General features: G+C 47.7%; 5 protein-coding genes, 1 long non-coding RNA gene and 1 other non-coding gene across 13 annotated transcripts; 5 read left to right on the top strand and 2 right to left on the bottom strand.

Annotated features, from left to right (window-relative positions):
- The first annotated feature begins 19986 nt into the window (after positions 1 to 19986).
- Positions 19987 to 23662, top strand: LOC133090201 (transmembrane emp24 domain-containing protein 9). The gene is made up of 5 exons (XM_061188521.1): positions 19987 to 20219; positions 20389 to 20489; positions 21239 to 21364; positions 21726 to 21872; positions 22828 to 23662. Exons 1-5 carry the CDS (start codon positions 20036 to 20038, stop codon positions 22975 to 22977), a joined length of 708 nt encoding a protein of 235 aa, XP_061044504.1. The 5' UTR covers positions 19987 to 20035; the 3' UTR covers positions 22978 to 23662.
- A 2558-nt stretch (positions 23663 to 26220) lies between these two features.
- B4GALT7 (beta-1,4-galactosyltransferase 7) lies at positions 26221 to 36631 on the top strand. 4 transcript variants are annotated; one of them, XM_061190020.1, is made up of 6 exons: positions 26221 to 26365; positions 30010 to 30372; positions 33558 to 33801; positions 34890 to 34973; positions 35240 to 35344; positions 35877 to 36629. In XM_061190020.1, the coding sequence occupies exons 1-6, from the start codon at positions 26316 to 26318 to the stop codon at positions 36030 to 36032; spliced, it is 1002 nt and encodes a 333-aa protein (XP_061046003.1). In that variant the 5' UTR covers positions 26221 to 26315; the 3' UTR covers positions 36033 to 36629. The 4 variants fall into 4 exon arrangements, with proteins under 4 accessions (XP_061046003.1, XP_061046005.1, XP_061046002.1 ...); XM_061190022.1 differs by having other exon boundaries at positions 33576 to 33801; positions 35877 to 36628; XM_061190019.1 differs by lacking the exon at positions 26221 to 26365 and adding an exon at positions 28440 to 28565 and having other exon boundaries at positions 35877 to 36631.
- A 1651-nt stretch (positions 36632 to 38282) lies between these two features.
- Positions 38283 to 84961, bottom strand: LOC133090203 (uncharacterized). The gene is made up of 2 exons (XR_009700789.1): positions 84552 to 84961; positions 38283 to 38651 (listed from the first exon to the last, which is right to left on the bottom strand). It is a non-coding gene; the product is annotated as an uncharacterized LOC133090203 (long non-coding RNA).
- LOC133091601 (small nucleolar RNA SNORD58) lies at positions 49191 to 49255 on the top strand. Its single transcript, XR_009700936.1, has one exon. It is a non-coding gene; the product is annotated as a small nucleolar RNA SNORD58 (small nucleolar RNA).
- N4BP3 (NEDD4 binding protein 3) lies at positions 84962 to 93484 on the top strand. Of its 3 annotated transcripts, none has more exons than XM_061188522.1 (5): positions 84962 to 85189; positions 90395 to 90745; positions 91270 to 91785; positions 92230 to 92457; positions 92582 to 93484. In XM_061188522.1, the coding sequence occupies exons 2-5, from the start codon at positions 90425 to 90427 to the stop codon at positions 93107 to 93109; spliced, it is 1593 nt and encodes a 530-aa protein (XP_061044505.1). In that variant the 5' UTR covers positions 84962 to 85189; positions 90395 to 90424; the 3' UTR covers positions 93110 to 93484. The 3 variants fall into 3 exon arrangements, with proteins under 3 accessions (XP_061044505.1, XP_061044507.1, XP_061044508.1); XM_061188524.1 differs by having other exon boundaries at positions 90398 to 90745; XM_061188525.1 differs by lacking the exon at positions 90395 to 90745.
- Positions 93485 to 100185: 6701 nt separating this feature from the next.
- RMND5B (required for meiotic nuclear division 5 homolog B) lies at positions 100186 to 114314 on the top strand. 2 transcript variants are annotated; one of them, XM_061188526.1, is made up of 11 exons: positions 100186 to 100283; positions 100442 to 100563; positions 104723 to 104885; positions 107871 to 108016; positions 108145 to 108285; positions 110527 to 110627; positions 110810 to 110976; positions 111946 to 112111; positions 113312 to 113414; positions 113506 to 113660; positions 113748 to 114314. In XM_061188526.1, the coding sequence occupies exons 3-11, from the start codon at positions 104747 to 104749 to the stop codon at positions 113809 to 113811; spliced, it is 1182 nt and encodes a 393-aa protein (XP_061044509.1). In that variant the 5' UTR covers positions 100186 to 100283; positions 100442 to 100563; positions 104723 to 104746; the 3' UTR covers positions 113812 to 114314. The 2 variants fall into 2 exon arrangements, with proteins under 2 accessions (XP_061044509.1, XP_061044510.1); XM_061188527.1 differs by lacking the exon at positions 104723 to 104885 and having other exon boundaries at positions 100187 to 100283.
- Positions 114315 to 115212: 898 nt separating this feature from the next.
- On the bottom strand, positions 115213 to 119173 carry NHP2 (NHP2 ribonucleoprotein). Its single transcript, XM_061188528.1, has 4 exons — positions 118943 to 119173; positions 118664 to 118733; positions 116264 to 116369; positions 115213 to 115578 (listed from the first exon to the last, which is right to left on the bottom strand). The coding sequence occupies exons 1-4, from the start codon at positions 119100 to 119102 to the stop codon at positions 115453 to 115455; spliced, it is 462 nt and encodes a 153-aa protein (XP_061044511.1). The 5' UTR covers positions 119103 to 119173; the 3' UTR covers positions 115213 to 115452.
- Positions 119174 to 129050: the final 9877 nt, after the last annotated feature.

A 129050-nucleotide genomic window follows, 5' to 3' on the forward strand; every position in this document is an offset into this window, starting at 1 on the left:
ATTCTGCTCTGGTGCTGGGTGGATTCTGTTGGTTTGCTGGTGACCTCCACATCATCCCCAGGACACCACCATGCCACTGTTCCTTCCTCTGGTCCACTGGTCTCTGCATTCTTCTTCCTCCCTGGCATGTAGAAAAATATTCCTTTTGACCATCTCCACAAAAGAATTTCCTATGAAAGTTCTTTTCCCTGTGCTTTCTTTCCCAGAACACCTAGGCACTGAAGGGTGTGTGTGTGCTGAATCCAGGGATATCAAGAACAGTATCACACTGGACCTGGAACCAACCACTGTTCCTGCTTCATGCACCACCCCCACACCCCACCCCCACACAGGCTCACACTTATCCCTCTGACAGAATTCTTCCACTCCTGGTGAGTTTTCTCAGAGTTTTCTCACTGTCTCCCTTTCCAGTCCATCTCTCTTCAGGGCTTCGGGCAGTCCATCCCACAGGTCTGTGCCTGGCTTGGTCCTCCAACCCTCCTGCACTGCAGGGGTTCCCATAAGGAGGGCAAATCAAAGGGAGTGGCTGGGCTGTTCCTCAGTCCCTGAGAATCAGGAAGCCATTGATCCCAGGACTCAGAGGACTTCTAGGGATAATGTGGCCAAATGCAACATACCAGTGCACTTAAGCCTCAGCTCTACTCCAGCCAAAATACCGTTATACTTTCCCACAGTAAAATGTTTGCAGCATCCTCAAAGGTCTCCACTGTCTTCCAAACATCTTTTCTGGATGAGTAAAGAAATGCACAGACTTGGTTGAGGCACCAGGACTCCTCTCTGGGCTCAGTTTTCACCAAAGGCGAATCCTCTCCCCTCATGCCTGAGGTTGTATAGATGAACCTGGACAAGGGATGCAGCTTTCTCAGACATCTTCTATTTATCATCACCCTTTCCATCAAGTTCCCGAACTGGTAACCACTTCTGCCCTTGAATGAAGACTTTCTCTCCAGTCTTCCATGCAAATGGGAAACCTTATTCTTTTGGTTCAAAGATCATTCATTGTCTAGAATGAAATAGAAACCAGGGAAAAAGGAGAGTAGGGGACATGATGGGGAGACCAAGGTGGAGGGAGGAGAGAAGAGGAAGATGGCAAATCCAGACAGTGACACTTCCTTACTTCCCCTTTCTTCCCCTTTCCTCTCCACTATTTCCTCCCTTCTTTTCCATAACACCTCCCTCCTCCCTCTTTTCTCTCTGTTTTTAAAAGGTAAGTTTTACTATTATTCAGGCATGGTGAGGCCAACAGATCAGGAGATGATTACTATTGAAAAGATAGTTTGGGGACTTCCCCGGTGGTCCAGTGGTTAATACTCTGCACTTCCACTGCAGGGGGTGCAGGTTTGATCCCTGGTTGGGGAACTAAGATCCCACATGCCGCAGGGCATGGCCAAAAAAGAAAAAAAGAAAAGATAGTTTGTTACTCACGGTTCCCAAGCAGACTCGGTACACCAAGTCATGCAGGGCCACATGGGGAAACACCACGGTTGGTCAGGAGGCAGAAGGAGTGACGGGAAAGCATGGATAAAAGCTTTTATTATGGTGTTCATGGGAAGGAGTGGGTGATTGGTTAGTTTGAATAATTTCAGCAGGCTCTGTGGTGTCGGGGCTGTCATGGGTTTTCTGGTACCTGACCCTGAGGTGATTAGGGCATGAGGAATATTGGCTTGGTGCGTGAGAGTTCAATAAGGATGGTGGTTGGGGGCCGGGGGGTATGGGCTTCGGATTGGTTGGTTTACATATGAAAGGTACCCTCTCAGGTGAGTCCTTTGCTATCTCTAAGAACTAACCCTGGGAGGGGTAGTGAGGCCCCAGATGCCAGAGCATCAGGAACACAGAATATAAGAAAATATAGTTAATACACTTCCCAACCAGAGTCTGCACCACTGGGTCTCCAAAAGATCATGGCAGCATTCTCATCCCACCTACATTGAGGGCTTTACAGGTCAGGAGATGGGGAACAGGGTGGAGCGGGTGAGGAGAAAGGTGGGTCACAGCCCTGCCTTCTCTTGGACTGGGGCGGAGCAGATTGGGGCCATGGTTAAGAGAAAAGTAAGACAATTGGGTTTCTACTGCTGCCACTGCCAGGATACTGCTGCACCCAATCTGGCAAGTCCCAGCCATGTTTCTGGCTTTGAAGAACAGGTTCAAATGACCTAAGGTGTGTCCTGGTCTCCATCCTTCCCCATCCCCATCCCCAAAACTAAGATTCAGGTCAGTTGACTGTATGACCTTTTACCTTACTTCCCTTCTCCGGTCCTCATGTTTTCCTGCCCCTACAGCTGCTCCAGACGAGGGCTCAGCCCCCTTGCTGCTGGTCCATGTTGCTGAACTCTCTGCCTGTCAGGGGGTTGTGTCAATCACTCCAGCTTACAGGTGCCAACTGTGTGAATACTTGTCTGTTGAATGGGCACTGCCACCACTGGAGAGGAGGAAGAGAACACCAGGACTGCTCCCTGAGCGTGGGAGAGGTGGCGCTGGTGTTTGCTTCCTGAGATTGGAGTCTCTTCATGAGGGAGCTTCTGACTTAAGGATATGTGGATGGAATCAAAGTGAAGTAAGTTCTTCAGTTACCATCAACACTGTGATGTTATTTGATCTCCAATTTCCCTGTTCCCTTGAATGTATGTCAAGAATAAACTCCAGGGCTTCCCTGGTGGCGCGGTGGTTGAGAATCTGCCTGCCAATGCAGGGGACACGGGTTCGAGCCCTGGTCTGGGAAGATCCCACATGCCACGGAGCAACTAGGCCCGTGAGCCACAACTACTGAGCCTGCGCGTCTGGAGCCTGTGCTCCCCAACAAGAGAGGCCGCGATAGTGAGAGGCCTGCGCACCGTGATGAAGAGTGGCCCCCACTTGCCGCAACTAGAGAAAGCCCTTGCACAGAAACGAAGACCCAACACAGCCAAAAATAAATATAAAAATAAATTAATTAATTTAAAAAAAAAAGAATAAACTCCATACCTGTGTCCCTAATTACACACACACACACACACACACACACACACACACACATTGGGTATACATTCATGTTCTCCTACTGCTGCCTTCTTTACTTTCCCTGTATTATTTAATCCCTCATGAACTTTTCCCCTGTTACTGTTCAGACTCCCATCTCTGTGTGTTCTCAAAGCTGTGGCCCTGGATTTAGGAAAACTGTTTGGGACATGGAACCCATCTTCTGCTTTGACTATGTCCAATGCTCAGTGGGGGAGATTTCCAACAAGACTGGTAAATGTCTGGATAGAAACGATTCTCTTTTTCTCCACTGCCACAGAAACAGAATGGGCCAAGAGTTGTCTACTTCTTACCAGTGCAGTTCTCAATGTGGAGATTCTGACTTAAAGAACTCAGAGGAAAACAATGGAACAGACAAGACAGTGTGTCAGACAAAAAGCACACAGCCTGGTGTCAGCATAGCTTGAGAAATATGACATGTGTGAGATGTAGAGATATCCCTTTCCTCATCTCACAAGATACAGGAAATCAAGGAACTTCCTGTAAAACTGCTTTAGCAAAACCCAAATTTTAAGGCAATGACACCATTTAAAAACATTTAACCATGGAAAAAGACTGAAAGCTTTCTTTCTAAAATCAGGAACGGGACTTCCCTGGTGGTCCAGTGGCTAAGACTCTGCTCCCAATGCAGGGGTCCCGGGTTTGATCCCTGGTCAGGGAACTAGATCCCACATGCTGCAAGTAAGAGTTCACATGCTGCAACTAAGAGTTCGCATGCCACAACGAAAAGATCCCACACGCGGCAACAAAGATCCTGCATGCCGCAGCTAAGACCCAATGCAGCCAAATAAATAAATATTAAAAAAAAATCAAGAACAAGGCAAAACCTTGTTTTGTCTACTCTCACCACTCCTATTCAACAGCGTACCAGAAGATGTAACAACTGCAATAAGGCTGGAAGAAGAAATAAAAAGCATGCAATTGGAAAGGAAAAAAGTGAAACTGTCCCTATTTGTAGATGACATGATTGTCTATATAGAAAATCTCAAGGAATCTACAAAAACCTCCTAGAACTAATAAATGAGTTTAGCAATTTGCAGGATATATGAGCAACACATATAAATCAAGCACATTTCTATGTATTAATAATAAACATAAAGAAACCAAAATTTAAAATGTAATACCATTTACAGTCATGCCAAAGAAAACGAATTACTCAGGTAAGATCTAAACAAAGCATGTACAGAATCTGTTTGCCAAAAACTACAAATCCTGATGAAAGAAATCAAAGACGACCCAAATAAATGTAGGGACATACTGTGTTTATGTATTGGAACACTCAACATAGTAAAGATGGCAATTCTCTCCAAATTAATATTCAGGTTTAACACAATTCCTATCAATATCCAAGCAAGAATTTTTATAAATATAGGCAAGATTATTCTAAAACTTATACGGAGAGGCAAAGGAACTAGCATAACTAAAACATTTTTGAAGAAGAAGAATAAAGTGGCAGAAATCAGTCTACCCAATTTCAAGACATTATACATAGTAATCAAGTAATCAAGATTATAGTAATCAAGGCTGTGTGGTATTGGTAAAAGGATAGACAAATAGCTCAGTGGGGCAGAATAGAGAACCCAAAAATAGACCAACACAAGCCAATCTGATTTTCGACAAAGATGGAAAGCAATTCGATGGAAGAAAGATATCTTTTTTTTAAAAAAGGACATTATTTTTAGAGCAGTTTTAGGTTCACAGCAAAATTGAACTGAAAGTACAGAGAGTTCCTGTATACCTCTTGCCCAGCACATGCACAGTCTCCCTACTACCAACATCCTGCACAAAAGTAGTACATTTGTTACAATCAACTAACCTACATTGATACACCATTATCACCTACAGTCCATAGTTTACATTATGCATCACTATTGGTGTTATACATTCTATAGTTTTGGACAAATGTATGATGACATGTATCCACCATTATAGTATCATGCAGAATAGTTTCAATGCCCCACGAATCCTCTGTGCTTTGCCTATTTATCCCTCCCTCCCCCACTCCCCCAACCTCACTCCTAGGAACCATTGATCTTTTCATTGTCTCCACAGTTTTCCCTTTTCCAGAATGGCAAATAGTTAGCATCATACAGTGTTTGGCCTTTTCAGTTTGGCTTCTTTCACTTAGTAATATGCATTTAAGTTCCTTCATGTCTTTTCATGGCTTAATAGCTCATTTTCTTTTAGTGCTGAATAATATTCTATTGTCTGCATGTACCACACTTTATTTATCCATTTATCTACTGAAGGACAACTTGGTTGCTTCCAAGTTTGGGCAATTATGAATAAAGCCACTATAAACATCTGTGTGCATGTTTTGTGTGGACATGAGTTTTCACCTCCTTTGGGTAAATACCAAGGAACATGATTGCTGGATCATATGGTAAGAGTATGTTTAGTTTTGTAAGGCACTGCCAAGCTGTATTCCAAAGTGGCTGTACCACTTTGCATTCCTATCAGCAGTGAATGAGAATTCCTGTTGCACAACATCCTCATCTGCATTTGGTGTTGTCGGTGTTCTAGATTTTGGCCATTCTAATAGGTGTGTGGTGGTATTTCATTGCTGTTTTAATTTGAAATTCCCTAATGACTTATGACAATGAGTATGTTTTCATGCGCTTATTTGCCATCTGTATATCTTCTTTGTCAAAGTGTCTGTCCAGGTCTTTTGCCCATTTTTAAATAGGGTGCTTCATTTTCTTATTGTTGGATTTCAAGAGTTTTGTGTTTATTTTGGATAACAGCCCTTTCTCAGATGTCTTTGGCAAAGATTTTCTCCCAATATGTGGCTTGACTTCTCATTCTCTTGAAGATAGCCTGTTCAACAAGTGATGCTACAGCAATTTGCCACCCATAGACAAAAAAGAAAAAGAAAAAGAAAAAAGAAAGAAAAGAAAAGAAAAAAGCCTTGACCTGTCTCACACTTTATACAAAAATTAACTTGAAATAGGACTTCCCTGTTGACGCAGAGGTTAAGAATCTGCCTGCCAATGCAAGGGACATGGGTTTGATCCCTGGCCCAGGAAGATCCCACATGCAGCAGAGCAACTGAGCCCGTGTGCTACAAATACTGAGCCTGCGCTCTAGAGCCCAAGAGCCACAACTACTGAAGCCCGCACACCTAGAGCCCGTGCTCTGCAACAAGAGAAACCACCACAATGAGAAGCCCGTGCACCGCAACGTGCTCGCTGCAACTAGAGGAAGCCCACACACAGCAACGAAGACCCAACACAGCCAAAAATAAAAACAAATAAATAAATAAATTTATTTTAAAAATTAACTTAAAATAGACCACAGATTTAAATATAAAATGTAAAACCATAGACTTTTTAGAAAAAAAAATAGGAGAATATCTTTGGGGTCTAGTGTTAGGGGTAAAGAGTTCTTAGACTTGACACCAAACCCATAAAAGAAAAAACTGATAACTTGAACTTCATCAAAATTTTGAAATTTTGTTCTGTAAAAAACCTTGTGAATAGAATGAAAAGACAAGCTACAAACTGGCAGAAAATATTTGCAAACCACATATTTGACAAAGGTCTACTATATAGAATATGTAAAGAACTTCCATCACTCAAAAGTAAAAATTCAAATAGAAAATATGCAAAAGACATGAAGAGACATCTAATTAAAGAGGATATAAAGATGCAAATGAATGCATGGAAAGATTTTCAACATCAGCCATTAGGGAAATGCAAATTAAAACCACAATGAAGTTGAAACCACATTCCTCAGATGAGACTCGAACCCAGCTGCACCTCAGATTGGGACTTGAACCCACAATCACTGACTTAGGAGGGGACTCAAACCCACTGTCTTTAAATGAAACCACACATCTAGTCTCAGGACTTATTGAAGCTCAGGTTGTTTTGTCTCGGCACAGAAAGAATTCATCAGGAGGCAAAGAAACAGGCAAAGAGTGTTTATTAGTATAGGATGCTTGTGAGAGCTACAAGCCGGCAGGCAAGGGAGCGCAGCCCTGAGAACAAAGAGGGCTACATTTTTATAATGAAAGAAAAAGTGGGGAGGGGAGAAGACCACTTTCTTCCTCATTTTTGGGTAGACGTCAAGGCTTACATCATTAGTTCCTCCTTTAACCCTGTATCGTCTAACTGGGACTGTCATGGTGCTACTTAAATCATATGTATATTAGCAAAAGGGTGGTGACGTACTAAAATATGGTAATTCATCTCAGGTTTCGGCATGACGTTCCCTTTCCCCTAGTTTTTTCACCTCTCACCTATACTGCTGTAGTAGCTATGTGCAGAAATGCTACTCTTCAAGGACCATTAACTCCCTGACTTCATGTAACAAGATTCAGACTCCATAACTATTGTCTTCTATTTTAACTATGAGTATTTGTGGCTTGAGTGGGTCTGGGGCTTGAATGCACCTGGTCTTCCTTCAAGGTAGAGTAGATTATTACTAGGTTACTTGATTCTTTTCTTGAGTGCTCATTAGCTTACAACAGTCTCCCAAACTCCCTTAAAATTCCTTTTCTGTCTTTAATCCCCCAGTGGAATTTCTAAACTATTTCATTATCCTACTCTATCCTTATCAAAGTATCATTACAAACATATCAGAATGGCTAAAGTAAAAAATAGTGACAACAACAAATGCTGGTGACAATGTGGAAAAACTGAATCACTTATACATTGCTGGTGGGAATGTAAAATAGTAGTCACTCTGGAAAAGAGTTTATCAGTTTCTTTAAAAACTTAGCATTCAACTACCATATGACCCAGCAATTGCTCACCTAGGCATTTGTTCCAGAGAAATGAAGACTTACGTTCATACAAAAACCTGTACATCAGATTTCCCTGGTGGTGCAGTGGTTAAGAATCTGCCTGCCAATGCAAGGGACACGGGTTTGAGCCCTGGTCCGGGAAGATCCCACACGCCATGGAGCAACTAAGCCAGTGCGCCACAACTACTGAGCCTGCGTTCTGGAGCCCACGAGCCACAACTATTGAGGCCATGTGCTACAACTACTGAAGCCCTCGTGGCCTAGAGCCTGTGCTCTGCAACAAGAGAATTTGCTGCACTGAGTAGCCCGCTCACCGCAACGAAGAGTAGCCCCCGCTCGCCCAACTAGAGAAACCCGCCTGCAGCAACGAAGTCCTGACACAGCCAAAAATAAAACATAAACAAATAAATAAAGTTAGAAAAAAAAAACTGTACATAAATGTTTATTGAATCTTTATTTGTAATGGAAATAAAAATAAGCTGGAAAAAACCCAAATGTTCGTCAGTGGCTAAACTGTGGAGCATCATAGGATGGCTACTACTTAATGGTTACTTTCTCCTTCCCTTTTTTTTTTTTTTAAATTTATTATTTTTAATTAACAGTCAAATTGGGGTATAATTGACATACAACATGACATTATGCTATTTTTAAAATAATGAAATGAAAATACTTTTCATACATTCATGTAATAAATACTTATTGATCATCTATTAGATACTAGACATTGTTTCATAGCAGGATACACAACACTAAGAAGACAAACTCTGTTCCCATGGACTTATATTTTACCTCTACAGTGGGGGAAGATAACTGATAAACAAGTACATGAATAAAATAAGAAAATATCAGGGGCAATACTTGCTTTAGTAAAAATAAAACAGAATGTTGTGACTGAGAGTGACTGGCATGGGGGGTTATAGTACTCTGGGTTGGGAAAGCCTCTCTGAGATGGCATTTAAGCTGAGCTTTGAACATCAGGAAGAATTCACCACGTCAGAATCTGGGAAAAGGACATTCCAGAAGAGAGACAACCTACATTGTGTATCAAAGTTAGGAAATTGGATGCAGCCAATTCAAAAATTGATAACTTTTAAATTTCCTCATTATTGAAGAAAGAATGAAAATAATTGCATTATTGATTCAATTCAAGAGGTTAGAATAAGGATGAAATATCCTTTTAAAAGGAGAAAGGAAAAATAAAGATAACAACCAAAATAATTCATGCAAAAACAAAAATAAAAAAAGCAGCAATGATTTTGTTTTTTCATTCTTTTTTTAAATTTTTGAATATTATTTTATTATTTTTTTTATACAGCAGGTTCTTATTAGTCATCAATTTTATACACATCAGTGTATACATGTCAATCCCAATCACCCAATTCATCACACCACCACCCCAGCCCCCCCACCACTTTCCCCCCTTGGTGTCCATACGTTTGTTCTCTACATCTGTGTCTCAATTTCTGCCCTGCAAACTGGTTCATCTGTACCATTTTAATAGGTTCCACATGTATGCATTAATATATGATATTTGTTTTTCTTTTTCTGACTTACTTCATTCTGTATGACAGTCTCTAGATCCATCCACGTCTCAAAAAATGACCCAATTTTGTTCCTTTTTATGGCTGAGTAATATTCCATTGTATAGATGTACCACAACTTCTTTATCCATTCATCTATCGATGGGCATTTAGGTTGCTTCCATGACCTGGCTATTGTGAATAGTGCTGCAATGAACATTGGGGTGCATGTGTCTTTTTGAATTATGGTTTTCTCTGGGTGTATGCCCAGTAGTGGGATTGCTGGATCATATGGTAATTCTATTTTTAGTTTTTTAAGGAACCTCCATACTGTTCTCCATCGTGGCTGTATCAATTTACATTCCCACCAACAGTGCAAGAGGGTTCCCTTTTCTCCACACCCTCTCCAGCATTTGTTGTTCGTAGATTTTCTGATGATGCCCATTCTAACTGGTGTGAGGTGATACCTCATTGTAGTTTTGATTTGCATTTCTCTAATAATTAGTGATGTTGAGCATCTTTTCATGTGCTTCTTGGGCATCTGTATGTCTTCTTTGGAGAAATGTCTATTTAGGTCTTCTGCCCATTTTTGGATTGGGTTGTTTGTTTTTTTAATATTGAGCTGCATGAGCTGTTTATATATTTTGGAGATTAATCCTTTGTCCGTTGATTCATTTGCAAATATTTTCTCCCATTCTGAGGGTTGTCTTTTCGTCTTGTTTATGGTTTCCTTTGCTGTGCAAAAGCTTTGAAGTTTCATTAGGTCCCAGTTGTTTATTTTTGTTTTTATTTCCATTACTCTAGGAGGTGGATCAAAAAAGATCTTGCTGTGATTTTTGTCAAAGAGTGTTCTTCCTATGTTTTCCTCTAAGAGTTTTATAGTGTCCAGTCTTACATTTAGGTCTCTAATCCATTTTGAGTTTATTTTTGTGTATGGTGTTAGGGGGTGTTCCAATTTCATTCTTTTACATGTAGCTGTCCAGTTTTCCCAGCACCACTTATTGAAGAGACTGCCTTTTCTCCATTGTATATCCTTGCCTCCTTTGTCATAGATTAGTTGACCATAGGTGCGTGGGTTCATCTATGGGCTTTCTGTCTTGTTCCATTGATCTATGTTTCTGTTTTTCTGCCGGTACCATATTGTCTTGATTACTGTAGCTTTGTAGTATAGTCTGAAGTCAGGGAGCCTGATTCCTCCAGCTCCGTTTTTTTCCCTCAAGACTGCTTTGGCTATTCGGGGTCTTTTGTGTCTCCACACAAATTTTAAGATTTTTTGTTCTAGTCCCGTTAAAAATGCCATTGGTAATTTGACAGGGATTGCATTGAATCTGTAGATTGCTTTGGGTAGTATACTCATTTTCACAATATTGATTCTTCCAGTCCAAGAACATGGTATATCTCTCCATCTGTTGGTATCATCTTTAATTTCTTTCATCAGTGTCTTATAGTTTTCTGCATAAAGGTCTTTTGTCTCCCTAGGTAGGTTTATTCCTAGGTATTTTATTCTTTTTGTTGCAATGGTAAATGGGAGTGTTTCCTTAATTTCTCTTTCAGATTTTTCATCATTAGTGTATAGGAATGCAAGAGATTTCTGTGCATTAATTTTGTATCCTGCAACTTTACCAAATTCATTGATTAGCTCTAGTCATTTTCTCTTGGCATCTTTAGGATTCTCTATGTATAGTATCATATCATCTGCAAACAGTGACAGTTTTACTTCTTCTTTTCCAATTTGTATTCCTTTTATTTCTTTTTCTTCTCTGATTGCCGTGGCTAGGACTTCCAAAACTATGTTGAATAATAGTGGTGAGAGTGGACATCCTTGTCTCGTTCCTGACCTTAGAGGAAATGCTTCCAGTTTTTCACCATTGAGAATGATGTTTGCTGTGGGTTTGTTGTATATGGCCTTTATTATGTTGAGGTAGGTTCCCTCTATGCCCACTTTCTGGAGAGTTTTTATCATAAATGGGTGTTGAATTTTGTCAAAAGCTTTTTCTGCATCTATTGAGATGATCATATGGTTTTTCTTCTTCAATGTGTTAATATGGTGTATCACATTGATTGATTTGCGTATATTGAAGAATCCTTGCATCCCTGGGATAAATCCCACTTGATCATGGTGTATGATCCTTTTAATGTGTTGTTGGATTCTGTTTGCTAGTATTTTGTTGAGGATTTTTGCGTCTATATTCATCAGTGATATTGGTCTGTATTTTTCTTTTTTTGTAGTATCTTTGTCTGCTTTTGGTATCAGGGTGATGGTGGCCTCATAGAATGAGTTTTGGAGTGTTCCTTCCTCCACAATTTTTTGGAAGAGTTTGAGAAGGATGGGTGTTAGCTCTTATCTAAATGTTTGATAGAATTCACCTGTGAAGCCATCTGGTCCTGGACTATTGTTTGTTGGAAGATTTTTAATCACAGTTTCATTTTCATTACTTGTGCTTGGTCTGTTCATATTTTCTATTTCTTCCTGGTTCAGTCTTGGAAGGTTATATCTTTCTAAGAATTTGTCCATTTCTTCCAGGTTGTCCATTTTATTGGCATAGAGTTGCTTGTAGTAGTCTCTTAGGATGCTTTATATTTCTGCAGTGTCTGCTGTAAATTCTCCTTTTTCATTCCTAATTTTATTGATTTGAGTCCTCTCCCTCTTTTCCTTGATGAGTCTGGCTAATGGTTTATCAATTTTGTTTATCTTCTCAGAGAACCAGCTTTTAGTTTTATTGATCTTTGCTATTTATTTTTGTTTCTATTTCATTTATTTCTGCTCTGATCTTTATGATTTCTTTCCTTCTGCTAACTTTGGGTTTTGTTTGTTCTTCTTCCTCTAGTTCCTTTAGGTATAAGGTTAGATTGTTGTTTTCAGATTTTTCTTGTTTCTTGAGGTAGGCTTGTATAGCTATAAACTTCTTCTTAGAACTGCTTTTGCTGCATCCCATAGGTTTTGGATCGTCGTGTTTTCATTGTCATTTGTCTCTAGGTATTTTTTAATTTCCTCTTTGATTTCTTCAGTGATCTCTTGGTTATTTACTAACGTATTGTTTAGCCTCCACGTGTTTGTGTTTTTTACGTGTTTTTCCGTTTAATTCATTTCTAATCTCATAGCGTTGTGGTCAGAAAAGATACTTGATATGATTTCAATTTTCTTAAATTTACTAAGGCTTGATTTGTGACCCAAGATGTGATCTGTCCTGGAGAATGTTCCATGCGCACTTGAGAAGAAAGTGTAATCTGCAGTTTTTGGATGGAATGTCCTATAAATATCGATTAAATCTATCTGGTCTATTGTGTCATTTAAAGCTTCTGTTTCCTTATTTATTTTCATTTTGGATGATCTGTCCATTGGTGTAACTGAGGTGTTAACTTACCCCAGTATTATTGTGTTACTGTCGATTTCCTGTTTTATAGCTGTTAGCAGTTGCCTTATGTATTGAGGTGTTCCTATGTTGGGTGCATATATATTTATAATTGTTATATCTTCTTCTTGGATTGATCCCTTGATCATTATGTAGTGTCTTTCCTTGTCTCTTGTAACATTCTTTATTTTAAAGTCTATTTTATCTGATATGAGTATTGCTACTCCAGCTTTCCTTTGATTTCCATTTGCATGGAGTATCTTTTTCCACCCCCTCACTTTTAGTCTATATGTGCCCCTAGGTCTGAAGTGGGTCTCTTGTAGACAGCATATATATGGGTCTTGTTTTTGTATCCATTCAGTGAGCCTGTGTCTTTTGGTTGGAGCATTTAATCCATTCACGTTTAAGGTAATTATCGATATGTATGTTCCTACGACCATTTTCTTAATTGTTTTGGGTTTGTTTTTGTAGGTCCTTTTCTTCTCCTGTGTTTCCCACTTAGAGAAGTTCCTTTAGCATTTGTTGTAGAGCTGGTTTGGTGGTGCTGAATTCTCTTAGCTTTTGCTTTTCTGTAAAGCTTTTGATTTCTCCATTGAATCTGAATAAGATCCTTGCCAGGTAGAGTAATCTTGGTTGTAGGTTCTTCCCTTTCAGCACTTTAAGTATATCATGCTTAAAGTATATCACTCCCTTCTGGCTTGTAGAGTTTCTGCTGAGAAATCAGCTGTTAACCTTATGGGAGTTCCCTTGTATGTTATTTGTCATTTTTCCCTTGCTGCTTTCAATAATTTTTCTTTGTCTTTAATTTTTGCCAAGTTGATTACTATGTGTCTTGGCGTGTTTCTCCTTGGGTTTATCCTGTATGGGACTCTCTGAGCTTCCTGGACTTGGGTGGCTATTTCCTTTCCCATGTTAGGGAAGTTTTCTAGTATAATCTCTTCAAATATTTTCTTGGGTTCTTTCTCTCCCTTCTCCTTCTGGGACCCCTATAACGTGAATGTTGTTGCGTTTAATGTTGTCCCAGAGGTCTCTTAGGCTGTCTTCATTTCTTTTCATTCTTTTTTCTTTATTCTGTTCTGCAGCAGTGAATTCCACCATTCTGTCTTCCAGGTCACTTATCCATTCTTCTGCCTCAGTTATTCTGCTATTGATTCCTTCTAGTGTAGTTTTAATTTCAGTTATTGTATTGTTCATCTCTGTTTGTTTGTTGTTTAATTCTTCTTGGTCTTTATTAAACATTTCTTGCATCTTCTCGATCTTTGCCTCCATTCTTTTTCTGAGGCCCTGGATCATTTTCACTATCATTATTCTGAATTCTTTTTCTGGAAGGTTGCCTATCTCCACTTCATTTAGTTGTTTTTCTCGGGTTTTATCTTGTTCCTTCATTTGGTATATAGCCCTCTGCCTTTTCATCTTGTCTATCTTTCTGTGAATGTGGTTTTTGTTCCACAGGCTGCAGGATTGTAGTTCTTCTTGCTTCTGCTCAGCATTGATTTTAACATCCAAAATTTATTTCTTCTGCTAGTTTGGAGGGTCTCCTGCAGAGGCCGGGGGTGGCTGTGGCTCACCGTGAGGACAAGGACAGTGGCAGCCTCCTTTTTTCCCCCCAATATATTGTGGTAAAATACACATAACATAAAAGTTACTATCAACCATTTCAAAGTGTACAGTTTAGTAGTGTTTAAGTACATTCATATTGTTATGAAACTATAACCACTATCTCCAGAACTCTTTTCATCTTGCAAAACTGAAACCCTATACCCATTAAATAACAACTTTCCATTCCTCGCCTCCCTAACCCTTCAGGGTTTCCATTGTACTTTGTCTCTATTAATTTGACAACTCTACGAATCTTATGTAAATGATGTAATACAGTATTTGTCGTTTGTGATTGGCTTATTTCACTTAGCATAACATCCTCAAGGTCTGTCCATGTTGTAGCATATATCAGAATTTCCTTCCTCTTAAAGGCTGAATATTTCATTGTATGTATGTACCATATTTTGCTTATCCATCCATCTGTCAATGGATACTTGAATTTCCACATTATAGCTATTGCTGTTATGAACATGAGTGTAAAAATATCTTTTTAAGACCCTGCTTTCAATTCTTTTGAGTATATACCCAGAATTGCTGGGTATAAGTGGAATTGCTGAATCATATGGTAGTTCTGGTTTTTAGTTTTTTGAGTAACCACCATACTGTTCTCCACAACAGCTGTACCATTTTACATTCCCATCAGCAGTGCACAAGGGTTCCAATTTCTCTACATCCTTTCAACACTCGTTTTCTGCTTTTTGGGTTTTTTGATACTAGCCATCCTAATGGATGTGAGGTACTATCTCACTGTAGTTTTGACTTGCATTTCCTTAATAATTAGTTATGTTGAGAATCTTTTCATATGCTTATTGACTGTATATCTTTTTGGAGAAATGTCTATTCAAGTCCTTTACTATTTTCGAATTGAGTTGTTTGTTTTTTTGTTGTTGTTAAGTTTTAGGGGTTCTCTATATATTCTAGATATTAATCCCCTGTCTAATAAATGATTTGCAAATATTTTCTCTCATTCTGTGGGTTGCCTTTTTACTTTGTTGATCATTTCCTTTGATGCACACTTTAAAAATTTATTCATGAAGTCCAATTTGTCTATTTTTTCTTTTGTTTCTTGTGCCTTGGGTGTCATATCCAAAAAAACATTGCCAAATCCAATGTCATGAAGCTTTTGCCCTATGTTTTCTTCTAAGGGTTTTATAGTTTTAGGCCTTATATTTAGGTCATGAGTCCATTTTGAGCTAATTTTGTATATGGTGGTAAGGGTTAAACTTCATTCTTTTGTATGTGGATAACCAATTTTCCCACCATTTTTTGAAATGACTGAATGGTCTTGGCACCCTTGTTGAAAATCATTTGACCATATATGTGAGGGTTTATTTCTGCACTCTCTATTCGGTTCCATTGACCTACATGTCTGTACTTTATGCCAGGACCACACTGTTTTGATTACTGTAGCTTTGTAGTAAGTTTTGAAATCAAGAACTTGATTCTTCTTTTTCAAGATTGTTTTGCCTATTTTGGGTCCCTTGACATTCCACATGAATTTTAGGATGGGTTTCTCTATTTGTGCAAAAATAAATCATTGGGATTTTGATAGGGATTGCATTAAATCTGTAGCTTGCTTTGGGTAGTACCAACATCATAAAAATATTTATTCTTCCAATCCATGAACATGGTATGTCTTTCTATTTATTTATGTCTTCTACAATTTCTTTCAGAAATGTTTTGCAGTTTTCATGGTACAAGTCTTTCACCTCCTTGGTTAAGTTAATTCCTAAGGCTTTATTTTTATACTATTGTAAATGGAATTTATTATTAATTAATTAATTAATTAATTTAGTTTTTGCCTGCATTGGGTCTTCATTGCTGTGCATGGGCTTTCTCTAGTTGCAGCGAGCAGGGGCTACTCTTTGTTGCGGTGTGTGGGCTTCTCATTGTGCTGTCTTCTCTTGTTGCAGAGCACAGGCTCTAGGTGTGCGGGCTTCAATAGTTGCAGCACACCGGCTCAGTAGTTGTGGCATGTGGGCTCAGTAGTTGTGACTCACGGGCTCTAGAGCGCAGGCTCAGTAGCTGTAGTGCAGGGGCTTAATTGCTCTGTGACATGTGGGATCTTCCTGGACCAGGGATCGAACCCGTGTCCCCTGCATTGGCAGGTGGATTCTTAACCACTGTGCCACCAAGCAAGTCCCCTCCCCTTTGCTTTTATCTCTTCTGTCTGCCAGGAAGTTTTCAAATCATTTAGTTCAAATACCGAAATACTCAATAAGCAACTACTTGATTTTTAATGATGACTTCATAGGAATGGTCATCACTAGGTGCTTTGTTTCTTTTATATTATACTTGCACTCATCTCTTGGATTGGATATAGCAATAACATTTTTTCATTGTTGAGAGCTCTTGAATTCAGTCATTATCCCCAAGAACTAAAAAGAGTTGGTTCTGAATTCAATTCAGATTAAAATTATTGAAATTTACCCCAAACAATACAAAATTTGGTTTTATTTTTGTCCTTCAGTTACCTAATGTGAAGTTTGGATGAATAAAGCATGCACAACTACAGGCTTTCTACTTAACTTCTGGGTTTGCTATTAAAAACGCTGTTTACCCTCATAGCCTTCTCCTTAGCCCTTCATATTTCTTTGCCTCTATTCTTCTATACTGCAGATTTTTCTCACCTATTGTACAAATAAATTGCGATGTATATTTTCATGTAATTTGATTGTGGAATTCTGTCACCTTAAGTAGTGAGTTCTTCCAAAATAGAATATTTTTCCAATAAAATAAAAAAGTAAAATAAAATAAAGTAAAATGAGTCTCTTGCAGATAGCATATAGTTGGATTGTGTTTTTTACCCATTTTGCTAATCTTTGTCTTTTGATTGGAGAATTTAATCTATTTACATTTAGTAAATTACATTTAAAGTAATTACTTATAAAGAGGAACTTACTTCTGTCATTTTGCTATTTTTTTCCATTTCCCTTATAGGTTTTTGTCCCTCATTTTCTGCATTTATTTCTTTTGCATTAGTTTTTGTAGTGAAACATTTAAATTCCTTTCTCATTTCCTTTTGTGTATATTATTATTATTATTATTTTTAGCCATGCCTCACGGCATGCAGGATCTTAGTTCCCCAACCAGGGATCGAACCTGTGCCCCCTACAGTGGCAGCACAGAGTCTTAACCACTGGACTGCCAGGGTAGTCCCTTGTGTATATTCTTTAGCTATTTTTTTTTGTGGTTACCATGGAGACTACATTTAACATCCTAAAGTTAAAACACTCTAATTTGAATTTATACCAGTTTACCTTCAATAACACATAAAAACTCTGCTCCTTTAACAGATCTGTTCTCACCCCTTTCAATTGTTGATGTTACAAAATTATATCTTTATACATTGTGTGTAATGGTTATTTTTTTACTATAAAAAGAAACTAACAGTTGGAACATGCAATAAAATGAATAAATCTCCAGAGAATTATGCTGAGTGAAAAAAGCCAATTGCAGAAGGTTACATACTGTATGATTCCATTTATATAACATTCTTGAAATGACAAAGTTATAGAAATGGAAAACACAGATTAGTGGTTGTCTGGGGTTACAGAGGGGGTAAGGGAGTAGGGAAGTGGGTGTGGCTATAATAGGACAACATGAAGTATCCTTGTGGTGATGGAAGTGTTCTGTGTCTTAACTGTATCAATGTCAATATTCTGGTTGTGATATTGTATTATACTTGGGCAAGATGGTACCATTGGGGGAAACTGAGTAATGGGCACTGTGGATCTCCTTTAGTTATTTCTTACAGCTTCAAGTTAATCTATAATTATTGTGGTGCTCCAAGGACAATGGTGCTTCAAGGACAAAGGTGCTTTCAGGACCCTGCCTGAAAAAGTTGCAGGGTTACACCCCCTACCAGACTCTTAATCGCCCTCCCCACTATGTTGCGATGGTTACGAAATTCCTGAGCCCACCTGGGTGATGCCCACCTGGGCAATGGGACCTGTCCCATATAGGGAAAGGCATATGCCCTGTCCCACTCCCACTCTATAGAAGGAAGGTATATGTGCCTCGACCAATCAGTAAATGAAATTTTCACCTCGGACCATTCCTTTGTTTTCTGTCTATAAAAACTGATCAATAGCACATGTTCGGGCTCGACTCTCCCAGACTACTAGGAAGTCGGCCTGCTCTTCTGGCAGTGACCCTTCCCTCTAATAAATTCTATCTTCTTTACATTCTGCCTTGTGTCTGGAAGTTCTTTTCCAACCCGCGTTTGGATCACGATAATTATCTCAGTATAAAAAGTTTAATTTTAAAAATACCTGAAAGTACTATCATAAAATGTTATCATTTATTAATTCTGTAATTATTTGTTAATTCTGAGTGGTGGTTACAACAGCAGTAATATAGTATGTAGTTATAATAGCACAAAGAAAAACACAACCAGCAATTCATAGAAGAAAACAAATGACCAATAAAAAAATGTTCAGTCCTCAAGGAAATAGAAATTAAAGGATAGTGAAATACTATTTTTCATCCACTGATATTGCAAATATTTAAAAGGTTAAGAACATTTGTCCAGGGTAGGAGGAAGTAAGCACTCCAACATACTGTTGGTGAGGTTGTAATATGGTACAAACTTTTTGGGAGGATAATTTTGTGATCTCTTATCAACAAAACTATGTCCTACAGCAATGGTTTTTAGAAAATGAACAAGAATTTTTACTGCAGCATTATTTGTAAGAGCAAATAATTAGTGGGATAGAAATCTTAACTACTTTCATCAGTTATGGTTAAAAAAAATAAAGTACATTCATTTTATGGAATTTTATTACTGTTAAGAAAAATAAGGTAAAGACTTTCCAATGAGGGAGAAAGTTAAACGCATTCCCACTAAACCCCCCTCCCTAGGGACAAATGAAACAACAAAGAGAACTCAAAATAAAGAGAAAACTGAAGCTTCTATGAAGTCTTGAGGTAGCACAATCATAAACTGCAACTCCTGAGAAGGGCTGCCAAAATACACTGAAATTTGGATACAATTCACGAAAGGCAGATCTCTGCTGATCTGACCCTGAGCTCTCCAAAACGCGCAGTTCCGCCCCAAGACCCCCACCAATACTCCTTTACCAGCCTGCCACTGGGGCACTGAACCCCGGTTCAGGGACGAGCCATCAAAGCTGGTATCTGGCAGCAAAGCCGGCGTGGACGAGTAGCGGGGGGGAGTGGGGGTGGGGGGGAGTGGGGGTGGGGTGGGGCGGGGTGGGGCGGGGGGGTGGGTGGTAGGATGCCTGGAAGCACACAGACTAGTGGACGGCGTTTGGGGGACAAAGACATGGCAAAGGGGTACCGTGGCGGCGGCTGCGGCTGCTACCGCTGCTGTTTCTTGTTTTTTCTTCTTCTTCTTCTTCACTATTTGAAACATTTTCGAAGATAAATTCATGGATTGTTTGTGTCATTTTTTTCAATATTCTATTTTTAAAAACAGAAGCAAACCGAGTGGCAGATGCTATGCCGAGGGAAGTCAAGGTTCCTAGGTTCGAATCCTGTCCCTGATCATAATTCGCTTCGCGACTCAAACTGCGTTAGTTTCATGATCTGTAAAAAACTGATAATCAACACCAGTCACTGGGCCGCGACGAGGGTCAACGGAAAGAATTTCTCAATTCTGCGGCCCCAATTCGCTCCTAGGTAGAAGCGGCGCCCCAATCAGGTACCGCCGCGCCGCGGTCTCGGGGCATCTGGGATTTGTAGTCCGCCCGGCGGAACTCGCTGTCCCGGCAGGCTGCGCGGCGGCGGCAGGGCTACGTGGCGGGGCCGGCTGCTGCTGCGCGGGCAAGTGGGGTAAGATGGCTGCGCAGCGGGGCGTGCGGGTTGTTGGGCTCTGCCCCGGAGCCCGGTTGGGTAGGGTCGTTCGGGCCCTCCTGCTACTGCTGTGGTTTGCGGCCCGCGGAGGCGCGCTTTACTTCCACATCGGGGAGACGGAAAAGAAGTGCTTTATTGAGGAGATTCCGGACGAGACCATGGTTATAGGTACGAGGGAAGGGAGAGAGTTTTCAACAAGACCGCGGTCTTGGGGCGGGGGGGTGCGGGAGGGTCATCTCCTCAGAGCTGGGAGCAGGCGTCCTCGGCGTGCCCTGGCGACCGCGGACTCAGCGCCACCTCGCGTTCCTCTGACTGGGCTCGCCCTGCTTGCTTCCAGGAAACTACCGGACGCAGTTGTATGACAAGCAGCGAGAGGAGTACCAACCGGCCACCCCCGGGCTTGGCATGTTCGTGGAGGTTAAGGACCCAGAGGACAAGGTGAGTCGGCTCCTTAGCCCCGCTGAGCCCTCCGCTCTGAACTTGAGCGCCAGACCAAGCAGGCGCCGGTACTTCCCCTCCTAGTTTCCGCATCTGCTAAACAGTTGGTGTTGTGGGAAGATCCTGGGTTTTCACTCAGGGCTAACCTTGGGCTTTTTCAGTGCTGGCTGCTTCTCTCAACTTGTTACTGACCGCTGCATGAACCCGCCAAGTCAGTTGCCTTCTCTGAGCCATTTCCTTGGTCTGTGAAATAGAAATTCATCTGTCTTATAGATGTGATGAGTGGATTAATTGTGGTGCTAGAAACCAAAGAGTTTTGTCGACTCTAAAGCTATGACATAAGACTTTAGGATTTCACGGAACAGGGTACTTTCCAAAAAGAATGAGCAGCTTTTAATTTAACAAATAAGGATATTAAAACAAACAAACCAAAAAACAAAACTTCAAAACCGTTCAACTGTCACCTTTCATTTGAAAGAATGACAGCAGAAGAGTTGAAAGGGCATGAGCTATGAATAAAGTAAAGCCCTTTCCAAGAGTGGTCACATGCCAACCTAACGTCAGACTCTTCGCCCCTTCTCCAGATAGTTCGAAGGCAAGTTTTTGGCAACTGCTGCTAAGCAGCATTGGAGCTTTTAGTTTTGTGGGATGCCTAGGGCTCTGCTTGTCAACCTTTGAGGCACTTAGAGGCTTACGCACCATTCAGTCCTATTCCTACCATAATACTCACTGAAGTCCCTTCTCTCCAGGTCATCCTGGCCCGGCAGTATGGCTCTGAAGGCAGGTTCACCTTTACCTCCCATACCCCTGGTGAGCACCAGATCTGTCTTCACTCCAATTCCACCAAGTTCTCCCTTTTTGCTGGAGGCATGCTGGTAAGTGGACCCATGTTGGACTCTTTCAGCCTCTAGCCCCTGGTCAAGACTGGGGACTGGTGCTACTGTAGGTGTGAGATGACTATGTCAGATTTTGTGTCTCTTAATACAGCTGGGTTTCCAGTGAACATTCAGGGTGTGGTTGCGGAGCTCTTTGTATATGCTTTGGTCAGAGTATCAACCAAGGCTTATTCTTGCCCTTGGGCCTAGAGCCCCATAGGGCCAGACACTGACGAGGCCTCAGTCAGTGTTGCCTAAATGAACAAATGAAGAAAGTTGGGAGGACCAGCTGTTAGGCCCTGGCAGGAAGACAGAGCAGGACTACCTGATTCTCCTATCTTCCTTGTCTGTCTGTCTCCAGAGAGTTCATCTGGACATCCAGGTAGGTGAACATGCCAACGACTATGCAGAAATTGCTGCCAAAGACAAGTTGAGTGAGTTGCAGCTACGAGTGCGACAGCTGGTGGAGCAAGTAGAGCAGATCCAGAAAGAGCAGAACTACCAGCGGGTGAGTGGCTGAGCCAGGAGCAGTGGGCTTCTTCCCAGAAGCTGCACACTGACTTAGCCAGGAGTCACATGTCAGATTTATTATGAACCCAAGGGATTTACATGTCTGTGCTGCATTGCAAGTCTAAAAGGTGGGTTGGGTATTACTAACTACTTTGTAATTGAGGAGGCAGTCTCTTAAGGGGCTGTCATTGTCTTATTAGGAGACACACAAAATGACAGAGCAGGAATTGATACCAACACTTTGGGTGTTATTTCCATGGTTCTCAGTGCTCCCAGGATCAGGGGTTTCAATCTCACCTGTGTCCAGGAGGCAGGCAGGTATCATGAATGGATCTGTGACCATAATGACGGGTAGGATAGTGACCTATCTAAATGGAAACAGCTACTGTGGTCAGCTGAGGGCAGCATTGCAGAATTGCTAGCCCAGGGTTTTAAGAGGCATTTAGAGGTCCCGGTTTTTTATGTAAAAAATTCTGGGTTTTAAATGTTGTCAAAACACTGTGTGAGCCAACAAAAACATGTATGGGCTCGATCCAGCCCCTGGACCACCAGTTTGCAACCTGTGCACACAATATTCAAGGAGCAGTTTGGGAGACCCAGGCAGAGGGCTCAGAGCAAGTCCACTTCTGAGCGTTCCAGGACAGCTCTGTCTGATAGGGTGATACCACAGCCACTTTACCACTCCCACAGGCATCAGGGTAGGACCAGGTAAGGGCTGTACCTTACAGTTGAGCAAATAGACCTAGGAGAAATGAGTGGGTTGCCTCAGGTCATCTGGCTGGTGAGGGTGAAGACAGTTCCCAGGTGGGGTGGCTTTTTTCGGGCACTTGACTGGAACCTGGGCAAAGTTAGTTGGCCCTGGGACATCCTCCGGGGAGGGAACCCAGCAGTTCTAGTGGCCCCAGGTGGGGCCCAGCCAACTCAGGCTCGTCTTCCTTTCTCCCCTCCCACAGTGGCGAGAGGAGCGCTTCCGGCAGACCAGCGAGAGCACCAACCAGAGGGTGCTGTGGTGGTCTATCCTGCAGACCCTCATTCTCGTAGCCATCGGCGTCTGGCAGATGCGACACCTCAAGAGCTTCTTTGAAGCCAAGAAGCTGGTGTAGCCGTCCCAGGCTTCCCAAGCCATCCTTTCTCCCTGGCTGGGGAAGCAAGGGCCTCCTGGACTGACTTCTCTCCGGCAGGAGGCCTGGTCCCCAGCCATGGGTGTCTGCAGGGGAGAGGGGCCACAGCACAAGCTGAGGGTAGCAGCTTGGCTGGCTAATACTGAGCAGGTGGTAGCGTAAATGCCTGCCCCCTCCCCTGGGCCCTTTGCAGTAATCTGAAGCCACTGGGAGCCCTACTGACACCTCAGAATCACAGTGTTACTGATCAGGGATGTGAGCCTATTGTCTGGGATGACTGGGGGGAGGGGAGTGGGTGGGCAAGCCAAGTCTTCCTTCTGTCTTCCTTTCCTAACTTGGAATTTTGACCAGGTTGGGGCGTGATTCCCTGCCACCCAGGAAACCTCACTATTCCCTCCTTGGGCCTAGACCCAGCCTGCTGATCCGGGGTGTGTGTGTCAATTGAGGGTGGGGTAGAGGGAGTTGCAGTGTGGGAAGGTAGCCCTGAGGTGGACCCCAGGTTCTTCACATGGTTGCTCTTTTGGGGACTAGAGAAACTGGGGTTAGGCCAAATAGAGGCCTTGGTGCTGGTTGGGGATGGGGCCTGCAGAGTCTTAGTTACTGATTTCATTTTCAATAAGTTTAGGTTTGTTACATTGGTTTCCCAATTAAAAAAAAATTAACTTCTTGTCCAGTGTAAAGTTACTCTGTCAGTGGGCATAGCACTGCAAGGTGCTTGAGGGAGTGTCAGTTTTTCCAATGGGCAAAGCACTTCACATTCTAAGATGAGTACCCACCTGTGAACTTCATACTTTTCATCCTCTCCATACCCTCCAGTGACAGTGGGTGGTGGTTTTGCCCAAGACCATCCAACAAGTGAAACGTAGGTGGACAGAATTGTTGTGGTGCTTCAAGGAAGTGCCTAGTTAGTGAAGGTACTGTACATTGAACAGAGGAATGCTGCAGGTGTGGAAAGGACAGGAATCCCTGAGTTGGGGGCAGGAGGGGGATACTGATGGACTTAACCAATAGCATGGGATCTCAGCAGTGACCTTGAAGGAGAGGAAGGATTCTGATGAAAGAAGGCAGGACAGGGGTGGTTGAGGAAAACAGGCAAACAGCTGGTATGCAGATAGATGGGCATTGTTTCAGCTGGAGTTGAGGGGGCGGGGTTGTGAGAAAGCTGGAAAGGAAAGTTGGTTAGAGTTAGAAGAGCCTTGAACGCCAGGTAAGAAATTTGGATATTACCCAGTGTTCAACAAAGTTTTGAGTATTAGAACACCCTGAATAAAACTTGAAAAGGGTAATCCAACAGTGTGTGAGAAGGAGACTGGGGGTGGGGAGGCAAGTTTGGGGACTACTTGAACTGTCAGGAGAATGTAGTCTGAGCTCATATTGCCACTTAGGCCTCCACATTTAGGGGAAAAAAAACTTTTTTAAGAACAGCTTTAGAATTGCAGAAAAATTGTGAAGATAGTTTACATCATGCAGTAGTATGGTACATTTGTTAATGTTAAAATGAATGAACCAATAGTGATAGTCTGTGCTTTATGCAGATTTCCTTAGTTGTTACATAGTGTCTTTTTTCTTCCAGGAACCCATCTAGGAGATACCATTGTTACATTTAGTTGTCTCCTTGGGCTCCTCTTGGCTGTGACAGTTTCTCAGACTCCTCCTTTATTACCTTGACAGTTTTCAGGGATACTGGTCAGGCATTTTGTAGATTTCCCTCAATTGCAATTGGTCTGATGTTTTTCCTCATGATTAGACTGGGGTCCTGGGTTTTTGAAAGACCACAAAAGGAAAGTGCCATTCTCATCCCATCATATTAAGGGTACTAATTATCAACATGATTGTGGATGTCACAGTTTAAAATAAGTTAATTTGGATTTTTACATGAAACCTGACTTAGATCTGATACTAGTGGAGCTTCATCCTGATGCGACAACAATTAGCTGGACTGAATGGTAGCTATCCCCCTAAGGTGGGCTTGTGCTTTCCAGGTCAGGCCCATCTCCCAGTTTCCATCTTTGGCCTTACCTGACTGTCTCTGTAGGGGTCAGCCTTGCCTTTGTCATCAGCCAAATCTAGGCTGGATTTGTCAAGGTTCTGGTATGAGGTACGCTGCCCTGGGAGAGCTCAGCAGGAAGGGGACTGGTGGGTGGTATGCTGGGTGAAAGGGGGCTCCTGGGAATGATTAATTTCCTACCTACTATAGTGAAGTCCTCTCAGAAGCAGAGTGGTTGAGACCATAGATTGTGCAACCAAACTACCTGGGCTTACATTCTGAATTACCTCTCTGTGCTTCAGTTCCCTCATCTTTAAAGTGGGCGTAATAAGTACAATACTCATAAGGACAGATTGAGATAACAGTAGTAAAGAATTTAGAAAAATGACTGGCACATAGTAAGAACTCAATGGATGTTAGCTATTAATATTTATTAGGAAACTTAAAATTTGCCTGGAAGAACAGAGGAGATCAAGTCTAATAACTTTGCCACTTTTCCCAGGTGGGAAGCTGGCCCAGCTGGGGCCTAAGTTCTCAGGGTGACAGGGCAGATATGGGAAGTCAATCTTATTCCCTTCTTCAGTTCTCAGCTCCACCAAAGTACTCCCCTCCTGGCTGATAGCTGCCATTTATATAGCGTTGACTATTGTGCCTTTCACTGTACCAAGTTTTTGCCTTTTCTCCTTTAATCCTCACACCAACCATATAAATCAGGAACCATTTATATACTCAGATGAGGAAACAGAAGCAGGCTGTGCCCCAAAACACAGCCGAACTGGCAGAGTCAGGTTTCAAATCCAGCCAATTTGCCTTTAGTGCCTGTCTCCTAACTACTACTTGGGGTGTCACTTGAGGTATCAGGCTGAACGCAAGACTGAGCCCTGAGCTTGGCCCTGCCCCCCCTCCAAGCTTGCTGCGGAGAAAGAATGCACTTGGGTTGACGGCAGGACTACTTGGACGCCTTCCCTTGGGAAGAGGAGGAAGATGCGGATTATCCCAGAGCGCTGGTTTGGAAGTCTGGAGTCTAAGTCCAGTCCAAGCCCATTGACTTGAGCCCTCTCCGGGGCCTCAATTTCTCGGGATGTCCAGCGGCCCCCGGAAAGCAGTTAGCAGTTCAGGCGGTTGGAGCGCTCACGTGTTCCTCTGGATGCGGAACCTTTGACGCCGCAGCTCCGGGGAGCAGACGGCGCGGCCGGAGCGTCGGACCCTGTGGACCGAGGGGCGGGGCGGACGGGCTTGGGCGGGGCGGGAGGCGGAGGCGCCGCGTAGGCCGGGGAGGCCGGGCCGGCCCGGCTGGGAACTCGAGCCCCATGAGCCGCCGCCTCCCCCCACGATGTTCCCCTCCCGGAGGAAAACGGCACAGCTGCCCTGGGAGGACGGCAGGTGAGCGGCGGTGGCCGGCCCGGGCTCCGTCCTCCCGGGTGCCGATCCTTTCCGGGCCGCCCCGCGGAATCTAGGAGCCCGAGGCCGTCGCGTCTCCGTCTCTGCGGGGCTCTCTGAGGGTCTGTGGTTCTCCTTGTGGGTCTCTCTTTGTATTTGGGTCTCTGGTTCTCTCTATGTGGGTCTCCGTGTCTACCAGTCTCCGTCACTCAGCAGGTCTGTATTTCTCCGTTGACTTCCCTTTGTGAGTTTCTGTCCCTCTATGCGAGTCTCTCTCATTATGGGTCTCTGTGTTTTTCCACTGGCCTCTATTTTCATGCGGGTCTCTGACTCCGTTGACCTCTCTCAGTGGATCTCTGTCTTTCTGTCTGTCCCTGGTTTCAGAGGGTCTGTATTCCGTCTCTCTGATCTCTGCCTCCCCCATCACGTCCCTGTAGCCTCAGACGCTACCCTCCCTCCCTCCCTCGTGCTTCCCCCTTCTCTGCTGATCGCCTAGAAGACTACACCAGACAGAAGCTCTATGCTCTGCCTGGCTGGCCACTGCCTCGCCGGGAGTAAGTACTCCCGGCGTAACGTTAGTTCATTTCCGGTGCAGTTGTACTTGAATGTAGCCTGCCCCATGTGTTAGGTGTGAGGTTGACCCAGACCTTAGCTAGTGATTACCACTAGAGCAGAATGGAGGTGGGGGGTGGGGGAGAGCTATTTGGCCGTTTAGATTGGGAAGGACTCCCACACTTCAGTCTTGAGATGTACCCCCAAAACTCTTCTCACCCAGAACACATGATAGTGGATCTACACCTAGTGAATGACACCTCTTTCCCTTTCCTCTGTTAAGTTTGCCAGGTGCCAAAAGACTTTGGAATATAGTGGGCACAACTCTGTATCGTTAGGAATTTTTCAGACTTGGTGCTGAAGTAAGAAGACAGGAATATAGTAGAAAGCCTGGACTGTGGATTTAGGCCTGGACAGGAATCCTCTTTAATAGCCATGTGACCAGAAGCATACTTAATCTTTCTCCTCAGCTTTTCCATCTCTGAAACAGGGATCATAATATCTACTCTGCAGGTCTATATGAGGATTAAAGGAGATCACATATATAAAACTGTTGACACTGTGCTTGGCACAGAGAAGGTGTCAGTTTTCTTCCAGTTACTTTTGCAGTTTGGAGGTGCTGTAACCAGCGCAGCTGAGTATTCAAACCTGTATCACTAAGGTTTGTGTGAGGGAAGAAAGGGAAGGTTATGGAGGAGAATTTCCGTTTCCTAATTCCATAAACTTTTGGAACACAACCATGATCCCACAAAACTTGTATCATTTCATGCTTTTGACACAGGGATACAAAGATCCATGCAACAGATGCAGATAATGTAGCAATTAAAGAGTGCTGCCTCTGGAAACAGCCTGTCTGGGTTTGAATCTTACTAGCCTTGGACACAGACTGATGAATGAGAGAAAACCTCATCTGGTCTGCCTCCCCACCCCAGAAACAACGATGGCCTGGGCCTGGTAGCAGCTGAGACTGCAGATCTGGAGTTTGCCAGCAGGTGGCACCAGAAGCAACAGTTCTCAGTGTCCACTGTCCTGAGGAATTGGGATTTCAGCTCTGAATTCAGTTGTTCAGTGATTTGGGCCCTTGCAGCACAGGAAGAGAGTGCCCATGGGGACGTGATCCTGGCAGGAAGGGAAAGCTGGACCGAGGGAACAGCACTTGAAAGTGCATGGAGTGCCCAATCCATGCCATACCCCTGGATAATGGTCACTGCTTCTTCCCCTGAAGGTGGGATGTTTCCCCATGTCCATCTCCCCGGTCTCTACCCTACCCCAAGAAAGAGCCCAGAGGGAGAATCTGTAGAGGTTCCAGCCTTCCCAGGCCACTAGGAGGATTGGCCTCTGCTCCTCCCCCACGGAAACCCCCACCACAGGACAATGGGGGGTAAGTCAGAAGCCCTGCAAGGGTGTCCTATCAGTCTCCCTCTCTGCTGTGTGTGGGGCCTGAGCCTGGCTTCAGGGCTGCTGGTTACCAGATTGGCAGTTGTGCCTCTAGAGAGAGGCAGGAGTTGGTCTGGCTTTAGTGTGTGACAAGCATGCCCTGAATGCTTGAACCCTTCCTTTAACTCACTTAGCAAGCCCTCTGCTGTATGACTTGTGCTAGAGCCACAGCTGTGAATCTGATTACCTGTGAAGAGGACAAGCACGGACACAGGTGATTACAAAACTCTTAAGTGCTTCAAAAAGGGCAGTACCAGATACCATAGGAACACAAAGGAGGGAGGGAGTATGTATCTCCGTTTGTGTGCACTTGGGGGTGGGGGGTGGCAGTGCTAGCCATGACATTGGCGTTTGGCCTTGAAGGATCAGTGGGGTGCTTCCAGGCAGATAAAATAAGGAAAGGCATTTTAGGCAGAAGCAGTGGACTGTGTGAGGGCTAGAGCAGGAAGGAATATGGTGAGTGGAGAAACTCTTGAGTTGCCCAACGTGTAGCACTGGGTGAGTAGCAGGGAGCAACTGGAGATGGGACCAGGTCACAGAGGGGTTTGACTGTCAGGCCAAGGAATTTGGCCATTATCTTATAAACAGGAGGATCATCCATGAAATTGAAGGGGTCTGAGCAGGGCAAGGACCAGATGAGACTTGGGCTAAAAGACAGGCAGTGGGTAAGGAAGGATCAAAGGGCACTTAGGAGGTAGAATCTATATGACCTGGTAGCTAATTAGTGACTCTCAGAAGTTATAAAGTAGATTGCTTTGCTGATTATTCTAGAATAGAGGAAGCTTCCCTTTTCTTGGATTCCTTAGTTCCTCCTTCACTGCCCTCAGGCAGGAACTTCCAGAGAGAGGGGCAAAGAAACCAGGTGAATTCCACCCATTTCTTTGTATTTCATAACCTGAAAGGCAGTCTCTCCCAGCACTACCCCAAAGTCTAAGATATTCCGCTGTTTTTCCAGCTTCTGAAATGAGCCTGGGTGCTGTTCCCAGCCCTCATCTTTCCTTCCCTCTCTGTCTCTCATCCCTTGTCACATGGGCTGCCCTGGACTGAAGCTTTGACATGCATTCAGTGAACTGCCTTTGTTGGTTCACTGAGTAATCTTCTCAGAGTAAAGAGTGGTCTTTTCACTGGGGCTGAAACAGGCACATACCCCTGTTTGGGGAGCTTTCTGGTCTGAGAAACAGGATGAAGCCAAGCTTTCTGATGGGGGTGAACCTGCAGGGGAGCAGGTGGAAGGCAGTGGGTGGGGTCTCTAAGGCGGGCTTCTGCCATCAGCTCTGGACATGAGCCATTGTCTTGGGGAGGGGCAAGTGCAAAAGACAAGGAGTCTTGTCTCTGCCCTCCAGCAGCTCTTGGTCTGGCTGGGACTCAGGCACAGAAGGTAAGAGAGCATCGAGGAAGTGGGGCAGCTCCGAGACCTGGGAGTGTTTGGAGGGCCTCCTGGAGGTAGGGGGGCTCAGGCTGAGCCTAGAGCTCTAAGCAGGATTCTGATGCATGGTGGCAGCACGAACAAAAGCACTAAAGTTGCTTCTGCACTAATTCCCGGGCGCTTGGGGCAGACCAGCCACGTGCACCTTACTTGTGGGAAGCCAGAGAAGGGGTCTGTCGCAGGACCTCGGCTCAGCCTTGCCCTTCTGACCTGCTCCCTGTTCTTGTCCCAGGTCCAGGTTGATCCCCAGCGGCCTCCCCCGGAAATGCTCAGTCTTCCACCTCTTTGTTGCCTGTCTCTTAGTGGGCTTCCTCTCCCTGCTCTGGCTGCAGCTCAGCTGCTCTGGGGACATGGCCCGGGCAGCCAGGGGACAAGGACAGGAGACCCCGGGCCCATCCCGGGCCTGCCCACCAGAGCCACCCCCTGAGCACTGGGAAGAAGATGAATCATGGGGCCCCCACCGCCTGGCAGTGCTGGTGCCCTTTCGAGAACGCTTCGAGGAGCTCCTGGTCTTTGTGCCCCACATGCACCGCTTCCTGAGCAGGAAGAAGATCCAGCACCACATCTATGTGCTCAACCAGGTGGATCATTTCAGGTAAGGACCACCTCCTGAGCCAGCACCCGCTCACCTGGGCCTGCCCTGGTCTCTTGGGGCCTGCTCCCTTTCCTGACAGCAATCCAGTACCAGGTGGCCCAGGCCCATGAAAGGCCACCCAGGGCAGCAGTGAGAGGGTGGGAGGTGCTAGACCCCTCTCACTGGGTGTGACAGGAATTTGGGGCGAGGGTTTGGGGCTGGGGAGGCCCCTGATCTGGTTTCCGTTTCACAAAGGTCCCTGTGGCTGCTGTATGTGTCGGGGCCATACCAGGACAAGAGGGGAAGCAGGGAGACCTGTTGGGCAGTCATTGCAGTCACCTGAGCTGATGGGGGCTCGGGCAGCGTGGCAGAAGGGGTGGAGAGAAGTGATGTGGAGGAAGCGCAGACAGGGCTTGCTGGTGGATTGGCTGCGGGGATTAGGGAAAGGGAGGGTCAAAGCCACGGCTTAACTTGTTCACAGTCTGGCGTTATCCTAAAATCCTTGCCCTCACCAAAAACTGCTCCCCTCCATGATCACAATCCAAGCATTTCACACTCCACCCCCACCTCCTTTCCCTCCAGCTCGCTCCCACTGGGAGACGTGGACCCAACAATTCTTGGACCCTGCCAGGCCCTTTAGTCCACGATCCTCCCAGTGTTCTCCATCCTCCTTGTCCGTCCTTTCTCCTGACCTAACTTGGATTCCATGGTCCTTGGTGGAAGTCACTCCCTCACATGCACCTCAACTCCCTTCCACTTTCTCCCTGGCACAACTCCCACCGGATGAAACTCGACTCTGCCTGCTACACACCTGCACCTGGCAGCTGGATGTAGCTGGAGACACTGCTCATCTCCCTGACAATGAGCCCTGGCCCAGGAGGGCTCTCATTCCTCTGGTCTGCTGCCTCTCCCCTCCCCGGCAGCCTTGCATACCCGCTCCTCTCCTCACTCCTCCCTATCTTCACCTTCAGCCAATTACTTTGCTTCCTATTTGAGAAAACAGAATCAATTGGAAGAGAACTAACCCAGGTCCCCACGCCCGGACTCCTTTCGCAGCTTCTGTGCAGGTGTCCTCAGCTTCCCACTGCCTTTCCCGAGGATGCCCCTCCAGGGCCAGCTCTCCTACTTGGGCACTGGGTCCCTTTTCTGCTCTTCTACTCAAGGACATCACTCCAGCCGTTGGCTCTCTTCTCTCCTGCATGATCAATTTTCCCCCCTCCTGGAGTATTCAAATCAACAAACATACTGAAATAGCCCCCATCTAAAAAGAAAAAAGAGACCCCCGCTTGATCCCGTATCGCCCACATCTATTGCCTCTTTTCTTTGCTCCCCTTTCTAGCAAAACGCCTTCCCTTTCTCCCCCCTCGCTCTCTCTTGAACCTATTCCACTCAGACATTTACCCTCATTATGGCATTGAAACAGGTCTTGTTGACATCACCAACGAGCCCACCTTGATAATCCAAAGCCCAGTTCCCAACCTTCATCCTATCGACTTCCCAGCAGCATTTGCCAAGTGGATTACTTCTTCCTTCTTTTTTTTTTTTTTTTTTTAATTTATCTATTTATTTATTTATTTATTTATTTATGGCTGTGTTGGGTCTTCGTTTCTGCGCGAGGGCTTTCTCCGGCTGTGGCAAGCGGGGGCCACTCTTCATCGCGGTGCGCGGGCCTCTCACTGTCGCGGCCTCTCTTGTTGCAGAGCACAGGCTCCAGACGCGCAGGCTCAGCAACTGTGGCTCACGGGCCCAGTCGCTCCGCGGCATGTGGGATCTTCCCAGACCAGGGCTCGAACCCGTGTCCCCTGCATCGGCAGGCAGATTCTCAACCACTGTGCCACCAGGAAAGCCCACTTCTTCCTTCTTAAAACACCTCAGTTTGACCTTTGGGACAGTGCTCTGCTTCTCTTTCCTCTCTGGCCACCTCTCCCCACCTCCTTTGCTGGTTCTGCCTCATCCCCCTGATCTCTCAGCCTTGGTGTTCCTTGGGGGTCAGTGCTTGGGCACCGTCTTTTCTGGCTCCAGTCGCTCCCCAGGGGATCTCATCTAGTCTCAAGACATCAAATCTCATTTCTACCCTGATGACTCCCAAGTCTGTATTCCCAGCCCAGACCTCTCTCCTGAACTCCAGACCCATATATCCAGCCAGCTGCCTGTGCAGCCCTCTGTTTGGTGGTCTCAAGAGGCATCTCAAGCTTAACATGATTAAAACTGAATTCCTGATTTCCCACCTGTCCCTGACCTTCTCCTGCCCCCTTCCTCATTTCAGGAAATGGATACTCCACACTCCCAGCTGCTCAGGCCAGAAAGCCTTCGGGTCATCCTCAACTCCTGCTCCCTCACACAACACGTCTAGTCCATCAGCAGAATGCATCTAGAATCTGCCCTCTTCTCACCATCTCCACTGCCACCTCCCTGAGTTAAGGCATCATCATCTCATGCCTAAATTATTGTAACAGCCTCCCAACCTGTCTCCCTGCTTCCACCCCTCACCTTCCAGTCTCTTCTCAACACCCCAACTAGAGTGATCCTGTTAAACGCTGAGTCACAGCACATGATGCCTCTGCTCTAAGCCCTTCAGTGGCTCCCCATCTCATCCAGGGTCAAAGCGCAAGTCCTTCAGGGGCCTGTCACCCTCTGACCTCATTCCCTGAGACCTCTCACTCACTCTGCTTCACCGCATTGCTATCTGCTCCTGCCTCGGGCCCTGGGAGTTGCTCTTCCCTCTGCTCGGAGCCCTATTCCCCTGATTTCCATAGGGCTCATTCCCTCAGGCCTTCAGGTTCTGCTCACATGTCACCCTCTTACGCCGGCCCTCCCTGACCACCTCATCTAAAAGGACAACCCCCACCCCCCAGCATGCTTTATCCTCGTCACCCTGCTTTACTATTCTTCTCAGCACTTAACCACTCCCTGGCTTGTTACATATTTACTTATTTGTTTATTTTTGTCTCTTATTAGAATGTCAGCTCCTTGAGGGCTTTGATTTCTCACTGCTGTATCTCCAGTGCTCTGAATAGTTTCTGGCACATAATAGGTGCTCAGTAAACATTTGTGAGATAAGTGGAGGGGCAGATGTGCAGCTGGGCAGCCCCACAATGAAGTCGGTGTCAGGCTGGAGGGCAGCATGGGTACTGGGGGTGGGTGCTGTGGAGGACGGGCTCTCATGCAGAGATTGGGGGAGAGCAAGCTCACTGCCCCTGGCCCAGCCTCGGTGCCCTGCACAGGTTCAACCGGGCAGCACTCATCAACGCGGGCTTTCTGGAGAGCAGCAACAGCACAGACTACATCGCCATGCACGACGTGGACCTGCTCCCTCTCAATGAGGAGTTGGACTATGGCTTCCCAGAGACCGGGCCCTTCCACGTGGCCTCCCCGGAGCTCCACCCGCTCTACCACTACAAGACCTACGTCGGTGGCATCCTGCTGCTTTCCAAGCAGCACTACCAGCTGGTGAGGCCTGGTGCACCTGCTCTGCTGAGAGCCAGGGAGCACCCACATGGATGGGGGCAGTGGCAAGAGGAGCAGCATTTCTAGGGCCCAGCAGATGGAGGATCCTGCCTGGGGAGCCCAGGAGCAGCCAGAGGCATGAGAGAGGAGCAGGACCAAGCAAGCCAGTTAGGGAGGATTCTGCCACAGTAACAGAACCCCTGTGCTAGCTGGCTTCAGAAGCCCTGGGGTTCGTTGCCTCTCAAAATGGAAAAGTCTGGGTGGGGCTGTCTTGCCCAGCCTCTCAGATGATGTCATCAGGACACCATTTCACCTTCCATCTCTCAGCTCTGCCTTCTCTAGACTGGCTTTATTTTCAGACGTTCAGGATGCAAGGTGGTGGTTGTAGCTGCAACCTGCATCCGTCTAGGCCCAAGTCCAGTGGAAAATGGAGCCGCCCATTTCCAACAGCCCAGACAGGAGACCCACAGCTGCCCCATGCTGGCTCTTGATTGGCCTGGCTTGAGTCACAGGTCTATCCCTGAATCAGTCACTGTGGTAGGGGGTGGGAGTGGGTGGCGGGGTGGGAAGAACTGAGTGGCTTAGACCACCGTCTCTTGCTCCTCTCTTCAAGCTGTGGCTGAAGCCAGCTTAATGTAAATAAAGCCTGAAGTTGGATGGCAAAAATTGATGTCTGCCATAGAGCCCACCGTCCCTCTCCCGCACAGAGGAAGAGAACAGGGCAGAGCCCCCTCAGGAGAAATGGGAGTATGGGGCCAGGCAGAAATAGAGCAGCAGTTGGCACTTGTTCCCATCATTAGCTCTCCAGAGGTCTCCTCCCGCCAGTCAGACATTTTTGAGAAACTAATCATCTCGCACAAATCCAAGGCCCCATTAGAACAGGCAAAGGGACTGGGATGTGCTGACTATTCCCCCAGTACCCCAGAGGTTGTGGGAACTGAAAGCATCTGAGTGTACATTCAGAACTGCTGGGGAGGAGGAGGAAAGGGGGCCTGGCCTGGCCCAGCTTGGGCTAGGGACTCCCAAGTGGTAGGAGACCAAAGAGCACACTGGGAGGATGGGGCAAGTGACATTGCTTGTCTTTGTGTCAGTGCAATGGGATGTCCAACCGCTTCTGGGGCTGGGGCCGTGAAGACGACGAGTTCTACCGGCGCATCAAAGGAGCCAGGCTCCAGGTAATGCTCCCCAGCCGCCCCACCTCTTCAGCCATTATGGCTGCCCTGAGGTTCCTCTCTGCCCTCAGATGAAGTTCCTGTGGCTGGGAGATGGCACCCCTGGTTCTGATCCCAGCCCTGCCCCCGACTAGCACACCTCTCCTGAAGAATGGGAATGCAGGCCCCTGCCTGTGGGCTATGGCAGGCAGTGGGACCCCAGAGGACTAGTGGTGAGGGCCAGGGCTCCAGGAGAGGCAGCCTGATCCAACTTCCTTTGGTCTCCTTAGCTTTTCCGCCCCTCGGGAATCACAACTGGGTACAAGACATTTCGCCACCTGCATGACCCAGCCTGGAGGAAGAGGGACCAGAAGCGCATCGCAGCTCAAAAACAGGTACTGGCTGGTCCCTTGATCGGGGATGGATAGGTCGTATATGGGGAACCAGCAGGCCCAAGCATTTCACCAAGTTCTCCTTGAGCCCAAGTGGTCCCATCCTCCCCTGCTTGGCCCAGGTCAGTCGTTGGCATTCTGCTTGGGCACCATGCCCTCCTCTGGTGGCTGCCATGGCCCCTGGGCTCTGTGGGTCAGCCGAGACCTCAGGGTCCATGCGGGCTGTGTGTTGGGGTGGGGAGCGGAGATGGGACTCAGCTGAAGGTACCAGAATCCTAGGCAGACCTGGGATACAGGAGTCCCCATCCCTCAAATAGCCTCTTCTCTAGGAGCCAGATTAGTTCAACTGGAAAACCCCTGCTGTCCTGCTGACGAGGATGTGTAGCCATGGGCGAGAGACTTCCCATCTCTGAGCTTCCCTTTTCCCTCTCTTCTGTGGGGATCACAGGACCTCTGATGACAAGGTCGTGGGGGATCAGTGGACAGCTGGCACCCACAAACCCCTGAGTACATGCTCTCCCCCTTTCCTTCCCAGGAGCAGTTCAGGGTGGACCGGGAGGGAGGCCTGAGCACCGTGAAGTACCGCGTGGACTCCCGTACAGCCCTGTCTGTGGGCGGGGCCCCCTGCACTGTTCTCAACATCATGTTGGACTGTGACAAGGCTGCCACCCCCTGGTGCACATTCAGCTGAGTTGGCTGGACAGCAAGGAAGCCTGTGCCTACAGGCCATACTGCTACTCAAGCCCAGGACAAAGCCTCAGGCCCTGGGCCCAGCTCCAATAGGACGTGGAGTGGCCTGAAGCAGTGGACAGCAAGCCACGTGTTTGCAGCAGCCTGGCCCCCAGAGGCAGGCTTGAGCCAGGAGAGGACACACGCAGGGTGCCTGGGACGCTGCCAGCAATAAACAGTGATGGAGAGAGGCTGGGACATGGCTTCCAACTGAGACTCTCCACTCTGCCTTCCTGCTTGCCCTGCCCTACCCTCCTTTGTGTGCTGAGATCTGCAAGATCTCGTTCCTTCTCCTGGACTGCCAGGCCACTGATGTGGGTGGCCAGGGCCATCAGGAGGGTTAAAACTGCAGAGACCAGTGTGCAAGCCCCACAGAAAGGGAGCAGCTGAGACCAGCTCTAGCTGGTTGTCACCCTGAAGGAGTGTGGGCCTGGTGTTGCCAGATCTTCTGATTTCTCAAAAGAAAGTAGAATTCTGGATTCTTGAGTGAAATTGGTTAATTTTTAAATGATAGCAACTAATTCAAACTTTTAACAAGTATGGCAAGCCAAACCAAATGTGTTTTGAACCACCAGTTTGTCACCTGTGGCTGAGGAGAAGGGGATGGGGCAAAAGATGACGCTTCTCTTAGTTATAAGCTAGCAAGGAGTTGGGGCAGGGCTAGGGAAGACGAGGCCAGGGGAAGCTCAGGTGGGAGAGAACCCCAAGGCACAAGGTCCCTACTCCCTCCCTCAGCACTCCAGGCTTTGCTGCCCTTCTGGACAGTCTGACCACTGCAGGCTCTGGTGGGCTCCCGACTGGAAGGGGTGCTTCATCCTGCCTCACTGAGATGGACAGAAATAGATCACAGGACTGGACTGAGGGTAGGCAGGCTGCATCTGCAAAGACTCACTGGGTCATGGCTCAGGGAGGGAAGACCACGTTTCTGAGGCGGGAGGAAGACGAGAAGTAGGAGAACCCCTCGAGTATTCCCAAAGCACGAGGGGAGATTACCAGTGGTCACCAAATGCCACAGAGAGGTGAGGGAGGGGAGCCAAGGGAGCTGGTGGAACTGGGGAGTCATCTTGGAGGAACCATCTGGAGGTAAGCCCAGGGCCAATGAGAGAGGGAAGTGATGGGCCCTGAAAGGTAAATCACTCCTTCAGGGCATTTGACTGCCAAAGATTTGGGGCAGAAGTCAGAGGAGACTGGGACCAGTTAAGGTTAGTTTGTTTAACAATAAATAGGACACCTGAAGTGCAAGAGGAAGGACTGAGGTCCCCGATTTCAGGAGGGTAGAATTCAGCAGCTCTGCTCCAAAAAGACTCCTCCAAGGATGATCTTAGGGCTGCTGTGTGCAGTTGTGTGGGTTGTGCACTGTACAACCTGAGAATAAACCAAGAGGTTTAAGCAAAGATGAGTGGAGGGAGTGAAGAGCTTCAGGTTCCATGTAACTATTCAAACTTATAAGAGAGGGTCCTTGGGATCCTAAATTGACCTTGCCCAGCAGTTCAGTTTTACTCTCTATGGTGAAGGGCAAACAGACCTTGATTCCAGTGCAAGGGTATTCAAGGGACTTTCTCAACTTGAGGCCCAGGAGAGGGGAATGGTGCACTTTCTGTATGCTGGTCTCCTGGACAACCCTGACTATCATCTTGAACTTAGAAAACACGAAGCCTCTTGGAGTTGGTGGGAGTAGATGTGACAACGCCTCCAGCTCTGTACTCACCTGGTAGGTATGAAGACCAAAAAGATGGGGGATTCCTTCCTTTCCATCTGCACTGGGAATTGGGATGAGCAGGAGAAAAGCAGGATCAGCCGACTCAGCCTGGGCTGGGGTGCATTTCTAACCCTACGCTCCCACACTCCCCCATGGCCGCTGCCACCACCTCCATCATCCAAACACCAGACGGCACCCCAGGCCAGGCCTGATGCAGCTTGAATCTTCAGCCCCCATCTCTCCCCAGCGCGGGCCTCCCCCGAGCCACTCTGGGAGAGTGGGAGAAGGCTGAGAGGTGGTCAGTAATGGGAAGAAGCAGACAGCTCTTCTGCCTCCTCAGCACCTTGGCTGCTTCTCTGTGGCATGGAACAAATGTCCCTGCCTTGCTGGTCAGCGTGTGGATGACATGAACCCAGGGTATAGGAGCACCTGGCACACGCTTGGCCAATGTGGTTGTAATGATAACAACCAGCACTTGTTGATCATTCACATATACAAAATTTAATACATTGCTTTATTTCATGTAGGCCTTCACCTAAGAGCTAGGCCTTATTTATTGACCTGTTTTTTAAATTTATTATTTTTGGCTGCGTTGGGTCTTTGTTGCTGCTTTCTCTAGCTGCGGTGAGCGGGGGCTATTCCTCGTTGTGGTGCGCATGCTTCTCATTGCAGTGGCTTCTCTTGTTGTGGAGCACGGGCTCTAGGCACGTGGGCTCAGTAGTTGTGGCTCGCGGGCTCTAGAGCACAGACTCAGTAGTTGTGGCGCACGGGCTTAGTTGCTTCACGGCATGTGGGATCTTCCTGGACCAAGGCTCGCACCCGTGTCCCCTGCATTGGCAGGCAGATTCTTAACCACTGTGCCACCAGGGAAGTCCTATTAACCTGTTTTATAGATGAAGACGGTGAAGCACAGAGAGGTAAGAAACTTGCCCAAGGACACAAAGCTGATAAGTAGTGGAGCTTGGGATTTGGACCCCCAGAATCTGCCTTCTAAGCAGAAGAAAACATAGGAGAAAATCTAGGTGATGTTTGGTTTGGCAGTAAGTTTTTAGATACAATACCAAAAATATGATCCATGAAAGAAATAATTGATGTTAGACTTTATTAAAACTTAAAACTTCTACTCTGTGAAAGCAACTGTTAAGAGAATGAAAAGACAAGCCACAGACTAGAAAAAAAAACTTTGTAAAACATATATCTGATAAAGGACTTGTACCCAAAATATACAAAGAATCTTAAAATTCAACAAGACAACAAAAATCCAAGTGAAAAAATGCGCAAAAGATCTGAACAGACACTTCAACAACAAAGATATACAGATGGCAAATAAGCATATGAAAAGATGCTCAACAAGATTTGTCACTAGGGAATTGCAAATTAAAACAACAATGACACACCACTACATACCTGCTAGAATGGCTAAAATCTGAAAAACTGACAATACCAAATGCTGGTGAGGATATGGAGCAAAGGGAAGCATTCTCACCATTGGTGAGAATGCAAAATGATACATCCACTTTGGAAGATGGTATGGTAGTTTCATACAAAGCTGAACATAATCATGCCATATGATTCAGCCATCTCACTCCTAGGTATTTACCCAATCGATTTGAAAATTTGTCCTCACAAATACCTGCATGTGAATGTTTATAGCAGATTTATTCATAATCACTAAGTACAAGAAGTGACCAAGATTACCTTCAACAGGTGAATGGATAAACAAACTAGTGATACATTTATACAATGGAACATTATTCAGCGCTAAGAAGAAATGAGCTACCAAGTCATAAAAAGACATGGAAGAACCTTAAATACATGTTGCTGAGTGAAAGAAGCCAGTCTAAAAAAGCTATATAGGGAATTCCCTGGTGGTCCAGTGGTTAGGACTCCGCTCTCACTGCCAAGGGCCCAGGTTCGATCCCTGGTCAGGGAACTTAAATCCCATAAGATGTGCGACATGGCCAAGAAAATTTAAAACAGATTTTAAAAACTGTATAGTATATGATTCCAATTATAGGACATTCTGGAAAAGGCAAAACTATAGAGATAGTAAAACTATAGAGACAGTGGTTGCCAAAGGTTTGGGGAGAGGGAAGGAATGTTGAATAGATGAAGCACAAGAGATATTTAGGGTGGTGAAACTACTGTGTGTAATGGTGCACAGAGTAGTTGATGTGCATGACATTATGCATTTGTCAAAACCCACCGAACTTTTAGCATAAAGAATCAGCCTTGGGAATTTGCTGGCGGTCCAGTGGTTAGGACTCTGCACTTCCACTGCAGAGGGCATGGGTTTGACCCCTGGTGGGGGAACTAAGATCCCGCAAGCCACACGGCGCAGCCAAAAAAAAAAGAAAAAAAAAGTGAGTCAATGTATGCAAATTTTAAAAAGTCATTTAGTAGGTAAAGGGATCCCAGGAAGGAATGCAGACTATGACAAGAAAATCTAACTACATTACAATGTACAAAACTGCCTCAGTGAAGGGGATGGGGGATTAGTTGCTGACCTAAATAACACTAGAAACGAGTGGAATCTGTAAGACTAAAGTCAAAAGGAAGTGCACATATGCACTATCCTCTAGTTGTTTCCCATGGGGATATGGGGTGTGGTATAATAATTCTGTATATTAGGATTGAGCAATTAGGTGAATGGATGGTGGGAGCCAGGTTTCTTACTGTTGGAGTGGGAATTTATGAATAAGCAAAGGGCAGAAGGCTAGAATGAGGCATGTGATGATGGATTAGAGCTGGATAAACCAGCATGAGTTTACATTAAGCTTAATTGCACAGAGAAATATTTAGATATGTGTATCACACACACATATATTTCCTTGTTCTGTCAGCTGAGAGGACCTAGAAGCAATGACATTCCAGGGGCAATGAGCACAACTAGTGCCCAGATCTTGGTTTCAAATACCATTCTCCAATGAAAGGAACCACGGCTCCTTAGACAAATGGTTGAGTCAAGGACTGGGGTGGAAAATATACAAGATGAGTCTGGAGCATCTTTTAGTTCTAGAAAGTAAGGAAATGTTTTTTAAAAATTGATGGGGATATTGTCAAAGGAACACAGGAGCCAACTTAAAGAGCTCTCAATGGCCAAAACTGGAACAATTTGAGCAAAAAAAAAAAAAAAAGAAAGAAAAACGAAAGTAATATTGGGTTATAACCCAATGCATAAAATAAATATACATGCATCCATACTGATAAATATCAATAAATAAGTGGGGGAGAAGGGACAAATGTCTTATGCAGAATTATTCCAGATAATTTATGTCGATACTCTGCCCTCAAGGAAGGGGAGCATAAGTCCCCACTCCTTACCTGTCAACTGCGTATAGTGACTTCCTCCCAAAGAGGACAGTGTGGAAAGGGGGTGAGGTGGGGAGAGTAACTGTACAATGGAAAAACGTGACAAACACTACCCCAGCCAGGTGATCAAGGACAACATCAACAGTGATAAATCATCTTGATAGTATGTACCCTTGATATGTTGTGATGAAAATGATACTTTATGCCTGTGGTCTTCTTCCCCCAAATCCATAACCCCAGTCTAATCATATGAAAAACAGCAGCCAAATTCCTATAGAGGGCATCTTACAAAACATCTGACCAGTGCTTCTCAAAACTGTTGATGTCATCACATACAAGGGAAGTCAGAGAAACTGTCACAGCCAAGGGGAGCCTTAGAGACATGACAATAAATATAATATGGTATCTTCAATGAGATCTGGGAGCAGAAAAAGGACATTAGCTAAAAACAAAGGAAATCTGAATAAAATATAGTTTTATTTTAGTTAAAAATACTGTGTTAGTATTGGTTCATTAATTGTAGTAAATGTACCTTACTAATTGAAGTTGTTGATAATAGGTGCAGGTAGATGGGCACTCTGATTAATATCTTTGCAATTTTTCTGTAAATCTAAAAATGTTCTTAAAAACAGTCAATTCTTAAAAAAATATTTATTTATTTGGCTGCACCGGGTCTTAGTTGCAGCACATGGGATCTTCGCTGCTGCATGAAATACCTTCCTTGCAGCATGCAGGATCTTTAGTTGCAGCATGTGGGATCTTCCTTGCAGCATGCGGGATCTTTTTTAGTTGCAGCATGCGGGCTCTTAGTTGTGGCATGCGGGATCTAGTTCCCTGACCAGGGATCAAACCCGGTCCCCCTGCATTGGGAGCATGGAGTCTTAACCACTGGACCACCAGGGAAGTCCCAAAAATAGTCTATTTTTTTAAAAGGGGGAAACAAAACTGTGTGGTGGGAACCAAGAGGAGGCAGCTTTTGAAAAGTCTAAGTAGCCCTGTTTCATGGAGGTTGGGGTAGGGGTGGTCTCAAAGGCACTCGCTTTCCTCCCACTGGTTTCCTCTACGTGTCTGCCCAGCCCCCAGCCCCAGCCCAGGTTTTACTGTGGCTCTAGAGTTCAAGCAGAGAGACTTTAGTGCAGGGGGTGTTTGCCAGTGTCTGAAGACCTCTTTTGTCATCACAACTGAGGTTACAACTGGAATCTAGTTGGTAAGAGGCTAGCAATGTTGTCATAGGACAACTCCCCACAACAAATAATTATCCAACCTTAAGTTCAATAATGCCACTGTTGAAAACCCTGGGTTGAGGAAAGGGCTTCTGAGGATGCTGGGATGCAGGCAAGGCAGTGGAGGGACGAGTGTGAGGAGGCCTTTACTTAGCAGGTGCCTGGGGATGCTGGGCTCCCTCAGTGCAGGTACTTCTGAATCAGAGAGGTCCTCCCTGGGTTGAGGGTGGAAGGGAAGGTGGCTAAGTCAAGAACTATCTAATTGGATTACTCATGTGGGTGAATGTTTGGTTCCAGAATTTCAGGACCAAGCACAGGAGACTTCTAGAAAGAAGCTGCAGGAGAGCGCAGAAGCTTCAGACAAGATACAAAGCAAGGAGTACTGGGGGCCAGCAGGAATGGCTGCCCTGCGGACACTGACAGGTTATCCAAGGGCTCCCCAGCTACAGGACAGGCCTACTCCACTTTGGGAAGAAATCTTGTTACTGGGTCTGGAGCAGGGCCAGTACCAGTCCTCCCAGAGGTTAAGGAATCTTTAGGAAGAGCAGCCAGGCAAGTTTGAGATGGCAGAATCCCCCAGAACCCACAAACCATAAAGAGATGAGATGGTGGGTCTATTCTTCAGTATTGGTTGGGTTTGTTACTTTCACTAGAGAGCCAGCTGCCAGTTGGAGGGACTTCCTGATGCCATGTCACAGGTCCCATCACCTCATGCCGTGGCTGTGTGAGAGCAATTCTTCTACACACCCAGAGGTAAGTTGGAGGCTTAGCTCTGGACTGAACTGGTTCTTCTGGACCTTCCCATGCTCTTCTGGGTACATTTCTCCATCCAGCCTACAGTTCAAGTGTGTAGTGGAGTTTGATGGCAGAAGAGGAAAAGGAACCCTATGAGATACTGTGGTCAGCCTTGAGAGTGAGTAAATCAGGTGTAATAACCAGGTGTAATGTCTGGGTTAATCCAGAGAAACAGAATCAATAGGAGATATATATATGTGGAATTGACTCATGTAATTATGGAAGCAGGCAAGTCCCAAGATCTGAAGGGTGAGTCAGCAAGTTGGAGACCCAGGAGAGTCAATTCTTTTGTTTCATTCTGAGTTTGAAGGCCTGAGAACCAGCAAAGCCAATGTTGGAGTTCCAGTCCAAAGGCTGGCAGGCTCAAGACCCAGGAAGAGCCAATGTTTCAGTTCGAGTCTGCAGGCAGGAAAAAGCAGGTGTCCCAATTCAAAAGCAACCAAGCAGGAGGAATTCTCTCTTACTAGGGGGAGAATTTTTGTTAGATTCAGGCCTTCAACTGATTGGATGCGGCCCACCCATATTAGGGAGGGCAAACTGCTTGACTCAGTCTACCAATACAACTGTTAATCTCATCTAAAAACACTCTCACAGACACACCCAGAATAATGTTTGACCAGAATGTCTAGGGTCCCTGTGGCCTAGGTCAGGTTGACACATAAAATTAACCATCATTTTGGGATTCCTGAGCTACCAGCTCTGCCAGGGAGCTGGTGGATCCAGTAGGGCAAGGATTCTTCACTTGCTCACCTCCTTGGACCTCACCCTTCTGATCAGCAATCTCCTCCATGAGCAGACCTGAAAGGAAATACAAAATTTCTCTGCATTTCTGACTGTGGCAGCTATGAAACTGTACTTTGCTCAAACTCCTACTACCAGAATCCTTAACTGGCTGAGGGCTCCAGCTGCCACACTTAAAATCCATCACATGGTTTACTGAGAGCCCACCTCCCACAGGTTGCTCTAGTCATCCACTCAGAAAGGACTCCTTTGTTGGCACCCAAACATCTTTCTCCCTCTCACTCAGGGTCAGACTCGCATGGAAGTCTGACAACTCTCCCTACCTCTTCTGGCTCCCTCCCTATTTCAGGCATTTCCCCCAGTAAACTAATTGCATGGTTAATCACGTGGTTAATCATATTTTGGCGTCCACTTCTCCAAGGACCTAGACTAACACACTGACCTCCTCCTTCAAAGAGACAGCATCATCTAGAGAGAGCACACATTTCAGAGTCAGACAGACCTGGACTGCAACCTGAATTTCCCCCACTTACCTGCTGTATCATCTTATTCAAGTCACAATGTCTCGGAACTTCAGTTTGGCCAAAGTTGTTGGATGATTAAATAACATATTAAAAGATAAGTAACATGAAATCCAAATTTCTTTCAGGAATTTAGTATCTTAGTCTGTTTGGGCTGCTTTAACAAAAGCATCGTAAGCTTAACCAACAAACATTTATTTCTCACAGTTCTAGAAGCTGGAAGATCAATATCAAGGTGCCAGCAGATTTGGTGTCTGGTGAGGACCCTCTTCCTGGTTCATGGATGGCTATCTTCTCGCTGTGTCCACACATGTCAGAAGGGGCAAGGGAGCTCTCTGGGGCCTCTTTTATAAGGTCACTAATCCCATTATTCAGGGTTCCACCCTCATGACCTATTCACCTCCCAAAAGCCCTCATCTCCTAATACCATCACATTGGGGGTTAGGATTTCAATATATGAATTCGGGGGGAGAGGGGCACAAACATTCAGTCTATAGCATTTAGTTATGAGTATTGTACTACTGTCAACTTCTTAGTTTTGATAAACGCACCATGGTTATGTAAGATGTTAACCTTTGGGGAAGGTGGGTGAGGGGTATACAGGAACTTTCTGTAATATCTTTATAATTTTCCTGTAAATCTAAAATATTTCCAAAGGAAAAAAAAATTAAAGATAAGTTACAAATGAGCAATGTAGTAGTTGCTCAATAAGGGATAGAATCCTCCCCTGCCCTTCAGGCTGACAGAATTGAGAACTGCCTCTGCTATTGCATCTGTATGAGCCATGCCCCCTCACCCACAAATAAGGTTTAGTTGTGGACTCCCCAGGCTGTGATACTGGATTAGAAAGAAGTATTGTTTTATTTACTAGAAAGGTATTTTGTTGTCTGAAAGTGCAGCACTGAGTATTTCCTCACCTAGCAAGGGAGGAAGAAGTTTGTCCTTGATGACCATCCCCAGTGTCCCCCACTTCATAGGGGCCTCCCTGACTACCCATTCCAGAGTTCACACGTGTGCATACACATACACATCACCCTGTTTTACTGCTCTCACAGCTATTACCATTAACTGAAATCATATTTATTGTCTCTCCCCCCCTCCCCCCATCCCTCTAGAACATTGGATACCCCAGGCTCAGAGCTGGGGTATCACTGCTATAGCCTCAGTGCCTAGGACGGTGCCTGCTGCCTTGTAGGCACTCAGTTTTTATGGAATTGAAGTTCTCTGGTGCAGGTTCCAGCCCCCAGCTTCAGCCACTGTTGTTCAGGCCTCCTCTGCCCTAAAGGCTGATGTCCTGCTCTTCTGTCCTGCCCTGAAGACTGGCACCACCCCTTCCCCACACCTGGGCTCCATCTTTGTTCACTGGCCCTTTCCACCCTGTTTACCTGTCTGCCAGCAGCTGCCATGCTCCCTGCCAGCCTTAATTCTGCTTAATTTAAGCTCATTTGTACCAATTTCCTTTTTAAGAACAACCATCACAGTCCCCTGAAGAGCAGCACCTGTTCTGGGCAGCCCGTTTCCCTTTTTCTAATTAGCCCAGAGCCTCATAGAGAAGGTTCTCCTGAAATGACGGTTCCCTCCCATCTGGGAGATCGCTGGAGCAGAGCCCAGTTCACAGGCCCAACAGCAGGTATTTCCTGGGAAGCCCCTCTGCCAGGACAGGAGGAAGCCTAGAGAGACTCAGAGATGCTCAATTCCTACCAGGCTTGCAGTCGGTGGAACATGCTGTGAAAATTCTGAATGTAAGGAGACGGGAAGTCCAAAGTGCTTTGCGGGCTGACCTGCCTCCTGAGGTGACTTTTCCTCCCTCACAGTTATGACCCACCCTATGTCCTCACTGCAGGGGCTTTAGACCTCAGACAGTCCTGGGGGCTACAACACAGGAGGAGGGTCAGTTCTACTCTCGGGAAATTGGAGAAGGAGGTTCGGGAACAGTGTCCCTGTCCCAGGGAATATTTTCTTTTCACCCTGACAGCTGGCAAAACCACAAGGCCTCATTGACATAAATTTTTGCCCAACCAGAACTACCCTTTCTGTGTAGTGTTCTAGAATCTCACCTCAGCATGGGATGAGGCAGGAGATGGGTGGGCCCCAAGCTAGACATTTACAACTGGCCTCCTGTTCACACTTCCTGGGGTGAGAAGAAGATGGGCTCCAGGCCGGACATTCATTACCAGCCCCGTTTACATTTCCTGAGGCAAGAGACAAATGGGCTCCAGAGTACATATTTATGACCAGACTCCTATATTTCGGGATCTGCACTTCGATATAAGAAACAACAGGAATAGGGTAGATAACTGGACATGGGACACTTTTATGGCAGGAACAGAGAGGGGCTAAACCCTTGTTTGAGGAAAGGATCAAGAGGTCACATATTTCCCATCCTTGGGGAAAGGGAGACACTGCACATGTGCAGAAAGGCTCCTTGGGGGTCAAAAAGAGGGGGCACCACCCCAGAATACGTGATGCTGCCCCATAGGCCTCTGGGCTGGAATCCATCTTGGAAAAAAGTTGCGCACGCATGTTGGGGAGGGCCCTAGGGCAGGTCAGGTGTGGAAAAGGAAACGAGATAATTGGCCAAAGGTAAACAAAGACCCGGAAGAACTGCCCTATGTAAATGACTTCACCGCCTCTTTACTGCACTCCCCCTCACTAGTGAGGATGCCCACACCCTGTCTCTGCAGGCGTGTATCTCTGCCTTGCTTCTATCTTCACTAAACAAACTGTTTCTCTGTGTGCTCTCCCACTTGTTGTGCTATGTCTCTAATAATAAAGTTTGTACCTGTTTTTACAGTTTTTGCCTCCGTGAGAAATGTATTTTTCAATGCGGGCAAGAGCCAGGGGGTCTGGTGGCTAGGATTCCTGGTTTTCATCCAGGCTACCCAGGTTCAATTCCTGGGCAGGGAATTAAGATCTCGCTTCATGCCACTGCTCACTGCTGCCTCTCCAAGATCAGGGAGACGAGACTGTCCTAGCACATTGTCACATCCCCCTCTCACTTTCTGCTGCAGAAGACTCATTAGCATATAATTAATTCATCTTGCATTTCATGGAAATGAAGCCAAGGTGGGAAGTGGGGGAGGCAGAAACAAAAGGGCCCAGGAGAGGGCCCTTTTTCTCCACCCAGAAGAGGAGAAATTGCTGGGGCTAGGTCGGCCAGGGTCACAGGACTGGAACTTTGGCCTCAGCCACATGAGGTGTGAGTCCCACCTCCACCAATAATTCACTGCGACCACTGGCAAGTCACTGAACCTCTCTGAGCCTTGGTTTGCACATCTCTAAGGTATAACTTTTAATACCTGCCTACCTTACATGGCTGCTGAGGCTAAACAAGATAATGTCAGTATCTGGTATAGTATATGGTATTGATATTTGATACATAAGGAGTACCCAATAAATAGTAGCTTTTTTTTACCACTGGAAGGCTTCAAAACAATGAATGAGGCCACCTTTATCTTATTTCAGAGAGCGTCACATTACCTCATCATGTCAACAATTCTAACCTAAAAGTCCACTGGAGCTTGCTGAAGATTTGGAGGGCCTCACAGATATGCCTTGCAGAGAGATGCAGGCCATTTCCACAACTACACATGAGGGACTTGGCCTCAGACCTTGAACTCACTGACTTTTAAAACTAATTGCTATTAGCTAGATTGTGTTCCCTATAACATTTGTAGTGGTCTAGATTAAAAAGCAAAACAAAAGCAAACCACCCACAACAACAAAAAAAGAAATGGGTATTTTCTGGGCTCTGCAAGTGTGGCACAGAGAATGGGGGCTGTGTTCCAACCATACAGATTCCAGGGTCTGTCTCCTCCAAGGTAGTCTATATGGGGGTGGATATGGGGGTGGCTTTCTGGTGCAAAGGAAAGTTGATGGCAAGATTTGAACAAAAGCAGAATGTAGGGCTTAGAATTAAATAATGCATTAAGAAAATAAGCTCTCTCTGAGGAGCCCAAATTCAAATATGACCTGGGCTTTACCAGTTCACCAGCCAGTGTTTCTCAACCTTGGCTGTGCATCTGAATCTACTGGAGAACTCTAAAAAATAGTGATTTCCTGTGCTCTTCCCCAGCCAGGTAAATTAGTCGGGGGTAAACTCTGAGCATCTTTATGTTGTAGAAGTTGAGAACTACCGCTCCTGGAGGGTCAGTGTGCCCACCTGCTTCCCAGCTCCTCCTGTCACAGCCTGAGCTCTGAAGGCCTAGTCAGTGGCCCTGTTGGTTCTTCCGGGAAGTATGAAAATTTAGAGTCAAAATCACACAAAGTGGAGAAATCACATGAGACTAATGTCCAAGAGAGATCATCACAGGGGAGCTGGAGGCCTAGTGGGACAAATTCTAGATTCCCGAACTACAGCAGTGGTTCTCACCCTGGCCACCCACTAGAATCACCTATGGAGCCCTAAAAACGATAGTGCCTGGTTCCACCTCCAGAGGTTCTGACTGAGTTGGTTTGGGATAGTGCCTGGGCCGCCAGTTTTTAAAAGCTCCCCAGGTAATTCCAATGAGCAGCCATGGTTGAGAGCCCCAGGTCCAGAATGTCCTTGGCCTCTGTTTCTTTGGCTCCAGAATAAATTTACAAAGGACTGCAGTAGGTTGGACAGGGAAAGAACAAGCTTCCTCCTCTATGGAAATAGTGCACAATTCAGAAGACAGGAAGTTAGTTGTGGTCGTAAGAGCCAGTCTTTACCAGGCATGTGAGTGACACACGTGCCCAGCACATGCACCACAATACAACAGTACCTAACAGGATGTAATGTTAAGGTGAAATGTAGTCCTACCAAAACTGTACATTCCTTCAGTTTTTATATTAAAATTAAAAATTCACTGCAGCGATGCGTTTCTTAGGACACCTTTGGATTTTCTGTGAAAATAAATCGATTCTGAGCAGCCACATTTTGGTCAGTGATCATCAGTATACAATGAACACTCTGATTTAGGATTTGTGGAATTGGGTAAAAATACCAGAGAACTGCTTGAGAACCTAGCATACAAATCAAGAACACTCATGAAACTGCCCAGGCCATTAAGGGTATGCATCTCCAAAAAGCCACCAAGTATCTGAAGGATGTCACTTTACAGAAGCAATGAGTGCCATTCCGCCATTACAATGGTAGAGTTGGTAGGTGGGCCCAGGCCAAACAGTGGCACTGGACACAGGGTTGGTGGCACAAAAAAAGTGCTGAATTTTTACTGGACATGCTCAAAAATGCAGAGAGTAATGCTGAACTTAAGGGCTTAGATGAAGATTCTCTGGTCACTGAGCACATCCAGGTGAACAAAGCACCCAAGATGTGGCACAGGACTTACAGAGCTCACGGTCAGATCAACCTATACATGAGCTCTCCCTGCCATGTTGAGATGATCCTCACTGAAAAAGAGCAGATTGTTCCTAAACCAGAGAGGAGGTTGCACAGAAGAAAAAGATATCCCAGAAGAAACTGCAGAAACAAAAACTTATGGCCCAGGAATAAATTCCACAAAAAATAAATGCAAATAAAAATTTAAAAAAAAATTCAGTCCTTCAGTCATACTAGGCACATTTCAAATACTCAATAGCCACCTGCAGCTAGTGGCTACCATATTAGACAGTACAGGTCTACACTAAGACCCGTAATCCATTTTCTTGTTCGCAAGTTTAATGCTGTCGTCATCATTGTCATCATCACCACCGTCACAAGGGCTTACTGAGCATGTAAGTGCCAGGCATTGTGCCAGGTTCCTTTGTGAGGGATGGTATTCTCTGGGATTAGACTCACTGGATTTGCACACTGGCTCTTCCATGTACTGTCTGTGTTACCTGGAGCAAGCAACCTCAACTTCTTCGCCTGCAAGATGGGGACAGTAATGGCAGCGCCTTCTGAGGGCTGTTGTGAGGAAGACAAGGCCATGCTGGGCTGGGAGTCAGCTCCTGATAAATGATAAGGAGCTCTGACTCATTTCCTTGCTTGAGGGGACCTACCACAGCTGAGATAATGTTTAGGCACTATCTCAATGCAGGGACACATCTCTTCCTCAAGAGGGTCTTACCTCTCCCTGGAAGCGTATGTCCCGAAGCACCAGGAGCAGCCACCACAACTGACTTCTCAAAGTCAGTGGCCTGAGTGTAGGTGAACAAAGGACACAAACCACAATTTGACAGGTGGTTGTCCGTGTCCTTCCCAGCTCTTATCTGATCTCAACTTTTCTGCCCTAAATTCATTAGTCTGGGGCTGAAATCTAAAAATGCCTAGTGTGGGAAAGTGGCTTTCATTCAGATTTTAGTCCTTTGAGACATTTTTTGAAAGGTGACACTGTGGTACAGCAGAAAGGAAGTGAGGAGGCCTGGATAGGCAGGTTACTTTGGCCCTCTGAGCCTCAGTTTCCTCATCTGTGAATTGAGGTTAATGACGTGTACCTGGCAGTGCTGCTTTGAGGTTAAATGTGAAAGTGTATTTAAGAAAGCCTCTAACACACTCTGTCGTCCATGTTCAATAATCAATAACTGATGATGAATCTATGTATTAGATGATTTATGTTGGGATGCTTTCTTTTATTTTTAAATATATATTTGTTTATTTATTTATTTAGCTGCAACAGGTCTTAGTTGTGGCACATGGGATCTTCGTTGCAGCATGGGGGATCTTTCATTGTGGTGCGTGGGCTCCAGAACATGAGGGCTCGTAGTTGCAGCACGTGGGCTCCCTAGTTGTGGCGCGCGGGCTCTAGAGCGCGAGGGCTTAGTTGTCCTGTGGCATGTGGGATCTTAGTTCCCTGCCCAGGGATCGAACCCATGTCCCCTGCATTGGAAGGTGGATTCTTAACCACTGGACCACCAGGGAAGTCCCCGGATGTTTTCTTTTAAAATTGAAGTATAGTTGACTTACAATATTATATTAATTTCATGTGTACAACATAGCAATTTGATATTTTTGTAGATTATACACCATACAATGTTTATAAAATATTGACTATATTCCTTGTGCTGTACATCACAGCCCTGTAACTTATCTATTTTATAATTGGCAGTTTGTACCTCTTAATCCCCTTCATCTATTTTGCCCCTCCCCCCTTCCCCTCTGGTAACCACTAGTTTGTTCTCTGTATCTGTAAGTCTGTTTCTATTTTGTTGTATTTGTTTTGTTTTTTAGAGTCCACAAATAAGCAAAAAGATACAGTATTTGTCTTTCTCTGTCTGACTTATTTCACTTAGTATAATACACTCCAGGCCCATCCATGTTGCTGCGAATGGCAAGATTTTACTCTTTTATATGGCTGAGTAATATTCCATTGTATATATGCTACCACATCTTCTTTATCCATTCACCAGTTGTCGATGGGCATGTAGGTTGCTATGTTGGGATGCTTTTGAAATCTCTGCTGTGGTGACCTCAAATCCCCTGTGCATAAAGCCCAGACCCTCCCATAATTGATAAACTGCTCACTTTGACCTTGACTTGGGTAAAATTTTTCATAAACTTTATGATTATCACAAGATGTATATTAGCTTAAGCATGGTAAAAAACAATGAGGAAGATGAAATCCTCCCTTAGTGTTTTCTAATAAGATTATTAGCCACTCCTTAAGTAAAATAATTATTTACCTGTAGTACAGCAGAAAGAAAATAGGGTTTGGAAGTCAGAAAGACCTGGGTTTGAATCTGGCTCCACCCACTGACTAGAGCACAACCTTGGGCAAGTTACTTAACCCCTCTGAGCCTGAGTGTCTCATATCTAAAACTGGGATGATAACCATCTCACAGTGTTGTTATGAGGTTCTCAGGACATCTTAGTTTTTTGTTCCCTGCAGATATTCTCAAGCTTGTCTTTTATTCTTTTAAACATATTTGTGTTGGGACTTCCCTGGTGGCGCAGTGGTTAAGAATCCACCTGCCAATGCAGGGGACATGGGTTCGATCCCTGGTCCGGGAAGATCCCACATGCCGCGGAGCAACTAAGCCCGTTCGCCACAACTACAGAGCCTGCGCTCTAGAGCCCGTGAGCCACAACTACGGAGCCTGCGCACCTAGAGCCCATGCTCTGCAACAAGAGAAGCCACCGCAATGAGAAGCCTGTGCACCGCAACGAAGAGTAGGCCCCACTCACCGCAACTAGAGAAAGCCCACGCGCAGCAAAGAAGACCCAACTCAGCCAAAAATAAATAAATAAATAAATAAAATTTTTTTTAAAAGAAATAAATCTAACAAGCAAAAATTACATAACTTCATTGTAAACATTACGAAAACCTAAATCAATGGAGAGATAAACTATGTTAATGACTCAAATAATACCATGTTAACAACTCAGCAGGATAATGAATTAGGTTCTCCCCAAACTCATCTATAAATTCAGTGCAATTCCAGGCAAATTTCCAAAAGGGCTTTTCACAGAACTTGATAAGCTAATTCTAAAATTTACATGGTAAAACAGAGGCAAAAAATATTCAAGGCACTCCTGAGAAAGTACAGAGTGGGGAGTTTGCTTACCAGATATCAAGACTTATTATAAGCCATGGTATTACAGTGTAATATTGGCACAGGGATAGACAAACAGACTGATGGAACCAAAGAGAAAACCCAGAAACAGACTCATAAATGGAAATATGATATATGACAGAAAGGGCACTGCAGTTCAATGAAGAAAGAAAATTCAATAAAAAAGTATTGGAACAACTGGTTTTCATATGGAATAAATGAAAGTGGATCTGTATCTCACATACTATATAAAAAATAAATTAAATTAAATAAATAATTAATTTAATTTTTAATTTAATTAAATAAATTAAATTAAAGATTTAAAGTGAAAGGCAAAACTTTAAAAGCCAATATGGAGAAATATCTTTAAGATCTTAGGGTAGGAAATAATTCACTAAACAAGATACAAAAAGTAAAAATTGCGGGCTTCCCTGGTGGCGCAGTGGTTGAGAATCTGCCTGCCAATGCAGGGGACACGGGTTCGAGCCCTGGTCTGGGAAGATCCCACGTGCCGCGGAGCAGCTGGGCCCGTGAGCCACAATTACTGAGCCTGCGCGTCTGAAGCCTGTGCTCCGCAACAAGAGAGGCCGCGATAGTGAGAGGCCCGCGCACCGCGATGAAGAGTGGCCCCTGCTTGCCACAACTAGAGAAAGCCCTCGCACAGAAATGAAGACCCAACGCAGCCATAAATAAATAAATAAATAAAACAAATACTTTAAAATAAAAAAAAAGAAAAAAAAAGTAAAAACTGCAAATGAAAAGTTTGATAAATTTGGCTATATTAAAATTAGAAATATCTAATTCATCAAAAGATGCCGTATGTGTTCTTCTTCGTTTTATTCCTTTTCTCCTTCTTTCCACTTCCTTCCTTTGCCTCCCCTTCCCTTCCTGAAACATTCAGTACTAAAAAGTTAGGTGAGGACAAGTCAGGTAGTTTATCACATTGGAGGGTGAAGGGAGAACAATGGTGGCGCAGAGGGGGCATCAGAGTTCAAGCAGCATGGAGGCATCTGCACAGGAGATGTATCAGAGCCTGAACAGCGTAAGCAGGGGACCTGTACAGGGGCAGCAGCCTGGAATGGGCAAGCACAAGGCAAGTTAGAGTACAAGGCAAGTGGGGAAGGCATCCAGACAGGGGGATGGCAAGGCAAGCGGGGAAGGCATCCAGACAGGGGGTGCATCCTTTCAAATATACAAATATACATATGAAAATATATGATGTCTGTGATTTGTTTCAAAATAACACAGGAAGTGAAGGATGTGTGTGGAAGAGGCAGGATCAGCCAAGGGTTAAAGTTTGGTAAGTCTGGATGATGGGTACACTGGGCTGTATTCATCTATGTTTTCCTATGTCCAAAATTCTCCATAATAAACATTTTTCAGTGTAAACACACACACACCATAATGAAAATGAAAATATAAGCTACAAACCAGTATAAGAATTGTGCTACGCATATAACTGATGCAGGATTAGAATCCATAATATATATTTAGAGAAAAAAAAAATCCCTCTATGTCAACAATAGACAAATAATCTACTTCCCGGAGAAGGAAATATAAAGGCCAAAAAACCTGAAAAAATCCCTAACTTCATAGTAATCAGAAAAATTAGATACTAGTTTATCTTCATCAGATTGACACAAATTAAAAGCCAATGATACACTGTGTTGCTAAGTCTCATGCACTGCTTGTAGGAGTGTAAATTCATCAACTGTGTTTTGGCATCATTTAGCCAAGTATAAACTCTTATACGTGTGCACCAGGTCATGGGAGTAAGAAGACTCAAGGTAAACTTGCTTGTAATTTAGAAAACAAAAGCAAAAACTGGAAACAAGCCAAATGTCCAATGAAGCAATGGATTAGTAAACTGTGATATACAATGAAATGCCATAAGCAGTGCAAATGTACTGCATACATCAACATGAATGAATCCTGCAAACATAAGGTTGAGTGAAAAAAGCAAATCAGAGAATACAAAAAATATAATACCTTTTTATAAAGTTCAAAAACAAGCAGAACTAAACAATGTATTCTTCAACAACGCACATACATACATATGTGGTAAGATATAAAGGAAAGCAAGGAACAATAAAAATTCAGGGCAGGTTTATCGTGGAGGGTGAGGATGGAGAGCAGGGAGAGGCTTCAAAGATATTCTTAGAGTTCCATTTCTTAAGACTGGATGTTGGGCACATAAGGGCTCATTTTATTATTTTTATATACTTTTATTTTATTATATATTTTATTTTATATATTTATATATAAATTTTATTTATATATTTTAATATTTTATCCTAATATATTTTTATTAGGAATTCAAAATCAATTGAATTCAAATACTTGAAGAGTGAATATTAAAACACAGATTAATTGTAAACAAAATAAATCTTTACTCACCTTCTCCAGATGGACAGGAAATACTTACATAATGATAATCAAGAAAGTTTGCACTCTGACCTGAACCAAGTATCTTGCATGGTAGTTGGAGTGCTAGATGTGCCAGCTGGCTGAGCTGTCCAGCTAAATTTATTTTTTAAAAAAGAAGAACACATCTTTGGAAACATTGTTCTCATCAAACATTAAAATACTAAAATGTTTTTTAAAAAAGAGAGAGAGAGACCTAAGAGACATATCCACCAAATGTAAAGTGTGGATTTTAGGTGGATCCTGATTTGAGCCAATCAACTATAAAAATATACTCTTGAGAAAATGAGGAAAACATGAATAAGGATTGGGTATTAAAAGATGCCAAGGTGTGATAATGGTATTGTGACTGGATTAAAAAAATTCTTATCCTTTAGAGATGAAGCCTAAAATGTACGGATAAATGTTATAACAGCTACAATTTGCTTTAAAATAACCCAGTGGTGGGAGAGGAGGGGAGGGATAAAGATGGAACAAGAGCGGTCCTGAGATGCTCACTGTAGCTGACTGGTAGGTACAAGCGTGCATTGTTCTCTTTGCTCTACTCTTATTCTGTGTGAAATTTTCCATGGGAGAAGGGAAAGATGGGAGAGGAGGATGGAGGGAGGGAAGCAGGAAGGAAGGAAGATCCTTGGAACAATGCCTCGTATCTCTCAGAGCAAGGGTCCAGCTCTGTGAGTGGTTTCTGCTGCCCTCCTGCAGGAGATAACGTCACTGGCCAACGAGAACTTCAGAGGAGGGTGGTTTCACACACTATGCCAATTTCACCATTCTGTTGGAGCCAAAACCTACCCAAAGGGCTGCTGTATCAGAATGCAGGGTCTGAGCAGGACCAGGCACCCATCCCTCGTGGGTTTCACAACCCTGGCCTTTCTCAGTCCCAGGAAACCATGCGCCAGAAGTGGGGCCACTTTCCTTTTTCAACCTCCTGAAAGACCAAAGCAGTTCTGATCTTGGGTAGCCTCGACCTGCAGCGGCTTGAAGCAGGATTTTGGTTCCCTGGCCAGACCACCAGGGCCAGTGGCCAGAGACAAGGCCCTGGCCCGTCGGCTTTGTAGAAATGAATTCCCACAAAGAGATGGAAAGTAGCGAAACAAGTAAAGTGTTTATTAGGAGGAAAAATGATACGTGTGGATAGACACACGTGCAGGCTCAGAGAAACAGTCGCACCCTCGTGGTAGTTTGAATCACTATTTATATGGGGGCATTTCTTCTGGGTTTCCTCTGGCCAATCACCTTGCTTTGCCTGGCTCTGAGTCCATATTTGGTTTATCTCAGGGTCCTCCCTTGTGTGCGTGCGCATCCCTTAGCCAAGATAGATTCTAGCGAAGAGGGCTATGGGTAGGTTGACATCACCTACTATGGGGTGGCGTCCCCTCCCTTTTGGCCCCCCGAGGAGCCTTTCTGCATGTGTGTAGTCGGGAAGGTCTCCTTAACCTCGAGAATGAGAAATATGTGGTCTCTCTATCTTTTTTCTGGGCAGGGCTCAGCTCCTCTCTCGCTCCTGCTGTTATCTTCATCTTGGAGCATCTGGTCCACAGGGGACAAACTCCAGCTGCTCAGCCTGGGGCCATCTATCTCCTGCCTCAGTTCCTCTTGAAAAACACCAAACATTTTCATTCCACTCCTTCTGGCACAGCCTGATAGCCCTTGAGAAGGAGTTCGGAGCTAAGAACAAGAGCCTGGCCACCCCAAACCCAACCCCAGGCCTCTGCCTCCTCCTGGGAAGGGGAAAGACATGGTGTAGACTCTGGGTGGGGATAATCTTTCCTGATAATTCCTGTTCCTCCCTTATTCTACTTCCCCCAACCAATACAGACAAGGAGACGTCTCACTATAGACGTGCCAGGATAAAAGTTAGGTGCCCTTGGGTCCCTGTGTTATAAGTAAAGGGAAACTTTCAGGGAGACTCCAGGTGCTGAATGGGGGCTGTTCATTCCCCCCTCCCAGCAAGAGCTTCTCACTCATCCACTGGCTTTTACTGCCCCCTTGTGGTCATTCTCTTCCTATAGACAATCCTGCATTACAGATTTCCCACCCACAAAGCCAAGTCGGTTCGTCCCCTGCAAACCTTGCATTGGGCCAGTCTTCATTAAAGGTCAGACATTTCGCTCAGTAGTGAGAAAACTTTCTTCCAAAGCAAGTAAGTACATGAGTATCTTCCAGACAATTTCTTCGCTTTTTTTGGGGGGGGCTATGCCCTGCGGCTTCTGGGATCGAACCTGGGCCCACGGCAATGAAGGCGCCGAGTCTTAACCACTGGACCCCCAGGGAATTCCCTCTTTGCTTTTTAAAAACCTTAACGGTTGAAAATTTTTTTTTAATTAATTAATTAATTTTTATTTTTGGCTGTGTTGGGTCTTCGTTTCTGTGCGAGGGCTTTCTCTAGTTGTGGCGAGCGGGGACCACTCTTCATCACGGTGCGCGGGCCTCTCACTGTCGTGGCCTCTCTTGTTGCGGAGCACAGGCTCCAGAAATGCAGGCTCAGTAGTTGTGGCTCACGGGCCCAGCTGCTCCGCGGCATGTGGGATCTTCCCAGACCAGGGCTCGAACCCATGTCCCCTGCACTGGCAGGCAGATTCTCAACCACTGCGCCACCAGGGAAGCCCTACATGGAATTCTTAAAAATCTAGTATGTACTAGTAAAATGTTATCAGTCAAAATTCTAGCTATTTTAAAATGTTGCATGTCACAGCAGTAAATTTCTTTTGTCAATTACATTGTGATCAGATGTTTAATAACCATGACTTTTTAAGTCTTTCTGTCATTTATAGACAGTTATTGTACTTTGATAAATCTCAGGTTGTACTAGGGAACTGGGTAAGATTTTTTTTTTTTTTTTTTTTATTTAGGTCTCTGCTGCTGCGCGCGGGCTTTCCCTAGTTGCTGCGAGCGGGGGCTACTCTTCCTTGCGGTGCGTGGGCTTCTCATTGCGGTGGCTTTTCTTGTTGTGGAGCACGGGCTCTAGGCACATGGGCTTCAGTAGTTGTGGCACGTGGGCTTCGGTAGTTGTGGCACGTGGGCTCAGTAGTTGTGGCTCACGGGCTCTAGAGCGCAGGCTCAGTAGTTGTGGCGCACGGGCTTAGTTGCTCCGCGGCATGTGGGATCCTCCTGGACCAGGGCTCGAACCTGTGTACCCTGCATTGGCAGGCAGATTCCCAACCACTGTGCCACCAGGGAAGCCCTGGGTAAGATATTAAAGAATCCTAAGGAAAAACCTGATGGCTTCATAAAACTGTTAACGAAAGGATTAGTTACATAGGACTGAGTGAACTGGTGAATAGTGATATAATTTTTATGGTTTCTATCTGAAAAATTACTGGTTTAAATCTGTGTTTTCCAGCTGTAAGGAAAACCCTTCCCTTCAAACTAATTATGACTTACAGTAATTTGGTAAATTATACCTTTGTAAGCAGAACTGAAATATTTATCTTTGCTCTCTATCTGCTCCCTCCAGAAACTGGAAACTTTTAGGTTCCCAGCAGCTTTATCAGATAAATTAGGAAGGCCACCTCCTAACAGGTGTAGGAATCTTGATATTTGGGGGACCTCTAAAAGCGAGAAATTCACCAAGGCAAAATGTGATGACGCACTTTCAGCATGGATTTCCTGGCCCAGAGAGGCCTTTTGGGGAATTCAGTCTGAGACTCCTGAGAAATTACACCAGAGTCAGTGTGGAAGAGCCTATGTGGTTGATGGACCAGTTTTACTTTAGAAACAAATTAATCTTGATTTGGCTATATTTGACAAAAATGAGGGTAATTTTAGAGAGAAAGAGATATTTCAATGGATATCAAATTCTAATTCCGTTTATTGAGGTCTATATTCACTAAGACTCACTTCTCAGATAATTCCTTGCGATTATGTTATATTGTTGCAAAGTTTAATTGAATTATTAATAGGACACTCTAAGTTTGTTTTTGAAACTTAACTCAGTAATCTGTCTTTGGCTGAAGATCAAATGGTCCATGATCTGCAACCAGGAAGTTAATATCAGGCTATGGTCATTTAAATTTAAAGGCTCCCTTAGGTTGGGGACAATTAAACCATACTAGGGATAACCAGCCTGGTAACACTAGGAAATAGGGCTGGGTGCCTCATGGACAATACCAATATAAAACTTCCCTTAAAGATAAGGATTGGTACAGAACAGACTAAGTCAGACGACCTGGGATATACTGGGCTGTACCTAATGGAAGTTTTTGACTTATATTCTTGCTTATGACCTTACTAACACTGCTAACAGTACTATATTTATATTGCCTGTTTTACAAAATTGCTGTTTCTTGCATTACCAAATGTGTGACTGAGCCTCTGATAAAATGATGATATATAGTTCCATATGAGATCAATGATTGTAACAGTGTAACTCTAGATATGGAAAGAAGCAACAAGAGGGAATATTTTCCTGGACCATAAGAGACTAGTAAGACAGGTGGTCCAGAGACTTTTGGCTACTGTTAATAAGGCCTAGTCCAGTAATAGCACATTGAGTGGCCTATCAGCAAAATCTTTGCCAGACCTAGGAATGAACATTCCTAGCACCATGAGATGAAATGGTCATGAAATGCCCCCTAAACCATGGTCAAATTTATGACCCTGAAGGGGCCCTGCCAACTGAAAATTGGCACTTGCCATCTGCCTCTGCAAGGATTAGGTCAATGGCCACTGCAGCCACTGACCTTCAACACACCCTGAAAGGAGTTCAGGGTGGAGATCAGGAATGAGGCACTCTGTGCTCTGGAAAAATTGGCAGAACAGGCCTTCAGATAGTTAGATACTTTCAGGAAAAGACTTTATGAGTCCAAATTCTTGCATCTTCTCATATCTAGAAAATCACTAAAATCATTAATGGTGACATCTGCTTTGGCTATTAAGGAGAGAAATGCAATTGAAAGTCAAAATGCAGTAGCTGTGGTTCAGACATCCAAGGTAATACTAGGTGGCATTATGGACATGATTTCAGACAAGTCCTTGTATTGCTAAGAACTTGAGTTTTCTGAGCTGTGTCAGACTTGGGATGCCACCAGCCATTCTCAAAACAATGTCTGCTGGCAGCTGATAGCTGCAACCTTATGGTTTCAAGATATCCTCTTGTAACTGTTAAATTTTCAGAAAATGAAATTGCTTTAGATCAGATAGTAGAAAAAGGAGACGTGGAGTGGCCAATAGCTCCTGTTATGTATATATTAATACCACATTGGAAGTTAAACCTACTTAGATAAAAGCAAACAACTGGCTACCTGGCTACAAGTCTCCTCAGGGTGTGAGGTCCAGACTGGGTTTCAGACTTATTCTTCTGAATTCCTCAGGGAATGAGATTTATTTTGTCTATTAAAATTCTAGTTGTCACTCCTCCAACTACTTTTAGTAGGGTCTGTTACACCAAAATGGCAGGCCAAGGGATTGAGATTTTGATCATACAAGACTCAGATCCAGGACTTAGAACTGAGAAATATTTCCAATTCAGTGTCTATTCTCCAAATTGAGGCAGGACTATGCCCCATTTTAGCAGAAAGTGGCCAGAGCAGTTGTCACCTAGTTCCCTGAATTGAAACTGAGTGGGACTCCGTGGGGCTCCGGAGTACAAATCCTTTCTGTGTCCCCTGTTTCTTGTTTGTAGGATATAGGCTTCATTCAGCCTCCTTGACCTTCCCTGAGTTCCAAAGTGCAGATTCAAACAGTTGCTAATCATGGAAGGGAGGGGATGCAGAAGCAGGGGAGGAGCAATCAAATGGTGGTGCACCCTTGTGGCAGGGTCCTGGTTCCTCCTCAAGGAGTATGCATAAGAATATCTTTGAGCTCTTCCACAGAGCTGGGGCCCCCACCCAGGTGAAGGATGGTAACTTAAGGCTGAATTCAAGGTTCCTGGAGCACCGCTCTGTTACCTCACCACCAACCAATCAGAAGGAAGTCACATACCCTGCAGCCCTCACCCCAAATTTTGCCTTCCTTTTCTGGGCCCAGCAATGACCATCCTGTTAGGCCTCCTGTTTGGCCCCTGTCTATTTCAACTGCTTACAAGGTTCATGTCCAACAGGGTCCAACAGTTTCAGGCTAAATTGCTGTTATTACAAGGGTGAATGCCAGTTTGGGGCACAGAATACCTCGATTTAGATCAGGTGGAGAGAGACTTCTACTCTACTAGGCAGGACTATGTCCACTCTCAGCAGGAAGTAGTCACAGAAGAAAGAGACCTCCGCCCCAATTCCCAAGAAGTATCCTGAGTACGAAGTCTCTTAGCAGGGAGTCAGGGGAACCACTAACCGAAACTGCCCGCCCTGGCCAGGCCGATAGTAACCACCTGCATGAGTTATCTTACAACAGGAGGTCCTGGTAAGGAACACAGAACTAACAAGCTACCAGCAACTGGAAGAATTTGGGAAAGGTCAAAAGGAGAGAGGAGATGCCAGTAAATGTGTCCTACCAATCTCCCAGAATCCTTCTCGCTGGAATCCATCTTGGCTGAGTGATGCACGTTCCAGCAGAGAGGACCCTGAGTCAGAATGACTGGCCAGAGAGAACCTGGAAACTAACCCCATTACCATAAAACCTGAGACTGCGAGCAACGTGGCAGAGCAATTCTCCTGGGTTCTCTTACCCTGCTGCTCTCTACTCTGGTCCCCTTTCCAATAAAGTATCTTGCTTTGCCAGCACATGTGTCTCCTCAGACAATTCATTTCCAAGTGCTAGACAAGAGCCCACTCTAGGGCCCTGGAAGGGGTCCCCCTTCCTGTAACAAAAAGATGAACTCAGGGAAGTATATGCTCCTCCAATTCTGCACCCCAGTTCCAATGTGTGGGTTTTTCTCCCACATCGCCAAGCAATTGATAAGAGAAATGTTTACATATTGAGGTATGGGGAAGTCATTCTGGCTTATACATGAGTTAACTTGAATTTTATGCTAACTAGAATAACCTGTTTGTGGCCTATCAAACATATATTGTACATCTGCTTTAATTATTAAAGAAAAGGGCACATTGACCAGAAGTAAAGAATGTTCATGTTAAAAATAAAGATTAAATGCCTCCCTTCCTGGGACGCCAATGCTGGTACTCCTTCAATGATAAGACTCCCCTCCCAGGTGCTAAGGCCATACTGACTTGCTGTGTACGTGCTGGTCTGGTTTTTTTGAAACCTTCAAGAAATGTATCCCTGACTTGTTTAATGTTCTTTGTTCTGACAAGATGTAAAGCTGTGCTGAAAACCATGCTTCTCTGGAGCAGTTTCTCAGAGTAATCTGGGAGGCTGGCTTCTGGTTTATAGTCCTCAGTTTGGCTCAAATAAATCTCTTCTCTTTTTTTTTTTTTTTTTTCCGCCACAGCTTGTGGGATCTTAGTTCCCTGACCAGGGATTGCACCCAGGCCCATGGCAGTGATAGCACGGAGTCCCAACCACTGGACAGCTAGGGAATGCCCCAGGGAAGGGTTTTTAAAGGCAGTATTTGGGGTGAGGGTGGCAGCTCATGGACTTTCTTCTGACTGGTTCATGGTAAGGTAATAGGGTGATGTTTCTGTAATCTTAATCATCAACCTTCTGGTTCTAACCAGTCTGGGGTGTAGTGCTTGTGGTCAGCATGCGGTCACCATCCTCCACCTGGGTGGTGGGGGTGGGTCTTAGTTTCTGCAGAAGAGCTCAAAGATATGTGTCAGATTGTTATGTGAATCCCTTGAGGAGGAGCTAGGACTCTGCTTTCTGGCTGAACTATTGTTTTAGCTATCTTTACTTCCCTTGTTTGACAGCTTTTCCTTTGTTTCTGCATTCCCTCACTTCCCTAATTAGTAACTGTTTGAGTCTCTTCTTTGGAACTCAGGGAAGGTCTAGGAGATGAAAGCCTTTTTCCATAAATAAGAAACAGGAGACAAAGAGAGGCTTTTGTATCCAGGAGGGCCCTGCAGGGTCCTGCTTGGTTTTGATCCCCCCATTTCTTTGATCCTCCTCAATCATGAGGGAAACAAGGGTGAGACAAGAATGGGAATAAAGTTTTGGATACAGAAGTTAATCATAAACTCAGCAGGGGAACTTGGTTTGGGGGGCGTTTGGTTTCACTTCTGACCAACTGGCTATATCAAGAGATTCCCAAGAACCTCTCCTTGGATTCAATTAATTTGCTAGAGTGGCTCACAGAACTCAGAAAAACATTTACTAGATCACCAGTTTATTAGAAAAGGATATAATGGACTTCCCTGGTGGCGCAGTGGTTAAGAATCTGCCTGCCAATGCAGGGGACACGGGCTCGAGCCCTGGTCCGGGAAGATCCCACATGCCTCGGAGCCACTCAGCCTGTGCGCCACAACTGCTGAGCCTGCGCTCTAGAGCCCACGAGCCACAACTACTGAAGCCTGTGCGCCTAGAGCCCGTGCTCTGCAACAAGAGAAGCCACCGCAATGAGAAGACCGCGCACCGCAACAAAGAGTAGCCCCCCCCACCCGCTCACTGCAAAGAGAGAAAGCTTGCGTGCAGCAACGAAGACCCAACACAGCCAAAAATAAATTAAAAAATAAAAAAAAAATTAAAAAGAAAGAAAAGGATATAACTCAGGAACAGCCAGATGGAAGAGATGCACAGGGCAAAGTATGGGGAAAGAGCTCGGAGCTTCCACACCCTCTCCGAGCACGCCACTCTTCCCAATCTCCAGGTGTTGACCAACCCAGGAGCTCTCCAAACCCCATCCTTTTGGATTTTTATGGAGGCTTCACTACCAAGGAATGATGGATTAAATCATTGACCAGTGCAACTGACCAAACCTCCAGCCCCTCTCCCCTCTCCAGAGGTCAGGGGGTGGGAATGAAAGTTCCAACCCTCTAATCACATGGTTGATTCTCCAGGCAAACAGTCCTCATCCTTAGGTGCGTCCAAAAGTCACCTCATTAACATAAGAAAAGACACTTTAAATCTCTCTTATCGCTTAGGAAATTCCAAGGGTTTTAGGAGCTCTGTGCCAGAAACAAGAAGACCAAATATATATTTATCATTTTAAATCACAATATCACAGCTCCCTTTCCCATTTAGGAAGTACGTTTACAGCAGCTGCCTACAGGAGCCCCCAACACCCACTACTCTGACTCCTACCCTGTCCCTCTTGGACAGAGGGCCTAGCCATCCAGACTCCTATCAGGGCATCGGGTGGCCTAAGCAGGCAGGGTCCCTGGAGGTCATCCAACATGCCTCTCCTGTTACAGACCCAACTGGTCTGACCCAAAGCTTTTCATGCTGCACCACAGAAAACATACTATCCTGCCCCTCCTGCCACTCAGCTGCAGCCTAAATTCCCCGCTTCTCCCAGCAGCAGCAGCAGCCACATTCAGGCTTCCAGGACAGCCACACAGGAGCCAGTTTAGCTATTCCCTCTCCCTCACCCGGGCATCCAGTCTATGGGCACAGAATCCAGCCCTGAAGGGCTGAAGAAACCGTGAAGGGCATGCAGTTCAGCTACACAGGCAACACTTGGATTCCCTCTGAATGGCTGAGGCGAAACTGTCGTCCAAGCTCAGCCTGAACATTGCCCCCACCTCCACGCCAGGGAGTTGGCCACTTCCTGACATTACCTGTTACATCTTGAAACAGTTATGATGTTGAAAAATGGCCTTAGGTTGAGCTGAAAATTGCTTCCCACACACACATTTTCACTGGTCCTAAGTTTTTTCTGGGGTTTCACAGAACAGACCTGCCTCCTCCGCCTGCATCTTAGCCCTTTAAACATGAAGGCTACGATCACACCTCCAGAGGGTAAATATCCCCCATTGTTCTGGCTGGTCTTGTATAACATGTTTCAAGTCACTAACTTATCTGTCCCCTCCTCCAGACATGCTCCAGTTTATCCAAATCAGGTGTTGCAAACTCAGTGTCTACGGGGGCCAAGCCAGTGACATCAGCGTGTGAGGTGGGTGGAGTACAATAGAGAGTGGCAGCGACTGCAGCAAAGAGAGTATGTACCTCAGTTACTGGAAACAACAATTGGTACCTTGGTTATTGGAAACAAGCCGGTTGTTACCATGCAGAAGTGGGGCCCCAGTATTGCCAGTTCTCTCACTTTCCAGTAGAAACAGGAAATCTGGATTTGTATTTGAAATGTCCTGATTTTTTAAGTTGGTAATTAATTAAAACAAAACACTATATGAGTCAATACTGTGCAGGCAAAACAAAAACCTATGGACACCAGTATGTAATCTCTGGTCTACAGGCATCTATTGATAAAAATGTGCCACCTAAAACTGAATGTGACACTCAGAGGTGGTTGCTGACCTATCCCATCCATCCTTCCTTGGGAAAGCCTCTTCCCTCCCTCTTGATGTCTGCTGTTTCAGGTCTTCACCATCTCTCACCTGGACTAGGCCTGCAGTATGCTGACCAGCAGCCATCTCTCCCTCTCCTGCCTCCTCCTCATCACTGCCCAGTGCACGCCCATCACCTCAGTCCCCGCCCTAGGACCTACTGTGGCCAGACTTCAATCAGCCAGGGCTGGTTCCTTCCAGAGAGCCGACAGGCCAGGGCCTTGGTTAACATGGCCCCTTAGCCTCTCCCCCTCTTCTGACGGAAGCCCCCCACTTTTCTGCCCAATCCTCCACACCTTTACTCAAGCCAGGCCTCCCTCCAGGAATGCCTTCCTCCTCCCCCACCCACAGGCTTACCTCCTCCCAAGGCCTCCCCTGGCAGTGTCAGCCCTTCCCCACCCCTTATACTTTGCCACATCTGTAATATGGGGAGAGTGACAGACCAAACTCAGAGAGTGTTTGAGGAATAAATGAGGTGACTCGTGTCACCTTGTTACTGAGTCCAAGCTCACTCTGCTGGCCGCATGACAGGCCAATAAGTTGGAAGATGAAGTGTTGAGACAAGGAATAGCGACTTTATTCAGAAAGCCGGGTGTCCAAGAAGATGGCAGACTAGCGTCCTAGAGTACCATCTTATCGGGGTCTGGATGCTAATTTCTTTTATAGAGCAGGGGGGGAGGAGGTGAGGAAGTAAAGTAAAAAGGCCATAAGTCTTGCAAAATATCTCCTGGTTTTGGCCAGCCTCGGGGGAGGGGATGTGTTAAGTTCTTCTTTTCTGCAGCCATTCACAGGTGGGCAGGGTCAGGGTGTTTCCCTGTGAGCTGAACAAAGGCACTTTAGTTTAACATTCAGGCAGAGGGGCAGGGTTCCCCAAGGCAGGCCATTATGTATGCCTATAGCTATAGACAGAACAACAGTAACAGAAAGCAAAGGTCAAAGTAAAAGAAACAGATCCAACATGGAGTCAGATTTTGTTCTTCCCTGTTACAACCTGCTTGGAGCAGTACTGGGCATACAGGAAGTGTTCAATGAACATGAGCTGTGACCATTAATACCTGCTCAGCACTGAATCCACAGGCCGTCGTGTGCCTTTTCACATTTGCTACTCACATCTTTCCAGCTAAATGATGAAAGAAGCCTGGATGTGGACACTGGCAGACCTGGGTCTGAATTCCATCTCTCCCACGTTTTGCCCTGGTGAAGTCATACAACCTCTCTTGGCCTCTGTCTCTGTATCTGTGAAATGGAGCTAATGGTTCCCACTTCTCAGGGCTGTGATAAGGATCAAATGAAGCAATGTCTGCAAAAGCTCTAAGTAAACTGGGAAGAAATGTTATAAGAACGACCAGTTTCTGGAGGAGGAAATTCCAGACCAGCCACCATACTGCTGGAGACAAGAGCACGTGGTTCTGTCTTTGAGTAGACCTAGGACATTCTTTTGTTGAAAGTTCAACAAATAGTTCTTGAGCAGCTACTCTGGGCCAGACACCATGCAGAGTTGCTGCAAATATGAAGGCCAAACCCTCGGACTAAAGGCAGTTAAGTCACCTTAGAGGTGGCCCCACCGGCCCTCTGCTCATTCCCCCTGTCCATGCATACCCTCACCTGGGACCTGGTATTCCCCACACCTCCTGACTTCCCTTCCCAGGCTCTTCCCACTCCTGTCAGTCCTCTCACTGCTGCCAGAATGACCTTCGCTCAACACATTCATTCACTCATTCACACATTACATAAATATTTATTTAGTTACCAGCCTTCTGAAAATAAATCGGACCAGAATCCCTGTGCCTCATGGGTTTTACATTCTAGTAACTCTAGTAACTCATTACCTAATTTCTTTGCTTTAAAAGCTCCACTGGTCTTCAATTACTTATGCTAGAGTCAAGTCTTGAGCTTGGCTTTTGGGACTGCTCACATCTGGCTCCACTGCTTCCAGCACCTTCCCCCTTTCCCAGGAAGTCGCTCCCACTGGCTCCAGGTGGGCCACACCCCTTCAGGCTCAGTTTCCTGAGTTTCCTGGTTGTTTCCTCAGTCTGGGAAATTCCTCTTCCAAGTTAGAGGCAGCTGAATGTTTTCTCTGTAGGGGAACCTGTTCTCAGTCCTGCCCATGAGCTCTGCCACACTTACCTGGGAGCTCGCAAAGGTCATTTTCCTTTTGTTTCCCCAGCATCTACGGAGTGGATGCTCAGCCATGGGGATCTATTTGTGTGTATGTGTGTTGAGAAAGAAGCTGGCAATGAACATAAATGGTTTTGTGGATGGCCAGAGAAGAGACGCAGAGAGCACCTTTCAGTGGAGAGATGACAGAGGGCGTCTCAGGGAGGCTGTCCTTGTCGCCTGGGCCAGGATGTGACCACAGGAAGGAGGATCACCTGTTAGGCAGACGGGTCAGTAGGTGCAGGAACAGTGTGGCCAGGATGGGACAGGCTAAGAAGCTATCCAGCGTTCCATGGGCCAGGAGAAGAAGGTAAGAAAAGGAATGGAGGGAGAAGGAAGATGGGAGAGAGGAGATGTCTTCTGAGTTGGAAAGGCCTTGAATGTCAAGCTTGGTAATCTGACTTTAGCAGATCAGGGGTCAAAAGCTCAGATGGAACAAGGGCAGGTTAAGGAAATGAATGTGGCCCACGAGACCCAGGGGAAGTGCAGACTAGGGCCTTTCTGAAAGGGAGAGGCATTCTTGGCTCCCTGTGATAGAGGCAAAGGTGGAAATCTGGGCTCAGGGCTGCCATAGCTTCACATTTTAAAAAAAGAGAAGCCAGAAATCCAGTCTTTATAGTGAAATGTTCTGATGGAAAACACCACCACCACCACCAAACATGCTTATGGGTCTTGAGTTTGCAGCCTCTGGGCAGGGTTTTAGGTGGCAAGATCAGAGATGTTTGTTGGCCCAGTAAACTGGTGGCTGGTGTGGAAAATGGCCCAGGGAGGGCCAGAGTAGAAGCAGCTGCAGAGGATTCGAGGGGGCTGCAGTAGTTCAGGTGGGCCTGAGTCAGGGGTGGGGATGGAAAGGAGGGGAGAACTGTGGGAGGAGTGTAAGGTTGCCAGACAAAACAGTGAAACCCCCAGTTAAATTTCAATTTCAGACAGATTATTTTTTTAGTATTAAAAAGTGGTATAGGGGCTTCCCTGGTGGCGCAGTGGTTGAGCGTCTGCCTGCCAATGCAGGGGATACGGGTTCGGGCCCTGGTCTGGGAGGATCCCACATGCCGCGGAGCGACTGGGCCCGTGAGCCACAATTACTGAGCCTGCGCTTCTGGAGCCTGTGCTCCGCAACAAGAGAGGCCGCGATAGTGAGAGGCCCGCGCACCGCGATGAGGCGTGGCCCCCGCTTGCCGCAACTAGAGGAAGCCCTCACACAGAAACGAAGACCCAACACAGCCATAAATAAATAAATAAATAAATAAAATTAAAAAAAAAAAAAGTGGTATAAAAAATAACTCATTGTTTACCTGAATTTCCAATTTGCCTAGGAGTTCTGTGTTTTCATTTGCTAAACCTGGCCGCCTTACAGACAGGTCCCAGGGCTGTGGAACTGAGAGCACTTGATAAAGAACTGACCATGTGGGGAGTGGGGGCGGTTTCTGTGCGGTGTCCCAGGTGGCTCAGGGCAGGGCAGCAGCACCTGGCTGGGGGGCCTGATGAGGGTGGCTCGGCCCTATGAACCCAGACCTGAGCCACCATTCTGGATCAAAGAACCGGTAGAATCCCAGACACCTGCACCCCTGCTTCCTTGCTCCAGTCCAATCTCTGCAGGGTGACCCTCAGGCTGGGCTCATGAACAGTGAGGAGATCCGGGGCCCCTGGAGTTGAGGAAGAACAGCAGGACTCCGTCCTTGCAGGGGCCTCTCCCTTCAGCACAGCAAAGCACTCCCACCACGTGTCTTCCCATCAGGTCAGCTGAGCAGGGCTCCCTGTCACTCTACCTTCCCGACCGACTGCATGACGGGCAGGGCAGCGCGTGCACACCTGGGCCCAGCCAGACTCAGAGGGTAGGCGGGGGTCCGAGCCAGGTTTCCTCCTCCCTCTCTGAGGGTCTCGCTGGCTCCTTATCCTCCTTGACTTGCCTTCATATCTGGTAGTCCCACCAGCCTTGACCTTGAACCCTGTTCTCTCTCCAGAGGATCTGAACCTCAGGGCTTCAGTGTTATACAGAGGGCGACAGCAGGGCAATTTTTTACCCTGCCTGTTTAAACCCCAAGGTATTCTGTCCTGCTGTACCCTGTATGCTCTCCTGTCTCCCCAAATCCTCCATTTCTCCCTCCCCCTCTCTTTCTGCCCCCCTCTGCCATTTCCCCTCTCTTCCTTCCCTCTATCCCCATGTCCTGGTATTCCTCAGCTGTTCTGTTCTCTCATTCTCCATTTCTGTCTTGATCACAAAACTCCTCAAAAATTTCTCCTGGATTCCCTAAGAAACAGACACAAACTATCACTCTTCCACCGAACACCACCAAATAAAACTGACAATAGCTGAAACTGCACCGGCAAAATGTACGATTGGCTTTAAAATGTTGGAAAAATTCAAATCTTCTTGACGTAGCTTAGATCTGCAAAACCTGATCCAGGAGATTGGACTTGATAGAAATAACAGTCGCAAAAGGAAATGCAAACTGATTGAAGAAGAAATTTATTTTATTTTAAAATTAGATTGAATAAAAAATTGAAAAGCAGTGATAACCATGAAAATAATTTTTTGCAAAATAAACTTTAAATGCAAAAAATAAGAAGTCGTTTGACTGTTCTGTATTTAAATTTTTTTCATCAAAATAATTTGCTTTAATGCAATTTATTCAAAAAATGCTTCATTGACCCAAGAAAAAATCATCAGTGTTGGAAAAAATTCTAATTAAAATATTTCCATTCAAGAAAACCACAGGGTCAAAGTGCCCCCTTCCTACTGAACACTCACAATGTTATATATCACTGCCTGAACTCCAGACCCAAATATGCAACTGCCCATGGAACATTCTCTCTTGGACATCCCAAAGCCTCATCAAATATACATACCCAAAGCCAAACTGTTGATCTTCCCTTCCCAAATTGTTCTTCCTCTCAGACACCTGTCTCTGAGACTGGGACTATTACATTCAGTTACTCATGCCAAACACAACAAAAAACCAAGCCCATCATCTCAACATCCAGAGTAGCTCTCAAAATCTGTCTTCTTTCCAGTTCTGCCTCCAATGCCCTCATCCAAGCTTACAGCATCTTCCACATGGATTAACATAACTTGTCTCCCCAAAACCACTCTTGTACTTTCTGATCCACCCTCCACACTGATAGTTTAATAGTTTAAAAGGCAAACCAGGCGGTCCAGTGGTTAGGACTCGGCGCTTTCACTGCCAGGACCGGGTTCGATCCCTGGTCGGGGAACTAAGATCCTGCAAGCCCTGCAGCGCGGCCAAAAAAAAAAAGGCAAACCAGGACCTTTCTTCCAGTAAAGGCAGTCTAGATATTTTGGACAAAACCTCCTGCTGAAGACAGCGAAAGAAGCTGGGCAAATGCTCATACAATTCTCACACACACACACTTTTTTTTTTTTTGGGGCCCCGCATCACAGCTTGCAGGATCTTAGTTCCCTGACCAGGGATCGAACCTGGGCTCTGGGCAGTGAAAGCCTGGAATCCTAACCACTGGACAGCCAGGGAATTCTCACACACACACACACACACACACACACACACACACACTCACTTACTCACTCTTAAAAGCATCAAAGAGCTAACAAGATATTGAGGAACTGCTATGCCGAGGTCCCAGGGAGGACAGGATTCCAAAGAGGTGACCCTGATACTTGATGCTGTGGTTGCCCCCAGAAACTTTTGCCAATTGGAAAGAAGTGGCTGAGAGGTCAAGCTCACCTCTAGTGGCCTTGCATGGCTAGAGACAAAAATCAGATTCAAGGGCCTGCCAAGGCCAGGGTGGGGGTTGGAGGGGGACTGACAAACCAGCCCGACACTGGATTCAGCCCCAAAGGACTGTACCCCAGAAGTAAGGGTTAACTGAAAGCAAACCAGCCCTGCCCTGAATGGCAGTCAAGCTCTGACTCATCCAGGTGCCCCAGAAAACATCATGCCCTAAGTATGAACTAACATGATCTCAGTTTGCTAATCCCTCCAGGCACCTGGCAAAAGCAATAGAAAATTCTCCTTGGTGAATGACAAAATCACCCTATTTCAAATTATCTCTACAAATAATTTCACAAACACAATATTCAACATACAAAAATAACCAGACACAGGAGGAAGCAAGATTCCTTGAGCAAAAACCTTTGGAAATAATAATCAACAGAAATAGAGCTGGAGGAACTTCAGACTATAAAACAAATTATATTACTATGTTTAAGAAATTAAATACTAAAATTGAAAATTTCAGCAAGGAACTGGGAACTCCATAAAATTATATATCATATGCAAAAACAGAATAAATAGAAACTCAAAACTCGAAACTCAAATTATAAACGAACAGATGGGTTTAACAGCAGATTTGACACGGCTGAAGAATGAATTAGAGAACAGGAAAGCTGCTCAGAAGAAACGAACCAGAAAGAAGTATGGGAAGGCAAAAAGGTGGAAAATACAGAAGCTACGGAAGTTACAAGATCTGACATATTTCTAACTGCAGTTCCAGAAGGAAAGAAGAAAGAGAGACCAGAACAGAGGCAACATTCAAAAGATGGGTTGAGGGGACTTCCCTGGTGGCTCAGTGGTTAAGAATCTGCCTGCCAATGCAGGGGACACGGGTTTGATCCCTGGTCCGGGAGGATCCCACATGCTGCGGAGCAACTCAGCCCGTATGCCACAACTACTGAGCCTGCACTCTAGAGCCTGCGAGCCACAACTACTGAAGCCCACGTGCCTAGAGCCCGTGCTCCACCACAAGAGAAGCCACCTCAATGAGAAGCCCCCACACCGCAAGGAAGAATAGCCCCCACTCACCACAACTAGAGAAAGCCCGTGCACAGCAATGAAGACCCAACGCAGCCAAAAATAAAATAAATAAATTTTTAAAGAAAGATGGGTTGAGAATATTCCAGAACGGATGGAAGATATTAATCTACAGATTTGAGAACTCAAATGGATCCCAACCAGAATAAATAAAAAGAAATCCATGTCTTGACCCAACATTGTGAAAATGTAGAAAATCAAAGACAAATAGAAAAATGGTAAAAGCATCCAGAGAAAAACAGGCAATAATGCTGGTTATTTACCTCTTGTCTCTCAGGTCTCAGCCCACCCTTCCGTAACCTTCTCTGTGATGTTGGGGCGAGGGTCTGAAAACCATATTTCTCAGGCCCCCTTGCCAGCTGACTTTCTGTTCCATTCGGCCAATGGGAGGCACCAAAGGGAGATTAACAGGTGGGAGAAGGGGATTCCTTCCTGTAGCTTCGCTTCAGCAGCCCCAGCTCCCTTCAACGCTCCCAGCACCAGCCACACCAAACCCCCTCCCAGGTAATAGCCCAAGCCAGCAGGGCCCTTCTTATGGTCAGAGTCCCAGCTGCGGGTCCTCCTCCAAGCCCCTAGGTCCTGCTAACCCTGCCTCTTCCCTTTTATCCTCCCAGGCCAAGGGGTGGCAGCTGCTTCCTGTAATTACTAATATCTGGGTAAACTCAGCATCCTCTTTTGCTCTTGCAGCCTTCAAAAATCTGTGTAAACAATCCATCTTGTGTATTATATCCCCTTTGTTTGAAAAAACAAACATAGTTTATATTTTCCTGGGTGTACCGTAAGTGCTACAGAACTCTTCAAAGAAGCCACAGTGTGGTAGATAGCATTACTGTCCCCAATTACAGTCATCCCTCAGTATCCACAGGGGATTGGTTCTAAGATGCTCAAGTCCCTTATATAAAATGGTGTAGGGCTTCCCTGGTGGCGCAGTGGTTGAGAGTCTGCCTGCCGATGCGGGGGACACGGGTTTGAGCCCTCATCTGGGAGGATCCCACGTGCCACGGAGTGACTGGGCCCGTGAGCCACAATTGCTGGGCCTGCGCGTCTGGAGCCTGTGCTCTGCAACAAGAGAGGCCACGATGGTGAGAGGCCCGTGCACCGCGATGAAGAGTGGCCCCCACTTGCCGCGGCTGGGGAGAGCCCTCGCGCAGAAACGAAGACCCAACACACCCAAAAATAAAATAAATAAATAAATAAATAAAAAGCTTTAAAAAAAAAAATTAGGTAGTTTAAGTCTAAAAAAAAAAAAAAAAAAAAAAAATGGTGTAGAATTTGCATATAACCTACACACATCCTCCCATATACTTTAAATCATCTTTAGATTACTTATAGTACTTAATACAATGTAAATGCTAAGTAAATAGTAGGCAGGCACAGAGCAAATTCAAGTTTTGCTTGTGGAAGTTCCTGGAGTTTTTTCCAAATATTTTTGATCTATGGTTGGTTGAATCCACAGATGCAAAACCCTTGGATATGGAAGGTCAACTGTATTTGTCACCAATCCCCATGGGAGGCTAGTATTTTTCCACCCTGCTGAAGTCAGGCATTGGCCAATAACATGTGGATAAACGACATCTGCCACCACTTCTCAGCAAAAGCTTTACAAACCATCACATGATTTTGCCATGGTTCTTTTCCCTCTGCTAGGAGACTAGCATGTCCCAGGTAGGAGCTGCAGCCAACACTTGCAGGACATGGAAATGAAGCTAGAAACAAACCTCTGTTGTTGCAAACCAAGGAGATTCAGGGGCTGTTTGTTACTGCATCATACTCTAGCAAAACCTGACTGATTCACAATATTCGACTACATCTGGCTCCTCAACAGCAAAAATGGAAGCCAGCAAATGGTTGAACAATAGCTTCAATGTACTAAAAAGAAAACTAGTGCCAACTTAGAATTCTATACACCGAGACACTATCCTTTAAGAAGAAACATTAAATAAACACATTGTCATAAAAAACTGAGAGAGTATGCCACCAGGAGACTATTATACATTGAAGGAATTCTAAAGGCTGTTCTGCAGAGAGAAGGAAAATTATCTGAGATGGCAGATCATGGATGCAGGAAGGAATGAAGGACAAAAACCATGGTAAATACATGGGTCAATCGAACTGAAGACTGGCTGAGTGAAAGAACAATAATAAAGTCTGTGGAGGGACTTCCCTGGTGGTCCAGTGGGTAAGACTCCATGCTCCCAATGCAGGGGGCCCGGGTTTGATCCCTGATCGGGGAACTAGATCCCGCATGCATGCCACAACTAAGAGTCCACAGGCTGCAACTAAGAAGTCCGCATGCCACAACTAAGACCCGGCGCAGCCAAAATAAATAAATATTAAAAAAAAAAAAAAAAAAAGCCTGCGGAGTTATACAGAGAACAGTAGCTCGGAAATCAAAGGGTAGTAACCGGAATTTAAGTGTTCTAAGGTCTTCGCAGTCACCAGTAAGGAGATACACTGATATCTTATAGCCCCTGATACGCACTGAGAAGGCACACATCTCTGTGGTACCCTTCCCCATGCTGCTCAGCCTCAGATAAACACAAGCTGAGGATATTCTACAACACACCTGGCCAGTGCTCTTCAAAAAGTGAGGTCACAAAAGATGAGTAAGGATTAAGGAAACGTCAGAGCCTGGAGGAGACTAAGAAGACATGACAACTAAACGCCTTGTGGGGTGCTGGGCTGGATCCTGAACCAGAAAGGGGGCATTAGTAGAAAAACTGGTTGAATGCAAATGAAGTCCACAATTTACAGTACCGAACTGCTGTTAACTTCTCAGTTGTCAACACTGTACTTGGTTATGTTTGACATTAACATGAGTGGAGGCTGAGTCAAGGGTATAAGCAAACTTCACTATTTTTGTAACTTTTCTCTAAGACCAAAACTATTTCAAAATTAAATCTAAAAACAAATCACCCAGAAACACTGACTGTTAACATTTCTGGTGTATTTTCTGCCTATCCCTTATCTTGTACGGGGTGATGTTCTACGCTCCACATAAGTAAGATCATGTCAGACACGTGGTTTTATTCTAAACCAGGCTTTCGGAGATGTTACCATGTTTAAATCTTACAACAGGCATCATCACCCTCATTTTACAAATAAGGAAATTTAGGTCTAGAGCAGGTTAAAGGTCATACAGTTAATAAAGGCCCAGACTCAAGGTGAGTGCAGGTCCCCTGATGCTAAATTCCAGAATCGCACTAACTCAATTTTTGAAGAGTAAGTTCATCCACTTGTTCATGTATGCATTCGACCATACCCCGCACCTGCTGGGGGGAGACAGTCTAGGAGACCATGATCCCACCATTAACCTGCTTCCATGCTAAAGGTTTTATACTGCAGCCCAGGGCCCCCAGCCACACAGCCTGCCTGGTGTGACTTCGTAGGACAAGGTGATGTGCCCCTGCAAGAAAGGACTCATTGTCCAGCTGCAAGGAGTGTGGCTGGATGACAGTGCCCAGCTAACTGCATATTCTGGGTCCATCTCAGCTTTCAGATGGAGGTCACACTCTTCTCTGGAAGCCAGCAAGGCGGTAGTATAAGGACATTATACCTATTCGATGAGGGATCCTCCAACAGGCAGTTAGATCTGGAGCCCCTCGCTGGGCACAGTTGTTGGGGTCTGTATCCGCTGGTGGTGCCCTCTGCCCAATCCTGCTCCCTTCCCTTTTCTTTCATAGATGTTCCCCCAATAAACTCTCCCTTTCCTAACTCCATCTCAGCATCTGCTGCCCAGGGGATGGACCTGCAACAAACTGTTCAGTAGATTTGCAGACCTTCCCACTGGCTCCTGTGGGTAAACTAACCCAGGGACAACGGGTGGGGTGGTCTTTGTCCCTGTCAGCCTGGTAAGCCCCCTGAGGCTAAAAGCTGTGTGCAGAGTAAGAGACTGGTCCAGGGCCTGACCTCCCTGATGTCCACACCACACGCACAATCCTGTGCCCATCCTGCCATCAAACCTACCAGGGGCATGGACCAACTCCTGCTTGGAGGACCTTGAGGACCAGATGAGGACCTGTGTGTGGCCAGGATGTCAGAGGAGGTGGAGCAGTGGGAGGGGGAACGGCTGCCCGAAGAGGTTTGGTCAGAGGGTGGGGTGGGGGCGTGCCAGGCAGGTGAGGGTGTATGCCAGCCTGTCTGGCTCTCCTGGGTAGGGCCAAATGAATGTTTGCATACAGGCCGCAGCCGTCACCAGTCTCTTAGTCTGAGTCGAGCCTCTGTGGGTTGGGGATGGAAGCCAGATAGGCAGGCTGTGTCAGGCATATCTACTCAGTGGGCTGAGGAAGGGGAACAAAGCAGGGGCCTGGGGAAACCTCTGCCTGGGCAGAAGACACAGGGGAGAGGGCTGATTTGCAGACTTCCAAGGTCTGTGGTGTTTCATGTATTAGGCCCAGGGCAGGGCATGGATAAATGGAAGGGCAGATAAGGTGCCTGCTGGGTGGACATGTGAGTAAGGGGGTGTGTGGGTGGCCAAGTAGCTGAGATCCCCAAGACCACGACCTAACTGGTCAGGCCTGTGGCTCCCACCCACCGAGGGAAGCATTCCTGTCTTGGCACTGAAGCCTGCACTTCAGCACATCAGCAATCTTTTCCACACATGCAGGAGTCCTACAGGTGACCCCAAGGTCTTTCCTCCTGGCCCTCCCTTGAGGGCAAGAGAGAGGAATGAGCTTCCTTGTTCTCTCTCAGGAGAGCAGTGACCCTGGTGCTGGTGGAGGGCAAAGCAGAGACCACTAGGTGGCCCTATCTGGCAGACCCTGAGGAGTCTGAACCCTTCATACCTATGAAATCACCCGGCCTAAAATAAATGCATATTACAATTTAAAATGCTTGTCTACACTGAAATATTGATGGATGAAATATCATAATGTCTGGTTTTTGCTTTAAAATAACCTGGAGTGGACTTCCCTGGCGGTCCAATGGTTACGACTCCGTGCTTCCAATGCGGGGGGCGCAGGTTCAATCCCTGGTCAGGGAACTAAGATCCCACATGCTGAGCGGTGTCCCCAAAAATAAATAAAATAAAATAACCCAGAGTGGGGGAGGGGCTGGGGGCGTGGGGGAGGGTTTATATGGAGACGAATAAAATCAGATGATGGGGTGATGGATACCTGGAGGTCTTTTATTCTCTTCTCTTTACCTTTGTGCATGTTTGGAAATGTCCATAATTAAGCTTTAAAAGTAATCTAGGTAAAGTCTTTGTTAAAAAAAATGCTCTACTAATAGCACCTTTCCGTGAACACTGGAATATGAAAATCTAAGTTCACTTCAGTGTAGTTTTTTTCTTTTAAAAAAATTCTAATTGTGGTAAAATACACGTCACACAATTTACCATCTTAACTATCTTCAAGTGTGCAGTTCAGTATTAGGTACATTTATATTGGGCCACCGATCTCCACAACCCTTTCATCTTGCCATGGACTTCCCCAGACTTCTCTCAATCCTTCCCCCTCCCTCCCATACTTCCCCATTGCCTGCCACCCATAAATCACTATAACCAAGGGACTGGAGCCCAGGTCTCACAAGTTCCAGGGCAAGGTTCCCTGCTACCACCCTGGGTGGCAGCTGGGCCTGGGCCTGGCTGTGGGGCTCCTGGACTTCCGGGCAGCTTTCACACTGCAGTCCTGCTGGCTCCTGCAGATCTGAGCTCTCTGCCCCAGGGCAGGCACCTGAGCAAGTCCAGGCAGCTCTCAGCTTCCACCTCCACCTGTTGGCCTGAGGCCGCCCCAGGTCACCAGGGGAGGGTGGGCAGGGAGGGCAAGAGAAGTGAACTCAGGCTCCTCCCCAGCACGAGTGACTCAAGGAGGGGAGTCCAGGTCCCAGGAGTCCACTTTCAGCCCAGGGTGTGGGGTGCAGGCAGGTGAGCAGGGCCCTACTCCCTCCACCCCGACAGCCACAATGCCCCGGTTGTTACACAGCTCTCGGGTTTAGAACAATCTTGGACCTGGCAGAAGCTACAGCGGGCACCAGGAGTTACCTGTTAGCCTGCTCTTGCCGTGGTCTGAAATCCTCAGTTGCTGCCTCTCCAGGAACAGCCAGCTCTCCTCCCTCCTCCCTTCACCCTCGGGCTAGGGCCTGCCCCACGGGACAAGAGAGGACAAAGGAGGGTAAGGAGTGAAGAGTGGGTGGGCGGGGGACACACAGCTGTGAAGCCCCTGTAAGTGCCAGTTCTTTCCCATGGGTTAAGCCATTTTATTTATGACCTGGTTCTGCCTGTTTACAAGTGAAGAAACTGAGGCTCAGAGAGGTCACCAGGAAGTTACAGACTCAGGATTAGAGCCAGGGCCGCCTTTCTTCATCCTCCTCCTCCTGGTTAGAAAGCAGTCATGAAGTGGCTTTTTTGCAGATGGTGGGTCGGAGCTGAGCATGGTCAACCGTCAGGTTTGGGGAGGCACTGGGGGACGTGGACTGGGGGCTCAGAACTCGCTGTCTCCTGGGGGTGACAGCCAGATGACCCACAAGTGCCAATGCACTGCATCAAGCGCTGCCCCAGTGACAGAGGATGGAGGAGTGGTTTTGCCTTGGCGGTGGGAGGAGGGGCCTTGGGCACAGTGGATGCCCTTAATGGATTTTCCCAACAACAAGCACTTACAGAGAAGGACACTGAGGCAGTCCCCAGCACAGAGGTCCGTGAGGCAGGGGCCAGAGCTGGGCCTGAAGGAGCTGTGGGACCAGTTCTAAAGATGGGACGCCACCTCTCAAGCAGAGGAGAGTGGAGACATAATGCATAGGCTGGAAAGTGCCCTCCAGGGCAGAGTGGGGAAAGGCCAAGAGCAGGCAGTAGGGAGCCCAGGCAGGCTGCTGCAAAAATCAAGGAGAAAGGTGATGAGGCCAGAGGTGGCAGCCAGAGAGAAGGGGAAAATTCCAAGCCTCCATGGGTGGCTCCAGGGTTCTACAGTCTTGGCCACTCACAAGTAGCATGGATGCACATACTATCCAGCCCAGGGAAACTGACCCAAGACAACGTGAGTGCATGCTGGGTGAGGGTTAACAGCCTTCCCAGCCACTTTAAGTCAGGCTCTGTGGCAAGCATTCTGACCTTCTGATCAACCTTCCCCATAAGGAGGAGAACGACAAACTGACATTTACAGACGCCTACTATCTGCCAGATACCGTGCTGCGCATGTGCTTCACAGATGATACTTCATTTAACCCTCCCAGCCAAATTATGATCTCCTTTTTGAGATGAGAAAACCAAGGTGCAGAGAAAGCAATGAAGTTGTCCAAGGCCAGCTGATTCAGGAAGTGGGTGCACCCAGGGAGCTTCTTTCCCTTCCCCAGCCCCAGGCCTTAAGTGCCTTGCCCCTTGACATGTGGGCAGTGTGGCTCCTGAGCCAGCTCCACAGGGTTGCCGAGTCTGGGGGCAGGTGGCCCAGGCAGAGGTATCTGCCCTGTGAGCCCAGGAAGGTAAGCAAAGTTCACTGCATACAACCCCCACCCCCACCCACTCTGGCCTCTCCCACGCTGTCCAGGCAAGCATGTAGAGGGGGACAGAGACCTAGTTCCTGCCCAGCCCACCTTCTTGTTTTGTTTTGTTTTGTTTTGTGTTTCACTGAGGCTGCTGGCATTTATTTTTGCTGGCATTTATTATTTATTATTGTAACCACATCAACTCTGTGATACACGAATTTGACTAAATGCACTTGGTTGTTGTGTCTAAAAATGTGATAATTCAAGGAATGTACAGGAGAGAGAAGGTGGAAAAGCAAACACAATGAGTAGAATATTTTACAAAACTGAAAATGACACCAGTTAGGTTAAAATAAAGGAGAACATCCAATTAACATATATAATTTCACTTTTGTGCTATATTTAAAGGATATTTTCAACTTTCAAATTTAACTTGTTTTTGAAAAATAGCTTTACTGAAATATAATTCACATACCATTTAATTAATTCATTTAAAGTGTATAATTCAGTGATTTCTAGTTGAGAAATCACCTCAATCAATTTTAGAATATTTTCATCACCAAAAAAGAAATCTCATAACTATTAGCAGTAACTCCTCATTTCTCCCAAATCCCCAGTCCTAGGAAACCATTAATTGACTTTCTGTCTCTATAGATTTGCCTATTCTAGACATTTTATATAAATGGAGTCATATAATATGTGGTCTTTTGAGACCGACCTCTTTCACTTAGCACAGTAGTTTCAAGGTTTATCCATGTTGTAACAGGTATCAGTACTTCACACATTTTTACAGCCAAATAATATTTAGAGCTATAAATTTCCCCCTAAGTACTGCTTTAGCTGCATCCAATAAACTTTTGGCATGTTGGATTGTCATTTTCATTCATCTCAATGTATTTTCTGATTTCCTTTGTGACTCTTCTTTGACCCGTTGATTATACAGAAGTGTATTGTTTAATCTTCACATATTTGTGAATTTCCCAAATTAATTTTGTTATTGATATCTAATTTAATTCCATTGCCAGAGAACATAATTTATATGATTTCAATCCTTTTAAACTTACTGAGGTTTGTTGTGTGGCCTAGCACATGGCCTATCCTGTAGAATATTCCACGTGCACTTGAGGAGAAGGCGCATTCTGCTGCTGTTGGATGGAGTGTTAGGTCTGCTTGGGTTATAGTGTTGTTCAAGTCTTATATTTCCTTGTTGATCTTCTGACTAGTTGTTCTATCCACTATGGAAAGTGGGGTATTGAAATCTCCAACTATTGTGCAATTTTCTATTTCTTGGTTCAATTATATGCATTTTTGCTTCATGTAATTTGGGGCTATGTTATCATTTTCTCTAATTAAATCAGTATCCTCAGATTTGCTAATATATCCTTGTCTAAATTTTTATGAGGTAATTTTCAGGAAGCTTTATATTATAAGAGACACTGAGATAACTCTTTTTGAGAATCCATCCCTGCTGTTAAACAATAGTCAAAATTAGGTTGATTTGTCTTTTTTATAATACAAATATAACAGAAGCTTAGTTTATTACTTTGCAGAATGGATATACTATTACTAATATTAATTCTAATACATTTATAAGGAAAATATGTTAACTATTTTGCAGTTTCCAAAAACCATTAGACATTATAGAAATGAAGTATATTTATCTATGAGCAACTGATATCTTAATTATTATTACTATTTTAAAAATTATTTTATTTTATTTTTGGCTGCATTGGGTCTTCATTGCTGTGCGCGGGCTTTCTCTAGTTGCGGAGAGCAGGGGGCTACTTTTCGTTGCGGTGCATGGGCTTCTCATTGCAGTGGCTTCTCTTGTTGTGGAGCACGGGCTCAGTAGTTGTGGCGCACGGGCTTAGTTACTCCACAGCATGTGGGATCTTCCCGGACCAGGGCTCAAACCCGTGTCCCCGGCATTGGCAGGTGGATTCTTAACCACTGCGCCACCAGGGAGCCCAGCCCACCTTCTTAAAGGCTTCAGAAAGGCAGATCAGAAGCTAAGGGCCAAGGGGACAGAGGTGAGAACAAGAGGCAGCCAGCGTGGAGGGAAGGAATATAGTTGAACTCCTAGGTGGCAAGAGTTTTAGCTTCCACACCCAGCTCTGCAGGAACTAGCTCTGAAATGTGTTTTGAATGAGCAAGTCATGTGTCTTCTCTAGACCCTAGTTTTTCCATCAGAGGCAGTTGGACTGAGGGCAACCAAGGGTTCACTGTCATGCTCTGTGGTTAACGCCTTAAGGTATTAAGCTTCTGAATATGCATAGGAAGATATGAGGATGCATGGCTGTGGAGGGGGAGGAGGAGGCACTTTCTGGATTAGAACTGAAGGCAGCTGGTCCCCTCAGCCTTGCACCTGGATGGGGACCATCCAGGTGACTGGGACAACCTCAAAGGGCTCCGAGAAGCCAGGCAGGAAGGAACTCTGCCAGGCCAGCTCCTCAACTTCTGGGAAGTGGTGGTGGGGTCCTCTTAGCAGTACAGAGCCCAGAGCCTGTGCAGGAGGTTGGGGACAGGTAGCCCAGTCCAGGCTGGAGGGGGCCACAGACCTGAGCTGTTTCTGTGAATGACAGCTCTGCTAGAGGGATGGAGCCAGGCTTCTCTCTACCCCTTACCCAGCCCACTGCGCTCTGCACCTTGATGCCCAGCAGCCAAGGGTCCACCAGCCTTCCACCTGCAGCTGCTGTCTCTGGTTGAAGCCAGTTTCTTGGTATTCCATTCAGCGGAGACACTCTTGCCCCTCTCCCCTCCCCACCCTGTCTTTTATATCTCTGGGCTCCAGAGTACCTTCTGATTTCCTTCCCTCCTGCTGGGATGTTCTAAGATATTGAACACGCTTCTCCTCCCACCTCCCTCTGGCAGCTTAGTGCTGGGAAAAAACATTGGGCTGGGGGTTGGGGGTGGGGGTCAGAAGACCTTGGATAAGTCACTTATCATTGATCCCTTCCCTCTCCTCCTCATGGAATTTCTTGCCAAGACAAGTCAATTCTTTCAGACCATCTCATGAACGTCCTTCATCTCTTCCTCTCCTTACTGCCCCTGCCCTCCGTGGCCCTGTTTCTGTTCCCTGACACTCCTCTAATCCGGCCTCCCTGCCTCAACCACCTCACAGGGCCTGTGTACACGCCCCAAAGTCCGGCTTGGTCCTCACACTCCCCTCTCTTAACACCTCAGAGGCTCCCACTGTCTAGTTCAAGAGGTCTTCCTGGGTCTGCTCAAATGTGCCACCCGTGCTCCATCTCTCCCACTGACCTTTCCCACGCCAGGGCTCCAGGCTCACTAGCAAGCTTGTCTTTACCCAGCCATGCGCTGCTTTCTCCAGCCGTAGGCTCTTGCTCCATCATGAGCACCCTCCTCCATGGAAATGGCTTTCATCCTTCAAGTGCCATCTCAAAAGCCACTTCCCCAGTGAGGCCTTCCCTCAGGTGCCCATAAAGGTGAAGCGCGTCCTTGCGCTGAAACTTCATCTGTAACCCTACCGGACTGGGGGCTCCCTAAGGGCTGACACCCAAAGTAGTTATTAATGAGTTTTCTTAATTAGACAAGTCCTCTGAAGTCTGGCACTTCTATTGTTAGGACATTGGTCAGGGCAGCATAGAAGACAGGGGCTGCAAACTGGTGGCCTGTGGGCCAAGTCTGATTAATGGGTAATGATGTCTTTTTTTTAATTGAGGTAAAATTCACATAACATAAAATTAAACTTTTTTTTTGGCTGCGCCAGGTCTTAGTTGCGGCACATGGGATCTTCGTTGAAGTCTGCAGAATTTTTAGTTGCGGGCATGCGGGATCTAGTTCCCTGACCAGGGATCGAACCTGGGCCCCCTGCATTGGGAGCGGTGAGTCTTAACCAATGGACCACCAGGGAAGTCCCCAAATTAACCATTTTTAAAGTGTAGAATTCAATGGCATTTAGCGCATTCACACTGTTGTGCAACCACCACCTCTATCTGGTTCCGAAACATTTTCCTCATCCCAAAAGGAAACCCCATACCCATTAAGCAGTCACTCCTCATTCCTCCCTCCCCACAGCCTCTGGCCCTAATCTGCCTTCTGCTGGATTTACCTGCTTCATGTAAGTGAAATCAAACCACATGTACTCTTTAGTGTCTGGTTTCTTTCACTTAGCAAAATTGGCAGATCATCCATGTTGTAGCATGTATTAGGACTCCATTCCTTTTTATGGTTGAATAATATTCCATCTGTGGATATACCACATTTTGTGTATCCATTCATCTGTTGGTGGACACTTGGGTTGTTTTCACCTTTGGGCTATTGTAAATAGTCCTGCTACGAACATTCGTGCACAAGTGTCTGTTTGAGTCCCTGTTTTCAATTCTTTGGGGTATACCTAGGAGTGGAACTGCTGGGTCATACCTCACTATATGTTTATAACCTTTTGTGGAAAACGCGGTGTTTTGTTATTTGAATCTGAACGCCGTTAGGTGTCCATTTCTGTCTCGGTTTCCATCTCTTCTATTGCCCGTTTGACTCACATTATTTGCCTGGCCCCTGAAGGCATCTGAATTTGCTCCCCCTACAAGGCTTTGGCAGCAAAAAAAAAAAACCTTAGCGCCCAATTCAGTCGCTAACGAGCCCGAAACCTTGGGTAAATGTCTCCACACCTCTCGGACTACTGTTTTGCTCAGCCTCAAAAGGGAATAATACTGCTTACCTAAGAGGAGGCAGCGAGAATCAAGGAGGTGATGGACGGAACGCGCCTCTTCCGAAGCTGTCGGGTTCTGGAAACCGAGACGGGCGGGCGAGGCAGGAGGAGAGGAGACGGCGGCGGAGGAGCGGGACGGGCTGGGCGCCCTCTGGGAGCATCGGCCACGCTTCGGGCTGCGGACTGGCCCGGGTCCGAGCTGGCGCACACCGGACGCCCGCGACGCAGAGCGCAACCGGCAGGGAGCTCAGGCGCCACCGCCGCGCGACATCTCGGCGGGCAGGCTTAAGCTGGAGCCGAGACCCCGGGCGGGGCTCAGGTTGGCACGCAGTGGGCGGGGGTGGCCCCTTTTCCCGCCCCCCACATCCGGGGGCCTGGGCCCGGCTGTGGGCCGGCCGCGCGCCAGTGAGTCAGGCCGGGTTTTCCCTCCGCCTCTGGGGCAGGCTAGGGAGCGCTGCCGAACGAATTGGCGTTCCTCCCTCGCCAATCCGGCTTCAGCGCCCGCCCGCCCGCGTTTTTCCGGCGCCTGCCGCCTGGCCGCTCCAGCCTGGTTCGCAGTCTCGGCTGGAGACGGCGCCCTGGAGGGAGGGTTCAAATCCGCGCAAGGGAGCTGCAGCGCGCGAGGGGTGCGGAGCGGAGCCGGCATGGTGAGTGGGGCGCGCAGCGGCCTGGGGCCGGACTCGGGGGGTGGGGCCGGCCGCCGAGGTCTAGCTAACCCGGCGACCTTGGCTAAGCCGGAGCCCTACGCCGGCCGAGGTTCACGTCTGAGAAGTGAGCGAGGGTGGCAAGGTGCGGTGTGCGCCCAGGTACCCCTTGCTTCCAGATACCGAAGCACCGAGGTGCGGGATCGGGGACCGTCCGCGAGCAGGGACGCTCTGCTGGGAGGGCGGGCGGCAGGTTACGCTGCAAACGCGCTTTTCTTGGAGCAGCTCCTGGGACCCCTGCACCACCGCTGGGGTGGGGCAGGTGCCCTTGGCGCTGGAGTCTGACCTCGGCTTCCGCGCCCCCAGCCTATCCGCTCGGGGCAAGCCTTAGAGAGGAGCCTGGAAGAGACATCCTCTTCCGCCCCTCAGGTAGCTGGAGGACCTCCCGCAGTTCTGGGGGAGCCCTCGCCTCGGCCACAGCCTTCCCCGGGGAAATTCCATGGAGTTGCCAACCTCGTCTGCCCCTCCACCTTACCCACGAGACCCCTCTCCTGCCCTCTCCCGCCCCCTCCGGGATACCCCCTTCCTCCACTAACCCCCTACCCTGTACGAGCGGCAGCTGCCAGCCTGCTGCCAGGGGTCCCATGAATAGGGGACGCTCCCAGGTCTTGAGCACCATCCCAGTCTGGCCACAACCTTTGGCCAAAGTGAGGGCCCGCCTGGGGCCGGGCGGAAATCAGGGCCCTGACTGCGTCCAGAAAAAGGACTGGGACCTGTCATCTCCTACCCGGCAATCTCCCCGCCTCCACGAGCAGATCGGGGCTCTCCTCGCTTGCACCAGGGGCTCAGCCTGTCCCTCGGCCTCGGTGCTCCCTGCCCGGCCTAGGGAGGGAGAGAGGCCGGAGGCTATCCTGGGCCCGGTGATCGGCCTCCTCCCAGAGCCCTCCTAGGCAGGGCTTCTCTCTCTACCGGCTGGCTGTGTGTGGGTGTGTATGTGCGAGACTGAATGAATGCAGCCAGCCTGCTCCCGCTACCGCCTCTATAGAGCTAGCAGCTTCCAGGGCTCAGAGTCCAAATGCAGCCGTGCTTCCACTATTTCTTCCTGACCCAGGGGCAAGCAGGGGGGATTCCAGGCTGAGGGGACTGGGATCCAAACCAACTTGGTTGCAGGTGCCCTTGCAAGTGTGGGGAGCCGAGCAGATATAATACACAGCAGTGTGTGCCCATGGAGGGCAGCTGGTAACCCCTGGCTGGGACAGCCTGGAGCAGAAGAGAGGGCCTTGCCTGGGGAGTTGGGATTGCTCGTCTCGTGGGATCTTAGGCAGCTCACCTCTTTCTGGGCCTCAGTTTCCCTAGCTGTAAGATGGGGTAAGGGTAACTACTGTCTTTCCCACCTCCATGAGGCTGTCGTGGAGATGAGATGATGAAACAAAAGGGCTGATAAAAACTGTAGAGCGCTGTGCAACTGTAAGTGACCATATAGTGATACTAAGAATCACTCCTGCAGCATTTAGACGCCGGACTCTGCCTTTTCACAGGTCGAAGTGGGACTAGGGAATGCCAGCCTCTCCCATTCCCTCCTTGGGCCCCTCTTACTGACTGCCCCCTCTTTTGGAGCTGGGACATTCCAGTCCCATTCCTCAGGGGCAGCTGCAGTCATGCCCCTCAGCAAAGCTGATCCCACAGCAGGTGGTGGGACCCTCCCCTGGGGCCAGGGCTCAAGAGGGGCTAAAGGCATCCAAGGCCAGACTGGGAGCTTCCTACCCGAGTACTCTGGGTACACCCCAGAGGAGATGCACAGTGGGGTCAGGGCAGGCTTCTAAACGTGGGGAGCCTGTGTACTTTTTCCTATGCAGCTGAACATGACCTTAGGCACGTTATTTTACCTCCTGGGCCTCAGTTTTCTCTTCTGAAGTGGGGGATGACACTATTCCCTTCCCATGTGTGTTGTGAGCATGTGGTAGGCCCAGCATCAGGCTGACTCAACAAGGCACCCACTAAGGGACACTGGGATGCCTCTCTGAGTGTCCTCTCTTTTTCTGCTTCATGGCCAGGGTGGTCCCCCAGCCCTGTTCGCCTGTCTCCACCAAGGGTTGGTCCAAAGGAGATGCACCCAGTGTCCAGGCTCTCCGTGTTTCTGGCTAATCTTGGAGCGGGTGGAGGGGGAGGTGGAAGCAGGAGTAAAGGGGCCCTGTTGGAGCCAACCAGGACCTGTGCAGAATAGGACCTATGTGGCCCAGCCGAAACCTTGCTGGCAGGGCAGTGGGGTGGTGGTGGTGAGGTTCAGCTCTGTGCAGAGCTCTGGGCCCCAGGCACGTAATGAGTTCTGGGCGGGGAAGCCCAGGCACTTGGAGGAGGAGGCCCTGTTTTTCGCTCTGGCGGTCCCAGTGGGGCTGCAAGGCACTTGCTGTCTCTCCCTCCCTCCTCCCCCGCCACATCCTCTCCTGCACAGCTGCCCTGGCCTGAGTGGACCAGTCCCTGGGCTTCCAAGCAGTGGGAAGGAATGTGTGTATTGGGAGTGTGGGGGAGGCAGGGGAGGTGGATGGTCTCCTTTAGGAAAAAGGACTGTCCCCAGACTGAAACCTGGGCAGGGTGGAGCCTCCCAAAAGCCAGGGGCCTTAGCCCCACTGGGGGAGCTAATAATATAGCCAGAGAAGTTATCTAGGAGGGGTGGAGGGTGGAGGGTAGAGGGTGGGGGCCTTTGGGAAAGACAAAGGGAAGGGCTGTTTTTGCCCCTCCATCTAGCTCCATAGTTATTTCAAATTGCTCAACTCACTTGTGGAGAAAAGCCGGTCCCGTGTGTGCGCACGCGCACACACACACACACACACACACATACACCCCTACATCTAGCAGCCTTGGGGCTAGGGAAGACAGTATGTATTCGTGTGTTATGTGTGTGTCTGGAAGGTGATCAGTGCTGTGTGGATGACCTTGCGCGTGACTGTGTCTGCTGTTGGATCCTCTCTGTGTCCTCTAACGGAGGAACTTCTGTGCCGCTGGTGGCACTGACTGGACTGCCGTATGTGTGTGGTGTATGTGCTGTTTTGGCCCATGGCTGCCTCTCCCCTGGACCTGAGACCCTTCGTGGGGATTATGGAGTGTCGGTTATTGCTCCCTGAGATAGGAAGTGAGGCTCTGGCCAGGGGAACATGAGGCACTGTGTGTTTGGGATAAAGTGGGCATATTTGGCACCACTGCCACCATCCCAGCCCCCATGCTGTCACCAGGCTTGCAGTTCACAAGCCCTTTCACCTCCCCATCTCTGTGACTGTCACAGCAACCCTATAAGGATGGGAGGGCAGGTAGAGTCTTTCCCACTTTGGGGAAAGGTGGGGAAACTGAGGCATGGCGAAGGGAGGTGCCCCGTGGAGAGATGGTGTGAGAGTGGGCTGGAGACCAGATTCTCTGCTGTCTACCTCCCCAAGAAGCAGTGACAGGAGTTCAGTGGGCTCTCCGACACAGCGGTGTCTGTTGCTGGGTGGGCTTGTCATGGTGAGGGGGTGTCAGATTGGGGGGCAAGATGCTTCAAGTCCAACTCTTGGGCTGTGGGTGCATCCTGGGTCCCCACTAGACATTTGGCAGTCATGGTACTAGAATCACAGGCATCCTCACTCTGACCAGCTCTGTGACCTTGGGCAAGCCACTTCCCCTTTCGGAGCCCCCAGTGCCCTTATCTAAAAAACCAGATAGTTAACCATGTGCCAGGACTCCGTGAGACCCCTACACAGGGCCATGTCACTGTAGGTGCCCAGCACCTGTCATTCCTTATCTGGATGACTCCCTTAACCCTGTGTGGCTTGTGACACCCCCAGAGGGGCTGAGCTGTCTGGGGGCTGGTAGGGGATGGTTGGGAAGGTTGCTTTTGCCCGGGGTGAGATTGAGGGCCACAGGGTGTGCGGGCAGGGCCGTGCCCTTCCACCCCCCTCCCTCCTTCCCACTCCCTGTGAGCTTTGTGTTCTACAAACACAAAACCTGGAAATGGTTGAGGAAGATGGAACCTCCTAACCATTGTTTGGAGCGGGAGTCAGTGTCCCGGAAGCATATTGGGTTGCGGGGCAGGGGTGCGGGGGTGGATGGGCAGCTGCATTGTGCCTGCTGGGTGTCTGTCCGTGAATGGGAACAGCTGGGTGGGAGGCAGAGAAGGTGGCATTCGTTCATTTGGCAAGTCCTTTCTGAGCACCTACTGTGTGCCAGGTGCTGGGCTGGACACAGGGGATCCAGCGGGGCACTAGGGACAGGCGCTGCCCTCCACAGTGTGGTCCCAGCACAGGTGGGAGACCTGGTCGCTCGGGAACTTGCTGGCGTCATTCACGTGTCTACCAGCTAAGCTCAGCTTCAGCCAGCCTGTGTTGATCCTGGCTGTAGGCCAGGCCCTGGACTGGGCGTTTTGTCCTCTAATCTTAGCCAGTCCTCCTAGCATCCCTGAGTGATAAGAGTTGTCATGGCCATTGTCCAGATGAGGAAGCCAGGGCCCACACACTGATTGGTTCCACACATTGGGTCAGGATTTGGGCCCCGCTGCCTGGTGGTGGGCTTTGGAGGAGCAGCATATACAGGGGCTGGCAGGGGCTCTGGCTGCCCCTTCCCCCTGCCTCGCACCACTGCCCCAACATGGACACCTGTTCCGGAACTTGTGGCCATTGTTCCCACCATCCTTCTTCCCCTCGGGCCCTTCCTGTTTGTATCCCTCCTGCGGTAGCCCCCAACCCCACCCGTGCCAGGTGCTTCCCTTGGGAAAACTCTGACCCTCTACAGGAAGAGGGGTTGAATGGGGTTTTCCCCCTCCCAAGGGAAGAAGGAATGGAAATTCTGAGGCCACCGGCCCTGGTTCCCTGGTGCCCTCTGCCCACCCACCACATTGGGTGCCTGGCAGGAGAATGAACAAAGTTAGAGTCAGACAGCGATGGAGTCCTCAGCTGGCCCAGTCCTGGGAGGGGCCCCTATCCTGCTGCTTCAGGTCCTGGTCCCCTGTGACCCCAGGCACACACTGGCCCCTAGTTGGAGCTGGAGCACTAGACAGGTGGCCGTGGGACCTTTACTCCTTTTCTAGGAATCCTGTCCTGGATTCTCTCTAGAACCCACATCTGCCACTCCTGGGTGGGCCAGGTGGGGAGCTGACACAGAGAGCAAGCACCTGGTTTTAGGGCATCAGGGGAGTTGGGCAGAAAGCACCTACCTGCTCTGATGGAGCCTCCCGACCCCCAGAAGCAGCCGCCTGTGCCCTGGTGAAACTTCATGGCCACAGCCCCAGGCGCTGCTGGCATTGCCATGGGCAACGTGGGCAGCCTGTTGGAACGGCAGGACTTTTCCCCTGAAGAGCTACGGGCAGCACTCGCAGGGTCTCGGGGCTCCCGCCAGCCTGATGGGCTCTTCCGGAAAGGCTTGGGCCAGCGCGAGCTCTTCAGCTACCTGCACCTCCCCAAGAAGGACAGCAAGACCACCAAGAAGGCCCCTCGGAACGAGCCTGCCGACTATGCCACCCTCTACTACCAGGAACATCCTCGGGCTGGTGACTTCAGCAAGACTTCGCTGCCTGAGCGGGGTCGTTTTGACAAGGTGTGCCTCTGCTGTGCCCCTCCCTACTGTGGTAGTGTGGGGATGGGGGCTTCCTTGGAGACCCTGATGCTGGGATGGGATGCGAAAGCCTTTTTTTTTTTTTTTTTTTTTAATAACATGCGGAAATTTTTTTTTAATATTTAATATATTTATTTGGTTGTGCTGGGTCTTAGTCGCGGCAAGCAGGCTCCTTAGTTGCGGCACATGGGCTCCTTAGTTATGGCAGGTGGCCTCCTTAGTTGCAGCATGTGAACTCTTAGTTGCAGCATGCATGTGGGATCTAGTTCCCCGACCAGGGATTGAACTGGGGCCCCTTGCATCGGAGCGCGGAGTCTAACCACCGCGCCACCAGGGAAGTCCCATGAAAGTGTTGCTATGGGCTGGCTTGAGACTTGGTCACTGCCTCCTGGCGACATGTCCCCCATGTTCTCAAAGAGGATTCCCAGGGGCTGCGGGAGGGAGCATCGGAGGGCAGAGCAGAGCAGTCAGCCCAGGGTCTCATTCCTGCCCTCTCTTCCTGGCAGTGCCACATTCGCCCATCAGTATTCAAGCCGGCAGTGGGCACCGGGAAAGGCTTTCTGTCCATGCAGAGCCTGGCGGCCCACAAGGGTCAGAAGCTGTGGCGCAGCAATGGCAGCCTGCACACGCTGGCCTGCCACCCGCCCCTGAGCCCGGGGCCCCGGGCCAGCCAGGCCCAGGCCCGTGCCCAGCTGCTGCAAGCCCTCAGCCTGGATGAGGGTGGCCCTGAGCCCGAGCCAAGTCTGTCCGACTCCTCCAGCGGAGGCAGCTTTGGCCGCGGTCCCAGCACCGGCCCCGGCCCCTTCTGCTCCTCCCTGGGCCACATTAACCACCTCGGGGGCTCCCTGGACCGGGCCTCACGGGGTCCCAAGGAGGCTGTGCTGAGCTGCCTGCCCGAACCACCACCCCCCTACGAGTTCTCCTGCCCCACTGCCGAGGACATGGTGGCCATGCTGCCCGACACCTGTGAGGAGCTCAAGAGGGGCCTCAGTGATGAGGATGGCACCAACCCCTTCACGCAGGTGAGAGCAGCCCCTGCCTTGGTGTGCTGTTCTGTCCCTTGGCATTAGAGTACAGGGCAGACAGAGGGTCACCAGCCAGCTCTCCCACATGGCTCTGGGCACAAGAGAATAAGGAAGAGAGAGGTGATTTGGCTCCTCTCCCCAAGCCCCACGTGGTGGGGATGTCATGGCATTGGTGGTCCTTGCTGGGAGTTGGGTAGGAGGGAGACTCCCTGGGAGGGCCGTGTGTTGAGGACACTTCACCTCTGGAGGACATCCTGGGTTAGGGCACATGTGTGGCCAGAGCATTGGACCCTGGACCCTGTGGTGTTGAGGCACAGGACGTTAGAAGCAGCTGGAGTGTTGGATCTGTGGGCCAGCCATGGGAGTGCAGGCAGTCGGTGTCCGGGGGGCAGGGCCGTGTGTGGATATCAGGGCATGGCAGGTGCCTCTTCCCCTTGGCAGGTGCTGGAGGAGCGCCAGCGGCTGTGGCTGTCTGAGCTGAAGCGCCTATACGTGGAGCAGTTGCATGAGGTGACCCAGAAGGCCGAGCGTAGTGAGCGCAACCTCCAGCTACAGCTGTTCATGGCCCAGCAGGAGCAGAGGCGCCTACGCAAGGAGCTGCGGGCACAGCAGGGCCTGGGCCCAGAGGCCGATCCCAGTGCCCGACCAGAGGAAGAAGCCCGATGGGAGGTGAGAGACTAGGCATTCAGAAACTCCTGCCTTCATTACTGTCGTCCCATCCTCTGCCTGCCTTCCAACTGGTCCCCCCTTACCCTGCTTTGCTTGGCTCTTGCCCATCCCTGTCCCCCTTCAGGTGTGCCAGAAGACAGCAGAGATTAGCCTCCTGAAGCATCAGCTGCGGGAGGCCCAGGCTGAGCTGGCACAGAAGCTTGCTGAGATCTTCAGCCTGAAGACGCAACTTCGGGGCAGCCGGGTGCACGCCCAGGCCCAGGACGCAGAGCTGGCCCAGCTGCGAGAGGCTGTGCGGAGCCTGCAGGAGCAGGCCCCTCGGGAGGAGGCCCCAGGCAGCTGTGAGACCGATGACTGCAAGAGCAGGGGGCTGCTGGGGGAGGCAGGAGGCAGTGAGGCCGGAGATGGTGCCGAGCAGCTGCGGGCTGAGCTGCTGAAGGAGCGGCTCCGGGGCCAGGAGCAGGCGCTGCGCTTTGAGCAGGAGCGGCGGATATGGCAGGAGGAGAAGGAGCGGGTGCTGCGCTACCAGCGGGAGATCCAGGGGGGCTACATGGACATGTACCGCCGCAACCAGGCGCTGGAACAGGAGCTGCGGGCACTGCGGGAGCCCCTCGCGCCCTGGAGCCCTCGGCTTGAGTCCTCCAAGATCTGAGGCCAGCGGAGTGAGCTGACAGCAGAAGCACTGTCAGAAGATGGCTTGGACAAGCCCACTCTGAGACGGCCAGCTCCTTCCTTACATTGGTCTGGGGCAGAATCTGCTGAGACCAGCCAAAGATGGAGAGGCTCGCTGACAGGAGGGATCCAGTTGGGCTGTGGGCTGGATGGGGTGCCAGCAGCAGGAGCCAGGGCAAGGCTCTACTGGCTGAGGAATACCCAGGCAGAGCCCAGCCCTGCTCTCTGAAGTAGGTGTGGCCCAGGAAAGGAGGTTTGGGAATGAAGAGCCCTGTGATGCAAAAGGGCCAGTGTGAGGGAGGGAGGCTGGGGTGGGAACATTGGCCTCCCCAGAATAAAATCACATTTTCTACAAGGAGGCACCAGGTGATGATGTTGGGCCTGTCCCTGACCTGAGTCCAGAGGATCGTGGATGGTCAGGGTTAGGGCTGTTGTACCGGGCTGTAGCTCCACCATGTTCATGGTCAGTGGGGAGGGTATGCCTTGTGCCTCTGTGTGCAGCTGCTGGACATGCATGGTGGGGAGTGGAGGAATCCTTGCCCTGGAACCACAGAGTTCCTTAGCTGCCATGTGGGATGAAATTCCTTTCTTTAGCATCAGTGGGACTTTTCAGAAGGCAAGTCAGCCAAGGTATTGCTATAACATGAAACGACGTCCTCTTTTTGGAAAGTCTGGGCCCCAGGTTCCCAGGCCCAGCTGGATGTGGGGCCGGCCTAAGACAGCTTCTGCTGGAGAACCTTAAGCCTCCAGGAGGGGCCCTGCCCCTCCCAGAACATACCTCCCACCTTTTTCTCTGGCTTGTGCACCCCTCCCTCCGTTGGGATGAGGGCCCTGGGAAGGTACAGGAGATGAGGCAGAGAAAGCTTGGTAAAGGACCAGAACCACAGCAGGGAATGTGGACATTTCCCTGTAGGCATGGGGGGCCATGGGGTATTCTTGAGCAGGAGTGAGATATGATCTGATTTGTATTCTGGAAAGTTCTTTCCTGGGAGGAAGCACCCCCATCCCTGGCCCTGCATTAGGCTCCCTGACCCTTGCTCTTAGCCAAGGCTGGTCCTTGGCCCCTAAAACCCACTCCCATCCTTGCCCTCTCAGACATCTGGCTTCCCCTCTGGCCCCTTGCTCCCTCCTGGGTGGGTGATCTGGAGCACAGAACCAGTCTGGCTGTGCAAGAGGCATCTCCCTAGCCCTTGCTCTGAAGTTTGGTGTCCTTACAGATGCATCCGTGTAACTGCTGCCATGCATGGAGCGCTTCCTGCCTGTCTGGTGCTGTGTTAGGCTGTCAGGGCATGGGGGGTCAGGGTTGAATTAGATGTGCTTCCTGCCACAAGGGAGCCAGGACACAGACGTCTCCCTCCCAGGCCCTGTCATGGTGGGGTAGTGGCCACCTCTGATAATCTCTGCAGAGACCCCCAGTTTGTTCCCTATGGCTGTGATCAGCTCCTTCCTTGGCCACGCCTGGCGGCCCCCTCAGGCCCCAGCAGGTGGGTCCTGGTGGTGGAGTGGAGTCGCTGTGCAGGGGTTTGGATGCAGCTGTGGAGTGTGAGCCAGTGTGCCCCACCTTTTTAGGGCAGAGAGCAGGGTGTGTGTTGTCTGCCGTCGGGGTGGTGTGTTTATGTCTGTGTGAGTGTCAGGTGTGTATAGTAGAGATGTGCTGTGGGTGGTGGGTGTGTCTAAGGGGGTGTGTTTGGGGTTCCTGGGTTGGAGGCCTGGAGGGCTGCTTCCTGGTCCCTCCCTCTGTTGCATTCTTTCCCACCAGTCTCAGCCCCTTTTAGCACTGGCCAGGCTTGGCTGGAGCCTGTGGCCAGGGCAGACCCCTAGGCCTAGCTGAGACCCATCTGGGCTCACCCCTGAGCCCAGGGCCTCTGCCTGGGGAGGGAAAGCAGGGACACTTGGGTTAGGCTGCCCTGTCCATGACAGGCCTTGATACCCATTTCACACACCCCTTCTAATCGAGGTTTCCGGGTCAATGGTTCCTCCAAAGGGCCCTCCAGAGCTCAGTGCTAGCCTGAAGCCTGGGTCACCCCCAGGGCCTGGAGCTGGTCAGGCTGGGTGCCCACGTACCCCACAGTGGCTGGGGTCCACCTTTTGGTGTCCCAGCTCTGCAGAACAGCTCCCCACCCAGCAATTAGGGAGCTGGGCTGGCCAGTATAGCCAGCGGGGAGTGGGCGGGCGGTACCAAAACTTGGCAGCTGTGCCAGAAACCAAGGCCAGGCCCAGATGTACGGGGAGGGCACAAGAGAGCCGAAGCTGGGGTGGCTCAGAGGGAACCAGATCCCTGTGAGCTCATCCCTGCTGGGAAAACCAGTTCCCTGTCCCCAAGCCGGCTGGGCGGCTCTGGGGCCAGCCGATCACAGGTGCCACTGTAGTGGCTACTGCTTGGGGCAGCCCCTCTGTCCTGCCCCTGGTGGACCCCTCAGCTCCCCAGCTGTCCTCAGACCCCCTCCCCCAGCAGACTAGGCCCAAGAGCTAATTCTCTCCAGACTGAGACTAGCTCCCTACACTGGGCTCCCTGCCCTTGGTCCCTCTTGTTCTCAGCTCAGATAGCTTCACACCCTCCAGTGGCTCCCTGGGCCCCTTAACCTGTCACCTGAGGCCTCTGACAGTCTCCCTCTAGGGTCACTGATAGTGGTGCTCCTCCTGATGCCAGCAGCCCTCTGGGCCCTCATTCTCCAGATGCCCCTTCACGGTGCTCAGATCTTGCCTCCTTAGGAAAGCCTTCCCTGCACTGACACCCTGCCTAGGCAATTCCTCACTCCCTATGCCCGCAGCCCCTCCGTCTCTCCACCAGCTTTTTCTGTGCTGTTGGAATTGTCAGTTTGCCTCTGTTTCCACTGGGCTGTGGGCATGGTTGGGGCAGGGCCGGCTATTCTGTTTTCATCCCCAGAGCCTGCTCTGGTTCCAGCCCAGCAGGCACTGGGGGGCTTTGGAGTCAAGAGAGACCACACCCCTCCCCTGACTAGCATATGGATTCAAGCTGGTGGGGCGGGGGGAAGATGGCAAAGGCTCCAGCTCCGAGCGTTCATTCACCTTTCGTGCCACCTGGTCTGAACCAGGTCTGTGCCAAGCACTGCCATTCACTGCACAGTGATGTACTGAGTGCCTCCCTCGGGGAGGAAGCCAAGGTGGTCAAAGCCTCTGCCCCCATGGCCCTTCCCGGAGGGTGGGGGAGAGAGACAACACACACACACAAGTCCACAGTAGTGACTGGGCCAGAAGAGTGCAAACATACAGAGGTGGGGACAACAGAGGCACCTCCACAGTGGTGAGCAAGTCAGCAGATCACGGAGAAGGCAGAGGGAGCCCGTCTGGGGGATTGAGAGTAAATTTCTTTGAGACTGGGGGAGCTGTAGGTATTAGGGAAACTTTTTCCGAAGAGCGTGCAGGTGCCAATTCAGTTTGCATAACCCACCACCCTAGTAGGTGGGGACTTTAGCCCTCTGTATTGGATTCAGGAAAGAAAAAGAATGTGCTGTTTCTTGAAACAAAAACAAAAGTGGAATAGGTCATGAGAGGTGAAGTTTGAGTGCCATGGGAGTTCAGAGGAGAGCTGGCTCACTTGTCACTCCAGGTCATAGGGGGGCGGGGGGACGGATGTTGACCAAACTTTGGTCGGCCACTTCCGAGTTTTCTTTTTGAGTGTGCCTTCCTGTGTCCTTCCTTGTGCAGTCCAGTTCTAGCGAGAATCCTGCTAAGTTAGGTTAGACAGAGTTCTCCCATCCTCCATATCTGATCACCTTCCATATCTAATCTGGTTCCTCAGCCTCCACCATCTCCCAGGTTATGTCTGGTCACTCTGGCTTGCCTTCATTGAGAATCCTCTGAGGTTGTTTAGCCAGTTCCCCCTGCACCTTGAGGTTTCCTCTTAGTAATTTTCCATCTGCTGACCTCCACCCTGCTCCTTGGCTATGAATTCAATGTTTCCTGGTTATATTTGGAGTTGAGGCCACTCTCTGGCCCCTACCACAAAACCCCATTCCAGTAGCCCCCCTTGAATAAAGTCTTCCTTACCATTCTTTAACACGTGTCATGAGTAATTTTTTTCTTTAACGAGGTAATCTTCTCAGAGGAGGGGAAGTTGCGGGTATTTCCTCTGGAGTAGGGTGAGATGAGGGCATTCCAGGATGGGCCTGGATTTGGCCACAGGGAAGCGCGGGGCATGTCTATGGGAGGGTCTTGTCTGGAAAGGGGTGAAAGGAGGCAAGCTGGACAGCCTGGCAAGCTGGCACAGAAGGACTTCACCTCCTGTGACTGTGGGTGGGTCCCTCAGGCAGCCAAGGAGAAGGGCCAGAACCAGGACCAGCTTTGTGTGTGTGTGACCTGTGTAGTCACCAAGGGCCCCACACTCAGAAGGGCCTTCGACTTGGTGCAATGCTCTGCTGTCATCATCCGGAAGTTAATGATGTTTGAACAAGGGGCCTCGCATTTTCATTTTGCTCTGGGGCCTGCAAATGACATAGCTGCTCCTGGCCTGAACCAAAGCTTTTCAAGGAGTGGCAGGGGTAGGGAGAAACAGGAGACTGGTTGGGAGCCACCTGGAGGGTGGAAGGAAGAGCAGGCCCTGAGCGGGCAACTTGAACTGATGTTGAGCCCTGATGCTCCCAGGTTCTGCAGAAGGCAGGTGGTGGCTGCACTACCCGCCGTTGCCCCCCATCCCCCCAGCTATCAGGGGAGGTTCATCTTTTCCTAGCCTGGCCTTCCTGGACACACTCTGGGAGGCAAGGAAGGCTGTTTTTCAGGAGAGCACTCCAGGGCTTGTCCTCTCTATCAAGAACCTTTCCTTCTTACCTTCCTTCCTTCCTTCCTTCCTTTCTTCCTTCCTTCTTTGTTATCTAGTATGCTCTTTGTGTACTGGCCTCCCTGCCCCCTGCCATTTTTAAGGTATAATTTACATACAGGAAAATTCACTGCTTTGATAGTACAGAGAATTGTACAACCAGCCCTACAGAATAGCCAAGATACAGAATAGTTCCATCATCCCCCCCAAATCCCCGTGTACCTCTGTAGTCAGCCATTCTACCCCAACCTCAGGCAACCAGTGATCTGCTTTCTCAATAACCTTGTGTTTGTTTTTCTTTTTTGCCCTTTTTGGGAGCAGTGTTTAATCCCACCACATATTAGAACATATTACAAAGTAGTGAGTAAAACAATATGACATTCGTATAAAAATAAAATTATACCTCAGTGGGAAGAATGAAGAGCAAGAAATAGATTTCATTCTGTAGAAAAATCTTAATATTATGGTAACGGGCTTCCAAATGAGAGGGTAAGGAAGATTATTTTTTAAGCAGTTCTGGGATAACTGGACAAAAATATGGGAAAAAATAAGTCATACTTTGCACCACCCCCTGCAAAATAAAATGGACATGCATTGGGAATTAAATTTTAAAAATCAAATCCTAGGAAACTAGCAAAAGGTAAAAAGACTGTTACTGAGTTAGTGGAGAACAGCTAAGTTTTTCTGCTTTGAAGCAGCCACCCTCCAACAAAACAAAACAAAACAAAACCACACAATCCCAACAAGGAAAGATTGACAAAATCAGCCATGTAGGAAAACATGGTGCAACCTGAAAAGTAACGAAACCATGATGTAAGAAGAGCCACATACTGGGGAAAACAATGACAGACAGAGGTGAAGGAGCCTGACGTATGAGCTGGGCATTCTAAGTTCTGGCAGAAGCTAGGCTTTGCTCACACCCAGTGTAGCTGAGAGGCAGGCTTCCCCAGAGGAAGTGGGGAAGCCTGGGGCGTTCGCGAAACCCTGTGAGGTCCTGCTGGCTTGGATGCAGCCTCAGCCTCGGACTGTGGCCCCAGGCAAGGTTCACTCAACCCTCCGACCCCCACAACTCCCGCCTGGGCCAGGACCACCCAGGCTCACGGCGCAGGGACAGGCCTCTTCGCCCCCGCGGGCTGCTGGACAGGCTGTGGACTGCCCTCTTCCTTGCGTGTTTCATCAGGTTTGAAACCGGGGTTTCCCCATTCATAAACGGAGGATATCGGCTACTTCAGACTATTTCTGCGCAGCTACTGTGTTCCAAGCACATAGTGTTGGGGATACAGCAGCGATAAGTACAAACTCCTGGCCCCAATGGAGCTTTTATCCTACAAGGTGGGGGGAAGGGGGGAGGTTAGGGGCAGGAAGACAGAATAAACAAATAAACGCTCAAGATAATTTAAAGTCAAATATTATAAGGAAAACAGGGCTGGATTGTGCAAGGGTGTTTTGTGGGGGTGGGGAGGAGGTATGGAGGGTTGGAGGGTAAGATGCCCTGGAATGAGACTGGCCCTAAAAGGAAGCTAAAGTCAGGGAAAAAGAGACCGAGTCTTTTTTCTTGGGCTGTTTCTAGTCCAAGTCCCTGAAGCCTGAGGAGGGGGCGGGAGGCTTCTCTGCCCCTTCCCTGCAGAGCAAGGGGGACTTGGAGGGTCGTGAACTCAGCCCTGGCCTGGGCTTGGGGTCACCATCTCCTCTCACCTCCTTCCTAACTCTTACCCTTCCTCCTTAGGGCGGTTGCGCAACCCCTGTCTCCCCTCCATTCTGGAAGGCGAGCGACCAATTTAGGGCAGCAGGGCAGAGCTGAGTCCCTCACAGCAGAATTTAAGTGCCCAGTGTGTTAAGTACGGGCTTAGGGGAGCAGCAGGGCTGGGGCAGAAAAAAGGGGACTTCTCTTTTAAACATCATTTGATGTTTCAAAAAGAGCATCAAGGAGCCATCGCGGGAAAGCCTAACTGTTGGACCTTACATGCATTGTGTTGTTCGGTATTGTCTTTACTTTGAATGAGGGTGGGAGGGCGCGGACCGGGGGAGGCACAGTTATTTCTGGTCTAGGGCTTCTGAACGCGGAGCCGCCGCGCGCACCCCCGCTGGCCAGCGAGTGGGTCGCTCCGATTCCTTCCATCAGACATGCAGAGTCGGGGCCGGGCCGGCGGCCTCGGGCTCCCGGGGGAGCCCTGGCGCAGCCCCCCGACGGTCGGAGGTGCGGTTTCCAGCTGCCGCCCTGACTCTGCGGGCGACTGCACTCGTGCGCGGGAGGGGGAGGCTCGGCCACCCCTCCGCTGAGCCGCGAGTGGGCGAATCCGGAGCCTCGGAGGAACTGCCGCAGCTTCCGGTTCCGTTGACAGCGACGCCGGAACCAGGGCCCGGGCTGCGGGACCAGGTGAGAGCCGGCTGGCTTCCCTGCCGGGAGGTGCGGTGCGAGGGTGGAGCGCGGTGGGCGGCTGCTCGGCTACGCAGGCTCCCAGGCCCCGGGTCTTCTGCAAAGCCTCGGGACTAAGCCCCCTCACCAGTCCGCTCTTGGGTTTGTTTTCTCCTCAGACGTCGGCCAGGACCGGGAGTTGGACCCCCACATTCTCAGAGGCCCTTCGGGGAGCCGCCGCTACCTGGGGAGTAGGTCGAACTCACACGTCCCATCCTATTGCGACCCTGCCGAGCCGGAGGTAACCCGTTGCGGACGTGGGAGCCAGGCAGGGCGTTCGACTAAGGTCTTTTGAAAGATGAGTAGGAGTTTGCCAGTAATTTGCATGCTAGTGCAGGTGAAACTCCCAGCAGGGGCTGTAGTCCAAGAAGACTGGTGGGCTTTTTCCTCCTTCCAGGTTTGGTTAATGACAGAAGAAAGATTTGAAACTTGAAATAAAGATGTGCAATGAAGAAAAGGAACAGGGTGATATAATAGACTAATAGGTATGGGGTGGGGCAGAGGGGGCAGCATTAGATACTGTGGTCTAGGAGAGCATCTCTGAAGAAATGCGTTTGAAACCCTAATAAGGACCCAGTCATAGGGAGATCTGAAAGAGTGTTCCAGGCAGAGGGAAAAAGCCCTGAGGTAGAAATAAACTGATGTTCAAGAAACAGAAAGAAAACTTGTGTGGTTGGAATATGGCCATTGAGGAAGAGAGTGGTAGGAGATGAAGTTGGAGAGGTGGTTGGGAGTTGACTCACATAGAGCCTTGTAGACCCATCTCCCATACTTATTCTGAGTATGTGGAAATCTATTGGGTTTTAAGCAGAGGAGTGATGTGTAAGGTGAAGACTGGATAGAGATGGGGGGTGAAAAGATTAAGTGTTGGGTCAGTGGAGGTTGTCCAGTTCTGTGTCAGGCAAAGGGGACCTTTCTGTGATTTGCGCAAACTTCCCTTCTTCTCCCCTGGCCCCAGAAGGGGCCATCTTGTGTTAGGATGCTGAAGACTGGGGACAAAACCCCTATGCATGCCTTGGTGGGGATTTCAGTATTACACTCATGTCTGTTCCTGCCCAACTGTGACAAGTTTGAGCTCAGGCCCCCTAGTTAGGAAATGGATGTACCCCCTGTGGACCAGGCCCTGGGCTGGGCACTGAGGGGACAGAGGATGAGATTGGACTCCAGCCCTGAGCAGCTCAGTCTAGTGCGGGGAGACAGACGTGTGAATAGGCAGTTTACTGTGCCGCAGTGCTGAGAACTCAGATGTGTGGGGTATAGGCGCCCTTGACAGAGGTTTGGTTTGTGAAGCAGAGGAGGAGGCAGGGAGATTTCATTGAGAGCTTCATGGGCTTCATGATTAAACGGCATCTTGTGTTCTCCGTGCAGAGAAGCATGGAGGGCACTCTAGACACGGGAATAGCTTGTGCAAAGGAAGTGAATGTACAATTGCAGAGGGCATGCATGTCAAACCATGGCAGTGATGCGTAAAGGGGTGACAGGATCTGATGTGTTGTTTTGGGGTGATCACCCTGGTAGATAATTTCTGTCCATGTGAGACCTTGGGGAGGAAGGCTTAGGATAATGGAAATGAAATTCCCTGGATTAATCCTGAAGACAAACTCACACTCATCCATCCTTGTGCCTGGTGAAGATGACCGGATGTGATTAAGGCAGAGTGGCTAACCCTGTACAGGCTGAATTGGCCTCTTGGGCTTTTCGGATGGAATACCTGCAAGCAGTTCTGTTTTCCCATCTCGTTTATTTATTAAAAAAATTTTATTGAGGTAATCACATTTATCAGTTCAGTGTACATTTAACTGGTCCACACAGGCCCTTTTTCTCCTTTGCATTTATTTGCATATTCCCTTTTATCCCCATTCCCCCCATTCCCTCCCCCCCCACCCAACTGCAGCAAACCACTCTGATGTATTTGGTACATATCCTTTTATTTGCGTGTGTCCTTGGTTGTATGCATATATTTTTTAAAAACATAAGTGGTATTCTGCCTGGACTTCACTTTGTTTCTTTTTTTTCCCTTCAGTACCATGTTTTGGGATCTTACGATGTTGCTGTGGGTATATCCGGAACATGGTTTCTCAGTGCTACCCAGGTTTCCATAGATGCATCTCCCACATTTACTTGACTTATCACTTCCCGTAGGCCCCTGGGTTGTCTCAAACTCCCTGCCACAACACAGCACTGGGATGAAAATTCTTGTACCCATCTCCTCCCTCAGCTTTTTAATACAATTTCAAGATGCTGACTTGGGCTTCCCTTTGATAATCTTGGTATTATTTGATGTCTGACAGGGCCATACTGTTTGACCTTGGTGAGGTTGTAACCTTTCTTGAGCTGTGTTTATTTTCAGTAAATTGTGATTCTGGTTGCCACTCTTGGCAAACGTTCTTTTGTACTGCCATCTTTCCTAGTTGATCATCTCACGGGCTCTGTGGTTACTTTCCTGTTTCTTGTCATCATTAATCATTGCTGTACACTCATTCCAACCACAAATATTGGCTGCTTTCCTTTCCTGGTGAGATGGTGGCCTGTTAAGCTGGTCCAGAGAGGACTGTGCTTCAGAGAAGGGCTCTGGAGCCTGGAGCCAGACTGCCCAGCTTCGGTTCCAGGTCCTCTACTTCCCAGCTACGTGACCTTGAGCAATTTATTTAATCTGAGTTTCACTTTCTCATCCGTACAGTAGGTCTAATAATTGTACCTACCTCATAGTGCTTTTGTAAGAATTAAGTGAATTGGTTAATGCATGCCAAGTCATCAGAACAGTGCCTGTCACATAATAAGCCCCTATGAAATATTAACTATTCATAGCAATAATTATTATTATATTATCTCCAACAGGTGTCCCTGTTATATTTTGCCTGTGATGGTTCATATTTCCAGTTATAGGGTATTTCCTCAGGGAGCATGAAGAGGGGGGCATGTCTTCTAGACACCCTGATTAACAAATTCTAGTGTGATAGTGTCAACCATAAGGAGGGAGGGCATAAATACATCTCAAGGCCCTGGGTACCATTTCTCCATCACTCATCCCCTGTCTGATAAGGAGATAGTGGCTACAGGTTGGGCCAAGATGATGGAACCAGGGCTAACAGTACTGGTGGGAATGGGAAGAGAGTCTGGTGAGACTGGGAGAATCCCAATGGTCACTTTGGACACAGAATTCTCTTTGTGATGTTACTCTGTACCCTTCTTTGAGAGAATGAACAACTGGCTAGATTTGAACGTTTGAGAGGTGCATTTGACAGAGCCCTCTCACTTCAAATCCCATAGATGGAAAGATGGGGAGCGAAATCAACTCTATCACCAACATTTTAAGGATCGTCCATGTGTTCAGTGTCAAAGGCTGCTCTGAAATGGAGGGGAGCAGTGGCCCAGTGTTGAAGAGACTTAGGAGTGGGACCTTAGTGGTAGGAAAGGTGGGACAAGAAAAGTCAACTTTCATCAATGGTATCATGAGGAGGAAGTTTTACAACAAGAGATGTTCTAGTCTAGTGGGGGAGGCAAGCCCTCAAACAGATCGTTACCCAGTGATCAAAACTGAAATAGAAGGGTGCCAAGTGAGAGTGGAGGGAGCCAGGTGAGAGCAGGCTAGGGACAGCTGCAGAAGGAGATGACCTCTGAGCTGCCTTGGAAAGGATGGGCCAGCTTCTCAAGTAGTCGAGAAAGTGAGGGGTGGTGGAGAGCATACCAAGGCACGGAGCTGTGAGGGAACAAGGGAATATGAGCTGCCTGTCTGTGGGCAAGCGGCGGGGAGGCTGAGGTAGGAGTGGTGGGCAAGGCCTCTCAGGTCGTTGTGGTCAGCATTTGTTCCATAGGCTGTGCTTTCAAGCATTAGCCATTCAAGGACTGCCTTCATGGCTTCTGTCACTATAGTACATGGAAAACCAAGTCCACTAAGTGAAGAGGTGGCCATAATGAACATATGAAAATACATGAAACGTTAGAATATGTGATGTATGTATGGATTTCTACTTAGATAGCATAGATAGTATTGCCTGCTCAGGGCTCTGCAAGGCCTGCTCTCTTTTCCGATTAAAAAAGAGATGAGGGGAATTCCCTGGTGGTCCACTGGTTAAGACTCCACGATTCCACTGCGGGGGTCATGGGTTCGATCCCTGGTCGGGGAACTAAGATCCCCGCATGCTGCAACGCAGCCAAAAACAATAAAAAAGAGATGAACAAGGATTCTAATGAAAAGAGTTGAAAACAGAGTAATTTTCTCACCATGATTCAGAAAACCCGTCCTCACGCCTACCTGCACCTCCACTGGGCACCCTGGCTGGGGGTGATGGAAGCTGTGTACAGATATGTTAAGCTGGGAATTTCTAAGCATTGATATATGATATGGGAATGGTGAGGTGGGATCTGGGAGCCCTCCTCACTGTGCCCCTCTGGCCCAGGTGGGGCCTGACACAGTGGCTGCCATGGAGCAGTGTGCGAGTGTGGAGAGAGAGGTGGACAAGGTCCTGCAGAAGTTCCTGACCTATGGGCAGCACTGTGAGCAGAGCCTGGAGGAGCTGCTGCACTACGTGGGCCAGCTGCGGGCTGAGCTGGCCAGCGCAGGTGGGTGTCCCCCCACTAGAGCCCCACACCTGCCTCCCTTGGGGCCTAGGAGACCCCAAGGCTGCTTGATAATAGGGTTCTGGAAGGATGATGGTTAGGGCATTGATACATGGATCCCTAGGCCTCTTCGAAGGGGAATAATGGAAGTCTCTGAGCTATTTCAAAAAGCCCAACAGAAATTATTAATTTACCTGAGATTATTTTCATTTACATTTTGTTTTCAATTTGCTTTTCTATTTTGAATGTCTAAGACACTTTAAGATAATTTCAAGTTTACAGAAAAGTCCTAAGAACAGTATAAAGAGCTCATATATACACTTCACCAAGATTCACCAACTGCTAGTATGTTGCCATATTTGCTTTATCAGTTTTCTTGCATATTCGTATTACTTTTAAAACCATTAGAAAGTAAGCTGCAGATATCATACACCTAAGCCTTTGGTGTATATGTCCTAAGATCAAGGGCATTCTCTTACGTAAGTACAGTATAATTATTAAAATCAAGAAGTTAGACATTAATATTATGACCTAATGAATATAGCTCATATTTCAATTTGCCACTACCCAATAATTTTCGTAAAACATTTTAATTTTATTTTCCAGTCCAGGATCTGATCCAAGATCAAGCATTGCACTTAGTTTCTTGTGTCTAATCTTTAGTTTTTTAAATCTGGGACATTTCCTCCACCTGCCTTTGCCTTTCATGACATTGACATTTTGGAAACATTAAAGCCAGTGATTTTGCAGAACGTCTCTCGATTTGGATTTGTTTGCTGTTTCCTCATTATTTTTTTGCATTTTGGGCAAGAGTACTTCAGAACTGATGTGTTTCTCCGTGCATCACATCAGGAGGTACAAGGTATCAGCTTGTTCCATTATGGGTGATGTTAACTTTGATCAAGATCTTTGGTTAAGATGGTGTCTGCCAGGTTCCTACACCCTAAGGTTAATATTTCTTTCTTTAGAGTTAATCAATAAGTAATTTGTGGGGAGGTACTTTGAGACTATATAGATTTCCTGTGCTTTATCAGACTCTGCCCACTGGTTTTAGCATTCATTGATGATTCTTGCGTGAACCAATCATTACAAAGTTAGTTGCGACATGGGTGATTTTTCCTGGTCTATCATTCCCTATACACTTATTAGTTGGCATTTAACTATAAGAAAGGAGCTTTCCCTTCCTTCTTTCTTCCTTCCTTCCTCCCTTCCTTCCTTCCTTCCTTCCAAGTTCATACTCATAAATTCTTATATTATTCAATGGGTTATAATCCATTACTGTTATTATTTATTTTGATGATCAAATTGTCTTAGATTTGACCAGAGGTAAAATGTCCTTTTTTTTTTTGATTGAGCTATAATTCACATTAAAATTCACCCTTTTAAAGTGTACAATTTAGTGGGTTTTTAGTATATTTCCAGAATTGTACAGTCTTTACCACTATCTAATTACAGAACATTTTCATCTCTCTAAAAAGAATCCCCCACCCATTAATAATCAGTCCATTTCTCCTTCTCCCCCAGCCCCTGGCAACCACTAATATACTTTCTCTCTATGGACTTACCTATTCTGGACAGTTCATATAAATGGAATCATATAATATGTGGCCTTTTATATTCTTTCACTTAGCGTGTTTTCAAGGTTCATCCCTATTGTACCATGTACTTCATTCTTTTTTTATGTGCTGGGTCATATGGTAACTCTCTGTTCAACTTTTTGAAGAAAATGCTGGCACACTGTTTTGTGTGCACACTGTTTGGCACACTGTTTTCCAAAGTAGCTGCAACATTTTATATTCCCACCAGCAGTGTATGAGGGTTCCAGTTTCCCCACATCCTCACCAACACTTGTTATCACCTGTCTTTTTGGTTATAGCCATCCTAGTAGGAGTAGGCCCAGCCACCACCTCCTGTTTGTATTTGTCAGGACTCATTCAGTTACAGGTGACAGAAACCTAGTTCAGACTAGCTTAAGCAAACAAAGGGGGTATGGTTGCTGGATTTATAGATTCAGGTAACTGAAAGGTCCAGCCCAGTTGGATCTAAGTGCTCATGTGATACCTTCAATCTACACTGGCTTCATTCTCAGAGCAGTGCTCCCCTGAGGTGGCCATGGTGCTCCAGCAACTCCAGTTCACTTTTGTTTGTTTAGCAACCTGGCAGAATGCTTCTGTCTTCCAGGGCTTCTGGTCTCGGAGCTTGAGATGCTCCCTGGCCCTCTTGGGTCACGTTCCCTTCCCTGGGTCGTGTTTTCTTCCCTGAACCGAGGTGCTGCCATCTAAAGAAGGGGCGTAGATGCTGGGCTGGAAGAAGGGACCCGTGCCCTGTCTGCCCTTCTCTATTCCAAGCCCCATGTGCTCTTGGTAGTTCGTGTGGCTCATCCAGCCATGGGGGGTGGAAACCACTGTAAACCTGGCATCCTGAGCCAGAAATGTCCTTGTGCTTCCCTGGAGGACCCTGGCCTGCCTGGTGTCCTCTGGGTTAATTAGAGGCATTAACATGGGGACAATACTTTATGGTTCAAAGCCTTCCCACAGGGTATCTCCCTCAAGATAATAAGGAGCCATCTGGTGTGGTGGTGAGGAGCCTGGGCTTCAGATCACTGCTGTGACATCTGGCAAGTTACTGCCTCAGCTTCCTCAGCTAGCAGTGCCCACTGCATAGAATGGTGGTGAGGATTAAATGAGCTAAAACCAAGTACTTGCCCACAGTAAGTGCCAAATCATCTTCATTTCACAGCAACCTACAAGGCCAGTGCTATCACCCCCATTTTGCAGATGAGGAAATGAAGGCTCTGAGAGATGAACCGGCATGTCCCACTTGACCAATTCCAAGTCATGTAGTTAAAAAGTGGCAGGACCTGTAGTAGAAGCTTTCACTTTGGAGTTCAGGGCTGCTTCCCGGCCTCCATGCTGGCATTTAGAATAAGGAGGCAGGGACAAGGTCTGCTCCTCTGTGTCCTGACTCATTGCCAATGTTTCTCTGCAGCCCTCCAGGGGACCCCTCTCTCAGCCACCCTCTCCCTGGTGATGTCTCAGTGCTGCCGGAAGATAAAAGACACCGTGCAGAAACTGGCTTCAGACCACAAGGACATTCACAGCAGTGTCTCCCGAGTGGGCAAAGCCATTGACAGGGTGAGCATGTGGGTGGCCCCGGACTGGGGGCGGGAACACCTGCTGCTAGTGTGTAGCAGGGCTTCTCAGGAAGCCAGTGTGAGAAGTGAGACCCTGAGTCACAGGGCCCTGTCTCTCATCCTCGTCAGAACTTTGACTCTGAGATTTGCGGTGTAGTCTCCGACGCAGTGTGGGACTCTCGGGAGAAGCAGCAGCAGATCCTGCAGATGGCCATCTTGGAGCACCTGTACCAGCAGGGCATGCTCAGTGTTGCTGAGGAGCTGTGCCAGGTAACGAGCCCGCTGGGAAGGCACTGGTACCTGCCTGTTCTGCTTTCTACTTGGTAGTTTTCTTTATATTAGGACCCCGTTATTATTTTTTTCTTGTATCCAGACAGGTCAGTTTATTTACATGACTCAAATATATATGTCATCAGCTCTGATTGTCTGATAGGGATACCTGTTGCCAGAGACCTGTTTCCAGTGGACAGTTGGCCTGGCAGGGCATCCTCCCCTCTGGACTGCACATGGGAAGTCCAACGTTTCCTCCAAGATCGCCCCTTAACTTTGCTTCCATTGTAGACCAGCTCCTTTCTGTTGATGCATTCTTTCCTTAAATGGGTTAATAGCTATTTTAAAAATTGTATTTAATTTATTAAAACTAAAAAAAAACAAAAACAGTTCACCCATTTCTCCCACACCCTACCCTGCACCTCTGGTAACCACCAATCTGTTCTCTGTATTTATGAGCTTGGTTTTCTTAAAAAAAACTTTTTTAGATTCCACATATGAGTTCATGTGGTATTTGTCTTTCTCTGACATATTTCATTTAGCATAATGGTCCATCCATGTTACCACAAATGACAGGATTTTCCTACTTTTTTAATGGCTGAATAATATTTCATTTTACACACACACACACACACACACACCCCCACACACACCCACCCCATCTTCTTTATCCATTCATCCATTGATGGACACTTACGTTGTTTCCTTATCTTGGCTATTGTAAATAATGCTGCGATTAATATGGGGGTGCAGATATCTTTTCAAGTTAGTGTTTTCATTTTCTTTAGATAAGTACCCAGAAGTGGAATTGCTGGATCATAGGTAGCTCTATTTTTAATCTTTTGAGGAACTTCCATACTGTTATCCATAGCGGCTGCACCAATCTACATTCCCACCAGAGGTGCACGAGGGTTCCTTTTTCTCCACATCCTCACCAACACTTGTTACTTCTTATCTTTTTGATAATAACCATTCTAACAAGTACAAGGTGATGGCTCACTGTGGTGTTGATTTGCATTGCCCTGCCCTGATGATTGAGGTAGAGAATCTTTTCATGTGCCTGTTGGCCATTTTGATGTCTCCTTTGGAAAAATGTCTATTCAGATCTTCTCTCCATTTTTTAAGTTGTTTTTTTTTTTTGCTATTGAGTTATATGAGTTTTTATATATTTTGGATATTAGCCCCTTATCAGATACACGATTTGCACATATTTTCTCCCATTTGGTAGGTTGCCTTTTCATTTTGTTGATGGTTTCCTTTGCTGTGCAGAAGCTTTAAATTTAGTTTGATGTAGTCCTACTTTTTATTTTTTATTTTTTGCTTTTGTTGCTTCTTTAAATAAATTTTAGAAATCAGTGCCCCTGATGTAAAAAGAGAGTAGCTATAAAAATATATACAATGGGAGCTTCCCTGGTGGTGCAGTGGTTAAGAATCCACCTGCCAATGCAGGGGACACGGGTTCAAGCCCTGGTCCGGGAAGATCCCACATGCTGCGGAGCATCTAAGCCCGTGCGCCACAACTACTGAGCCTGTGCTCTAGAATCCGTGAGCCACAACTACTGAGCCCGCATGCCACAACTACTGAAGCCTGCACACCTAGAGCCTGTGCTCCGCAACAAGAGAAGCTGCAATGAGAAGCCCGCGCACTACAACCAAGAGTAGCCCCTGCTCGCCTCAACTAGAGAAAAGCCCGCGCGCAGCAACAAAGACCCAACGCAGCCACAGATAAAATAAATAAAATAAATTTTAAAATATAAAATATATATATATACAATGAAAAGTGAAGTTATTAATTTCTAGCTAGAGTTGGTTGCCAGCCAGAGGTCTGAGTGCCTGGTAATCCCTTTCTTAAAAAGGAAGATTAGTAAAATGATGAAGTAGCACTTGTTAGGTGTTAAAGACGCACTAGAAGTGAAAGTAAAGGATACTTTCCCTTAATGTAATTAGGGGGATTGAAAAGGAATAATTTTCTCTCCATGCTACTCAGTGTGGGTCTCCAGTATCCCAGCAGGTGGGGTGGGGTTTGCAGTCTGCTCTCTAGGAGGCCAGCATGTAGCACTCAGCCTCCCAGAACTGAACTGGGAATAAGAGGGGTCCAGGTGGCTGGCAAGAGACCATGGCTCCTCATGCAAAACCTGGCCCTCTCTAGCTTGTCTTTGGTGGATGAGGTTTTATTAGGTGTAGAGCAGAGAATTTTGGAAACACTCTCCTCCAGTGGTGAATTGTTCTCTCTCCCTCTAGGAATCAACACTGAATGTGGATTTGGATTTCAAGCAGCCTTTCCTGGAGTTGAATCGAATCCTGGAAGCTCTGCATGAACAAGACCTGGGGCCAGCATTGGAGTACGTTGGTCCTTGGGTGGGCCCGCGGGGGACAGGGCTTGTCTGTGCTCTTCACCTCACTCAGCGTACTTGACACGTCTCCAGCTCTGTCTCACGGGCCTCACATAGGCTCTTGGAGGCTCTGCCAGGGCCCCTTCTCTCGCCCCACCAGCTCCACACTCAGCTGGCCCCTTTCTTCCCAGATGGGCCGTCTCCCACAGGCAGCGCCTGCTCGAGCTCAACAGCTCCCTGGAGTTCAAGCTGCACCGACTGCACTTCATCCGCCTCCTGGCAGGTGGCCCTGAGAAGCAGCTGGAGGCCCTCAGCTACGCCCGGCACTTCCAACCCTTTGCTCGGCTTCACCAGCGGGGTACGTGCCCCGAGTGCCAGGGTGGGCACTGCTGGGCTCTGGTGGACATCAGCACGTCTGGGATTGCCCGTCCCTGCCCCACGTGGGGCTGCGTGTTACCGGAACCCCTCCCCCACTGTCGCCCAGGTGAACTCCAAACTCAAGGCCCTTCCTCACCACCTCTGCCATACCCTCCTAGCTTCATCTCACACCACCTCTGGTCCCCAGCCACGTGCCACACCCCCACCCAGAGCTCACCAGGCCTGCCCACGACACGCGTGCCCTCATGCTGCTCTGCCTCACAGTAGGAATTCCAAACCTCAGTTGTTTGAGCCTCACCTTCCAGATGTTCACAATTAGTAACCACCCGACTACTAGTAACTTTTTTCTTTAGCTCCACTCACATTTATTACTTCACATTTTATTTAGAGATAAACAGCATGAAAACCCAGCAATGTTATGAAATCTTAGCTAGATACTGCTGCCTCCTGAAAGCTTTTTAAAAAGGGAGATTAGGGAACTCCCTTGGAGTCCAGTGGTTAAGACTTCACACTTTCAATTGCATGGGGCATGGGTTTGATCCCTGGTCAGGGAACTAAGATCCTGCATGCCACAAGGCGTGGCCAAAAAAAAAAAAGGCAGGGGAGGATTAGCTAGTGTTGGAGAATAGAGACATGAGCGCTGGCCTGAGCTCGCTCCTTGATGCAGCTGAAAGGATGGGAAGGAAACTGAGACCCCTCCCTACCTCATGCTGTGGGGTCATGATTGCCACAGAAGCAGGCCTGAGACCCCACTTCCTCACTGGATTGTAGGGAAAACTGGTTTTGCCAGAGGGCATTTTAACCCCCATTTGGTCAGGTCTCGGGCCTGGGAGCCATGGGGCTCAGCCTGCTCCTCATACTGCCTCTGCAGCCCTGCCACCGCAGGGCTGGACGCGGAGCCCTGGGAAAAGGCTGCCTCCTTGTACCCTGATTCCCCCTTGCCTCGTAGAGATCCAGGTGATGATGGGCAGTCTGGTATACCTGCGGCTGGGCTTGGAGAAGTCACCCTACTGCCACCTCCTGGACAACAGCCATTGGGCCGAGATCTGTGAGACCTTTACGCGCGATGCTTGTTCCCTGTTGGGCCTTTCTGTGGAGTCACCCCTCAGCGTCAGGTACAGCCAGCCCTGTGGGGGCAGCACAAGTGGGAGGGATGAGGGAAACCCAATTTTCCAAGGCCCTGCCACGTCCAGGGATGGTGCTTGGTGCCTTCACAGACCTAAACTGCCTGTCTTAGTCATTCTTCCAGATAGGAATTACCTTTCTTTCTACAGTTGGAGAAACAGATTTAGAAAGAGTTGTGGCCTGGGATCACCACAAGGTCAATGGCAGGGTCAAGGTTCCCATTTTGTAAGGTCTCGTGAGTGAGGTCTGTGTCTTCTGCACCTCACCCCTGGATTATCACAGGACCCTCTGACAGCCTGGCCTTCTTGCCACCTCATCTCTCAAACACGACTTCCCTTCAGGGAGACTTGAGTTGCTGAGTCACACGTGCTGAGAGCTTTCACTCAGAAGACTCCTTTATAGTTAATATTCTTCTCATGGCTTCACAACAAACCAAGGAGTTAGAGGTACTGTTACCCTTATTTTACATGAGAAAACAGGCTCCTAGGGCCTCACAGGGAAGAAAGGTCACCTGGACCTGACCCCGCCACATACCGCACCACAGTGGTGTATTTTATTTAGGCTGGCTGTGGAATCTCACGCCTTGCCGCATTGTGATAGGCTCCACCCTCCAATTCGTTACCACAGACTCTGGTTATAGAACAGTCGTTCCCAGTGGGAACACCGGTGCCTTAGGACGGTTCTATTGCGCACAACTGCCCTGCGTGTTGTAGGCGTTTGGTACCCAAGGCTCCAGCCAGCCGGCTCCCCACCCCCCGCCCAATCCTTGTGAGAACTGAATCTGCTTTTTCCCATTTCTAAGTGCCCTGGTTGATTGCAGTTACAGAGGTGCACTGTGACAACGGAATGGGGTAGACAGGCAGGATGGGGCCCTTCCAAACATCACTGTCCCTGTCACACCAAGGACTTATCAGTGCTTGGGATGAACAGATTATCTGTCCCCTGGATGTTCCTTTTGTGTTTATTATAGGTTCTCAAATTTGGGGGTGCATTAGAATGACTCTTTAGAGTTGGACGCATAAGTACATATGTGGCTTTATGCGTGACCTGAGAGATTTTTAAGGACCGGTTTGATCAAGTGCCACTTTGAAACCTTGTCCCAAGTCACATTCCAACAATGTGCTGGTCCTTCTGTCTGTCTGCTGGGTTCTTGGTCAGGGTCACTCCAGCCCCTGCTCTTTGTTCTGCAGCTTTGCCTCTGGCTGTGTGGCGCTGCCAGTGCTGATGAACATTAAAGCTGTGATCGAGCAGAGGCAGTGCACTGGGGTCTGGAGTCACAAGGATGAGTTACCGGTGAGGCCTGGCAGGGGGAGGTACAGCAGGAGGCGCTGGGGAGGACAGCCGCCATGGGAAGTGGGACTCACCCCTCTGCTGGCCTCCCCAGATTGAGATCGAACTAGGTATGAAGTGCTGGTACCACTCAGTGTTCGCGTGCCCCATCCTCCGCCAGCAGACGTCGGATTCCAACCCTCCCATCAAGCTCATTTGTGGCCATGTCATCTCCCGAGATGCACTCAACAAGCTCATTAACGGAGGAAAGTAAGTTCCATGTGCTCTGCTCCACCTTGGCGTGTTCCTTCTGCTGGCTGGCCCCCTGAGACATTCTTGGTTCTCCTCCCTTTGTAGGCTGAAGTGTCCCTACTGTCCCATGGAGCAGAACCCAGCAGATGGGAAACGCATCATATTCTGATTCCTGCCTGCGAGGAACTTTGCTGAAAGAGGTTTTTCACCCATGAGCCTTGGTCTGTCTCCGTGGGGGTGGTTGGCTTCTGTGGACTGTGGTTCATTTCACAGCAACTGGCTGAGGAGTGCCACCACAGGCAGGGGCTGGAGTGGCCCTCTGGCAGAGGCCAAGGAGGGAGATGAAGCAGCCTACATCCGGCAGCTGGCTCCTTGGCTCTAAGGGCAGGGAGACTCTGGCCTCTGTACTCCTGCTCTGTCTCCCCTTCATTATATTTGCTATTGACTTAGTAGCAACTGACAGAGAAGCAAAGGACTTGGCAGGCACAGCAGATGTCTTCCATCCTGCCCTCAGCCAGGTCTCTTACTGCCACACCAAGGCTTGTGTCCACTCCTCCCACTGTACAGCCTCACAACTGTATGCATCAATTTCCCACTGTAAATAGTCTGGGATAGAACTGAATGCCATTGTTTTATAACTTTGAGCAAATATATTCACAGACCTTCTCCTTACTTTGCCCACCTTTAGCTTCACTGGCAAAGAATTACCATGTGCCCACTGCGCACAGGTACTGGGCATGGCCTAACCATTGCTGCTGGTTGGGAGCATGGCAGCCACAGAGCCCAGTCGAAAGAACCCAACCTGCATCTGATTGGGAGAAAAAGCTAGGAGATGGCAGACCCTGGGCAAGGTGCTTTTACATATACACATATAAAATCATATTACCTCCTTATTAGAAATGAGTGTGAAGGGATGTAGGAAGATGAAATGACTTGCCCAGAAAGGCTCACAGCTTGTCAAGAAGAGAGCTTGGAGTTTAAACCAGATCCAACCCTCAAGCCCAAGGTCCTTCCAGTTTATTCCAGGGTGCCTGAAGCTTGGCTGCTGTGTGTACTGAGTCCTGTGCTGGGCCTTTGAGAACAGGAAGGCACCATAAGTCTAAAATGTTTGAAGGGATTAGGTTATGGGGCCATTATGCCAAGCAGGAGAGATGGCCTGGGGTTCTGCAATTAACTTCATATACCTATTTAAAATTTACTGTGTGGGTGGGTACATTGCTTCTGTCAGCTTCCCAGTGGCATTTAAGGCTCTTGGGGAAAAAGAAAAGAGGAATGGGGGTGTCCCCGACATAGGAGCTACAGGCTTAGATGAAGTGGGGCCTGGGCTCAGCTGGCTCGCCCTGCAGCTCCCAGCTACTCTGGAAGCGGGAGTGGAAAGCTCAGGGTGGGCAGTAGGGTCCGTTCTCAGCTTGAGTCTAGCACTGGCTCTGGTGGCCGAGCATTAGCACTGAACATTCTTCAAGTCCTCGGGTCCTCTGAGGAGAAAGGCTGCTTCTGCTCTTTCCTCCCCACCAACTCCTCAGCCCCACCAGCAGCTGCTGCTTAAAAAAACACCCACAGACTCAGCACATTTTAGTTTCAGCATTTACTTCTCCCACGTCATCTTCATTGAAGCTCAACAGAAAACAGCACTGATGGAGAAGATGCTGGCTTTGCTGCCGTGAAGTAGCTGTTGGAGCCACCTGGGAAGAACACGTGCCTCAGGGTACCACAGAGATGCCGTGAATGTGGGCAGCAGGAGGGCAGCCAGCTGGTGCGCCACCAATCCAACAGCTTCTGGAGCAGGTGCCCAGGTTGCTGCCTAAGTCCTTCACATGGGCGGGGGCAGGGCCTGTACCTCCTCCAGGCACTCGTCATAGGCCTCCTGGTATTCCTCATGGGGCTTGACCATTATCACACAGGTGGGGCGCTTAGAGCCGGCGGCTGCACCCAGGTCCTGCAGAGAAGGAAAAAGAAGGGCTGTTTGGAAAGAAGGCTGCACAACCTGTATACCAGGGAGTCACAAACTGATGATCCACCAGCCTAATCCAGCCCACAGACTAGTGCTAGTGTCAATGTTGAGACATGTGCTAGTCAGTCATTGTTAACATTTTGAATTGGTTGCCACCATTTAAACTCAGCAAACTTTCGAGTTGTGGTCCAGCAACACTGGGCCTACAGTTCCACATGGCAACTGTGAAAGGGCTCCAGCCCAGCAGGGGCTGTCCCCTTGGGCAGCGCCTATGCTTTCCAGGTCCCTGCCATCCCCCACTCCCTGGACTCCAGACCTGGCCTCTGCTGTGTAAGGGTAAGGACAGCTTCAGGTCCCTAGAACATCCCCTCTGAAACTGCACCCACCTAATAGGACTTACATATCCAAGTTCACCTTCTGTTTCATTCCCATAGTCCATGGAGAAGGGGATTCCCATTTTACAAGAAAGAAATGGAAGTGCAGAGAGGTAACTTATCTGCAGTCCCTCATCTAGGAAGCAGCAGTCCCTCATCTAGAACCAAGAATCCATCCAGGCCTGTCTTAACTCCAAAGCTCACGCTCCTTCCCACTATGGCCTGCTGCCACATACCTGATCCCAGACACCCTCCCTCCTGTGCTGACCAAGATCAGGGGCACACGTGCTCCTTACCGTCTTAGAGGGGATATAGACGTACGGCAAATTCCGGTCTTCACACATAACTGGGAGATGGCAGTATACCTCAATGGGTAACGTGTCTCCTGCCAAAACCATGATCCTGAAATAAGAGAAACCACTGTCATTTCCAGCTTGCTTGTTCCCTCTTTCAGTCATAAGTTTTGCCTCTGAGCTGGGCCTTGGGGGTACAGAGATGGGTAAGCTGCCCCTGACCTCAAAGAGTCCAATTATTAATGTGTGTCTCCCAACCTTTAGAAATTCATGCAGGTTTGTTTGGTGAGTGCATTCCTCTGGGGAGGTGATCTCTATTGCTTGGCAACAAGTAAATGCCACCAAGTGTGACAAAGCATAACGCGCTGGGACAGATGAGGTATGAGAGACATGCCAAGGAGTAAGAGCTCAGCTCTCCTTGGAAGATCAAAAAATGAATCAGGAAGTGACACTTGAGAGGAAAGCTGAATGATGAACATCTGTCAGGCAGCCCGTGGAGGGGCTGGAGGCAGGGAAAGCATTTAAGGTCGAGAGAATCAGAAGGATACCAGATACACAGGGGCTGGCTATTGCTGGGGAGCCAGGGATGGCTTTGGAGTCCAGGATGGGGATGGGGCAGACAGAAGGCTAGAAAAACTAGTCACATTTAAGGGCCTTGAGTGCTTCCAGGATCATTCCCAAGAGTGACAGGGAACCAATGAAAGCTTGCCAGAGAATCCTCAGCTAGGGCTCTTAGCTGGCAAGGTGTTGGGGTTCTGGGACAAGGGCCTCAGCAGCCCTGGTGACACAGAGGGAAGAGTGTTCCCTAGGGGAGTGAGAGGAAAACACAAGGAAAGAGCTCTTGGTTCAAAGCACTGCATCCACACTCCTAGTTTTCCTTTTGCTTCATATACTCTCCTCCTCTGCAGGCTCCTCTTCCTTTGAGTAGCCTTTATTTTATTTTATTGGCTGTGCCGCACGGCTTGCGGGATCTTAGTTCCCCAACCAGGGATCGAACCCTGGGCCCCCTGCAGTGGAAGCACGGAGTCCTAACTGCTGGACCGCCAGGGAATTCCTCAGTAGCCTTTAAATGCTGGTGTTCCCACAGCCTGGTCCTTGGCTGCCCTGTCAGTACTTTCTCCCCAGCTGACCCCATCCATAACCAAGGCTTCAAGCGCCAACTATGTGTTGACAACTCCCAAATCTATTCTCTCCAGCCTGACCCTCTCCCAAACTGCAAACCCTTATAGCCACTTTCCTGTTTGACATTTCTGCTAGGGAGAGGGTTCATATGTCTAAAAGGCACCTCAAAAACTTGTCTAAAACCAAACTCATGATCTTCCCATACAAACCCGGCTCCCTCCACTATTCACTATTTCAGTGAGTGCGCCCTCTGTCCATTCGCCTGGAACCCACACCTCTTCACTCCATATCGGAAAGTCCTCTCATCCATCCACTTTAATTCTTTCCATCTCGCCATCACTAACCCAATCAAAAATTGCCCTCGCCTCTTCTATACCACAGTAGCCTTCTATCTCAATTTCCCCATCTATTCTTCCACCTCTGATCCTTTCCAAAGTTGCCAGAAAAATCTTCTTAAGGTGTAAACATAATTATGTCACTCCCTGGCTTTAACCCTCAGTGGCCTCCAAAGCTCTGAGTACAAAAACTAAACTTACCATGGCTTACAAAAACCCCATGCGAAGGTAGCACTTCTGCCCACTACTACCCTCTCCTGCCCTGAAATCCACTTTCTTCTGGCAGAATGCCTCCCCTCCCCCCCAGCCCACAAACTAATTCCTATATCTTCAGACCTCAGCTACCCCACCTGGGTCAGACTCCATAGAGCATCAAATCCCCCCAAGCATTATTTATCTCTGGAGCACCTACAATGTACCAGACACTTCTGAAAATAAAGCAATGAGAGGCTTTTTCCTGTTCTCAAAGAGCTTACTTTCTGACCCTAGTGGGAGATACAGGGAATAAAAATGCAAATAAGTTTCAGGTTCTGATAAATGCCAGAAAGAAAAGATGTAGGATAATGAAGTCATTCTCACTGCACCCTGTACTTTTCCTTCATGGTTACCTATGACACTTGTAATTTTGTGTGTATTTGATTAGTCATTGTCTCCCCATAGTATAGTGCCTGAAAAAGAGTAGACACTCAGTAAATAGTCGCTGAATGAATGAAGCTGGGATCTACCCTAAGTGAGCTGGCTTATACAATTCGCTTCTCCTGGAATTCACTTTCCCCACGGTGTCCATTTGCGCTCGTGTAAGTGATGTATCAGCATCTGTACGGAAGGGAATTTACCTTCTGCACATGAGGGGGAGTCATAGCTCTTTTACCGACTACCTACTAAGTAGCAGGGATACCTTCGTCATCGTTTAGAAATGCAAAATCCGGCGGGAGGGGGTTCTTACCCTTTCTCGCCTTTGTTGATAAATTTCTGAACTTCCTTAACCCCGCGCCGAATCTGCTTCTGCTTCACGGCTGCAACGACAGAAGAATCAGTCGAGGGGACCTCCGACCGCCACCCGCGTCCTGTCCCGGCTCACCCCGGCGTCCACCGCACCTTTTTTTTTTTTCTTGGCGACGCCACGCGGCCTGCGGAACTTCCCCACCTAGGGGTCGAACCCATGCCCCCTCCACTGGAAACGCAGAGTCTTAACCATTGGACCACCAAGAAAGTCCCGCCGCACCTTTCTTGATGCATTTGTAGAGCTTCCGCGTGAGGCGGCGAGAAGCCAGAGGCTGCGCGATGGGGTTCAGATTCACCAGCAGCTCATGGTAAGTGCGCTCTCCGCAGCACGCGTCCGCCTGAGCCTCCGGCCCGTCTGGATCTGCCTTTATTTTGGTCATTGCAGCGACCGCGGCAACCGAGTGCCCAAGATACTAATCCACGCGGCCGGCGCTTCAGGAATCACTTCCGGGTCATGCCGCTCTGCGGGAAGCAGGCAGTACACCATAACCAATTAGGAGCTCAGGTCTCCGACTCTGACCAATCCTTGACGCCCAGCTCCTTAAATGTAGAGCACTGAGGGGCGGGGTCTCGGCCGTAGGGGCGGGGCCACTCCCATAACTGAGGCGGGGCGGGGCGGAGCGGAGCGGATTAGGGCCGGAGTCGGAGGGTTCAGGAGGCGAGGGGCGGAGCCCTGAGGGATTTGGCCCCTGGAGTAGGTGAGGAGGCACTAGGACCCAGGCTGGGGCTCTTCTGAGAGTTCGGCGTCACAGACTAGGCGGCAGGAGGAAGAGGAGGAGGAGGAGGCTGTACCTGTAGGGTCGTGACCACATCTAAGGCGACAGGATCCTTGCCGAAAGCGCGGGGTCTGCGACCGGACTGGAAGAATGGGAAGTCTGCTCGGTGTGATTCCAAACCTCCTTAGAATCTGATCCCTTAGTTAGGCAGTGCCTAGCCTGGTCAGGTCCCGGGTCCTGAACTGGTCCTGGCTGGTGTACCCTAGGTGCCAAGGTTAAGGTAAAGCCTGACACTGCTAACGATTCCTTCGTTCCAGCACGATTTTTCACACTCTGCTTTCTCTTTCCTGGCAAGGGATGGACCCACTCACTCACTAATTGCCTCGGTCTAGACCGCTGTTCCCCAGAGAGCCGGTGGCTCGCTCCCACCCTTCCCGCAGGAATCTGCTCAGATGTTTACCACGGGAGAGGTTCTCCTGACCAAAGTATCTAAAATTGCAGTTCCCGCCGACCTCCCACCGGCATCCCCTAACTCTCTGTTTTCATGGCGGAGACAGCTGGCGGGAGCTGAGAGGGAAGACAGCATGAACACTGGGGTTGAGACTTCGGGGTGTGGTGGGGGAGAGCGCTGAGTAGGCGCCCGGTTTGCAGTTAACTCTAGAGGATTAATGGACTGTAACGCTGGGGAGGCGAGCAGGCCTAGACTGGGGTGGATCTTGTACCTCTGACTTACTTCATGTACCCTGTCTTGGAACACTGGATGAATATTAATTAGATCATTGTTACAAATTAATTGCCTTTGATTATAGGATTGACATAGGCAACTAATTTGTCAATAAGACCCGTCATTTTTGTGGTGGCCAAACAGGCCAGAAAGTGGACCTTTAGAAGTCTGCACGTGGCCTTGCCAGCACAAGGCAGTTAAGCCAGCTGAAAACTGACCTTTTAACCCTGTAACCAAGTGCAGTTGTTACATAAAAAACAAGTAGCTTTTTAAAATTTAGTATTTTAATAAGAAAAAGTAGGATGCAATCCATACTAACCGTAGACCCCAAATAATTTCACAAAGAGAAAAATATATCAGTTGAACAATGAGAATAGTTATATAAGCAACAAAATATAATTTGAAAATAAGCAAAATTTGTATGCACAATGTAACCAAAAATTGGCCTTTTAAATGTTTGCACTTTGGAATTTCTTGGGAAAAGATAGTCCCTCCTGAGCTTTAGGACTGGTGGCTACTGTCGGCTTTGCCTTACTGTCCACCACTTTGCTGTACCATTTCTCACCCCAAACCCTCCCCCACCTTCTCCCTCCCCCTAGGTCCTGCAGTAGAAGTTCTGGCCCTCCCTGGGGAGCCCTCCCCAAGTGGCACGTGAGGCTGTGAGAGCAGAGCTCCTCTGAGCACACAGCTGGCAGGGCTCTGCAGGGTGGTTTTCTTTTCTTTTTCAATCTTAGTATTTTTTTTGTTTTATTGGAGTATAATTGCTTTACAATGTTGTGTTAGTTTCTGCTGTACAATGTATACATATATCCCCTCCCTCTTGGACCTCCCTCCCACCCCCCCATCCCACCCATCTAGGTCGTCACAGAGCACCGAGCTGAGCTCCCTGTGCTATACAGCAGGTTCCCACTAGCTATCTGTTTTACACACGGTAGTGTGTATATGTCAATCCTAATCTCCCAATTCATCCCACCCTCCCCTTCCCTCACTGTGTCCACATGTCCATTCTCTACGCCTGCGTCTCTATTCCTGCCCTGGAAATAGGTTCATCTGTACCATTTTTCTAGATTCCACATATATGTGTTAATATACGATATTTGTTTTTCTCTTTCTGACTTACTTCCCTCTGTATGACAGACTCTAGGTACATCCACATCTCTACAAATGACCCAATTTCGTTCCTTTTTATGGCTGAGTAATAGTCCATTGTATATATTTACCACATCTTTATCCATTCATCTGTCGTTGGACATTTAGATTGTTCCATGTCCTGGCTATTGTAAATAGTGCTGCAATGAACTTTGGGGTACATGTGTCATTTTGAATTATGGTTTTCTCAGGGTGTATGTCCAGTAGTGGGATTGCTGGGTCATATGGTAGTTCTATTTTTAGTTTTTTAAGGAACCTCCATACTGTTCTCCACAGTGGCTGTATCAATTTACATTCCTACCAACAGTGCAAGAGGGTGCAGGGTGGTTTTCTATTCCTCTTTTAGCCTTGTTGGTTGGGTGACAATGTGTCAGGGTTGCAAAGGGGAAAGGTGCTCCTAGATGTGTGCACTGGGCATGATGAACACCACAAAGAATTATCATCCCCAGGAAACCCAGTTCAAGCAAATGTGCTTGACTGACCTCACCAAGGTCTCCGTTATGAAGACCTCTCAGTTCTCAAATGGAAGGAGGAAGGAATTAACATTTATATGCCAAGCACATTACATGTGATATCTCATCCAGTGCTCACAAAGAATACCTTTATTATTCACAATTTCCTGAGGCTCATAAAGGTAATAGCTTCATGCAGCTCACACAAAGCTGAATTTGAATCCTGGTCTGCTAGTGTCCAAGCTCACGCTCTGCTCATCTCCTGTGACTTGGTATTCAACTTTAGCTCAAAGTTTATGAAATGTGGCTGGATAGTGAAAGTGTGGGAATCTTGGCTTGGCCAGGTCACAAGTGTCAGTTTTTTGAGCCATAAGACAGTGAAGTGCCAAGAACAAATCTGTCCTCAGTAAACCACACCATGTATTTCTAACACCAGTCTCAGAGATCTGTGCCAGATCCAAGGTGGTTTGTGTGACTTCACTGATTTTGTGTGAATGGCCACTTCCGCTTACTTGAAGCAGGGTAGAATGGGTGAGAATGTAATGGCTAATGGGTAGTCGATCAGGGTTCTAAATGACAAATGACTTTGGGCAAGTCATTTAACCTCTCTGGGCTTCAGTGCCTCATCTATAAAATAAGAAAGACCTAGATGGACTAAGGTCCCTTCTTTTAGAAAACTGGGGTAGATGATTTTTTTAAATTGAGATATAATTCCCATATCATACAATTTGCCCGTTTAAAGTATACGATTCATTGGTTTTTGTGTATTCACTGAGTTGTGCAGCCATCACCACAGTCAATTTTAGGACATTTTCATCACTTCAAAGAGAGCCCCTGCATCCTTTAGCTATCACCTCTGACCCCCTCATCCTCCCTAGACCTAAGTAACCACTAATCTTTTTGTCTCTATAGATGTCCCTGTACTGGACATTTCACAGAAATGGAATCATATAGTATGTGGCCTCTTGTGTCTGACTCCTTTCGCTTAACATGTTTTCAAGGTTTGTCCATGTTGTAGCATGTGTCAGTGCTCCATTACTACATAACATTCCATTGTATGGATATACTATATTTTATCCATTTATCAGTTGATGGACTGGGTTGTTTCCACCTTTTGGCTATTGTGAATAGTGCTGCTGTGAACATTCATGTACAAATTTTCATGTGGGCATATGTGGGTTTTTTTAATTAATTAATTAATTAATTTTGGGGGGCAGCATTGGGTCTTCTAAAAAAAGTCCCTGTCTTTTTTTATAAATAAAGTTGTATTAGAAACTCCACACCCATTTGTTTACATGCTGCCCATGGCTGCTTTCATACTGTAACAGCAGAGTTGAATAGTTGCAACAGAGATTGTGTAGCCCACAGAGCCTAGAATATTGACTCTCTGGTCCTTAACAGAAAACGTTTGCTGACTCCTCATCTAAATCAAATGGACTCTGACACCCAAGTTCTCCCTATCAAGCCCCAAACACTCTCAACCCAGTTTCCTCCCCAGTCTGCTCCACTCCAGCTTGTCTGCCCTCCTCTCTGTCCCTCTTGAAGAAAGAGAAAAATAGATTCCTCCTTCCATGTGTAGAAAAGGAAGGCCCAGACGAAACCGAGTATGGTCAGGTTTCTGTTCCTCCTCAGCAGTAGCGGGGGCTGTGGAGGAGGAGCACAGGACTAGGAAGGGGACCACCAGCTGCTCCCTGAATCCCACCTCTCTCCATCCCCAGCTAAAGATTGACTGAGGGAGAGGGGAGCCTGGTCCCTGGTTTGCTCTGTGGTCTGGGAGAAGTCCCTGCCTCTCCAGGCCTCATCATTCCCCTGCTGTTACCAGAGGAGAGGGAATAGACAGACCCCAAAGATGCTTCCAGTTCTCACATTCTAGGAGTAGGACCATGACCTCCATGCCCCTCTCCAAAGGCAAAGCAAGAAACCAGCTGTCAACAGAGCACGGTAATAAAAAGTTCATAAGCCAGAGCTGGCCACAATCAATCCTGGTAATTCCTCACTTCTCCAGAGGGTAGGCATACACTCAAAGCAGAGGAGATGTGAGCCTGGTCAGAGAGGGCTGGGACCAGCCCACTTGACAGACCCCAGGCCCAGGGGGTACAGCAGAGCTTGGGCAGTGGCAGTGTCACCTGCTTTCTCCATCCTATCACATCCCATGGAATCAACAACTAGGGGATAGGCTCAGTGTCTGGAGGCAGCGGCCCTTCTGCAATGACTCCCAGATCTCCACCTATATCTGGGACCCAGGTCTCCCCGCAGTTCCAGCCACACCCACAGTGGCCAACGTTTATCCAGCACTTACTTTCTATGCATTTGATCCTCTCCACAACCTGATGAGGTGGGGATGCTTATCATCATCTCCAATTCCTCCTGGGTGTCTTTTCTCAGCTAGCCTGTCCTGACCTGCCCCTCTACCTGTGTTTTCAATTCAGTGAATGATTCCAGCAATTGGTGTGTTCATTTTCTATTGTTGTTGTAATATATGACCACTTAGTGCCTTAAAACAATATCCTTTTATTCTCTCCCAGGTTTGCAGGTTAGAAGTCCAGGATGGCATGGCTGGGTTCCTTGATCAGTGCTTACAGGGGTAAAAATCAAAGTTTCCAACTGCTGTGATCTCATCTGGCACTTGGGATCCTCTTCCATGCTCATTCCTGCTGTTGGCATGTTCCAGTTCCTTGTGGTTGTAGGATTGGGATCCTAGCTTCCTATTGACCAGGGATCCTTCTAGCTTCTTACAGCTGCTCTTTGGTCCTTGTAGGTGGCCTCCTCCATCTTCAGGTGCTAGGTTCAAATCTGATTCCCCTTCAGCGAACAGCAGAGGAAGCTCCTCAGGCATACTGTCCATTCCCGTTTTCCCACAGTTGCCTGAATGATCTTCCAAAAGCATAAAACTAACTAGGTTAACCTGAACTTAAACTCCTGCTCCCCAGTAGCCTCAAGATCTAAACAAAACTCTGTGAAGTTCATTCATTCAAATGTTTTCTGAGCACTGACTCTGTGCCAGGTACCAGTTCCACAGACAGTCTCTGCCCTCCTGGAGCTTTCTGTGTTGTGAGATGGAGGGACCCCAACAATGAACATGGCTGCGGTAAGTGCTGAGAGTGGCCATTCTATTGGGCCCTGCCACCAGGCTGTCTTCAGCCCTGCCCTCCCCCTTCCTCACCTCCAGGCTTTCCCAGCACCCCCTCCCCCCAACCATTCCACAAATCTCAGTAGGAAGCAGCTTTTTCCCAGATCCCTTCCTAGGTTCCAGTTCTTAGAGTTCCTGATGCTTCCCAGTCATGGAACACAGCAGCAGAGTTCATATGGAACCCCTGGGGAGACAAGGACTTTCTCTAGCTCCCTCTGATGCCTGGCACGGTGTTTGACACATACTAGACGCTCAGTACATTTTTTGGAATGACTGGAGAGTCCGATAGGCAATGGTGGAGACGCAAACCTCCTCAGCATCTTCTCTACTCCTGATGGTCTGCGAACTCCACAGAAAATGCTGGCAGCAAAAACTCCAGCCGCTCAGAGTTCTAGCCCATGGGTGCCTACGCTGGCATCCTCTGCCCTGGCCTTAGCTGTAAATTGCAGCTGGAGCCCCAGGATGTTGCTGCTTGGGGATCAGCTATTTAAGGACCAGAGCTCACTCCATGGCACAAAGTCTGGCAGGCATGCCAGTGTCAAGTCCAAGGAGAGCAAGGGAGAAGGATGAGATTTTCTGGGCACAAGAACAGAAAATGTGCCCATCAAGCACTATGCTCAAGAATCCCGTTAAGCAGTGGGAGGCAGCTGGCACTGTGGAGACAGGGCAGGTTTTGCATGCACGTGCATGCACACAGAAACACACACACATACATACACACTCACATCAACACATCACCAACTTCTACCAAAACAGCAAAGAAAACAGGAGAGTCTCCAACAGAGGAGAGATTTCCCTGATTTTTGAGAGCATGCAAAGCCAATGGAAGAGGGTAACAGATGAAATGGGTTGGCAGAGCTGCAGCCCAGGAGAGGCTTCGGGGGTGGCAGGGGCATTGCAGAGGGAACTCACCTTGCGTGGCACCCACAGGCCCCGGGACTGTGTGAGTGGGAGTCAGAACTGAAACAGTGGCAGCACCGGCCCGCACCGCCTCCTCCCTCCAGGCAGCCCCAGACAAAAAACCCATCTGGGAAAAGCACGGGCTTTCAGTAGGTGTTGGTGGCCCAAAGTAGAGTCTGCTTCAGGCTGAGGTTGGGGATCCAGGGCTGACAACGGACTCAGTGGCCGCCCTCCCCCTCTCCCCACCACCAACTGGAGCCACAGTCCATGGCCCACGGCAGCTGCCTCAGCACAAAGTGTCCAACCATAACACAAAGTGTCTCGTGGAACTGTCTCAGCTTCCCATCTGTTAAATATCTGGATTAGGTGGTCCCTAGGGTCCCTTGGACTTCTAAAAATATCATCCTCCCCACTAATTTTATCCCTGCCAGAAATCAAATCCACATGCCACTGGCTGCCCCAGGTCACTGGCTGGGAAAGTGGGAAGGAGGGAGAGTCAGTGCTGATGCCCTACATTAACCCTAACCCTAACCCTCCTAAGGGCCAGCATTCCCAGTGTCAAATTGTGTCCCCCAAAACGATTTGTTCAAGTGCTAATCCTGGTACCTGTGCACGTGACCTTATTTGGAAATAGGGTTTTGTAGATGTAATCAAGTAAAGATGAGCTCATTAGGATGGACCCTGATACAATATGACTGGTGTCCTTATAAGAAGAGGAAAAATGCCATGTAACAACGGAGGCAGAGATTAGAGAGATGTGTCTACAAGCCAAGGAACACCAGGGATAGCAGCGACACCAGAAGCTAAGAGAAAGGCACAGAACAGATTCTCCCCTAGAACCTGCAGAGAAAGCACAGCCCTGCGGATACTTTGATTTTGGACTTCTAGCCTCCAAAATTATGAGACAATAAATTTGTATTGTTTTAAGCCGACCAGTTTGCGGTACTTTATTAGTGCAGCTCTAGGAAACTAACACACGGAGCCAGTCCCCAGGATCTGCTTATTGAACAAATGAATACCTCTCCTCCCCACCCCAATCTATCATCCTGAGGGAACAGAAAAGGAAGCAGGCCCACCCCTCAGGTTGCAAGGGTTCAGGGCAAGAGCATAGATGGAGTCCTGTTCCCTCCTCTATTTCCACCTATCTGTCCCACCCTGTTATGTATAGTGAGGGACCCACACTCTGTCCACGACCCCCCCCCACACACACACCTTGGCCTCCCTTCAGGGACAGCTCTCTCTCTGAATAGCAGATCGAGGGAGAGGGCTGGGCAGGCAGTAGTAATGGACTCAGAGCTGACTGGGCAGGGAATTCCTGCACCTGGAGGATTGGGGGTGCGGGGACACACCCCCTTGTTCTTGCAAATGCCTCACCCTGGCCCACTAAAGCTCAGGCCCTGGCGGTGCCTGGTGGTCCAGAAGTGAACAGCCACACATCCAGCACGTGCCTAACAGCAGCAGGGAGCGCTTTCCTGGCAGCATCTCACTCAAACCTCATTCTATTTTAAAGGCGAAAAAACTGAAGCACAGTAAAGTTGAAGAATCTGTTCAGGGCTAAAAAGCTGATAAACTATATATATGGGATCAAATCCTGATCTGTTTGACTCCCAGACACTTCCTTTCTCCTTATAACATGCTTTTCCCTAGACCTGCTTTAATTGGTAAACTGCCAAAACCTTATAAAATAGTTTAAAAACAAACAAACAATTTTTTAAAAAAACAAGCCATCAAAGTAACTTAGTACTAGAGAAAGAAAAGAGAGGCTGGAAATAGTCCCAAACACATATTAGAATCTAGTGTATCACAAAGGCATTTTAAATGAATGGATGGAAAGGGAAAGAATTCAATAAATGGCATCAGGACAATGGCAAGCCATCTGGAAGAAAGCAAAGCTGGAGCCCTGCCTTGTTCCTCACACTCGCCAGTAAAACTGATGATCAAAATTTTTCATATAAACAATAAAACCACAAAAGCACTAGAAAATTCTCCTTAAAATACAAAAAGCTTTTCTAAAGCACTAAGAGACAACTCTATAGAAAAACTGGACAAGAACAGAACAGAAAGTTCACAGAAAAAGAAACATAAATGACCTATAAAAATATGAAATGTCAGCCTCCTTCTGAACTAAAGAAATGTAAATGAAAACAGACACAACCACCGCTCCTCCCCCTGAAAAAAGGTTGCTAAAACCCAGTCTTCGAAAGCGATGGAGAGACACTGTTAGAACAACTGTAAACTGCACCTTTTTAGAGGACAAGTGAACCATACTGCATCCATCAAAACATAAATGTTAGGGATTTATCCCCGGAGAGACTCACAAAAGTACCAAAGATACTGCACAAGATTCACTGCAGACTTGCTCAAAATAGCAAAAACACTAAAACTAAAGTCCTTCAGTAGGGGCTGGTTAAATACATTATAGAAATCCATACAACATGATATGACAACACATTAAAAGAATAAGATTTATCTCTATCTATGGTGAAAGTAGAAAAATTTCCCAGCTATATTGATAAGTGGAAACAAGTTGCCAGAACAATATATTATGTTATTTAATGTACATAAACAAACAAATATATATGTATATATATTTGCATATATACATGAAAACTTAATAGTGAATATCTCTGGAGAGCTTAAATCAGGGAATAGGTGTTAGGGAGGAAGGATGTTTAACTTTTGCTTTATACTCCTGTGTATCTGTGTATCTGAAAATGTTTTTAACATAAATATTATCACCTTTAAAATAATACATTTTAAATTCCAAAGCCAAAATCCTGATGCTATAGAAACCCAACTTTCTGAAGAGCCAAGCTGACTTTTCTAAGCTCTCAGGTTTACACAGTACAGTTTCTCCCAAGCAGTTGTGTTTGAGGAAGCTTCCATCCTCTGGAATCCCACTTGATGATCCCTCTCTCCTTAGCCTCTGTTCTGAAATCTCAGGCTTCACTTCTGGGGAGATACCAACTGCCGCTAAGGCAACTGAACTTCTATTTGAACTTCAGCTCCTAGAGTAAGCATCTAGCTTGATAAATAAAAAGTCAATTAAAAACTCATCCTTAATTTAAAAATGGGCAAGTAAACATTTCTCCTAAGGTATGCAAACAGCCATTAAGCACATGAAAAGTTGCTCAGCATCATTAGCCATCAGGCAAATGCAAATCAAAACCACAGTGAGATACTACTTCACACCCACTAGGATAACTATAATGAAAAAGTCAGATAACAGCCAGTATTGATGAGAATGAGGAGAAATT

The sequence above is a fragment of the Eubalaena glacialis genome, chromosome 4 (genome assembly GCF_028564815.1).
Source record: "Eubalaena glacialis isolate mEubGla1 chromosome 4, mEubGla1.1.hap2.+ XY, whole genome shotgun sequence".
Taxonomy (NCBI): Eukaryota; Metazoa; Chordata; class Mammalia; order Artiodactyla; family Balaenidae; genus Eubalaena; species Eubalaena glacialis.

Coding starts and splice junctions, on each gene's coding strand:
- LOC133090201 (XM_061188521.1), top strand. CDS start 20,036: ATGGCTGCGCAGCGGGGCGTGCGGGTTGTTGGGCTCTGCCCCGGAGCC. Junction 20,490..21,238: donor TTAAGGACCCAGAGGACAAG/GTGAGTCGGCTC, acceptor CCTTCTCTCCAG/GTCATCCTGGCCCGGCAGTA. Junction 21,873..22,827: donor AAGAGCAGAACTACCAGCGG/GTGAGTGGCTGA, acceptor CCCCTCCCACAG/TGGCGAGAGGAGCGCTTCCG.
- B4GALT7 (XM_061190019.1), top strand. CDS start 28,501: ATGACTTGTGCTAGAGCCACAGCTGTGAATCTGATTACCTGTGAAGAG. Junction 30,373..33,557: donor AACCAGGTGGATCATTTCAG/GTAAGGACCACC, acceptor CCCCTGGCCCAG/CCTCGGTGCCCTGCACAGGT. Junction 33,802..34,889: donor CCAAGCAGCACTACCAGCTG/GTGAGGCCTGGT, acceptor TCTTTGTGTCAG/TGCAATGGGATGTCCAACCG.
- N4BP3 (XM_061188522.1), top strand. CDS start 90,425: ATGGCCACAGCCCCAGGCGCTGCTGGCATTGCCATGGGCAACGTGGGC. Junction 90,746..91,269: donor AGCGGGGTCGTTTTGACAAG/GTGTGCCTCTGC, acceptor TCTTCCTGGCAG/TGCCACATTCGCCCATCAGT. Junction 92,458..92,581: donor AGGAAGAAGCCCGATGGGAG/GTGAGAGACTAG, acceptor GTCCCCCTTCAG/GTGTGCCAGAAGACAGCAGA.
- RMND5B (XM_061188526.1), top strand. CDS start 104,747: ATGGAGCAGTGTGCGAGTGTGGAGAGAGAGGTGGACAAGGTCCTGCAG. Junction 113,415..113,505: donor GTCACAAGGATGAGTTACCG/GTGAGGCCTGGC, acceptor TGGCCTCCCCAG/ATTGAGATCGAACTAGGTAT. Junction 113,661..113,747: donor AAGCTCATTAACGGAGGAAA/GTAAGTTCCATG, acceptor CTCCCTTTGTAG/GCTGAAGTGTCCCTACTGTC.
- NHP2 (XM_061188528.1), bottom strand. CDS start 119,102: ATGACCAAAATAAAGGCAGATCCAGACGGGCCGGAGGCTCAGGCGGAC. Junction 116,370..118,663: donor ATCAACAAAGGCGAGAAAGG/GTAAGAACCCCC, acceptor CTCTTATTTCAG/GATCATGGTTTTGGCAGGAG. Junction 115,579..116,263: donor TCTATATCCCCTCTAAGACG/GTAAGGAGCACG, acceptor CCTTCTCTGCAG/GACCTGGGTGCAGCCGCCGG.